Source organism: Globicephala melas, chromosome 20 (assembly GCF_963455315.2).
Source record: "Globicephala melas chromosome 20, mGloMel1.2, whole genome shotgun sequence".
In the NCBI taxonomy this organism is placed as follows: domain Eukaryota; kingdom Metazoa; phylum Chordata; class Mammalia; order Artiodactyla; family Delphinidae; genus Globicephala; species Globicephala melas.
Window position 1 is genome coordinate 39,935,889 of NC_083333.1, and position 113,740 is coordinate 40,049,628.

At 50.0% G+C, this 113,740-nt stretch overlaps 6 protein-coding genes and 2 pseudogenes across 11 annotated transcripts; 4 read left to right on the forward strand and 4 right to left on the reverse strand.

Moving 5' to 3' along the window:
• Positions 1–998: 998 nt before the first annotated feature.
• Positions 999–2,959, reverse strand: RAMP2 (receptor activity modifying protein 2). The gene is made up of 4 exons (XM_030839958.3): positions 2,646–2,959; positions 2,140–2,205; positions 1,566–1,677; positions 999–1,436 (listed from the first exon to the last, which is right to left on the reverse strand). Exons 1-4 carry the CDS (start codon positions 2,743–2,745, stop codon positions 1,181–1,183), a joined length of 534 nt encoding a protein of 177 aa, XP_030695818.1. The 5' UTR covers positions 2,746–2,959; the 3' UTR covers positions 999–1,180.
• LOC132594327 (uncharacterized) lies at positions 2,749–4,278 on the forward strand (annotated as a pseudogene).
• An 8,836-nt stretch (positions 4,279–13,114) lies between these two features.
• EZH1 (enhancer of zeste 1 polycomb repressive complex 2 subunit) lies at positions 13,115–44,819 on the forward strand. 3 transcript variants are annotated; one of them, XM_030840062.2, is made up of 21 exons: positions 13,115–13,185; positions 24,708–24,798; positions 25,410–25,530; positions 25,655–25,783; positions 26,663–26,782; positions 28,184–28,304; positions 30,051–30,227; positions 31,328–31,430; positions 31,893–32,056; positions 32,441–32,532; positions 34,783–34,963; positions 35,210–35,406; positions 37,166–37,257; positions 38,179–38,219; positions 38,700–38,825; positions 39,839–40,017; positions 40,510–40,605; positions 41,015–41,096; positions 41,558–41,638; positions 42,055–42,139; positions 42,423–44,819. In XM_030840062.2, exons 3-21 carry the CDS (start codon positions 25,414–25,416, stop codon positions 42,481–42,483), a joined length of 2,244 nt encoding a protein of 747 aa, XP_030695922.1. In that variant the 5' UTR covers positions 13,115–13,185; positions 24,708–24,798; positions 25,410–25,413; the 3' UTR covers positions 42,484–44,819. The 3 variants fall into 3 exon arrangements, with proteins under 3 accessions (XP_030695922.1, XP_060146101.1, XP_060146102.1); XM_060290118.1 differs by having other exon boundaries at positions 43,045–44,819; XM_060290119.1 differs by lacking the exon at positions 13,115–13,185 and adding an exon at positions 22,064–22,213 and having other exon boundaries at positions 43,045–44,819.
• Positions 21,087–22,170, reverse strand: LOC115843730 (eukaryotic translation initiation factor 1 pseudogene; annotated as a pseudogene).
• A 302-nt stretch (positions 44,820–45,121) lies between the features above and the next one.
• On the reverse strand, positions 45,122–60,706 carry CNTNAP1 (contactin associated protein 1). Its single transcript, XM_030840055.2, has 24 exons — positions 59,986–60,706; positions 59,020–59,121; positions 58,732–58,925; positions 58,135–58,282; positions 57,839–58,042; positions 57,043–57,227; positions 56,280–56,423; positions 55,422–55,683; positions 54,809–54,958; positions 54,379–54,550; positions 53,807–53,913; positions 53,541–53,660; positions 52,968–53,171; positions 52,609–52,765; positions 52,396–52,523; positions 51,912–52,097; positions 50,468–50,689; positions 49,971–50,210; positions 48,715–49,068; positions 48,427–48,554; positions 47,873–47,966; positions 47,440–47,685; positions 47,284–47,331; positions 45,122–46,445 (listed from the first exon to the last, which is right to left on the reverse strand). The coding sequence occupies exons 1-24, from the start codon at positions 60,050–60,052 to the stop codon at positions 46,177–46,179; spliced, it is 4,131 nt and encodes a 1,376-aa protein (XP_030695915.1). The 5' UTR covers positions 60,053–60,706; the 3' UTR covers positions 45,122–46,176.
• Positions 60,707–61,177: 471 nt separating this feature from the next.
• CCR10 (C-C motif chemokine receptor 10) lies at positions 61,178–63,133 on the forward strand. The gene has a single exon (XM_030840069.2). It carries the CDS (start codon positions 61,830–61,832, stop codon positions 62,967–62,969), a length of 1,140 nt encoding a protein of 379 aa, XP_030695929.1. The 5' UTR covers positions 61,178–61,829; the 3' UTR covers positions 62,970–63,133.
• A 2,028-nt stretch (positions 63,134–65,161) lies between these two features.
• On the forward strand, positions 65,162–74,334 carry PLEKHH3 (pleckstrin homology, MyTH4 and FERM domain containing H3). 4 transcript variants are annotated; one of them, XR_004035859.2, is made up of 13 exons: positions 65,162–65,772; positions 67,774–67,829; positions 68,166–68,245; positions 68,344–68,535; positions 68,622–68,779; positions 68,891–69,011; positions 69,798–70,104; positions 70,690–70,897; positions 71,137–71,273; positions 71,562–71,694; positions 71,890–72,323; positions 72,609–72,800; positions 73,519–73,656. XR_004035859.2 is itself a non-coding variant. In XM_030840057.2 (13 exons), exons 1-13 carry the CDS (start codon positions 65,611–65,613, stop codon positions 73,690–73,692), a joined length of 2,370 nt encoding a protein of 789 aa, XP_030695917.1. In that variant the 5' UTR covers positions 65,162–65,610; the 3' UTR covers positions 73,693–74,334. The 4 variants fall into 4 exon arrangements, 2 of the variants coding, with proteins under 2 accessions (XP_030695917.1, XP_030695916.1); XR_004035860.2 differs by having other exon boundaries at positions 71,137–71,264; XM_030840057.2 differs by having other exon boundaries at positions 71,137–71,264; positions 71,890–72,348; positions 73,519–74,334.
• A 434-nt stretch (positions 74,335–74,768) lies between these two features.
• TUBG2 (tubulin gamma 2) lies at positions 74,769–79,855 on the reverse strand. The gene is made up of 11 exons (XM_030840068.3): positions 79,564–79,855; positions 79,160–79,272; positions 78,788–78,955; positions 78,420–78,488; positions 78,001–78,080; positions 77,473–77,599; positions 76,367–76,453; positions 76,118–76,267; positions 75,550–75,702; positions 75,306–75,467; positions 74,769–75,182 (listed from the first exon to the last, which is right to left on the reverse strand). Exons 1-11 carry the CDS (start codon positions 79,610–79,612, stop codon positions 74,985–74,987), a joined length of 1,356 nt encoding a protein of 451 aa, XP_030695928.1. The 5' UTR covers positions 79,613–79,855; the 3' UTR covers positions 74,769–74,984.
• Positions 79,856–113,740: the final 33,885 nt, after the last annotated feature.

The following is a 113,740-nucleotide window of genomic DNA, read 5'->3' on the forward strand; positions in this document are numbered from 1 at the left end:
ATGCATGTACTCAGGGAGGCTTACATTTCAACAAGGAGAGGAGAGTTCCTAAAGAGGTGCCAGGTGCCACAAGGAATAAACGGGTGTCTTTTTGAAGAACCAAGTTATGCTCTAGACATTTTTGATGACCTGGCAGGTTTGTCCCATGGAGAACTGGAGGTGAAGTTTCCATGGGGAGAACTGGGCCTCACCATCCAGGGAACATATAGGAGTGTCCATATACAGAAATGTGGATCGCTAGGTATGTCCCTAAGAAGTGGGAAAGGGAGCATAAGTATGGCTCAAGAAGCTAACAGAAGCATCCAGTGAAGAACGAGTGGTTGCTATGGGGATGACAGGTCTCTGATCACAGGGTTCAGTTTTGAGCTTCTTCCAGGCCACGTCCATCTTCTGGTTGTTAGCTTTAGTGGACACCAGGGGGCAGTGTGTGGCCAGGCTGCAGGCCACACCCACCCAGGGTCCAGGACAATGTAGGATGAGGGCCAAGGACCTGGAGGAGAAGTCCTGTGGCGAGTCTAGTAGAGGAAGCCCCCACTGCCTTTGCCCTCAATCCTGAGGTCCTTAGGGATGGACTCCTGTTGGTCAGATCAGAGCTCCTATTCCCAGGCCCTGGGAGGAAACTGAGGCATCAGGAAAGGGAAAATTCAGGGCTCCCGGGTGGCACCCCCTTCCTTCTTGCAGGAGCCACGGCAAAGTGTCCTCCCTCATCCCACCCCCCTTAACCTCCCCGGCTGCTCTCCAGACCGGAAGGGAGTCTCTTCCTGCACGTTTCCTGGAGCTGGGTTTGGATAGACGCAGGAAAGGCCTGGCCTTGAGAGAAGGAAGTATATGGGTGTGGCCTTCGGGTGGGGGAAGGGGTGGTGGGGGGCAGGTAAGTGAACAAAACAGTGGGCCTATCCAGATTCCTCCAGCTCTGCTGCTCAGAACAGAGGGCCTGTGGGAATGGCAGAGACTCTGGGAAGGACACAGGCCCCACTGGGATAGGGAGGGGAACAGTGTACAAAAAAAAACAGTTTTATTTTGAAGATTACAGAACTTGAGCCTTGACCCCACCCAGCTTCCATTTCCACCGATCTAAGGATCTGCAGTTGGGGTAGGAGTGAGAGAAGGAAGTAGGGAGGCGAGGGGAGAGACCTGCAGAGGAAAGAAGTAAGATGGCGGCTGAAGAGCTCACGCCACCCTAGGTCTGGGCTTCACTGTCTTTACTCCTCCACACCACAAGGGTGACGAGAAAGGGGATGAGGCAGATGGGGGCTATGATCATGGCCAGGAGCACATCCTCTGGGGGGTCTGAGAAGGGGGGCTGCCCCAGGGAGCAGTTGGCAAAGTGGATCTGGTGAGTCTCAAAGATGATCTGTTCTGCCCAGGGATTGGGGAAGCCCAGGCCAAACTCTTCTGCATTCCTTTCCAAGCAGTCTCGAAGGATGCTGTAAGGCCTGGGGACAGGAGAGGACTAGAGTGAGGGAAGGGTTGGGCCCAAAAAGAGGACTGTCCCACACTTACTCAAGGCCCACAAAGAGCAAGCCCTAGCCCTGGCCCAAGCCGCCCTCCAGCACGGCCCCTACCTGCTAATGAGTGCCCAGTCACACCAATCCTTTTCGATAGAGTCCATTTGAACCTTATAATCATCCCAGCAACGTAGGATATTTGTCTCATACTTCTCCTCCACTGTTTTCCCTGTGGGCAGAGATGCTGCACGTTGACCACACCCCTACGCCACCCTCCAAGCCCTCTGGTCCAGGCACTTCCATTGAGGAACCACTGTTCCTGTCCTCAAATATGGGAACTACCCGGAGAGCCTCAGAAGCCTTCCCAAGCAAGACAGTCCTGGCTGAGGAGAGAGTCTCAGGTCGGGAAAAATTTAATGTCTTCCATGTGCCCAGCACTACCCCGCCTGGCAAGAACTTCCACATACACTTTTTCTGGGCTCTTCTAATCCACCTGTGAGGTGGGCCAGCTCAGAGCCGGCTGGAGGCTTTGTGGGATGAGAGGTAGACAACAAGGAACCCCAAGAGAGAACAGAGCAGAACTTAGGGGCACCAGTTGGGTTTGGGGCCTGGCTTGTGAGAAAGGGACACTCCCCACAGACCTCTCTTCTCCTTGCCCTGGGCCACCCTCCCACAGCTGCTGGGTACTCACCTTCTGACTTTAAGACGTCTGGGGTGGGAAGAAGTTGAGCCAGGGACTCCTGGGGCTTCAGGACAGCTGTGGGCAGAAAAGGGGCAGGGAGACGGGATGCTGGGGATCTGGAGCCTGGAGGAAGGGGTGTGTGGGTTGGGGGCTGAGACCCTTGGAAGTCAGGGCTACGCTCAGAAAAAAAAGGGAAGCAATCCAGGCCCCCACGGGATGCCTCAGTGCCCAGAAAAGAGGGGCTGCACCAATTCATTCCCACTCACATCCAAACCCCTCCCTCCTCGCCAGCTCCAGACGTCCCAAGACCTCTCTGTGGGACCCGGGCACGCCAGCTTTTCCCCAGTGGGAAGCAGCTCGCGCTGCGCCCTCACCGTGGTGGGGCCAGGGACTGTCCAAAGAGCAGCGCTGTCCGCATCCGCACCCCGGGGCCCGTTCCGGTCTTGGCCGTCCAGCCCGTCTCCCCTCCAGGGCCTCCCGCGCCTCCCGCCCGGGCCTCGGGGCGCTGCGCTTACCGCCCAGCAGCAGGAGGAGGCGGAGCGCTGCCGGTCGCCCGGCGCCGGTCGCGGGGAGCCGCGGGCCGCCGGCAGCGCGCTCCGCCCGGAGCGAGGCCATCGCGCGGCGAACAGGCGAGGAGGAGCGGCGGCGCTGAGCCGGTCCCGGGCGGGGGCGCCTATATCCCCGTCCCAAGCCGCAGGAAGCCGCGCCGCTTCCTCGCAGGGGCTGGGACGGCTGCGGCCACGTGGGGGGCGGGGGCGACGCCCGGGGCCGGCGGGCTGGAGGGGGAGTCGCTGCCCCACCCGGCCCTGGCGCCCGCCGCTCCCTCCGCCTGGCCGACGTTGGCTCACCCTTTCTGCTAGCTCACCCTGCGGGGCTGGACAGCTCCCCTCGTAACCCCAGAACCGGCATCCATTTCCTGGGCTCGGCTGCGTGGCGCCCAGGACTCGTCGGGGTCTCTGAGCCTCCGCTCCCCGGACTCTAGCAACCCCTTCCCTTCCTCCGCGAGGCGGCGGGGGCGTGGGGGGGGGCGGGTAGCGAAAAGAGGGAGGGGTTTGGGAGCTCAGAGGGCCTCTGAACGCTGCCGTTTCTAAGGCTGGGGGTTGGGGCTGTCCGGGGCCGTGGGGGAAGGGGCCCGTGGAGCTCGGCTCAGAGTTCCCTTTCCTTGGGAACACCCACTGATGTCAGCCCGCCTGCCAAAATCGAGGAGGAGGAGGAGAAGAGGGAGCCAGACCTTCAGAGTCTGGAGAAGGCCTGGGGATAGAGGTAGAGGGGAAAGCGAAGTCCGAATACCTTGCCTTCGAGGCACCCCCTGGGGCCTAGACCCACGAACCAGATTGAGTGCAGTGGCAAAAGTAAGACTGCTCCATTCCCAAGAAGAAGGTGGCCACAACTCCTCAGGGCCAAGGTTGTGAAAAGGGAAGGTTTAGAACCTACAATGTGTGACTTCATTCATGAGGTGGGTACATTATTTACAGAGGAAGAAGCTAAAGCCCAGGGGAAAGTGCCCAGGACTTGAGCTCAGAAGCTCTGAGTCCTAATTCCGTCTTCCCATTTTCCAGCTATATAGCCTGGAATGACCTCAGTTACCTTCATGAATTCTCAGATTCCTCCCATGTGAAACAGGGACGTTACCCTCCTCACTAATCTGTAGTGAGAGTGACACTTGTGAAAGGGCACTGCACTCACTTAGGCAGATGCTAGTTTCCTTTCCTCCTTTCCTAAGGACTTGCCTAAAGCCACACAGCTGAGAAACAGCAAGGCTGAGCATGGGGCCCCAGCGGCCCTGACTTCTGCCACACCACAGCTGTCTCTGTGTCCTGAGCCAGAGCTTTGTAGGCCTGAAGCAGCCGAGGATCCCAGGAGCTGATTTGGCCATGACGTTCAACTCCAGACACAGCTGTCAGCACCGAACTTTCCTAAATTACTCCCAGACACTGACCCTTGGACTCAGCTGCTGCTGTTGTCCCAGTTTACTGATTCCTTCCCACCACAAATTATCTTGCACCATCTCTCTTCAAATCTTCATCTCGGGGTCCTAGGCTCTTAAATCATGGCCACTGATAACCTGTTGTTCTTCCATAGCTAGGATCAAGAGGTTGCTTTAGCAAGGCATCCAGAGGGAGAAGGGAATTGGCCCACTTGGCATGAACCCCCAAGCCTTCCTGGTGAAGGTCATCTTCTGCAATGGGCAGAAAAGAGCCAGGCTGCCTTGGAGTCACTTCAGGCCAGGGACAAACTCCGTTCCTTCCCTCCCACCTGTGATTGCCCTTTTCAAGAAGGAAACATGGGGGCTTCTCTGGTGGCGCAGTGGTTGAGGGTCTGCCTGCCGAGGCAGGGGACGCGGGTTCGTGCCCCGGTCCGGGAGGATCCCATATGCTGCGGAGCGGCTGGGCCCGTGAGCCATGGCCGCTGAGCCTGCGCGTCCGGAGCCTGTGCTCTGCAACGGGAGAGGCCACAACAGTGGGAGGCCCGCGTACCGCAAAAAAAAAAAGAAGGAAACATGGTCAAGAGGGAGATTTGTAGGTGATAAGAGGGGAGGAGGAAGCAAGGAGGGGCAGAAAGCAAAATCAGCCATTTCCACTGGCCAGAGGCACCTGAGCCCACTGTGGGTAAAGACTAGGGTTGGGATCAAGATTAAAGTTGACAAAAACAAATGCTGGGTTTTAAATAAGGCAGTATGGTATAACGGATAAAAACAAACAAACATTGGTTAGGATTCTGAAGGCAGGTTTTGCCTCTGTCTTGCTGTGTAACCTTAGGTAGGCCATTTCACATCTTTGGAGCTCAACATTTCATATATAAAATATATATTTGGAGCTCAACATTTTCATATATAAAATATATAAAACATTTCATATATAAAATAAAATTATATATTTTCATATATAAAAAGCAAAAGGGAAAATACAAGTGACTTGGTAGAAAGCGGTATTTTAGCCTAGAGTTGGAGTTAAGCTTGCATCATGATGTGGAGAAGGAGAGCTTGTTGTAATCCTCCCTGAACTTGGGAGTTCAAACCTGTTGGAGAATCTGTAAATTTCCTCCCCTCCTGATTTTCCTCTTCTCACTTTTCCTAGCCAGTTGGATGTTTGGCTGTTTTCATTTGACCCCTGGGGGCATCCTGGTAACTGCGGGTCTGCTGCTATGGGGGTCCTTTGGGACTGAACGGGGACTAGAGACCTCACCTTTTCCAAGTTGCCATAGGAAATAGTCCCATGATCTGCAGCAAGGGGCCAGAGAAGGGCTTCATTAGGGACAGGGGCTGGCTCTTTCATGGGAAGTCGTATTTTCCACCGCTGCGGGCCGTTTCCTTTCTGAGCCTGTTTCTGCTTTAAAATATGTACTTTTTGCTATAAAGACATACTTTTTAATTGCAAGTAATACATAAGTATATACTCATTGCAGAATACTTAAACACAGAAAACGTTATAACCCCATTCCTTTCTCACCTCCCCCAGGTATTTTGGACCTAAAAAAGCATAAATGGGAATTAATATCCTTGTTCAGCGACTTTTTAAAAATTAGTAATGTCTTGGGTCATCTTTCCATGATACCATATACAGATGTGCCTCTTTCCTTTTAACTGCAGTGTAGTATTGTCTTCAGTCTTTTTTCCTTATATCTAGTAGCGTCTAGGCTTTGAGTTTCCTACACAATCCCTTATTCCTCTGTCCTTAGCCCACTCCCACCCCCAGGGCTTGGGAAGAGAGGGATCTGGTTCTGATCCAGCTGGACATTGACCTGAGATTTCTGGCCTCAACCTGTATTGACTTCTCCTGGGCAGGGATCTTACTGCCATGTAAATTTCCCTTCTTATTAGGGGCCAAAGGTCATCCTGCCTGGAGCAGGGGGAGAGGTAACTTGATCCTAAGGAGGAGTGCCACTTGTAATCCTCAGCCTTCCCCCTATGCACACAGACAAGTCCAGAACAACATAGGGGGAGTCAGAAGCACTGGGGGCCTCCTACACAATGAAATTACATGCAGAGCATCCCGGAATTCGCTTTTCTACTGCATAGAGACAATGGTACATGCTGGCCTCTTCCCCAGCTGTCTGCAAAATAAAGAGCAGAGCACAGGAGAAGGTGTGGGGGAGAGCCAGGGTCAGGGAAGCCCGAAGTTCTGGCTGGGGACAGCTAATCTTTCCAATCTGGAGAGAGGAGACAGGCTTCTTCAGAGGGCAGGGAGGCAGCAGGGAGAACCAGAAGAGCTACAGCCAGGGAGCCAGCTGGCTAAGGGAGGGAAGACAAAGGGGTAGGGACACAACTACTCCGTCTCTCCCCAGCCTCCTCATCTCCAGGGTGCTGGCGTGAGGAGCCTGACCACCTCTCACAGGGAAGAATGGTTATTGGAGAAAACGCTGGCTCTCTTATAATATCTATAAGTTATATGTAAAAAGCAGAGAAAATTGTCAAGCCATGTTCCTCATCAACTGCTGGGGACTTAATAGTAGCTACATTTATTGAACAATTACTATGTGCTGCAGAGTGTGTTCCCTGACACATATGCTGAGTGATTTCCAAGCATTTCTTAAAACTTCACCACCATAACATCAGAATTATCTTGTCCATGGGTGAAATGGGGAAAACAGGAGTGATTTTCTCAAGGTCCCAGAGGAAGTAATTGGCAAAGTCAGGATATGAACCCAGGACCGTTTGATGCTAAGCTTCAGGTCTTAACCATTAGATTTGTCACCTCCCTCTCACTCCAGATCAGAATATTGATTCTTTACTGAGTCTTGAAGGGAGGGCAGAAGGGTAGAGAGTTTCTTCCAGGACCAGATGGGCCCCTCCAGAAATAAGAAGATCCTGTTTCACCCAACTCTGTACACACAACCTCCTCCCTGCTTCCTTCCCTGACCAAGGCTGGACCATGACATCACATGGTGGAGGCTGTTTTTCTGAAAAGAACCCAGGCCAGATTTATAAGAATGACGTTCAGACAGTGTGACTGAAGAGGACCATGGCCAAGAGACCACAGCACACACCCAGCAGTGCTGAGAACACTGCTGGTCCCTCGGCACCTGGGGCTGACTCATGGTTGCTGTCAGGACCCAATGCCAGATGCCAGGATTGCTTTCACCCTTCTTCCATTCCTTAGGACTGTCCTCTGAAACCATCCCCAGGAATCCTTCTACCCCTCCCCAGCACCCCAGAAGTCTAGGTGTTGTGTAACATGGGGATGCCCTGAGGGAGCCAAGCAGTGTGCTCAGTGCTTCATACAAATTGTTTCACTTAAAAATCACAACTCATGGAATTCCCTGGTGGTCCAGTGGTTAAGGCTACACGTTTCCACTGCAGGGGGCATGGGTCCGATCCCTGGTTGGGGAGCTAAGATCCCACATGCCTTGTGGCGTGGCCAAAACAACAGAAACCACCACCACCACCATCAAAAAAACCCTCACAACTCCATTATAGTAGGTACCATAGCAACCCACTTTACAAAGGAGGAAACTGAGGCTAAGAAAGGTTAACACCTGATGGAAGTCAACCTGCTATCCAACCTGTAGACAGAAGGTCACTTATGTGACCTTGTGCAAGTTACTTAACCCCTTTGAGCTTGCCTGTTTTCTTACCTGCAGAAATGGGGTTACTAGCATGTATCTCACTGAGCAGTAGCGATGAAGCGTGTTACAGCATTTGGCCCGATGTCTGGCACTAGGAAGCATGCAGTAAATGGTAGTTAATATCATAACGTGTACCACATATAGTTATGCAACTCTGTTTCCAAGATATTCTGGGATCCTTCCCATTTCATAATTTTGGTTGTTTTCATTACACAACACTCTTTATTGAAAAGAGTACAGGCTTTGGAGTCAGATAGTCCTAGCCTGGGTTTGAATTCCAGCCCTCCTACTTACCAGTCATGTGGCCATGGCCAATGTTGTCAGTCTCCCTGAGCCTCAGTGTTCTTCTCTGTAAAACAGGGATAAAAGCACCTACCCCCAGGCATCTTGCAAGGATTGTACGAGATGAGGTAGGTTCACCTACAATCCAATAGTTAATGAATATGTGAATGCTAAAAGCAATTTGTTAAATGTATAAAGAAATGTGATTTATTTTTGGTTCTTTCCATACAATGTCGTGCATGGAATCTGTAGATTATGTATTATACTTTTCTTTCTCCAGAAGAGTTTCCATAGCCTGGTATCTCATCCTAGCTGCAGTGGGGTGCAAAGGGCCGCAGTATCAGCAGCATGGGACCCTGCGGATAAGCCAGGGAAGAAAGAAGGGGGGGGGTCACAGAACCAAGGGGAACTCCCCTTTCCTGTCTGGCTAGGATTTGTTTGTCTTTCACACAGGCTGTGCCCTGCTGATATGGGGGTCTGTCCAGTGTCCAGCTTTGATTGGCATCTCTAGTACAGAGGAAGTAAGGAGCCCCTTGTCTATTAGGAACTGTTTTCCTCTGAACTTGCAGAGGAGAGTCCCAAACACATTTCTCTTCCTGGCACCGCCAGTGAAAGGAAAAAACCATGGAGAAAATCCAGACTTGTGATTCAGAGCTAGAAGACCTCAGAGAATAGAGGAGGTAGAGTGGAATGGTTTAGAGGGTAGGTTTGGAGTCAGAATGATGGGGCCCAAATCCTGGCCCCGCCATTTACCAGCTGGCTGACCTTGGCCAAGTTCCAGAATCTCTTTAAGCCCTGGTTCCCTCAGTTGTAAAGTGAGCGTAAGAATATTGCTGACTTCATATGGAACGAGATGACCTACTGTAAAGCACTTAGCACAATGCCAGGCACATACTGAGTGGTCAGTATTTGAAGGCTATTATTGTCTTTCTACTTCTGCAGTTTTACAGTTGAGGGCCCTGATGGCCAAGAAGGAAGCACAGCTCATTAGCTGTCCACCCGATCAGAGCTACTTCCCAGGCAGCGCCGTGCCAAGAGCGTGTCCCGTGGGATCAAGGCCCTGCATTCACTATGCCAAGAGAGTGAGAATGGGCAGCACCACCCTAGCTGTGGCGTTGGAGCTTTCCCAGTATGTGCAAAGCAAGGCCTGAATCCCACCAAATAATCCCCCAAAGTAATTCTCCTTCCTGCTGGAATTATTTATTTTGTAATTAACAAAAGCTAAGGAGGCCCTTTCTAATATTTTGGCTTGGAGGTTCAGAGTTTAAACTTCTGAGAGCCCTGGACAAGGGTTTATTGTGGGCCTGTTCTTACTTGCTGAATTGAATGCATTATGATCCCTAAGCAACTAGGGGTCAGGAGATAAGTACCTGAGGCGGAAAGCTGGGTTTTTGAGATTAGAAGACAAAATGTCCAGGAGTGGAGAGGCTTCAAAAATCGAGCCATGTTTCCAGGCTCAGTAATGTCCAGACCTCAACTTGCTCTGGAGCTGCCTTTGCTCTAAGTGTTCAGGGAGGGGTCTGGCACCTCAGCTGGTCCCATCAAGGCCTGGGCAGCAGCTTGTTTCTGGTGACCTTCATGCAGGCTTTGAGGCTGTGCTTTGTTTTGTTTGCTTGTTTGTTTCTCCGCAGCAGGGTGGCCTTTCCCTGCTTCTGGGTGGGAAATGGGGGAGGAGGGAAGATGGGTTGCTCCCATCTCTACAGCTGTGTTTACATTTCCCTGTCAGGGACTGTCTGGGGCCCAACGGTTCCTCAATCCTCTGTGTCCCTTCAGAGAAAAGCTATTTGATATCCCTGTGGGCTTTACAAGGGAGGGGCAGAATGAGCAGAGGGGTTACCGTGGAAGGGAGGAAAGTTGGAAGGGAGGAAGGAACAGTACAGAAAGCCCTGTTTGAATTCTGGGAAGCATCAGCTCCCTCCCTTTCTACTAGTGGCCTGAAGACCAGCAGGGGACAAAAGTACACTTAGAACTTGCCTGCCCCAGAAGAAACAGAACACGTGACATGTCATTTCTAATCACCGGGTGGAACAAAATCTTGCTTGTGATGGGGTTGTGAGTGCACAGAGCAGAACAGTCTTCCCTGAGGCTTCTTTGGGGCCAGTGGTCAGAGATACAGCATGGTAAAGCCAATAAGATCATGCTAAAATACATGCAAATTAAAAAGGATTTAAGAAAATGGTCAAGTAAATAATGCTCTTCTTCTCCAGGGAGCAAGTTGAGCTGGTATTAATCAGTATATTAGTGTTGCTGGACTCTCGGCCAAGCCCAGGAGGATGGCTGCCAAGGCAAATCAGGCATCAGGTTTCAGAAATTAAACACATTATTTTATTTTTCCACAATAGGGAACTTTGAGTAAAAAAAAAAGTCCTATTAGGCTACTCAGCACACTTTGTCCAGTTTCCTTCAGCCCCAGAGGCCTCCAATTTAAGAGCAAGATGAGCAACTGGAAGCCAGGAGTGACACAGTTATTCCTTTCTCCTATTAACTGCCTGGGGGTGGGGCTGGGAGGAGTGGGGCAGGGGTGATGGTACTGTTTTTCAAAGGTCTAGTAGCTGACCACTTGCCAACAGTTTTTCTACGAATTTATAGGGCAAAGACGTAAAGGGTTGGAAAAGAAAAAGTTAGAGGAAGAGCTGGCCAAAGATTGGCTGATAGCGTCTCATGGACCATGGTCAGCTAAGAAGGAGCCTGGTCTCAGGAAAAACTCTCTCCCATCAGAGAGGGAGAGAGGAACCAATTGGCAGACAAATTTTCCCCAAGAACCCCACACTTACTGGTGATGTGGAAAGTTGGTTTTATAATCCTCTAGTGAACAAGGATAACTAAACCCTGGGTTTAGTCCTATGTCTAACATTGTGATGGATATCAGAGAGGTAGACAGCCTGGTAGCGAGTATAAAGTGGTAATGGAGTTGAAGCTGGGGGAGATCCTGGGGGGCTGGCAGGAGGAGGTGGAGCTTGAGCTGCATTGTACACTCTGATATGTACAGATATATCCCCTCTCCTTCCTTCCTTTCCACCTCAAAATATTTTTGTAACCATATTTTCTTTGTTATCACAGAATGTCTTTGTATCTCTCCTCTTGTCACTTGGCATACTTCCTGAAAACCAAGTGGTCCACTTCCATGGTGTTAGTTAACAACAATAAGCTGATGGTTCTCAAACTGCTCTCCAGTCTCAGTCCTGACATTCAGATCTTCTGAACATCTCTCCTTAGATAACCCAGATTCTTTTTTTTTTAACCTGCTGCCTGTCCCCTTCCCCCCCTTTTAAACCCATATTCTTTTTTTTTTTTTTTTTTTTTTTTTGCGGTATGCGGGCCTCTCACTGTTGTGGCCTCTCCCGTTGCGGAGTACAGGCTCCGGACGCGTAGGCTCAGCGGCCATGGCTCACAGGCCCGGCCGCTCCGCGGCATCTGGGATCTTCCCGGACCAGGGCATGAACCCGTGTCCCCTGCATCGGCAGGCGGACTCTCAACCACTGCGCCACCAGGGAAGCCCTAAACCCATATTCTTTATTTCAACAATTATTTATGTAGTGTAATGGTTCTCAAACTCGGTTACACAGTGGAATCACCTGGGATGCTCTGAGAATTCTTGAAGCCCAAGCCAAACCCCAAACCAATGTATCAGGCTCTCTGAAGGTGGGAGGAAGAAATCAGTAGTTATTAAAACTCCCCAGGTGATTTCAATGTGAACCAAATTTGAGAACCACTGGTCTAGAAAGCATTTGGAATGGAAAGGAACATCATTGAAAATTGCCAAGTATTAAGGAATATTTGCCTTGATTTTCTTGTGAATTGGATATAAGCAAGAGGAAAACAGAGAAGTCAAAGGTTCTGATATAAGGAAAAGAACACTAAATCTGCAATCCAGAGACCCGAGTTTAAGATCTGACAGAACAGTTTTTCATCTGTGTGAGGCAAGTCTTTTAACCCCTTTACACCAGAATAGCCTCGTGTGTAAAACTGAAATCCTTCCTACCTACTTCATAGAGTTGTTATGAAAATTATTTGAAGAAAAAAATGATTATAGGCTTTTAAATTATGTCTGGGGAGACAAATTTAAGGTAATGTTATTTTGTATTTTAAGTTTTAACTTTATATTTTGAAATAATTTCAGATTTACAAAAGAGTTACAAGTGGTAGAGAGTTCCTCTATGCCCTGGAGCCAACTTCCTCAAATGTTGAAGAAATGCGATTGCCGAAACCAGGAATTAAGATGGAAAAAATACTATTAACTAATCTACAGACCTTATTCTAATGTCATCAGTTATCCCACTGGTGTGCTTTTTCTGGACGAGGATCCAAGCCAGGATCACACATTACATTTAGTTGTCATGTCTGCTCAGTCTCCTCTAATCTGGACAGTTCCTCACCCTTTGCCTTTTTTAACCTTGACATTTTTGAAGATACTGGCTAGTTATTGTGTAAACTGCCCCTTATTTTGGATTTGTCTGATGCTTCCTCATGATTAACTCAGCTTATGCATTTTTTTCAAGACAACTATGTAAGTGATTTTGTACCCTTCTCATTGCATCATATTGAGAGGTACCTAGTAAGAATATCTCTCAGCACTAGTAATGTTAACTTTGATCACTTGGTCAAGGTGATGTCTGCCAGATTTCTCCCCTGTAAAGTTACTCTTTTTCCTTTGGTAACTTACAGGTATCTTGTGAGAAGATACTTTGACTCAAGGCAACTGATTTGAATCTAAGTGACTGAGAAAACTATTGACAGAAATAGGGCAGTTCGGTGTAAATAAAGCAAGAATGATAACTTAGAGCCCATAGACGGGCGTTTGGGGGTATTTGTAGATGTGAAGGATCTGTAATGAAGGGGTTCCAGGTTGGTTTCAAATTATGAAGTGAGGCATGTAACTAGCGTGTGGGGATGATGCAACTACTGGATAAAGTCTTAAAGATATTAATGGCTCCGGGAGGTTTCCCAAGAGCCCTTCCTGTCCCCTGACAGCGCCGCCTTGGAAACCGTCGGGATCGGGTTGCACCACCTCGGACTCCCGAGTTTGGGGTATTGGCGCCAAACCGCAGAAGTGCGAAGAAGGATGCCCAGCCGGCCTGACCAGCGGTCGCGGGCAACGCAGTGCGCACGCGCCGGGAGGAGGCGCGGGGCGGGGCCGCGGCGTGGGGGCGGGGCCGCGGTGCGCAGGCGCCCTAGCGGCAGGTCCCTGCGGCTCAGGATGGAGGATGAGTGAGTAAACAATCCTGGGCCCGGCGGTGGGGCCGGGCCTCCGCACCTTGCCACCCGGGGCCTGAGGGAGGGAGAGTCGAAGGGGTCAGAGAACTGGAAGGAAGCGGAGGAGCACACTATCTGCCTGGCGGGGGGTAGCGGGGCGCCCACTCCCCGTTCCGAAGGCTGGGGAAAGGGGGCAGCGGGGCGAGAGAACCCCCGGCGAGAACCGCGTCTGCGGCGGGGAGGGCGGTGTGTCGGGGAGGAGGAGCGGCGGGGGCGGGCCCGGGGACGGGGAATCCCGTTGGAGGGCGGGGTGGGGTGGGCGGGAGCCCCAGCGCCGGGAGGGCGTGGGTGGGCGGTGGCACCTGCGGGGGCCCTTAGCGAGGTGGACTCCCGGGGACCTGGGGCAGTGCACGGGAAGGACCAGACAAGGGGGCTCAGCGTGCGATGACTTTGGGGGTGTTGAGGAAGCGGTGGCAATAAAAACAGGGTGAGGCGAGTGAGGCTCCTAAGGAGCAAAATGGAAAGGGGAGCTCACTGTTGGGGTCGAGCCGGTGCCGCGTGCCTCCTTCGGGTTTGCGCACTAGGCGCCCAGCTAGCCTCCCCCTAGTCCCAGCCCTGAGTAAGAGGCTTCTCTCCAAATTTGGTCTCGCGCCAATCCCTGCCCACCCCAGAATTCTCTTGGGGATCAAATAATGTAAGGGAAAGAGCCTTGAAGCAAGGCAAGGTGGTGTATTTGGGACATGCCTGTTAGGAAATGTGGGACAAACTTATTTAGGTAAAAAGCGACTACTGAGAAATTGTTTCAGGGGCGGGGAGGGGAAGGAAGGTGGAAGGATGTTCGTGCCGCCGATGGAAATATTGAGAGTGGGCTTTTCATAGGTGAAATATGGGATTGTTAATAGAGTCGCCTAGGTATCGAGTCTAGGGCTACAGGGGTGAGGATGGGGGCTAAGAGCCGAGGTAGCCGAACCACTGGATGCGTGCGAAGATGGCCTTGAAAGTGTAGGTCTTTTCTTCCGCGTTTGCTGCCATGACGCCTTTGAAGAGAAAAATCCCCCACCCGGTGCTTTTAAGTTTAGGAAACTTGAAAGACGTTTCCAGCCGGAGAAGGTGCTAACTCCATCAGAGGTTTCTGTGAGAGCTTGTCTATTTTAAGCCTTGGAAACCCCAGGGCTGGGATGTGTGGCATTGATAAAGGAGATTACTTAATTGCGTAGAAGAAATTATTAGGAGATAAAGTACTTAAAACACACACACACACATTTATAATAGAGGAAAGGATCATCTGTAAAGATGTAATAATACTGTTATTGTCAGGGTGTATGCTGAGTGTGTACAGACAGTGTGAATTAATTCTCCCAGGGCAGAGATGTTGGTTTGTTTTATTCACTGATGCACTTTAAGCACTAAAACACTACGAAGCACACAGTAGGTGCTCAATACATGTTTGTGGAATAAATAAGTAGTGGGACGATCTCTGGGACTGGGAGTTGGGAGATCTGGATCCTAGTTCTTCCACTAACTGGCAGAGTACTTATAGGCCAATCACGGAACTCGACGCCAGGGCACAGCTTTAAAACTTACTGAGGTGGAAATGACTTTTTCATTATGGTGTTACTTTATTTATTATTATTTTTAAAATAAATTTATTTATTTATTATTTATTTTTGGCTGCGTTGGGTCTTCGTTGCTGCGTGCCGGCTTTCTCTAGTTGCGGCGAGCGGGGGCTACTCTTCGTCGCGGTGCTCAGGCTTCTCATTGTGGTGGCTTCTCTTGTTGTGGAACACCAGCTCTAGGCACGCGGGCTTCAGTAGTTGTGGCACGTGGGCTCAGTAGTTGTGGCTTGCGGGCTCTAGAGCGCAGGCTCAGTAGTTGTGACACCTGGGCTTAGTTGCTCCGTGGCGTGTGGGATCTTCCCGGACCAGGGCTCGAACCCGTGTCCTGTGCTTTAGCAGGCGGATTCTTTTTTTAATTATTTTTTTAAAAATAATTTATTTAATTTATTTTATTTTTGGCTGCCTTGGGTCTTGGTTGCTGCGCGCAGGCTATCTCTAGTTGTGGTGAGTGGGGGCTACTCTTCATTGTGGTGTGCAGGCTTCTCATTGCGGTGGCTTCTCTTGTTGCGGATCACAGTCTCTAGGTGCACAGGCTTCAGTAGTTGTGGCTTACGGGTTCTAGAGAGCAGGCTCAGAAGTTGTGGTGCACGGGCTTAGTCGCTCCACGGCATGTGAGATCTTCCCCGACCAGGGCTCGAACCCATGTCCCCTGCATTGGCAGGTGGATTCTTAACCACTGCACCACCAGAGAAGTCCGGTGTTACTTTAATTCTCTTTGAAACAGCACTAGAATAAGGAGCCTAGGATTAAAAATGAAATTTTATTCCCAAGAAGACTTTCATGAGAAGGGAAAAGGGGAGAAAATGTAGTTGGTTGGACTTGTTTCTCTTATACTTGCCTTTGAATTAGCATGCCTTTTAAAACCATTTAAAGTATTATTTATGTCTCTTTAATTCTTGAGATCTGAAACCTGGCTTCCTTAGTTCTCCAGGTAACAATTCCTGCCCTTGATTTGTGCCTTATGTGAAAATTGTAACAATTTATTTCACTAAGTATATCTTTTTCCTGTCTTGTACTAACTTTAAAAAGTCTCTACTTTGTTGACTAGCTACTTCCCAAAGAAGGTTTGAGGCAGCAATACTAAAAACACATTACATTTCTACAAAGGATAGTTAACTACAGAGAAAGAGAAAAAAACAGGACGGAGGAGCTGAATAGGCATTTTTCCAATGGAGACAAACTGATGGCCAACAGGCACGTGAAAAGATGCTCGTCATCACTGATCATCAGGGAAATAAATACAAGTAAAAACCACAGTGAGATACCACCTCACACCTGTTAGAATGACTTTTACCAAAAAAGACAAGAGATAACAAATGCTGGTGAGAATGTGGAGAAAAGGGAACCTTGGTGCACTGTTGGTGGGAATGTACATTGGTACAGTCACTATGGAAAACGGTATGGAGGTTCCTCAGAAAATTAAAAATAAAACTGCCATACAGTCCATCAATTCCGCCTCTGGGTATTTATCTGAAGAAAATGAAAACACTAATTCAAGAAGATATTTGCCTCCAGTGTTCAAAGCAGCATTATTTACAATAGCCAAGATATAGGAACAACCTAAGTGTCCATCAGCAGATGAATGGATAACATATGAGATACATACACACTCACACACACATACACAGAATATTACTCAGCCATAAAATTTTTGCCATTTGGGGACTTCCCTGGTGGTCCAGTGGTTAAGAATCCACCTTCCAGGGGCTTCCCTGGTGGTGCAGTGCTTAAGAAGCTGCCTGCCAATGCAGGGGACACGGGTTCGAGCCCTGGCCCGGGAAGATCCCACATGCCGTGGAGCAACTAAACCTGTGCGCCACAACTACTGAGCCTGCGCTCTAGAGCCTGCGTGCCACAACTACTGAAGCCCGCACGCCTAGAGCCCCTGCTCTGCAATAAGACAAGAAACCACAGTGAGAAGCCCGCGCACCACAACGAAGAGTAGCTCCCGCTTGCCGCAACTAGAGAAAGCCCGCTCACAGCAATGAAGACCCAACACAGGCAAAAATAAAAACAAATAAATAAATTTAAAAAAAAATCCTCCTTCCAATGCAGGGGACGTAGGTTCGATCCCTGGTCAGGGAACTAAGATCCCACATGCTGAGGAGCAGCTAAGTACACACGCCGCAGCTACTGAGCCCTCGTGCCACAACTAGAGAGAAGCCCGTGCACTGCAATAAAAGATCCCGCCTTCTGCAACTAAGACCCGACACAGCCATAAATAAATATTTAAAGAAAAAAAATTTTTTTTTGCCATTTGCAACAACATGGATGGACCTGGAGGACATTATGCTTCTTGAAGTCAGACAGAAAAAGACAAATACTATATGTTTTCTTTTATATGTGAAATCTAAAAGATAAAACAAAAGAACAAAATTTTTAAAAATAAAAATATGTTGAGAAAGATGAAGAGAATTATATCAGATTAAGATTGAGGGAGAGGGTTTTAAAAGGAAAAACTTCTTTTAGAGAACACCTCCATTCCAGAAAGTCCCTGGTTTTGTTTGTTTGTCTTTAATTTGTCCAAACTGTGTATTGGGCTCTTTCCTGGCCTCTTTAGTCCAACAGACTGTCAATGGGGACTTCAGTCCTCCAAAACTTAAAGTCAAGAGTTCCTCAATGGGTAGAGTTCAGTGCCTCTGATGTGTTGTGTTCTCTGACACACTTGCCCTAATATTTTGATTCAAAATGGAATAACTAAAAAGTCTTGTTTTACTGAATGATAATGAGCAGTCTATATATATATATTTTTGTTGTTGTTGTTTTGGCCAAGCCATGCGGCTTATGGGATTTTAGTTCCCCAACCAGGGATCGACCCCGGGCCCTTGGCAGTGAGAGCATGGAGTCCTAACCACTGGAATTCCCAGCAGTCAATAAATATTAAGCTTTATGCTAGTGTAATGCAGAACCAGCCAAGGTAGGACTCTAGCCTATTAGGAAGTTCCTTTAACTCTACTGAATCAGTGTTGTACGTCCTAAGAGCCAGCGTTTGGGTCTCATAAAAACTAATCCTGCTTTGATATTTATCACCATTGTCTCAAGTGCATGTGACCTGATTCTTTTAATAAAGAAACACTAGAAAATATTAATGCTATAATTTTATTTTAAATAAGAATTCAGGGGCTTCCCTGGTGGCGCAGTGGTTGAGAGTCCGCCTGCCGATGCAGGGGACACGGGTTCGTGCCCTGGTCCGGGAAGATACCACATGCCGTGGAGTGGCTGGGCCCGTGAGCCATGGCCGCTGAGCCTGCGCGTCTGGAGCCTGTGCTCCGCAACGGGAGAGGCCACAGCAGTGAGAGGCCCGCGTACCGCAAAAAAAAAAAAAGAATTCAGTGTCGCAACTTCTTGTTAGTAAGGTTCTTTCTGTGTGTATAGTGCCCAGAAACTCAGTGAGTTTTCATAAAAGTACATAGTCATATAACCTTCACCACAAGCAAGGTATAGAACATTTTCATCATCTCAAAAATCTCCTTTATGCTTCTTTCCATTTAATCCCTTTCTAGAAACATTCTAGTAGAATGTCATGTAAGTGGAATCATAAAGTATGAAGTTTTTTGTGTCTGAATTCTTTCGCTTAGCATAATGCTTTTGCGATATATTTTGCATATACAGGAACTGTTTGTTCCTTTTTATTGCTGAGTAGTATTCCATTGTACGTATACACTGCACTTTGTATACATTCACCAATCCATAGATATTTGTGTTATTTCCACTTTTTGGCTGTTACGAATAAAGATGCTCTGAACATTTGTGTACAGGTCTTTATGTACATATGTTTTCATTTCCCTTGGATAAATAATTAGAAATTGTGTGCCAGGTTTTACGGTAAGTATATATTTAACTTTATTAAAAAAAAAAAAAACTGGCGGGACTTCCCTGGTGGTCCAGTGGTTAAGAATCCGCCTTCCAATGCAGGGGATGTGGGTTCGATCCCTGGTTGGGGAACTAAGATCCCACATGCCACAGGGCAACTAAACCCACATGCTGCAACTACTGAGCCCATGCGCCAATACTAGAGAGGCCATGCGCTCTGGAGCCTGCGCACCACAACTAGAGAGAAACTGGAGAGAAGCCCGCGTGCTGCAACAAAAGATCCCACGTGCCGCAACTAAGACCCAATGCAGCCAAAAAAATTAAAAAGAATAATAATAATTTAAAAAACCTGGCAAACTTTTCCAAAGAGGCTGTACCAGGGAATTCCCCAGTACAGCCAAGTTTAGTCGTTAAGACTCTGCACTTTCATTACTGAGGATGCGGGTTTGATCCCTGGTCTGGGAACTAAGATCCCACAAGCCACGCAGTACGGCCAAAAAAATCATAATAATAAAAATAAAGTAAAAAAAATAATGTTGCAAAGTGGCTGTACCACTTTGCATTCCCACCAGCAATGTATGAGGATTCCAGTTGTTCCACATCCTTACCAGCAATTAGTATTATAACTCTTTTTAATATTAGCCATTCTTGTGGTTGTATAATAGTTATGTCAATGTGGTTTTAATTTGCATTTCCTTAATGACTAATGATGTCGAGCATCTTTTTGTGTGCTTATCTGCCATTTCTGTATCTTTTTTGGTGAAGTATCTGTTCAAATTTTTATTTTTTATTATTTTTTAAATTTATGGCTGTGTTGGGTCTTCGTTGCTGTGCGCAGGCTTTCTCTAGTTGCCGCGAGTGGGGGCTACTCTTTGTTGCAGCTCACGGGCTTCTCATTGCGGTGGCTTCTCTTGTTGCGGCGCACCGGCTCCAGGCGCGTGGGCTTCGGTAGTTGTGGCTCGTGGGCTTTAGAGCACAGGCTCAGTAGTTGTGGCACACGGGCTTAGTTGCTCCGCGGCATGTGGGATCTTCCCCGACCAGGGCTCAAACCTGTGTCCCCTGCATTGGCAGACGGATTCTTAACCACTGCGCAACCAGGGAAGCCCTCTGTTCAAATTTTTTGCCCACTTTTTATTGGGTTCTTTATTGAGTTGCAGGAGTTATTTAGATGAAGACTTATTTTTAAACTTCTTGACCATAATAGCATATTTTGGAGTTTATTCTCAATGTATAGGTGAATGTAATGAAAAGCTCTTAGCTTAGTACTTAACTGGGATATAAATAGTGTTTTGTGTATATAAGTAACTAAATAACAGATCTAGTAAAATTTAAAGTATTTTTTGTGTGCCACTTCCTTTGCCTAAGATGAATGGACCCATTTCTTCAAATCTGTTCTAGTGAATGCTGAGTTTTTTGTTTGTTTGCTTTTTTTTTTTTATATGTAATCTTGGAAGTGATAGCTGTTGTTAATGTCCAGATGCTGTGAAAACCCATCCTATGGCGGCTGTGTTTCAGGTGTTTATTTTAATCAAACTTATCTGTTCCAAACAGTATGTTTCATCTTCCTCATTCACTTTGTGGGGATTGGCCAACTGCCAAATAAACTTTTTGAGACACCGAAAACACATTAAAAAGCCAAGCAAAATAAATATTGACCCATGGTCACATGAGATTCAAATATCACTTAAATTGTAAAAGGAGGAAGCATGGCTCATTATACATTATGATTGGTTAAAACGCAGTGACATTTTCATGTACATGTGTGTACTGCTCTGGCCAAATAAAGCACTTGAGTAAAATTAGAAATAGTGAGGCTTCCCTGGTGGCGCAGTGGTTAAGAATCCACCTGCTAATGCAGGGACACGGGTTCAAATCCTGGTCCGGGAAGATCCCACATGCCACAGAGCAACTAAGCCCGTGTGCCACAACTACTGAGCCTGTGCTCTGGAGCCCGCAAGGCACAACTACTGAGCCCACGTGCCACAACTACTGAAGCCCGTGTGCCTAGAGCCTGTGCTCCGCACCAAGAAGCCACCGCAATGAGAAGCCCGCACACCGCAACGAAGAGTAGCCCCCGCTTGACGCAACTAAAGAAAGCCCGCGTGCAGCAACGAAGACCCAATGCAGCCAAATAAATAAGTAAATAGAAATAGTGCCATTAATTATTAGACTATTGTGGTGTGCTCACAGTCATCTCTTTTGGCAGACTGTAGGAGATCACATTTCAACTATAACTCCTTTTATAATAAAAATAGTGATGTTTTCCTGTGGCCATCTCCTCTAAGAAATCTACACACACACACACACACACACACACACGCGCGCGCGCGCACCCTAGCAGCTGTGGATTCTTTTCTTTTCCATTACTTGGCCTCCATTTTTACCCTTTTTTCTTTCTTTCTTTCTTCTCTTTTTTTTGTTTCTGAAAAGTTTTATTTAAATAAGGGTTTAAATACAATACATAACATTAATATGAAGGAAAAAAACCAGTTTGTTACTTCACGTGGCATCGGGCAGCTGTTGCTAGTAAGTTGCGAGCTCTACAGCTACATGACTGATACATCGGTTTGAAATTTGTTCCCTTGTCAAAAGTTTAACTCTGATAGAAGGTTGGCCTCACATTCTAGTTTGGACATCGATCAGCTAGGATATGTCTGGTCAAAAAGACCTTGGTGGCAAGCCAGATGTCCTGTCACCTCAATAGAAGGAAGGTGGCTGCTCTAAGCTCTGCCCACCTGGTCACGTTGGAGATACCACGGGATCTTTCCCCTGATGATCAAAGACTCCCTCTAGCAGTACAGCTGCCATCGCTGCCTCACCCCATCCTCCACTCTCAGCTTCACCGAGGGCTGTTCAGGTGGCGACATTCTCTTAGGGCAGGGAACTCTGTAGAGGGATTGCTGAGGAGCTTCTGGCCAGACATAGCCGCCTGTGATCATCTTGGGGCTCTGGACTTGGCTGAAACATCGCCGTTATTGCTTTGTTTCAGGCCGGACACTGCCAGGTGCCTACTGCTTGACCTCTGTTTAAATGAGGGACTTCAAGACTAGACAGCATGGCTCTTTTCAGTTTATTGCATGAAGGAGTTACACTAGTCCAAGTTAAAAGCAGACCCCAAATGGTTACATTACACAAGCTGTGAGGTTTTTAAACTTGTGACAAGGGACAGAAGGAAAATTCTGCTCATTGCAAGGAAATCCTCACTTAAGCTTCAGTGAGCCAGGAGCACTTAAAACCCATGAACCTTCAGCTGATCGTCCTTAGCCAGTCCAGTCTCTACGAGGAACTGGCATATGTTCTTGCGCTGGTCACCCTGTAGCTGAACTACTTCTCCATATTCTGGACGCTCAATTACAGTTCCATCGCAGGCAAATTTCTTCTGAAACGCCGTCACTAGTTTCTTTTTATCGTAATCATCAGCTATCCCTTGGACAGTAGTAAGGGTCTTCCTGCCATTTCTCTGTTAAATTCTTAGATGGCTATAATCCTCAGCGGCAGCAGGAAGCAGATCATCACCCGTACTGGCATCAGCAAAGGGGTCGAAAGAGTGGAGGTTCTGGATAGTGGACATACCATATGATTCCTTTTCCTTGGTGGAAACGACCTGCACCTGCGTAAGACAGAAGACGGCGGGTTGGGGGGACGGAGCGTCAGGAAGCGAGGGGGCTCGAGGGGAGGCTGCTGAGTCCTCGGCTGCGGCTCAATGACTGGGACCCTTTCCTTCCTTCCTTCCTTCCTTCCTTCCTTTTTCTCTCTCTCTTTCTCTCTCTCCCCCCCTCTCCCTTTCTCTCTCTTTCCTTTTCTTTTTTTTGGCTGTGCTGCATGGCTTGCACGATCTTAGTTCCCCAACCAGGGATTGAACCCCAGGCCCTTGGCAGTGAAAATGCAGAGTCCTAACCACTGACCACCAGGGGATTCCTGGTCTCCAGTTTTAAATGGATGGAGCAACCTACCTTAAGCTTACTGTTTCAAAAAGGGAAATGAGTGGGAGTTCCCTGGTGGTCCAGCGGTTAAGACTCCACGCACCCAATGCAGGGGACCTGGGTTCGATCTCTGGTTAGGGAACTAGATCCTGGGTTAGGGAACTAGATCCCGCATGCTGCAACTAAGGCCCAACGCAGCCAAACAAATAAATAATTTTTTTTTTTTTAAAGGGGAGGGCTTCCCTGGTGGTGCAGTGGTTGAGAGTCTGCCTGCCGATGCAGGGGACACGGGTTGGTGCCCCAGTCCAGGAAGATCCCACATGCCGCGGAGCGCTAGGCTAGGCCCGTGAGCCATGGCCGCTGAGCCTGCGCGTCCGGAGCCTGTGCTCTGCAACGGGAGAGGCCACAACAGTGAGAGGCCCGCGTAACGCAAAAAAAAAAAAAAAAAAAAAAGGGAGGGCTTCCCTGGTGGCGCGGTGGTTATGAATCCACCTGCCAATGCAGGGGACACAGGTTCGAGCCCTGGTCAGGGAAGATCCCACATGCCTCGGAGCAACTAAGCCCATGTGCCACAACTACTGAACCTGCACTGTAGAGCCCAAGAGCCACAACTACTGAAGCCCACGCGCCTAGAGCCCGTGCTCCGCAGCAAGAGAAGCCACCGCAATGAGAAGCCCACGCACCGCAACAAAGAGTAGCCCCCACTCACCGCAGCTAAAGAAAGCTTGCGCGCAGCAATGAAGACCTAACACAGCCAAAAATAAAGAAATTTATGAAAAAATTTTAAAAAGTGAAAAAAGGGGAAAATGAGTTCCAAAGGGAATGGGAGAAGGATTGCTGTACAAAACCAATTGTTTGGGTCATGTGGGTCTCGATAAGGGTAACCTAAGGTTTCTTAGGGAGGCATTTTGTCCTAGATTTGAATCATTTTTTCATTTCCTAAAGCAGATTATTATTAAGCTTGTTCAGGGCAGAAATTATATGAGCAACTGCTTAATATTACATGTGAGCAGGGTGTATGTTCTTAAATGGTTTTTTCATTCTAAAAAAGAGTCCCTCTTTTGGTCCCCATTCCATAGAGGCATGAGAAGTACTTAAAAGTTGTAGGAGGAAGAGAGATGCTGTAATTTATAGGAAAGAAATTCAGGTCTGCTTAATTTTTGTTATAACCCAGCACCGTAGTACCTTAGCTTCTGGGATTCAAATTCTTAGGTTATGGTATTGTCGTTGTTAAATTCCCTTCCGCCAGAGAGATAATATTTAACTCACAGAGAATTCTGTTTTTAAGAGCTTGAATCACTTGATTGCTTTAACAGTAAACACAGTGAGTCTGTCTGCTTCTTTGCTATTCTGTCCTTACTTCATTTATCCTTTAAGTTTAACATAGCATTACACCAATCCGTCTGGTTCTTTAAATGAAACATTCACATATAGTCCTCTTGAAGTCCAGTAGCATGAGATATAATTATGATCTGGTGGTGGCATATGTGTGACAGTGGGTTAAATTTTGCTGCTTTCTTGTCTGTGCTGTCATTTCTTATGGGTGAAAACAGGTAATTTAAAAATGCTTCTAGGGGACTTCCCTGGCGGTCCAGTGGTTAAACCTCTGCACTTCCGCTGCAAGGGACACAAGTTCGATCCCTGGTCGGGGAACTAAGATCCCACATGCCGCACGATGCAGACAAATAAATAAATAAAATGCTTCTAAACTTTAGTTTCTGTTTCAAATTTTGGCTCTTCATAGCTCCTTGTAATGTTTTTAGAAATGTAGAATGTTAGGTGAAATAAATAGGCTTCGTTCTCCAGGAAACCTAAGTAGTTGATGTAGAATGAAAACATAACCTTGCAGATTTTATTATTGAATTTTTACATGCACTTAATATTTGTTCTTTCTCTAAAATATTAATTTTTGGACCTGCTGGCTGAGCCTAGAAATTGGTGCAGAAAAGCACACTTGGTAATTGTGAGAATATATTTGTATGTATGACTGGAAGGATAGAATTCAATAAAATAAAGCACACTTCTCAAATGGCATCAAGTATTATTAGGACCTGACTTATATGCAGATATAGTGGTAGCAGAGACCTCAAAGTCTTCATAGTTCTTAGGGAGCATCCTACTGAGGGAATCAGGGTCTAAACATGCTCCACTGACTTGAAACCACTGTCTGTTCTCCTTTGAAAAGCTGAACATTTGTTTGGCCTTTGTGTCTTGCCATTCCTCTGAAGAACAGAAGACACCTGTAAAACTATACCCTTTGCCCTGCATTCTACGAGGTAGGTAGAGTGTGGTACAATAAGTACTTCTTTAAAACTGTGAACCTTAATTCAAACACTGCCCCCCCAAAAAAGTGATTTGCAATGTTATTTGATTTGCAATGTTATATTTCCATGTGTCTTGATTTGGAGATAAGATTATGCTGTTGTCATATCTGACCTTTATTGCTAGGCATGTGGTAGATTTAGGCAGTTTGGCGGGTGTAGTTTTATCCTGTGGGTGGATCTTTCCACGAAGCTCTTTGATATTAACTTAGTTCTTGCTAAACATTTCTCTTAATAAGGTAGTGGGTAGACTTCAAATTTCCAAGTAATCCAAGTTCCTAAATATCTGTGAAAGAACTTCTTGAGAGCTAAATTAAAAACAAGGTACCACAGGAGGACAGAGGCTAAGCTTGTGGGTAATCAGACCAGAAATTGCTGGTATGAAATCTTTTCTTAATTGGAAGTTTCTGTTGAACTCATAGATTTGGGTTCTTTAAGCTTATGTTTTTATGACTAAACGTAACGGGAATGAAAGCATAATTGACCATGTTTATTTGCATTTGTGGAATGCTTCATTTCCAGGCAGTTGAATGCTATTTGTCATCTCTGCCTCTCTTTGATTACAGCAAAATGGATATACCAAACCCCCCAACTTCCAAATGTATCACTTACTGGAAGAGGAAAGTTAAATCTGAATACATGAGACTTCGGCAACTTAAACGGCTTCAGGCGAATATGGGTGCAAAGGTAAAAATACTTCTTAACTGAAAGGTTATGTATTTTAACATATTGATCCAATATGGAGGGGTTGGATTTCTTTTTTCTTAGTCTTCTCTTGAAATCCTAACAGTTTTTTCTTTGGCTCTGCTAGGCTCTGTATGTAGCAAATTTTGCAAAAGTTCAAGAAAAAACCCAGATCCTCAATGAAGAATGGAAGAAGCTTCGTGTCCAACCTGTTCAGTTGATGAAGCCTGTGAGTGGGCATCCTTTTCTCAAAAAGGTACTTCCAGTGTCTAAGCTCAGCCTTCCTCTCTTCCTTGAACTTAAGGGTTTTTTTCTGTATTTGTGATATTAGAAAATAAGCATAATGGATACAGCTACTGTAGTCATCTTTGAATAACTGGGATGGTAGTTGTTCTCCTCAGTTAATGAGTATAATCATGAGTTTTTCATAGAAAAATAAGACATTTACTGTCTACCATCCTGGGCTCTGTATACAAGCTTCAAAGGAGCCTTTTTTGTGTCTTGTTTGGCACCTCCACTACTTTGAAATTGGGAAAGGAATGCCATGGATAATGGATAGGAGTATATTGATCAAAGGGACATCCCTTCCTGTAAACTAAAAAATCATCCTAGTTTCTTATAGAGATAATATTTTTTAAATATAAAAAGCAGATAGTTTATTGAGAGCAACTTTCTTTCCCAAAGCAGAATGTGACTGTAATCTCTCTACTACTTTGCTTCCCCCTGTACTGTCCCCATCAAGCTATGCAGCTAAGTTGATGTCCACTGTCTTAAAGTTTAGGTCTTCAGGAAAACTTCCTTATCTTCCTCCTTATCTCCCAGGACTCTCAGAGGCCCTTTGCTGTTGGGTTCAGCCCAAGGAGACCAACAGTTTTAGATTGAGATAAACATCAGTTGAGTGTGGGAGGCACTGTGCTGGACTCTGTAGAGGATGCACAGGTGGATAAGAGACAGTTCCTGCTTCCCACAGGTTTACACTTGAGTTGTTCCTTTTAGGAGCTGATTGTTACAAAACCCTCAGCTTATTAATTTGTAAGAAGTAGAAGGCTACTGGGATCATTTTGGAAGGAAACTCCAATTCTCTCTTGGGCTGTGTGCTTGCCCTTCCCTTTCCATGTCATTTCTTATATTTCAGTGTACCATAGAGAGCATTTTCCCGGGATTTGCAAGCCAGCATATGTTAATGAGGTCTCTGAACACAGTTGCGTTGGTTCCCATCATGTATTCCTGGTCCCCTCTCCAGCAGAACTTTATGGTACGTATTGAAAGTACCGTGGTGATTGTTTAAACTTAGTGATTTTTTTTTTTTAACGTTGATATGCTGGCACTCCTCTCAGGGTAAATATTGTCAGAATATACTTAACAAAGCTTGGACCTGCAGAGCAGAATGTTTTTGTAATTTATTGACTCTGAAAAACACATATTGCAAGTTGTTCTAACTTGTTAGATTTTGTGCTCTCTGAAGTGTACCTCAGAATTGATGCTGGTTCTTTTTTGAATGAAAGAGACTGGGCAAGAGTCCAATTTTCCTTTACTACCTTGGCCCAATTTTATAACATTATGTGCAGTTAAATGCAGTCTAAATCAGACACTTCTTTCAGCAGGTTGACAACTCCCTGCTGATGGAGCAATCCTTTCCTAATCCCCTAAAGGCAAGATGCTATGAAAGCAACTAAGATAACAGAGGTGCACATGGATCTACAGTCCTTTCATCTGCGCCTTTATGCTGACTCCTACGAGGATTATTTGTGGTTCTGATAATCAGTCCTCTCTAAATATCATGGCAATCGCTTATCATGCCTGGTGACAGATAGCAGTTCTGCTGACTGGAATAGGGTATAGGTTTACAGAAGGAAATCATCTCTTAGAAGAAAACTTCGGAGTAATTTTACTTGATAGTTGGAGAACTAAGAATGACCGTTCTCTGCTGAACCAAAAAATAAAATGAGATAAAATAAAATAAAATAGAATAAAATAAAAATGATCCATTAGTATTGTTTATTGCCAGAAAATACACATAGCTTGTACTGCAATTGACTTTAGATTCCCACTGAGTGTGAGTAATTTGAATTGTAATCATAATTTTTTATTATGTTTATCCGAGGTTAGTCGTAGTCTATATAATAGAATATACAAATACTTTATGGTTGCCAGTTTCTGTTATAAACATTCCAGTTATACTGCAGATTATACTCTTGGAAGCCTTCCTTTCATCTGTCTCTCCACTTATGAGAAGAATTAGAATTGAAGACCTTTTAGGCTGTTGTTTATGTGATATTTGTACCTATTTCACAATGATGTTTAGTGGATAAAGTGACGTAATAGATGGAATCACTGTGAAAAAGAAATGTGCTGTCACATTCTAGATGTTGGTGAAAATATCATTGTTAATATCCAGCTTAACATTTGGTAGTTAATATTCTCCAATAGTAAAACTGACTTCTTTTTTTCTTCCAAGAGTAGCATTACCCCCTTCCATTTGAGGTTTTGTTGGCAAAACAAAATGGCCAGTCTTTAAAATGTAGTTAACTTTGTAACCAAAGGCATTTTCAGGGGCTTCAAGGCAGCAAAAAAGGCTTGGCAAAGGTTCCTTTAAACAGGAAAGAGGAGCTTCACAGTGGATTCATGGAATGAATCACATCTGCTTTGATTTCAGGTAGAAGATGAGACAGTTTTGTGCAATATTCCCTACATGGGAGATGAGGTGAAAGAAGAAGATGAGACTTTCATTGAGGAGCTGATCAATAACTACGACGGCAAAGTGCACGGTGAAGAAGGTAGTGGCGCTGGGCTCCTGGACTTTGTTAGGATGGTGCCTCTTATCTGATGCAGCATTGTCTTGCTTTTATCTGCTGCCTCATGGTGGATACACTGAAGAATATTTCAATGTCACCACGTGGCTGGGAGTAAACATTTTATATTACCAACACCCCTGTTCAATTTTAAAAGGAGTTGGGGGAATTCCCTGATGGTCCAGTGGTTAGGACTCCGAGCTCTTACTGCCAGGGACCCGGGTTCAATCCCTGGTTGGGGAACTAAGATCCCGCAAGCCACGTGGCATGGCCAAAAAAAAGGAGATGGGACATAAAAGTAATCAGTGGCTAGAGAGAAAGTTTAGTGAACAAATAAGTTTGATCTTAGGAGTTTTCCATAAATCCATCCAAGGCTGTTTTGTTCTTTGTTTCCCTTTCTGTGAGACTGGCAATGAGTATAACCTCTCTCCTTAGATCCAGATACCCCCTGGATCTCCCAGAAGTTGGTTATAATATTCTGACTTTCCTAAAAGTGTTACCAAACCAAACTTGGGTCTGCTTGTCCGCATGTAGTAAAGCCAATCTTCTGACACCAGGTTGGGGTGAAGGAAAGTACGGCATTTATCGTAGGGTGCCAAGCAAGGAGAAAAGACAGGCCATGCCCAAAGGACCGGAACTCCCTGATGGCTTTCACAGAAGGGGTTTTAAAGGCAGTGTGAGGAAGGGGGCCGCAGGGCGCACGATCAGCTGGTGCCCAATGCTTGGATTGGTTGGCATCAGGGTGAAATTTCAAGCATCATCAACTTTCTGGTTTCAGCCAGTCTAGGGTCTGCATACTTGTGGTCAGCAGTTTTCCTCTGGTGGGGGTCTGCGTTTTGTAAGACAACTTAGGAACATGTGTCAGGCCTGTATCTATATCTTTCGGGGAACTGGGACTACGGTGGTTCTCCTACGTTGTAGGTTTATAGTCTAAACTGTTACCAGTTTCCTGGCCCAACAGCTATCCTTTGTTTCTACATCTTCACATTTCGTAATCGTTACCTCTTGAGCCAGTCTTTTGGTGACTCAGGGAAGACCTGGGAGACTAAAGCAAAAGCCTTTTACTTCAAAGGACAGGGACACAGTGGCTTGTATACGATTTCAAAAGCAAGTCATTTGTATTTAGTTGTAGTTCTAGAAAAGGCGTTAGTGTGTACGAAGGGGAGACAGGGAGAGACTCTCCATGGACTCGCAAACCAATAGCCTCACCTGATCTTTTGACAATTGTGGGTGCTGCTGTGATGCTGTTGAAATGCATTATTTATACACAGTGCCCCCTAGTGTTCAGAGGCTTTATCCTAAGTTGTAGTATAACTCCATATACTGATAGTATGATTTTTTAAACAAGTATGCTGTCTTTTGATTCAAAGAAGTCACTGCTGACCCATCAGCAGCAAAACCAAGTACATTTTCATTTTATCATCTTCCTCTGTCCCATTTGTATTGTTGGAACACTTTTGTGATATTTTGGACCATAAATACAGGTTGATATTACTGAGGAAGTGAAGACCCCAGTAAAAAGAAAGCCCATAACTGGATTTCCCACTCTAGCCAGCTGAACTGTTGCAATTGTATGAGCCAATCCAATTATTGTAATTCCCTGGTTGTCCACATAAAAATGTACATATATTATCTATCTGGGTCTCAGGAGTGAACACAGGAAAATCTTCCTAGGAGGACTAATGGACTGTAAAATGACCACTGCTCATCCATCTAAATCTTATATTTCAGAGATGATTCCCGGGTCTGTCCTGATTAGTGATGCTGTTTTCTTGGAGTTGGTAGATGCTCTGAATCAATACTCCGATGAGGAGGAAGAAGGGCACAACGACACCTCAGATGGAAAGCAAGATGACAGCAAAGAGGATCTGCCAGTAACAAGAAAAAGAAAACGACATGCTATTGAAGGTGAATAGCACGACTTCCTAATTCCACCGTGAAAGTGACAGTGAGAGGGAGGAAGGCAAAAACAGAAGTTTATTGCTTATTAAAGGCTGTTGGTGCTTCTCATTGGTCCACTGAAAAGGAAAATGTGCTCACTGACTAATGGTTTAAGATAGCTGTGATCTAGCTGAAGAAGAAAGTAGGAGAACTTGGACAGTAATCATTGTGCATTTCTAATTATAAAAATAGTGTCTTTGGAAAGTACGGGAAATTATAAAGAAGAAAATAAAATTACCCTGTTGTGCTGCTGCCTAGAAATAACCAGTATTAATATTTCCTTCTAGACTTAAAAAATGTATATATATAAATATACATATGTACACCTAAAATGGGTACAATATTATATATCAATTATACCTCAATTTTTAAAAAGTACATATGTAAATTAACATACATATGTGGTATGTGAAATTGGTGTCACGCCACATATGTGTGTATACCCATACATAATTTTATACCCCTTATTTATTTAATCTTATACATCATGAGCATTTTCCCATGTTAGTCAATATTTAATTATTTAATTAATTTCACATTTAATTATACTTTATGTTATCTAATTATACTATATGTCTAGACACATAGTCTCTCTCTCTTGCTATAACGAAGTTAGAGTATCTATCTTGTTTTTCAGCATCAATATTATGGTGGGGTCCTTCTGCACTCAGGTCTCTCCATAAAAACTTCTGTTTTCACCTCCAGATTCTGTCTGGGACTGTGGATTTTTTTTTTTGGCCACACCACACAGCTTGTGGGATATTAGTTCCCCGACCAGGCCCTCGGCAGTGAAAGCTCAGAGTCCTAACCACTGGAGCGCCAGGGAATTCCCCTGGACTGTGGATTTTGTTGTTAACATGTAGATGAATCTGATTTCCTTATTTACTGGTGGCCTACTAGATAGGTCCAGGTAGCACTGACCTTCTTCATGTATTCCTAAACCGTCAATGGTTAGGTTAACAGAGCAGCTCTAATCAAAATGCCGTGACAAAAGGAGAAATGATCGAATAGCTTTGTTTGCATATTCTGATTATGGCACGCAGGAACTTTTTGTCTTTCTAATTCAGGCAACAAAAAGAGTTCCAAGAAACAGTTCCCAAATGACATGATCTTCAGTGCGATTGCCTCAATGTTCCCTGAAAATGGTGTCCCAGATGACATGAAGGAGAGGTAGGGAAAGCTGCCCCCTGCAGGCCATGTAGAGCACCGGGGGGCGGGGGGAAGCTTTCATACAAGCTTGTTTTTGGTTCATAAAAAGCCCCATTTCTGGTAAGTGCATTATGATTGGCCTACACTTCTGATTATCTCTGAATGCGCATTCCCATATTAAGGGACATCATTTGCTGGCTTTTAAGTAAGTCTGGGCAGAGAAGTTTAAAGATTTTGCCGCTTTTCTGGAGAGTTACTCCAGCACCATATTTATCAAATCTTTGCCTCCCTTTACTTTCAGACACACGCCGAGCCCAGCATAATTACAGTGGTGAACCCACTTGGTTATACATCAAGACCTATAAAAAAAAACGTCCATTCTCCCTTGGCAGACCATTTGCGATGACTGTCACTACTCAGTGTGCATTTTCTCAGTGCAAACATTCCCTTGGAAGGAACTCTCACCTCTCTTTTCTTAACTAGGTATCGAGAGCTCACAGAGATGTCAGACCCCAATGCACTGCCCCCTCAGTGCACACCCAACATCGATGGCCCCAATGCTAAGTCCGTGCAGCGGGAGCAGTCCCTGCACTCCTTCCACACGCTCTTCTGCCGGCGCTGCTTTAAATACGACTGCTTCCTTCACCGTGAGTGGGGCGACCCTGAAATGCTCTCCTGTTTTCCATCCCCAGCCACCATTTCCTTCTCTTTATTTCAGTTTATCCGATAGAGTTCCCGGCTTCTGGTCTGATGATGGTTTTACAAAGGGCCCATTCTATTTTCTCTTGTTCAGTTATAGTGCAGTGTGCTTTGCATGGTCAGGACAGAATAACCAGCAACACAGTTGTCCCCGAGTACCCCCTAGCTTTGGAAGAAGTGTGTTGATGTCAGAAATGATTTGGTTTTGTGCACCTTGATGATAGCTGTTTATATTTAAATTCTCCTGCAGTAGCTCCCTAATTCAATTTTGTTCCTCCCCCTCCTGTCAAGTGGATGAACCATTGGCAACAGGACAGTTTTGTGTTTTCCAGCTTTTCATGCCACCCCTAATGTATATAAACGCAAGAACAAAGAAATCAAGATTGAGCCAGAACCATGTGGCACAGACTGCTTCCTTTTGCTGGTACGTTTTTAAGCTGTTCTGCCATCGTTAAACTTTGTTGAAAACTGAGCAGGAAATGGTCCTTGGGCTTTCTACCCCAGGAAACACAAACCAAGTGAGCTGGTACGTAGCACCCTGGGGGTCACACAGTACAGATGAAACATGGCTTCTGCTCTTAAGGAGCTCCCAGTTACTGCAGCAGTAGGACTGTGAAGTTAGTCTTGTGGAGCGAGGTTTGAAGAACATTGAGGGCCTTCTCGCTCTAAATATCAGCTACTCAGATTTCAGAGTCTGAAACTGTGTTGTTTGAACTGGAGCTGTATGTGTGTGTGAGACACCATTTTCTTTGCTGTCTCCCTTTAAATGCATATAAATGTAGGAGGAATAACACGTGAAGGTGCTGATGTCTTATGTGAGTTAATCAACCAGATGGACCCTTCCCCGATGGACAGACCTCATGCAGCGGCATAAAGTCTCCTGCATTCATGTGGGGAGGCGGTACACTGAGAGCTCGAAGGGAATAGGTTCAGTTGGACTTGCCAAAGACACAGTTCTGCTTTCTACACAACAGGGTGAGCTTAGGTAAAGAATAAAATACCTTGATAAAATTTCTGCTACCAATTAAAATGAGGTTATACAGCCAGGTGCCTCTGGGACCATCTTTAGTGGGATAATAGAAGGAAGATGGTAGAGAGTTTCACTGGATAAAAATCTGGAAAATGTGCCATATGGTAAAGCAAAAGAATAAATAGACTTTGATTTATTTTTTCCGTAATATGTATTAACGCTTTCCTACGTGTCAAGCAGTAGGCTGGCCCTTAACATATATTATCTTATTTTCATGCTTATAACAACATCTTGAGGTGGAGAAACTATAGGTTATAAAAGTTACATATTTTGCCTCAAGATTGTTACTATGTCAGTGGTGTGGCAGTGAGGAAACTCAAGCTCTGGTCTAACTCCACAGTCCATGCTTTTTTGTTTTTAACACCATGTTATGTCAACATACCAGCATTTATATAACTCAGAAGGACATTGCCCTCTCCACAGTAGTTTTCCTGGAATCTTGTGTATGTCACATCGTAGCATAGGCCCTTAATATCAGATTCAATTAAATTCAAAACGTCTCTCTTGGAATTTCTTTTAGGGCCTTCTGAATATCCTTAGTAATGGTAAACCTTTATCCTTTACTTGTAGATTTAGTTTTCAGAAACAGCTAGAAGTCTTTGGAAACCAAGTCTGGTGAGAAGATAGATGATCAAGCTGAATGATGTTATTTGGTCTTTAAAAAAAAACAAAACAAAACCCCACAATAAACGTAGCTATAAAGTAACAAAACAGTATTCTTCCAAGTTTAAAATACTGACTTGGAGGGAAGTTCCAAAATTAAGTAGGAATATTATACAAATTCAGGGATTATACATTTTCTTATTGAAACAGAGACCGTGTGGTTAAATGTAAGGAAGAGTGAGGCCTGGAGACCAAGAGCCCTGATTCTTGTACCTACTCTGGAATACTAACTACATGCTCTCAGCAGGTCCCTTCCCCTCTCTGAACCTCATTTTCTTTCTTTCTTTTCTTTTTTTTTTTTTGGCTGCTTTGGGTCTTTGTTGCTGCGCGCGGGCTTTTCTCTAGTTGCGGCGAGCGGGGGCTACTCTTCTTCGCTGCAATGCCCGAGCTTCTCATTGCGGTGGCTTCCCTTGTTGCAGAGCATGGGCTCGGCACGGGCTTCAGTAGTTGTGGCATGTGGGCCCTAAAGAGCACGGGCTTCAGTATTTGCGGCACGTGGGCTCAATAGTTGTGGCGCATGGGCTTAGTTGCTCCGCGGCATGTGAGATCTTCCCGGACCAGGGATCGAACCCGTATCCCCTGCGTTGGCAGGCGGATTCTCAGCCACTGCACCACCAGGGAAGTCCCTGAACCTCATTTTCTCATCTACAGGAGAATATGTTCTCAAATTCCAGACAGCTAGCATGCAAATGAACGTAAGATACAACTCACCAGACAGTTGAAGGTGCATAGATGCATTGATTATATCTTTCTAAAGATTATTTTATAGGGCAGCTGTTTTGTGAAGAGGTATAAGTTTGTAAGCTTTAGAATGTTAAGAAACTATCATGTGGTCATACTTATGTGGTACAGAGAAAAGAAAGAAAAAGAAAAGGCATCGTTGTGAGTAAGCCCAGATATTGAAGATAGTTTGTGATGACGGGAACCACGTGGTGGCTCTGGGCCTGGTTCTGTTTCCTAACTGTGACACGGCCATTGCAGGAAGGAGCAAAGGAGTATGCCATGCTCCACAACCCTCGCTCCAAGTGCTCCGGGCGTCGCCGGCGAAGGCACCACGTGGTCAGTGCTTCCTGTTCCAACACTTCAGCCTCTGCTGTGGCTGAGACCAAAGAAGGGGACAGTGACAGGGACACTGGCAATGACTGGGCCTCCAGTTCTTCAGGTACAGTGAACAGAAAATGATCTCTTCTTTCCACACAAGGTAAACCCAGGATCGTTGCCTAACACCCAACATCACTACCATAAAATTGTTCATTCTTTCCACATGTTCACCTGTAAGCAGTAAGGACAGGGAACGTTTTTGTTTCTAACGATTCTGCCTTTAGAATGAAGTACTGAGTCTGTGGCGCACCACTGCTGACAACTGCACTCCACCTTCTTCTGTTTCTCTTATTTCTTCCTTTCTTAGAGGCTAACTCTCGCTGTCAGACCCCCACGAAACAGAAGGCTAGTCCGGCCCCACCTCAGCTCTGTGTAGTGGAAGCACCCTCGGAGCCTGTGGAGTGGACCGGGGCTGAAGAATCTCTTTTTCGAGTCTTTCACGGCACCTACTTCAACAACTTCTGTTCAATAGCCAGGCTTCTGGGGACTAAGACGTGCAAACAGGTACTGTCTGAAAGGAACAAGAACAAGTTGCTACTCTGGTGGCCCTTTTGCCTTTTTTTTTTTGGCTGCCTTGGGTCTTCGTTGCTGCGTGCGGACTTTCTCTTGTTGTGGTGCGCGGGCTTCTCACTGCGGTAGCTTCTCTTGTTGCGGAGCATGGGCTCTCGGCGTGCGGGCTTCAGTAGTTGTGGCGTGTGGGCTCAGCGGTTTGTGGCTCATGGGCTCTAGAGCACAGGCTCAGTAGTTGCGGCGCACGGTCTTAGTTGCTCTGCGGCATGTGGGATCTTCCTGGACCAGGGATCGAACCTGTGTCCCCTGCATTGGCAAGTGGATTCTTAACCACTGCGACACCAGGGAAGTCCCCTTTTTGCCATTTTGTAAGGCTGCCTGTCTGGACAAAAGCTTTCTAAGGCTCAGTCCTTCATGAGCCTGTGCTTCTGGGCCATGAGGTGGGTGCCCCAAACATGGGGCCTCCTGCGAATGCCAGGCCTAGCAAGGTTTGGGGATCTGCTCTCCTTGCTGAATTCTTATTTCTGTCTCTAGCCACTCTCTACCTCTTCTGGATGTTTCTACCCTCTTCAGCTTTTTTTTTTTTTTTTGGTTCCTGCCTTTCTTTCTAAATGTGGACCCATTTCCTAGAAGGGACTCCTGGGTCTTTCTGGGGATCTTCTTATCTTGCATTTCCACTGCTGCTCCTGCTTCTGTAGCTGCAGCTGCCACTGCCCCCACCCCACCCCACCCATCAGTCTTCTCAGTTGCTGTATTCTTCAAATGTGGAATCATCAGATTTTCTAAATAGGACCCCTGAGAGCTGGGCCTGGAACTTGCCCATCTCACTCAGATCATCTGTAGAATCGCAATCTGATAGCAGCTGCTGATACTCTGGAGGCAGGAAAAGCCTGCGCTGAGAAGACAGACTGAAGCACAGGGACAGGGAGTCAGGTGTTAGGGCCAAACTGTCCAAAGAGAGAGGAACGCCAGAGCTTGAGCCCTGCTCGCGTAGCTCCCTACCTTCTGAAAGTGTCTCTGTGACGTGTTCTTCATGCTCCCTCTACTTAGAACAAATAGAACCGTGAGCTGAAGCGCCGTTTGCTTTCATTTTGGAGCTCACATCTGTTTCCCCAAGGCACAGGTTTTCTTGACCTAAAAATCTGCAGAAATGTGTGCAAAACCATTTTTGTGTGTATTTTCCCGAGAAGAAGATTCATAGTTTTCACGGAATCTCAAGAGGGCCTATAACCAAAAAGGAGAAGAAGAAGCTGCAAACGAACGCTCTAAGGGAAGCAGCACGTTGAACGGGAACCAGCCTTCCTGAAATGCTGTCCTACTGAAATAGTCAAGGCTCTGACATCTTTACGCCAACAGAGGGAGCTAGTGCTTAGCCGGGTGGTACCTCTGGTCACGTCAGACTCAGTCACACAAGGTACACGGTGCTGCCCTTCCTAAGAAGAGGCAGATACTGTTGGTAAGAATCGGCCCACTCAGGGCTTGGTAGGCAGAGCAGTAGATGAAAGCTACTGACCGGGAAAACTGTACCTGTACTCAGTATTTCTCCTTCTCGAATCAGGATAAACACTTAAGAATTAACTTCAGAGCCAGTAACCCAATGTCCCAGGGCCACTCTATCTCTCCCTACTGAAGATGCTCAGGCATCGGCCTGTGAGCTCTCCAGAACGCTCCCAAGCCCAGCACCTGGCTGGGTCACTTATCTGACCACTCAGCTCAAGGAGAAGTGACAGGTCCTGTTGGATTTCTCTTCCAGGTCTTCCAGTTCGCAGTCAAAGAATCACTTATCCTGAAGCTGCCAACAGATGAGCTCATGAACCCCTCACAGAAGAAGAAGAGAAAGCACAGGCAAGGGTCGGACAGAGGGCTTTCTATGGCCGGGCTGTCCCTGTGCTCTGACCTCCCCTAGGACTTCCCTGCTGCCTCCCTCTTCAGCCACTGCCCATCGGTTCGGCGTCACCCAGCGGGGGGCCAGCCTTCTCGGTGCTCCCTGTGGGTCTGTGCCTTGGACCAGCCCTCCCCTTGTCCCTCGATGCTGTGGGCCATGAAATAACTGGTCTTCCGTCTGAGCTCCCGGCCGGGAGGACGTTAGCTATAGCCTCGTGGCTCCACTCCGCCATTTATTCTCACTGGGCTGTTAGGTACCACTGTGCCCACTTCTCAGCTCTGACCAGAGTTTTCTTTTGTCTTTGGTTTTTTTGTTTTTGGCATTTGTGTTGTTTTTCTAAGTTGCATAACAACACTGCCTTCTAGCTAGTCTTTGCTTAGGGTTGGAAGTCTTTTTTTGTCTTTTGGTTTTGTGTGTGTGTCCGACACTCTGTCTGGCTTTATTCCCCAAGGGACTGACACCAGTTCTAGATGTAGAAGGAAATCCCTGTGTCTTCTCCCTTTCAACCTCCCCGTCCTGAAATGCCCCCACATCTCCACCTCCCCAAAGAGAGGGAGGGCAGGGGAGAGGAGACGGGGAGAAGTGATAGCATTTTAATAGACGTAGAGGGTTGGGTTTTGTTTTGCATCTGGTTTTTGTTCTTTTACGTATGTTTGTTTATTGAGAGGGGTGTTGTTCACGTCTAAATCCTGAGGCATAGGCCAGCTGCAGGTAGGATGGACTCCAGCTTCCATGGACCAACGTCCAGGCCTCCTGTGAAGGGATTTGGGGAGGATCCCCAGTCATCAGACAGCAGTCCCTCAGAGCAGGTCATGTTATCACTTACCCGAATCTGCAGAGTTCCCCAGGGCCATGACCCTGAGCTGTACCATCTCTTCCAGGCTGTGGGCTGCTCACTGCAGGAAAATTCAGCTGAAGAAAGGTAAGTGCCACCAGGGTGATCCGCTCAGGTTGCAGCCTGCGGCCGCCCCTCCCGCTGCCCCACCCATGGCTGCACTTGTTGACCCGGCACGGCCTCCGCACACATCGCAGGTCCCCCTGCAGCAGCTGAGAACAGCTCAGCCCCTCACTGCAGCCGAGAAGACCTCTTCGGAGGTAGAGTCACAGGCCTGTGGTCTCTGACTTTCATCATGGGCCATTTGCCAGGATTTAGGCTTCGTTTAGTGTTTCAAATAGCTGCCCTGTGATTGGACCATTTCCACACTCTCCCCACAAAGCAGATCACACCACTGTAGCTTACGAACCATCACCTGTGATTGCTTCTCACTTCAGGTGCTACATGTGTGTCCAAGGTTGTGCTCAGAACAAGCCTCCTTTGCATGGGGGCAACTGGACCCTTGGGAGGGAGGGCAGCTTGGGAGTGTGGGCACAGCAGTGTCCTGTCTGTTCTCTTCTCTCCTAGATAACTCCTCCACCCAAGTGTACAACTACCAGCCCTGTGACCACCCAGACCGGCCCTGTGACAGCACCTGCCCCTGCATCATGACTCAGAATTTCTGTGAGAAGTTCTGCCAGTGCAACCCTGACTGTAAGAGTTCTCCGTTTGCTGCAGTAGTCGGCCTCAGCATCCTAGGTTTCCCTCCACTCCGGCCCCCACCCCCCAGGCCCTTTGCTGCTTACGGGCCTTGTCATATTCTACTTGCTGTGTTTGAAGCATTCTCCAGGGAAAACAAGATACTTAAGATCTGGAAGAACCATTTTTTTAAAACCCTGATGTGTATGATTTTAAAAGCAACAATTACACAGAAATCAGCTGCTTTTCCAGCTTCACCTTTCAGGGCAGCATTAAGAAACAGGGGAATCTTTTTCCTTAAAGTGCAAAAACACAGCCTCCCTATCCAGGATATTGTTTTACAATGTATACAGGTTACAATTCTGTGTGTGTCTGTTTTAGTCTCATATCTGGAGTTTTAGCATCAGGTCAGTCTGGATGTCAGCAGAGCGTGGAACAGAGGCTCAGAGTGCTTCTCTCTCACGTCTCATCCCCGCGTGCCCTCCTCCACTCAAGGCTGAGCAGTATGAAGGCAGCCCCCAGAGCTTGCAGACCTTGGTGCCCAGGCAGTTGTGCTGGAAGCACCTCCTAACCCAGAGCAGATATCCATCTTAACCACAGTGGAGGGATGGGTGTTCATGCTGGGAGGAGTGGAGGAGGATGATAGAACGGATGCATTCTGAAAATGATTCTTGTTTTGGTAGTGAGGATTTACCAGCGAAAAGCACTGATTTCTTCTTCTCTGGGGCACTCTCCACCTCCCTTCCAAATTCTACTAACAAAGCAGGGGAGAGCATTGTTAGGGAATCTCTAGGAAACACATCTCCAGAGTCAAAGCTGCTTTTCTGACTTTCAGGCAGGAATGTTGGTAGGCACTCCATTTTCTCTGAAAAACACTTGAGTATGTGATTATTGGGAAGGCAGCTTCTCTCCTCTGTTGCCACATACCCTTGAACCCATAACATGGACTTCCCTGCTGTCCCTTGAGTCAAACCCGAGCCCCAGCACTAGGCTGCTTCTCTCTCTACCCTCGCCTGCACCCTGCACAGGTCAGAATCGCTTTCCCGGCTGTCGCTGCAAGACCCAGTGCAACACCAAGCAGTGCCCGTGCTACCTGGCGGTGCGAGAGTGCGACCCCGACCTGTGTCTCACCTGTGGGGCCTCGGAGCACTGGGACTGCAAGGTGGTCTCCTGTAAGAACTGCAGCATCCAGCGTGGCCTCAAGAAGGTGAGGGCTTTTCCCAGGACTCGGGGCCAGATGGAGTGGGAAGGACCGACGGTCCGAGTGGCCCCTTTCTACTGGTTCCTTAGGCAGTTTGTCCACCAGTGTCGGTAAATCCTAACAGACACACGCTTTCTGAGTTAAACAAGTGTTTGGTCCCCTTGAGGGATTAGAAAAATGATCCCCTGACCTGGCCAGGCTGAGAGGAGCAGAGAGGAGGGCCATGTCGTTGACATTGTCTGTTTTTACTGGACACCCACAGTGAGTTCCATGGGCTCAGGCCCAGGAGGTCCCCAGGGCTAGAGGAAGGGGTGTCATATCTCCTTTCACCACCTCCCACCGGAACACAATGGCTTAGAGCCTTTTCTGTTTTCAGATCCTCTTACAGTTACTAGCTCTTTCCACCCTGCTCCCCGCAGCACACATGCACGTCCAGCACGCATCCCCCACTGGCTCGCACACGCCCTGTAGTCTGAGGTTTGACTCCCTCTTCCCCAGCACCTGCTGCTGGCCCCCTCAGATGTGGCCGGATGGGGTACCTTCATTAAGGAGTCTGTGCAGAAGAACGAATTCATTTCTGAATACTGTGGTGAGGTGAGTGCTATCGGTTTGGCCCACATTCTTATCTGGGGAGATACTGATGAGAAACCCTGATTTTCTGTGGGCCAGACTTCTGTGAATTAATCTCTAAATAACTCAGCTGAGTTCTCATGTGGCCTCTCGGGGGATGCCATAGAACGGTTTGCAGTCCTGAAACAAACCACTCTTTCTTGGGCTTTTTGGCAAGTCAGGCTACTCAAGGGGTGCGGGCAGGAGACTCTGTCAGCCTTAGTGCTGGTCAGCCTGGGTGGGTGGGGATTGGGAGGAAAGAAGCCGAGCTGTCCGTCCGACGATTCTCATCATGGTCCTCAATAAGCCCCCTCCCAGCCCTTTCTAGAGGCGGGGTGCGGTGCCCTGAACAGACAGCCACATCCCCCTGTTTGTTCCTTGTCTGTCTCTGCAGCTCATCTCTCAGGATGAGGCTGATCGACGAGGGAAGGTCTATGACAAGTACATGTCCAGCTTCCTCTTCAACCTCAACAACGGTAGGGAGGCTCTCTCGCATCCCCAGGTGGTCTCGGGCAGGTCTCGCTACCACATTCCCCTGGTCGTAGTACAGGTTCAGGTCAGCTCTGAGTCTTCCAGCAGATGCTCAGAGCACAGCGGTGAAACTGAACTCAGAGACTCCATGAGCCATAGTTCACTGGCTTTGGGAGAACCTCCATTTCCGGGTTGTGTTTGTATTCAGAGCACCGAGCACTTACACCTCAGAAATCTCCCTCCCCAGTAGATGGGAGGGGAGGTATGTGCTTCCAGCAAGAAGAGGGGCACCCACGGGGAGCGCTTCCACACGAGGCTGGTTTCTAGCTCCTGTGGGTGTGCTGGCTTCAGAGGCCCCCCTGCATTGTATTGTTTCTGTTACAGTTGAGTTGATTTCAGACTCAGGCTCAGGAAGCTGTAGAGTTGCCTGGTGAGCTCATGGTCTTCCTTGGTTTACTTTATACAGATTTTGTAGTGGACGCTACCCGGAAAGGAAACAAAATTCGATTTGCAAACCATTCAGTGAACCCCAACTGTTACGCCAAAGGTGAGCTCCCGGTAACCTGGGAGGTGGGGTGGGAGGTGGATGCTTCATTTACTATGATTTCTATCCATTATTCAGGTTTTTTCACAGCTGAGTTATTTCTGTGTCCAAAGATAACCATGATTCACGTCTGGTATCATTTTGAGCCTCTCTCTCTCAGTTTTTCAATCTGCTTTTTTCACTGGATACACTATAAACATTTTCCCCAAAACATGAGTCTTTTAAAGATAATTCTTTCCCCCATCACTGGCCAGAATAACAGATCTAAAAGCAGAGAGACAACTACCTTCATTGAGTACTTTCTAACTCCACTTCATGTATGTTTCCACTGGGAATTTGGAGAAAATCAGCCCAGTCTCACTGCTGACTGTTGACTTGGAGTTAAGTAGAAATCTAGCCTTGGGTTTATCTTGTTTCAGTGGTCATGGTGAATGGGGATCATCGGATTGGGATCTTCGCCAAGAGGGCGATTCAGGCTGGTGAAGAGCTCTTCTTCGATTACAGGTGAGGCAGCCAGGAGTAGTCCTGGGGAAGTGACCGTAGAGGTATAAGGCGTGGCTGTTGAAACTGATTTGGGGGCTTAAGGTGAGCGATACGGATGAAGGAGAAGATCTCATGGTGGGCAAGGCTTTTTCTTTGTTCTGATCTCTGATGCCTCGCCTCAGAAGCGGGAGCCTTGTAAGCTGCTGGTAGGGAGTGGGAGGGGAAGTGAAACGGGAGGGGACTCCTTATTTTCAATCCCAAAAGCCTTGCTAGTAACCTGGTTCCTCCTCCTGCTTTGGGACAGGTACAGCCAAGCTGATGCCCTCAAGTACGTGGGGATCGAGAGGGAGACCGATGTCCTTTAGGCCTCCTGGGCCCCTCGCCAGCACTTATGGTAGCGGCACTGTCCTGCTTTCATGCACACACCACTGCTGCCCCAGTTTCCTGCACTATGTGTCTCCCACACCGAGAAACCCCTACCCGCTCCCTCTGTAGTGAGGCCTCAGCTGTGTCCAGCGGGGACGAAACTGTCTCAGTGAGAGGGGAGACAGAGGCAGCTAGGGCTTGAGCTCCCAGGAGAGAGTTGAACACGTGGGAGACCGATCTCAGGCCTCGGAGGAAGAGAGCACAGGCTGGGGGCGGGTGACTTACGCTTGAGTTCTCATCAGCTACCCAGGCTGTGGGCCTCGGGAGTTAACTTGGACGGTTCCTAACAAGCATTACCCTAACTTTCCAAATCGAGGGTCCTTCTGTAGTTGGGTTGCCAGCATATCTCTCTGTGGTCCTAAGACCTGGAGAGGACAGGCTAAGTGAAGTTTGGTACCTGGAGCTTATGAGTGGTCAGGGTTAAAGGCGAGCCTGGCGGGCAGCACAGACCGAACTCAGAGGGGAGATGGGTCATCTTACTACCTCTTTCCTCCTGACAGGCTTCAAACTGAAAGAGTGTGGGTTCTAAGTAAAGATATTCAATGCTGGGAGAAGGAAAGCTGAGTGCCATCCTTCCACAGGCAGAGAGTGAGAACCAGCCTGACGACAGTAATTAAACTGCTAAGCTTGGGGCCCAGCAGGCTTTGAGAAACCTTCTCTGTGTACTCTGGAGATGGATAGACACGTTTTCAGATTCCCGGGAGCAGGTACCAGTGCCCTGTCAGCCCCTTCCAAAGTTCTGGCTTAGCGACTGCAGGCAGGCATTACGCCACCACTGAAGAACGGGGGTGGGGGGCGGGGGTCTGCAGCCTGGGTGTGATGCTCTGGTTCCCTGCAGATGTAGTTGTCTTCAGGCCTTTCATTCCCCTTAGAGGCTGGGAGCCACTCTTGCTCCTCTCTTCCGGGTACAGGGGTGCAGGCCTGGACTAGAGAGGGGGGAGGTTAGTGGTTGATTACTTTCCTGTCTGTAGCCCCTGCTGTTGGAAAGGACAGTATGTGTTTGGAGGTGGGCAAGGAGCTCCCAAATTGCACGTGTTTGGGATGGCATCACGCATGCGGTGCAGACCGGCAGAGGGTATCTGAAGTGTCGAGAAGCAGGCCGGCCACCTGTGCCAGTTCATGATGCTGTTCTTTCTGGGATTCATGCAAAGCACTTTATTTCCTTTAGAAGGTCTATAGATTGAGGTGGAGTTTGAGCTGAGGTCTCTGGGGTCCCTGCCCAAATCTCGTTCCTGAGGGAGGAGGGGGAAGGAGACAGTGGAAGACTCTCCTTCAGTTCTGTCTTATGTCATGGTGGAGGCAGGAGGAGCTGCCTTGAAACAGAAGAACTGAGTGAGAATGGCGCCAGCTCTGAGAGCCGCCCCTGTGTCAACAGCTGGTGCTGAGCTGCAGGGAACAAGGAGCATTGTGCTGGGGAAAAAGACATGGGCAGGTACAGACGGGCCTAGGGAGTGTTAGGTACGGGAGCGGGCTTCTCCCTTCTCTCTGGGGAATTAGAGCCTCTCTTCCCCAGTCTGTGTTGACCACCCCCTTCCTCTAACCCCACTGGCTGTCCCATGAAGCAAGGAGTAGGGTTCCCTCTGGCCAAACTGTCACCTAGGGATTTTTGTGGAACGTGCATGCACGCACGTGCGTGCACACACACACACACACACACTCTCACATCCTCTCACTCACCACACTTGTGGGCACACATGCAGCCAGCACTGAGCACACGCCTAGCTAGTTCCTGACAGAAGCCTCTTTCCACCAGACTGGGCCAGCCCCCACTATGATTCTGAAATCTACACCTGCTGTGGTCTGTATGCATTGTGTACAGGGGACACCCTCTAGCTGGACTGTGGGCTCCAAATTACTCACAAATTATAGGGAAAAACCAGAGGCAGATGAAGGAGGAAGAGTTAGGGCTGTCTGAAATGCTGGGGGCTGGCTATAAGGAGAAGATGGGGGGAAAATTACATCCAGCCTTTGAGAGGCTAGGCTGACCCCACCCTTCCCTCCGTGTACAGAATCACTGTGGTTGATCCCCTCCCCCAGTGTCAGACCACTACTACTGCTGTTCCTCCAGCATTCCCGTCCTTATCCCCTGCTGTCCCCCACCTTTGAATGACGGGTCTTAACCCCTCCCCCTCAGACATGTAATGATGGATGGAGCAAGGTGGTGGGGACCGGCGGGGGGAGGCTGGTATATGTGCGGCTCTATTGCCAGTGAATTTCACGCACTTTAAAGTCCTGTGGCTTGTGACCTCTTATCTGAATAAAGTGGTAGAATCCATTTTGGCAAGTTGTGTACTGTGTGCTTCGGGGTCCAGGGACGGACCCTGGAAGGATCCAGGGATGGTGGTACAGGGGCAGCTCGGGCTGAAGCTGTAGCATTCTGATCTCCGCTTGTCCACGGAGATCTGGGGTTGGGGGAGATCTGGGGTAGGGGGTTGGCAAGAAGCAAGCAGGCTTCCAGTAGGCGATGCAAGGATTTTGAGTGCTCCCCATAGAGTTTCTGGAGCCGTCAGATTAGCTGCCTTAAAATCATCCCACTGTGCCCTAACCACGACGCCAGCTACCACACACAGACTTAGGCTCTGTCACTCTGCTTTATTAGAACAGCTCCAAGTCTGAGAGCACAGCTTCAGAGTGGAGGCCGGATCAGGCTTGGGTGAATGACCGGCAGACCTCATGAGACTTCCAACACAGGAGAAGCACACTACAGACCGTGGGCACAGCACAGGACAGGACAGTCGATTGATTTTTTCTTTTATATATAAACTGATAATTTAAAAAATTAGAGTAATATATAGAGTTTCTCTAGAGAGAGACTTTGCAACAAAAAATATATATAAAGAATATGACCTCCGGGACGAACGAAGCAGCATCTCTGAGCGGAGGAAAGAGGGCTCCTCATGCATTGGAGAGGGGGGGCCAAGCCTTTGGACGGGCACCAAGGCTACTGCATATCTTGGAAGAGGGAGGAAGAGTAGAGGGCTGGCTAGTCAGCGTGTCTGCGTTATTCTCTCTACGTTGCAAGTTTTTTATGGCTTTGGCTAAGCATGTAAAGCAGTGGAGGTACTAAGGTGCTAAACTGAGGCCTCTCGGTCTCTGTAAAAAACAAAAAACGGGGGTGGGAGACATCAGTGAAGCCCTCCCTAATCCCCAACTGAGTGGAAGCCGATGGAAGATGTTCTGCAGGGGAGGGGGGAGGCTGGGGGGTATGATTCAGCAGCCTCCTCCCCCCATACCCCGTGCATCCCTGCAATCCCACACATCTGTCCCTGCTGAGATTGAATATTTGAAGGGAGGCAGTTAATCTCCCCTGCACTCTGTTGTTAATCCCCGGCAGCAGCTGGGACAGGGATGGCAGGAAGGGCCTGTCTTAACCCCATGAGGCTTCTCTGGGGCAGGCAAACCACCAGGAGCCTGGGGACATGGGGACGGGCAGGGCATTGGTTTAGGCAGTGCGGCGCAGCCACTCCCTTTGGTCCCATCTGTGGCTCTGCCCACCACACTTGGCAGGAGGGAAAGCCTCTGGGTGAGCAGAGCCAGCTAAGAGGAGCCAAATGTCCCTGACGGGTGGGGCAGAGGCAGGGATTGGGGAATTTGGAGGAGATGGACTTGGTCCCTGAAGCCCTTCTCCTGATTCATTCGGACCTAGACTCCTCCAGGATCTGGGGTAGGTTTTGGTCCCGGGGGCCAGGGGCTGGGGCTGGAACTTGGGTAGAAGCTGGTGTTGGGGCCGGGTCTGGGGCTTGGGCCGGGCCTGAAGTAGGTAGGGGAGGTTTGCTGCCAGGGTGGTAATCGTGAGTGGCCTTGGGCTCATTGGTGTGGTAGGAGCCCTTGTAGCGATGATTTTGCAGATAGAAGAGCACCAACATTCCCACCAACCCCAGCAGCAAGAAGGCCACCAAAACTGAAAGAGAAAAAAAGGAACAATTCAGGGCAGATCTTTGGGGTTTCACCTATATACATACACACACGTATGCTTTTGGCCTAAAGCATACATGTACAAGAGTGTCAGCTGTATGGCCACATCAAGCCGTTCTTAAGTATCTGGTAGGTCTAAATTCCTGGCTCATCCCCTGCCGTCTTCTGTTTGTAACATTCTCTTTCCACATCCCTGGTACTTACCCCAGTTTCTCATCCCTCTGGATGTTACTGCACCCCCATTTCCTCATCCCTTACCTTTAGCCTCATTTTATTTTTTAATTTTCTTATAACAGTTTTATTGAGATATAGTTTACGTACCATAAAATTTACCTTTTTATAGTGCAGTAAAGCTCCTTTTAATAAACAGTTCCTGCCTAATTCTGGGACCTTTTAGATATTGAACACCTGACTTTGGTGGAACATAATGACCATGACCCAGCAGATAAGCATGTGACTTAAGCTGCTCGTCAGGAAGTGGAGATTATCTGATCCACAAGGTCATAAAGTCAGATGTGACCAGCAATGGACTGCCACTGAGAAGAGATGGTATATGGGATCAGGCATTGATGGACACATCACTGTAAAAGCTTAGCCCCATTTTGATATTTCATTTCAATTAAAAGTCTATAGCATCCTCAGACATTTAAAAATCTCCAACCTGATTATCAGCTACCTTCAGCATAGCCTGTCTCATCCTTCTGGGCGCCACCATGCACCTAGTGCCTTCACCACCCCTCAGCCCTGAGGATACGGGGCAGGGAGGCAACGCTGACAGCCAGAGGGTAGAATGAGGAGGTCAGGGTAGTGACTGTGCTACTCACAGCCCAAAAGTACGGCAACCCATCCGTCATCGTGGTAGTACGGGAAGTCTGAAAAAGAGAAAGCACCAGGTAGGAGAAGCCGCCTCCAGGTTAAGAATCATTTCCTTTCCCTGTTGTCCCTCTCTTCCCTTCCTTTATTGTGTCCCAGGGATGTACCTGGGGGCAGATACCAGGGGTCCAGCTCAGGTGGCACCTCTGAGACGAGACGTGGCATGGCCCCGCAGTTAGACTCAGACAGTTCTCCCTGAACGCGAAGGGCCTCAGCCAGCTCCGAGGTCATGGGTCGAGGCGTTCGGAAGTGGCTCTTGAGGGGGGCCACATTGTTGAATCGGACACCAGACAGGCAGCCCGAGAAACCTGGCGTGTTGTAGCGCTGGATCTCCGGGTCAATCACTCCCGTCTCTGAGGGAGGGGCAGCCCAGAAAGAAACGGGCTTGGACCACCAATAGCGCTGCCCCCTCTCACCATCGCTAGCTTCCCACTCTTTATCAGCACCTTCAATGCCACTCCCCGTCCTTCACTCCCCTCCGGGCTCCAGGGACTTCACCCACAGCTCCTTACCCAGAACGCCCTCTCAGCCCCAGCTTACCCATGACGCGCCCCAGATACAAGGCCTTGGGTGAGTCCAGCTGGCTGTCCACCAGCAGTGAGAACTTCTGCTCTGTCAGGGGGAAGTAGTCCACCTGAGTGGGGAGGGGAAAGGAGGTGAGGGAGGGAGAACCGGGGGGCAGACGTAGCCCAGGCCAGGCTGGAACTCTCCTCTCCCAGTTGGTGGTGAGTCCTAGCTCAGTCCCAGGTGGGGAACCCCTGGACCCAGACATAGGATTTGGTATTAAAAACCCAACAACCTGGTTTTGAGCCCTGTCTTCGCAGCTTACGGTGGTTTGACTTCGGGGACACCACCTTACTGTCTGAGCCCCTTTAGTGATTTGTCAAACGAAGACAAGAAGAAGAGCTGCCTACCTGAACCACCTCACAGAGAGGTTGTGAGGTCCCGTGAGATTACACACATGAACATCCTCTGTAAACTGGAACGTGCTCTACAAATGCTAAACGTTTGGCATTTCCCACTGCCGCAACCTAGATGGCGAGGTTGTGGTCTGAACCGGCCCGCCTCCCTTGTCCCCCTCCCCCTGCACGCACCTGGATGAAGAGGTTGCGGTAGACCCGGGTAAGGTTGACGCTGTGGGGCTGGCCGTCAGTCACGGGGCGGGTGGTTAGTTGGTACACGTAGGGACTGGTGCCCAGCTGATAGCGCAGCTGCAGGGTCCCTGTAGGGTGGGGAGGAGGAAGAGGGGGGTCTCCTCTCAGCTCCCAAAGCCCCCACCTTGTAAGAGCACCTGAGTCCTTGTATTGGTCAATCGATAGTTACGAGAATGGAGGGCACCCAGAGACAGCTGGAATTGAGAGCGAGCGCCTCGGGGGGCTTACCGTCTTCCTTGATGAGCACAGCCATGTAGTCACGCACAAAGGAGCTGACATAGAGCAGGACGGCGGGGGCGGAGTGGGTGCTGAAGCTGAAAGACACCTCCTCTCCAGTGACATTATAGACGGGTCCACGGTAGCCCGGCACCGGCCGGCCAGGCCGCGGGTAGTCAGGCAGGCGGTACCCAGGGCCATGGTAGCCGGGCGCGTAGCCGGGAGTGTCGTAGCCGGGGACGTAGCCGGGCTCGTAGCCCGGCACTGGCCGGCTCAGCATGTGGGAGAACTCGCGGGCTGCGGAGCGCAGCGCTGACTGGAGGTTATAGCGCATCCAGGTGCCCGGCTCAAAGAAACCGCCAATGTCTGAAGGCAGAGGGAGTGAGGTCAGGGCCCCTGTTCCCACATTCAGACGCTGTGTATGTCATCCACACACACCCTCTGGCACATGTCCCCAGTCTCAGCCACCACCACAACCCGTCTCCCTTCACTTTTAGGTCCTCTGGCACCCCCGTATCACGGAATGGAATCCTAATATCATGGGAAATGTAAAAGGTCATCTAATCCAACCCCCGCGTTTTACAGCTGGGAAAGCGAGGCTCAGAAACGGGTAGCTACTTGCCTAGGGATGCACAGTAAGGGGACAGTCAAGATTAGAATCGAGATACCATAAGCCCATCTGGTACACCTGCCACTACTCACGCTTCCGAACCAAAACCAAAGGTCTTCTGTCAGTCCCTTAGTCCCTGTATCTCCCTACCTCACCAGACTTCTCCCACCAGTGACCTCCCTGCTCACTCATCCCCCTAGACCAGCCTTAGGGAGGCTGCAGTCTGGGTATATGTGCAGAATCTTGCTATGGTGAATGTCAAGGCTTGCCTTAACCAAGGACCAGGTTGTAGACATGTTTTAGGAGTGAAGCGATTGTCCAATAGGAAATGGCATAGGAGGGCGTCGTGCAGCCTGGGGGGATATGCTTGCAAGGGGGGTGACCTGTGTTCCCTCGGTGACAGTGGGAAGATGGGGAAGTTATTTGCTTGTTGCTTTTTATCTTTTTCGTGCCAGCTAGCTGTACCATCCCTTCCTTGCCCCACTTTATGCCTTTGGAGTCACCCAACATCTTCAACTGCCTGACTGCCCCAGCTCAGAGCACAGGAGCCCAGGACGACCACAGTTTTCCCCGATGCTGACTTTGTGCCCTCCTTCCTTTCCTGCCCTCCCTACATCCCATTATGGCTCCCTGTCCTCCCATAACCAGCAGCACTAACCGTGGTTGCAGTATGGCCCGTCAAAAGCCGTGAGGTCACAGTCACAGGTGTAGTAGCTGTAGCGCTCCACGCAGCGGCCTCCATGGAAACAGGGGAACCGGGGGTGGGCGCAGTGGCCCGTGCAGTTGGGTGAGGTTCCCTCAGAGGCATTGGCACGGCCCTCCAGGTTCAGAGTCACTCCGTTCAGACGCATAGCCCTCAAGCAACCCACGAAGGGCCGCCTCTTAAGCTCCGCAGATCCTGGGGAAGGTGGGCAGGTCAAGAAATGGGTGTAGAGCCAGAGACAGGGATAAGCATTGGGGTTCGGAAGGGAGCCAAGGGGGCTAGAAGAACAGAATAGATGCCAGGGACTGGAGAGGAAAGGTGGGCCTTTGGCTCACTCTTGAGGTCGAGGGGATCGGGACCTAAGACACAGGGTTCCTGGAAACAAGGAGAGTGGCCTTGAGAGCGGGGGAAGGTGTCAGAGGCTTCAGACCTGCCTCTGGGTTGCTGCTCACCAACATAGAGGGGCTGGTCGTACTCCAGCCAGATGTATGTCTGCAGGGGCATCGGCCGCACCACCCAAGGCCGGTGATCCACGCGGAGCCGGGCCTGCTTTACATTGATTTCAGCCCGGACCAGGTGCCACTCGTCATCGTTGAACTCAAAGTCATCGGAGTGCACTGTCAGGTTCTCATCCCCATTCCCCACGTCGAAGGCGAAGACCACATCCCGGGATGCTGGACAACGTTGGGGGTTAGGGGGAGAGGACTCAGACCTCCAAGATCCCTCACAGGTTCACCTGATACAACCCCTCTTCTTCACCCTTTGGAGCTCCTTGAATGTCCCTCCAATCTGTCTACAGCCTGGGACAAAACCCATAAACTGCTTAAAACCTCATACCCTGGACTTCCCTGGTGGCGCAGTGGTTAAGAATCCGCCTGCCAATGCAGGGCACACGGGTTCAAGCCCTGGTACAGGAAGACCCCACATGCCGCGGAGCAACTAAGCCCGTGTGCCACAACTACTGAGCCTGCACTCTAGAGCCTGCGAGCCACAACTACTGAGCCCACATGCCACAACTACTGAAGCCCGCACTCCTAGAGCCTGTGCTCCACAGCAAAGAGAAGCCCCCACAATGAGAAGCCCATGCACCGCAACAAAGAGCAGCCCCCGCTCACCGCAACTAGAGAAAGCCCACTCGCAGCAACGAAGACCCAACGCAGCCAAAAATAAATAAATAAATAAATGTATAAAAAAAGAAAAAAACCCTCATACCCCTGGTCTCTCTCAAATTCCCAGATCCCTGGAGCCAGCTTCCCAGCCCCACTTCTCAGGTTAGAAGCATAGCTCATCAGGTAGAAGACCCCCACACACCAGGAGTCCAGCTTCCTTACAAGTCAGGGACCTAAGGCCCAGAGAGGCTAAGTGGGCGCTCGGGGTCACGAAGCCAGCTGTCAAGACAGAGCTGGGGGACTTCCCTGGTGGCGCAGCGGTTGAGAGTCCGCCTACCAATGCAGGGGACGCGGGTTCGATCCCTGGTCCGGGAAGATCCCACATGCCGCGAAGCAACTAAGCCCGTGCACCATAACTACTGAGCCTGTGCTCTAGAGCCCGCGAGCCACAACTACTGAAGCCCACACGCCTAGAGCCCGTGCTCCGCAACGAGAAGCCACCGCAATGAGAAGCCTGCGCACCACAACGAAGAGTAGCCCCCGCTCTCTGCAACTAGAGAAAGCCCGCACAGCAACGAAGACCCAACGCAGCCAAAAATAAATAAATAAATAATAAATAAATTTATATATATAAAAAAAAGAGCTGGGTGTAGAAGCCAGCGCCATCTGAAGCCCTTTCCATGCTGCCTCGCAGAGGGGCATCTTACCCCTTGTCACTTGTCCCAGCCTCCACCCACCCCACACCTCCCCAGGGATCTTCATCCCCCGGCAACGTCTGCCTGCTCACTGTTGAGTTCCACCCGCACGTAAGGTCGGCGCCACTGGCAGTAAGGGCCCCCTGCATTCTCTAGGAAGACTCCTGAGGGAGCCGAGGTCCTGAAGTAGAAGGAGACATCAAGGCTGTGGTTGGCCTGGATTGGGGGAAAGCGCAGTGCAGCCCCAGTGTGGAAGGCGATGGTGTTCCAGGAATTTCCTACAAAACCAGATGGAGGAAGGCCTTGTCAGCGAGGTAGGAGGGGAGAAGAGTGAGGCAGCCTCAGGTCGGGGGGGAGACAGGGCAAAAGGGGACAACTAGGGGTCCCCAGGGAAACTTAAGGCATGTAATGAAAGAGAGGAAGGTGCCGAGGAACAACACAGGTGTGGGCATATCACACCAGGAGCTGGGGTGTCTGGCAGTGTGTCCTAGAGACCCCCAGTGGATCAGGTAGCCTAGATTTTGGAGACTGGAGAGCTGACCCTGGGAGGGTACACAAAAAGGGTCTGTCACTCACGATCACCATAGCAGCGCAGAGGCCTCAGGAAGAACTGGGCCTCCGAATTGGAACGGTTCGTGTCCCCCACCACCACCTGAGTGACAGGCAAATGGTCCACAAAAGTCAGCAGGCCCTTGTCGGTCCTCCTGTGGGGACAGGATGTGGTGGCTCAGCCTGTGCCGCTCAGCGGTCCCTGGCGTCCTGCAAGCCCTGTCCCTTTGCCCCCTTTACCACTGGGGCTGGTCGGCGTCACAGTTACAGTGCAGAGCGGGGTCCACACAGCTCCGGTCCAGACCACAGGCACAGCGCTGAATGCCGGGCTGCGAGCCACCCCAGTAGAAGTGCTGCTCCTCATTGCGGCCGATCCAGAAGCTATAGGGGTAGCCTCCTGGGGAAGAGGTGCAGGCAGTCTCCAGGCCCTGCCCTCCATTAGCCTCTGGGCTCCTCTCTCACCCTTCCAACCAGCCCAGACCCTTTCTTGAGTCCTGTAGCCCAGGGCTCCCTTGAACCCTCTAATCCTCTTCTCCCAGACCCCAGCGGTCTCTCCTCCAGCTCTCCACCTTGCCCTCCCCACCCCCACCCCCCCTAACCTGCGGTGTTGAGCAGCCGGGAATTGTAGCAGGAGAACTCAATCCACTGTTCACAGTGCTGGGAAGCATTGGCCAGGGCACTGACTTCCTCCCAGGATGCGTTCCAGTACTGGACGGCCCCGAGGAATGGCCGCTCCATGCTAGAACCTGTCACCCGAGTTGTCCACAGCCTGTCATGCCTCACAACTGTCCAGGCCCGGTTCTCTGGGGGAGGGGGATGAGACAGAGCTGTGGCTGGAGACGGGCCTTCCCTACCCATCTCCCTGCCCCGCCCCCAGCACCACTACTGCAATCCAGAGACAAGAAACGTGGCCAGCAGCTCCATTTCAGCCCAGCTCTAGGCCCCCAACGTCATAGGCCGGAGATGAGACAGCTGGAATGGATCAGGAAGCTGGAATCTACCTGCAAGGCTAGATTACAAATCCCTGAGTGTCCCCTTCCCCCTCTGTCCTCCTTTACCCCCACCACCATTTAACCTCACTGGCCCCTGTCCACCCTTCCATCCTTCCATTTCCCCCACACTCCCGCATTGGCTCGTCAGCTGCCCCTCCACCACCCATCAGAGCCGCTTACCTCGGATATCACAGTACACTACAAATGGCTTCAGGGGGCCACTCCCATCAGGATCAATGGTGAAGTTGCCGGAAGTTTTCCCACTGAGCCGATAAGCCTCACAGGATTCCTTATACAAAGCTGGTCGGTGGTGAGGTGGGGAAAAGGCAGTTATAGGGTCAGGGGGCTAGGAGGGCCAGCCCTACCATCTCTAGCGGCCTTAGGATTGCCAGAAACCTCCTGACCTCCCCTGCCTCTGACTCTCCCCCGTACCCAAGCTGGCTTACGTTGGTGGCAGGTCTCCCCCTTGTAGCCTGTCAGTTCACAATAGCAGATGAAGTCATCCCAAGACTGGTAGCAGCGTCCGTCATGCTCACACATATTAGGGCTGCACCTAGGTGAGGGGGTCAGCACCGAGGGAAGGAGCCTTACGGGGAGCTTGAGCGTACGGTCTGATGCTTACAAGCTTCGCTCCCAGCTCCTGGGAGCACCAAAACCCAGTGCGAAACACACTCCACCTACCAAGCTTAAATGCTGGGGCATTAGGCAGGCCTCAGGGCTCAAGTACTATACTGTTTCCCCTTCCCCAAAGGAATAAATAATGCCTTACTTCCCCCACCCCCCAAATAAAACCCTCGAGGACCAAAAAGAGATGCTTCATTTCCATTCTGAGCATGTGTCACTTTAAGGGAAGAAATAGAAGGTGAGAGGTCAAGGAGGAATCATCCCCAGGTAGGAGACTTTGGAGCTGGGACCAGGAGAAGGGAGATCATTGAGAAAGGCCATTCCCATCATTGGGAGACCATGGAAGAGGGCTTTGGAGGGGTCACCTCTTGTAGGGAGAGGGGCTTCTGGATACCTATCAGTGATGCCACATGTGTCAAAGAGGACCTCAGCATAGTATCCAAGCCGCCGGCCCTCCACCAGAGTCAGGTTGACCAGTTGACCATCCACCTTGAGCAGCTCCATGCAGCCATGGAACGCCGTCTGGTTGGAGTGGCAGCCCGATCGACTGGCTGGCTTGGGACAACCTGGAGCAACCACCCCTGTGAGGCCCTCCCCAGGGGAGACTCCAGCGACCCTCCCCCAGGGAGATGCCAAGGGAGAGCCAGACATGAAGGAAGGAAGGGGGCTAGTAGACGATGACAGTGACCTTCCAGTCCCCAAGGCCCCAGAGGGACAAGAGGGATTTACTGCTACAAAACTCTCCATGTAGCCCTGTCTGGGTGGACTTAGATGGGGCCTTCCCACCCAGAGACAGGGGTCTAGCCAGGTCGGCCTCCGCTTACCTCCAAAGAAGTATGAGGTTCCTGTTCGGATCAGCAGTGGGTATGAGACCCTGACCTCTGCCCCCTCCACATCATCAATGCTGATGACTGCATGGTTTTCCTGTGCCACAAAATTCACCTCGTGCCAAAAGCCATCATTCAGGCGGAACCCTGGACAGGACAGGAGGATGGTGGGGGGGGGGCACCACGTTCTAGAAGAGGCAGCAACCCCACTCTGTGTCCTAACAGTAGCCTATGTGCCTCCCATTTTTACACTTATCAACCTGAGTGGTGACATCTCTGAATGTCTCTCTTCACTGTGTGGAACCCCAGTGGCTGACACAAAAGTCATAACTGAATGACACCTCCAGAGATCCTCCGGAACTGGAGAGTACCAGGATTCTCGGCCTTCCTGCTTCTCCTTAGCTCCTCAGATCTGCCCCGCCCTCCAACTCCCAGCAGCCTCCATCCACTCCCACCTTTTCCCAGGGCCCTGGGACCTCCTGCCCTGCTCCCTCCCCTCACTCCCTCACCCCTCTCCGGTGTGCAAAGGCTTCAGTCCAGGCCTACAAACTCCTCTGCTCTTTGCCCTTCCCTGGCCTCCCTGTGCCTCCCCCTTCCCTCCACCCCTCACCAGCAGCAAACTGAAGTTTCTTTCGGCCCGTCTGCACGATGGACACATTGACCTGCCCTTCACTGAGCATCAGCTCCACGTGGCCCAGCCCATCCCCCAGGCGGGAGAAAAGTAGCAGCCCGGTGAGATCCCAGGTACGGAAGCGAAAAGAGACTGCGAGGCGGCCTCGGCGAGGGAAGCCAGGCACTTGCACGAAGTTGTGAGGGCCTCCAAAGTTGATGGGGTGAGGAACCGGGTCCAGGCAACGGAATGCCACCTTACCCTAGGGACGAAAGTGAGGATCTGTCAGCACCCGAGCCGATGCCCCGCCCCACCTCTGTGAGGAGTGAGGTTCCCTGGATGCACCTCCCCAACTCCCCCAGAAACATGTCCAGCTGTGGAGGGGGTCTCCAGCCACCAAGTCGGCCTGCAGGACTCTATCCTGATCTACATCGTCTCCAGGGGCGACCGCTCCTTCCCTTCCTTCCAGCGTGGAGAGGCCATTTCCCGCCTGCTTCCCGGCAGCAGTGCCTGATTACGCTCCTGAGTTCGGGTGGGGGGAGCACCCACACCCACACACCGAAACAGCCCTGGGTTCAAGTCCCTCCTCAGCCCCTGCGCAGCTCCGTGACCCCTGGTGGAGCCACTCAGGGTCGCTACACCTTATTTTCCTCAGTTATAATTGAGGAGATGCTCAGACCGCACCGCAGCTTTTAACAGGGGGGTTGGGAGCTGGCCTTTCGCACTTCCTGTGAGGCAGGGATGACACCATCACCCCCACTTGAGCATCCCGCTGGGGAGGGGGGTCCTCGGCTTTTACATGATTGGTTCCAAGCGGCTTTGACGCCCCAGTCCTCCCAGATCCCCCGGCCCACTGGCCTCGAAGGTGATCCGCGAATGGCGCCGCACGGCCAGGTCCGCGATGTTGACTCGGTTGAAGATTACGTTTTCCATGCAGCCGCGGAAATTATGCCGATAGGCAAGGTTCTTCTGCGCGGCGCCCACCAGACCCCCGATGAACATCTGCGGGGCGGAGTGAGGAGTGAGTACACTGCAAATGGCTTCAGGGGGGCACTCCCATCAGGATCAATGGTGAAGTTTCCAGAAGTTTTCCCACTGAGCCGACAAGCGCGGCAGCGCGCACGCCTTTCTCACGCTCCCACCCCACCCCCGCCGTACACTGTCCCACGCTCCAGGCAGATTGAGTTTTATAAGACTTGAGACACACAGTGCCCCAGTATCGGTATTGAAGCTGGAAGCTCGCTGGGCCTCCCCAGGCTTGGGTTCTAGCCCTGACTCCACCAAAGATTGGCTGCATGCCCTTAGGTAAGTCAATGAACCTGTCTGGGATTCTTTATCTGCAGATCAGGGCCTGAAGGGGGCAATTTTCTCATCCTGTCCGATCCCCCAAATCCAGATTTCCAGACTCCATCTCAGTAGTTCTGGGGTGGAGTCCGGGAATCTGCGTGCTAATAGCAGCAGTAACAACAAAAACCCAGGCCTTTCTGGGAGTTTGCCAAGAGCTGCTAGCATATTCAGACACCCGAAAGCAGAGTCTTACCTCTGGTAGAGAAAAGTGCTGTCCCCCACCGGCCCACCCAGCATCCCACTTAACCAAATGGCTCCTCCCCTCTCCACTCACCTCGGTGTCCAGGTTCAGTCTCTCGAAGTCGCCATTGAGCACGAAGCGCTGCTCGTAGCCGTCCAGGGTGAGATTTGCTTCGCGGCCAAATCGGTCCACGCGTACGTAATGCCAGTGCTGGTCATTGAGGACGCCACCAGCGCTCACGGTTGTGTGACCGGGCCTTGGCTGGATGGGGCTGCTGCCTGAGGGTAGGGTGGGGCGGGGTCAGACCTGGAACCTGGAAAACCCAAGCGAGCCCTACTGCCCAGCTAGTCCCCAGGCAGAGCAGCAGCCGGCAGCACAGAGGAGGGACTGCCCAGGGCCCAGGGCAGCCAGGGAGGGTGGGCATACAGAGATTGGACCACCCTCAGCCTGGGATGGAGCAGTGGCCATTGGCCAGTATGGACTTAGAGTAAGCCATTCAACCTCTCTGAGCCTCTGTTTTCCTATCAGTAAAACTTGAGGCACGATAGTTGCTTCTACCTCATCATGTGGATGTTATGAAAAGCGATTGAGATGCAAAATAGTAACGCTTTAGGCGTGTGTGTATACGTATATACAACGTTTTTACAATGAGGAAACAGACTGGGGAAGTGCTTGTCCCGCTGGTAGGTGGTAGAGCTGAGGCTGGAATCCGCTTCTCCTGATCCCGAGTCCAGTGTTTTGCTAGCACCAAATTTTACACGAAAAAGGTGGGTTGGTCCAAACACTAAGGAAGGGAAGGATAAGGAGTGGGGTGCGGCTTCGCGGAGGAGGTGCAACAAGAGACGTGGGAGGAGAGCCTCAGGCTTTGCGCCGGGATCTCTGAGCTCACCCAGGCTCATGTGCAGCAGCAAGTGCGCCCCCTGCAGCTCGAGTGTCACGTAGTCGCCCTGGGCGCCCTCGGCGTGCAACAGGAGCCCGTCCTTCTCTTCGGTCTTGAAGCTGAAGGCGAACACGTCCCACAGACTCCGGCTGACCCCTCGCGGGAAGCGGTACGAGATGGCATCATCGCCATCGAAATAGAGCACGTCGGACTCTGCGCGAGGGGCACTAGGTGGGTTGGGGACCGGGGAGACTCTTTGTCTCCCGGGCACCACCCCCACCCCGCCCACGACCTCACACCCTTACTGTAAGGGCAGCCGTAGAGGCCGAGCCTCAGGCCGATCTTGCCGCGCGGGTTCCAAGCCAAGGGCACGATGCGGATGTAGCGCGCCGTGAAGTGGTAGTGCAGGTCGTGGCGAACCACCGCCGACTCGTTCACGTTACCGAAGAAGGTCTGAGGGGCAAAGGAAGAGGAGTGACCACGTCACCACCCCCTGCTTGTTTCTCCACAGCCTCCCAGTCCACAGTTGTCGCATCTAGCCAATCTCGACTTCTGGAAGGCAAACACTCCTTATCTCCCCTGCCTTCATGGCTTTACACAAACACAGTTTCCCTAGCCTAGAGCGTCCCATTATATCCTCAAAGGTCAACTCAGATGTCACCACCTTCATGAACCTCTCCCAGATTTTACCCTGAAGTATGTTAAACCCTGTCACTGGGAATATCTTGCACACATGGGGAGCCGACAGTCCCTCTGGACTGAGTCCTTGGGGAGGAAGTCACTGCTCCTCATCTGTGCCCTCACCACTGCCTGCTGCCCCTCCCCCAAGATTGTGCCCGGCCCAGCCCAGGTCACAGAGCTGAAAAGGTTCCCCAAGTGTGTGCGCAGGGAGCCTGGAGTACCGCGTTGTGCCCTCGCTGATAGAACGGTGTCCAGCTGTCCACTCGGTCGCCATAGAGCAGCATGTAACGTGTGACCCAGTCCCAAGAGTTAAAGGAGCCCTGCGTGGCCACAGCCCGGATCCGGTGCTTCTTCATTAGGTCGATCTGGAGCCAGGGATTTGGGTCTCCAATCCGGGGAGACCATCCGCTTATGCCTATAGAAGGGGCAAGGCCTTTCACCACTGGCTCCCCATTCACCTCCAGCCCTCCAGAGTCCCCCACCCCACCAGGGGGCACCACCACGCTCACCGTGCAGCCGGGCAAAACGGGGTGCGGTGAAGAGCCCATAGTAGGAGGAGGCACCCAGGGAGCGTGCATACAGGGGCCCCACCAGCTCCTCGTCACAGCCGTCTGGGTTGGGGGAACAGACATGTTGATCAGGGTGGCCCCTCCCAGTCTTCCCAAAGGCCCAGCACGCTGAGCAACCGGAGCTCTTTCTTCTCTCTCCCCCATTGCAGACCCAGCCCTAACTTAAACCATCTACTCAACCTGGTCTGCAGCAACAGCTGCACACTTCGGGGAGGCTGCCTTCTTCTTCTGGAAGAACCTGTAGGCCAGACCCTGCCTAGTACCAGCTGGGGTTCAGTACACCCACAAACACAATCCCAAACCTCAGCATCTTTTAGAACCTGAGTCACTCCAAGACACCAATCCAGCCCCAGCCTCAATCCCAGTCAGCAGCACCCACAGGCCTGCACCAACCCCAAATCCAGGCCTTGGTCCCAACCCCAGCCAGTCCAAGCACCATCACCAGTTCCATGTGCAACCTTAGCATCATAAAGGGTCACCAAATACTGCATGGATCCCAACCCCAAAATCCAGCCCCAGCCTCAGCCCCAAACTCTGGTTCCTGGGCCAGCTCCAAGCCCAGCCCCAGCCCCTGGCAAAACCTTAACCCTAGCGGGGTCACTGGCACCACCCTTATTCCCAACCCTCAAACCCAGGCACTAGCTCCCGCTTGGATCTCAGTCCCAAATCCCCGCCCGGGCCGGCTCTATCTTCAGCTCTGAGCCCAGCCCCATCGCCGGGCGCGCGCGCCAGCCTCGGAGCTGCATTGCGGAGCGCCGGGGAGAGGCAGGAAAGGATGAAAGCGCACGAGCGCGCGCCGGCCGGGAAGGGACCCGCGACCACCCAGCCGCAATGCGGTGCGGGACCCGCCCTGCAGACCTCAGACTCCCAGGCCCAACCCCGCCTGCCTGCGAGCCCCGCACTCACAGTAGCCCCAGCCCCGGGCTCCCGAGACCGCGGCGAGCAGGATGCAGAAGAGCCGGAGACGCATCATGCAGGGCTGACGGATCCCGGCGGCCGCCTCCCAGTGCCCGTCTCCGGCTAGGGCTCCAGTTCCAGCTCGGGCTTTCCTCCTGGGGTTCGCAGCGGATGGCTATCTCTCGACCCCTTACCCACCCCTCCCTCTTTCCTCTCTCCCCCAACCTTTCTCCCTTGTCTCTCTCTGTGCTGTTCCTGGTTCTCCGCTGTTCTCGCCTCTCCTTCCACCCTCTCTCTTCTCACCTCCCCCCTCCCCCAGCCTCTCTCTCCTGGCACGCGCCGCTTTCCCGGACCCCGCGCAAGCGCGCGCCTCAGCCCTACTGCGAATGGGCGGGGGTAGAGAGCCTCCCGTCGCCGGGAAATACCCTGAATAACCCGAGGCCGACAGGGACTGTGGCCGCAGGGATGGGGGAAGGGAGGCTAGGGCCGGTTAGGGGGTCCTGAAAAAATCCAAGAAAAGGGAGATGGAAGGGGAAGGTGCTTGGAGATGGGGAGAAGAGTAAGTAAAAGAATCTAACATTTTCTGACAGCAAATTATGCTCCAGGCACCCGTACTAGGCACCCTGTGAATTCTGCATTTTTACCTCACTCCACTTTGCAGATGAAAAACCTGAGGCTCAGAGAGGTCAGAAAACCTACCTAAGATCACACAGGTGGCTAGCAAACGACGATATTACCTGAGATCACACAGGTGGCTGCAAACGACGATATTACCTAAGGTCACACAGGTGGCTGCAAACGACGATATTACCTGAGATCACACAGGTGGCTGCAAACGACGATGTTACAAAACCCGTTCTTTTTCTACTGGCACGGTAAGGAGAAATTACTTTTTAGGACGTAGAATAGGAAAGTTAGGTAGAGACGGCCCACAGACCCTAATCCCCACCGCCCTCCTGGCCCTTCTCCCCGCCCCTTCCTTCCTGTCCCACTAGTTTAACTTCTGTACCCAGTGACTTTACCTCAGAAACCCGAGTAGCCAGAGATGGGGACTGAGCCCGCAAAGCAGGTGGGAGTGGGGGCAGGGGGGTAATGGTTACAGAGAGGGAGGGTAAGGTGAAGGGACGGGATTCTCTAGCTAGCACCAGGCCTCTGCCATGCTGTGACCTACCTAGGATGCCTGGAGCCCTCTGGGACCAGGGGCCCTCCAGATAGATCGGGCTGGTAATGAGACGCTGGGGTTGGGGGACGGGACTGGGGTTCAGAGGGAGGATGAACTGAACCTAGAGATCTAAGGTCCCAACTGAGCCCAGAAAACCTGAGCTCCAACCCTTACGACCCCCTTGTCATGAGTAGTTCAGTGCACCTGTACTGGAGGCTAAGAGGTGGGGGTGAGAAGGGGAGAAGGGAAAGGAGACATAGAAAACCTCTCCAGGCCAAGCATGGAGTCCAGGGACCAGGTCTCAGGCAAAGTCTGCATGTGGATGTTCTTCCAGGAGAGGGCGCTGCAGAAGAACTGAAGCGCTAAGATTTATTAACAATACAGACAACTTGGCCTATGGAGAGCACAGATGCTTCACATTCATTATCTTCCTTATTTCAAACAACCCTGCCGGGTGGGCTGGTCAGGATTTCTAATCTCGACATTATGTATTACGCAACTGGAGAGCCAGAAAGAGCAAGTGATTCACTCAAGGTCACCGAGGAACCTGGATGTAGAGGCAGGAGGGGTGCGAGGGAAGCCAAGGCCTGTCTGAGGGTGTGCTAAGAAGAGTGTGGAGAAGAGTTTATGTCTTCTCCCCGGGTACTGTACCATTGTACCTGGTCACACAGGAGCCCCCAGCTTGGAATGCATGTGTGGGAGGGGGAGGTGTGTGGTGGAGGCATGCCTCATAAGGTCTCTCTTCTCATTTTGGCCTTCCCAGGTCTCCTGGGGCCCCTACTCCGGGGACGATGAGGAGGCATACTCGGCTGAGCCGCTGCCAGAACTCTGCTACAAGGCCGATGTCCAGGCCTTCAGTCGGGCCTTCCAACCCAGTGTCTCCCTGACGGTGGCTGCGCTGGGTCTGGCTGGCAATGGCCTGGTCCTGGCCACGCACCTGGCGGCGCGACGCGCTGCCCGCTCGCCCACCTCCGCCCACCTGCTCCAGCTGGCCCTGGCCGACCTTCTGCTGGCCCTGACCCTGCCCTTTGCCGCAGCCGGGGCTCTGCAGGGCTGGAGTCTGGGAAGTGTCACCTGCCGCGCCATCTCGGGCCTCTATTCGGCCTCCTTCCACGCCGGCTTCCTCTTCCTGGCCTGTATCAGCGCCGACCGCTATGTGGCCATCGCGCGGGCCCTCCCAGCTGGACCGAGGCCCCCGGTGCCGGGCCGTGCACACTTGGTCTCAGTCATCGTGTGGTTGTTGTCGCTGCTCCTGGCGCTGCCTGCTCTCCTTTTCAGCCAGGACGGGCAGCGAGAAGGCCAGCGGCGCTGCCGTCTCATTTTCCCCGAGGGCCTCACGCAGACGGTGAAGGGGGTGAGCGCCGTGGCGCAGGTGGTCCTGGGCTTCGCGCTGCCGCTGGGCGTCATGGCGGCCTGCTACGCGCTCCTGGGCCGCACGCTGCTGGCCACCAGGGGGCCCGAGCGCCGGCGCGCGCTGCGCGTCGTGGTGGCCCTGGTGGCTGCCTTCGTGGTGCTGCAGCTGCCCTACAGTCTCGCCCTGCTATTGGATACTGCCGACCTCCTGGCGGCCCGCGAGCGGAGCTGCCCCGCCAGCAAGCGCAAGGATCTGGCACTGCTGGTGACCGGGGGCTTGGCCCTCGCCCGCTGCGGTCTCAACCCCGTGCTCTACGCCTTTCTGGGCCTGCGCTTCCGCCAGGACCTGCGGAGGCTGCTACGGGGTCGAGGCTGTAGTCCAGGGCCTCACCACCGCGGCCGCTGCCCCCTCCGGCCCCGCCTTTCTTCCTGCTCGGCTCCCACGGAGACCAACAGTATCTCCTTCTGGGACTACTAGGGCTGCGAATCAAGAGGAGGGGGGCGGGCTGAGGAAATGATTCCAGGGAGGGTAGCGGGAAGAGGGAGTAGGTGGGGGACACTGAGAAAGAGGTAGGGACATCAGGAATTGCTTCTGTACTTCGGCACATTAAACTGACAACATGGAAATGAGGGGCAACACAACAACTGTTACTATTTTTGACTCACCGGCTTGGAAGTGATTTGCAGCAGGGCAGAGCTGGTGGGTCCCCCACGGCCCCGCCCCTTCGCGCTCCGCCGCGCTTGGCTCTGAGTGGAAGGCGCTGAGAGCCTGGGTGGGGGTGAGGGGCTGCTGAGCCTGCTAAGGCTTTAGGCACTGACACCCCCTCCACCTTCACCCGGTCTCTGCCAACAGAGGTGAGGTGGGGAAGCTGCCAGGCGACGAGGGGCGAGCGTTCCTCCTGAAATAGTGTAAGAAAGAGCTTTCTAACAACCAGAGTGCTATCCAGTAATGGCTGCCTTAGCAAGTACCGAGTTCCCGGCCTCTGGAATGTTCCGGCTGAGGCTGTCGGGGACTGTGTGTGTGCCTATGCCTGGTGTGGGGGTAGGAACGGGGCCAGGAGATTCCCGTTTTGGGTTGGATTCGGTTACCACTCTACAGTCCCTTCTAAGGTTCGCTGGTGGAGAGAAAAAGTTATTTGAAAAGTTGAGTCGCAGTTTTTCACCTTGGAGAAAATCCAAGGAGAGAATTCCAATTTGCAAATTTCCAAAGAGTGGTTAGCACGGGCGGGGTGGGGGTGGGGTGACAGCCATTCTCCGTCTTCCTTGGGGACGGGCTCAGAGGGAATGTACTGAGCCTGCCGGAGAGAGGTTAGACAAGGGAAAGAACTTCCCTGCAGGCAAGGGCCTGGGATCCAGATAGGGAAGAGAGTATATGGTGTGGTGTTTCCATCCCTAGGAAGTCTCAGCGCAGGCCACTCTCATCTGGGGCGAAGGCAAGGCTGGGATGGTCTCTAAAGACATTGATTCCTGGTCTTTGTTTTACACAGTCACGACAGGCAGGAGGGTGTCCACGTGCGACAACTCTCGCAGTTTAATATCCGGTCAGCCAAGCTGCCCCGACCACTCCAGCCTGGAGTCTGGGGACCCAGGGCAAGAGGGGCGGAGCGTGGCGGGGATGTCTCCAGGGAGGCGCTGGCCTGTCGTCCCCGCCCTGTCCCGCCGCGCCCAGCTCCGGCTAGCCTTCCTTCTCGGAGTCTCCGGCGGCTGAGACCAAGAACCACGGCCTCCAGGGGCCAGGATCCAGGGAGGTCCCGGACACAGAGCCGATCTTCAAAGGGTCCCACACGCCAGTCACTGGGGGCCAACCTGGAACCCTCCACCAGTGATCTCAGGAATCGCCGCTGAGTCAGCAACGCACGCGCGCGCCCGCGGTCGCCCTGGCCCCGCCCCTCCTCTGGCCCCGCCCCGTCCGCTTAGAGCCTTGGTTAACCCCTTCCTACACAGAACCGCGGGATAGTCACCCTGAGGAGACTCCACTCCATTCGAAGACCACGGAATTCCCTAGAATCCGAAGTCACTCTCCCAACTGGAGTTCAGTGAGCTGTGCGCTCTACATTAGATTTTATTTCCGGCCTTGATCTGCACTCTCCCAGAGTCTCTTCCTCAGCTTCTTCACCTCAAGAGGAGGTGACTCAGATCGCGGAACTGGACTCCTTCATCCAGCGGCGGAGGGCTACCTCTAGGGCTGTGCTTGGCGCAGGTAGCTAAGGCGCTTTCCTTTCTCTGGAACCCTGAGACGAGACAGGGGTGCAGAGGGCAGCAGTCGGAGCCTTTCTCTATGCCCTATGGGCACTTTGTTCTCCAAAGCTCCTGCTCGAGTGCTTTTAATTTGTTGGTTGGTGAGCCAAGAGTTAAAACAAGAGCCTGAAGGCGGGCTTCCGTGACGTCCCTAGCAGTCCGTGTCCGACCTCCGAAGCGGGGGCGTGGCTAACATCGCATTGCCCCCTCCCTCCTTATTCCCCTGCCCCTCCCCGCTGTCACCAAGCCAGGGACACATGATGCAACCCGCCGCGGTTTCAGTAGCTTGATTGGTGGCTGCGCCCGGCGCCAGGCACAGGGATTGGGCAGAGGAGGCTGTGACGAAAACTGGACACAGCCCTGTAAAGAAGGGAGGAGAGAAAGAAGGGGGGGGGCCGAAGGGGAGGGGGTTGGGGAGGCGGGGTCCCGGCACTGTGCTCGCGCCCCTAGCGCGCCAGTCCCGGGGCTGCAGGGAGCGCAGCGCGCTCGGCCCGGGCCCCGGCCACCGGACGCCCTACCGGACACGACCCTCCCTGGAGCTTGGACAACTGCCCACCTCGGACACTGCACCGGACACTGCCCCCCACAGGGCTGGACACTACAACGGACACTACTTCCCAGCTCCGGACATTGCTCCCTCCTCCCCCACCCCCGCTTCCCCCCTCCCCCTCCGGGGGCCCAGACTCTGAGCCCCCCGCAGGCTCTAGCTAGCGACCCCTTGCACCCCAGAGCCAGACACCGCCTCCTCCCAGTCCCCCTCTCCCTTTCCCTCCTCCCTCCTCATCTTTCCCCCCGCTCGGGTCGGAGCCCTGCCAGTTTCTCCGACCCCCTGCAGCTCGGCCCCGGCTGCCCGCACCCCAATCCCCCGGCTGCTCGCCCGGATGCCTCTCCCCGGGGGATTGTGGTGGCTCCTCTGCTGCCGTCGAGGCTTTACTCTTCTGCACCGGGACTACGGGGACGGCGAGCTTAGCGGGGACGGGGACGAAGACGAGGACGAGGAGACCTTTGAGCTACGGACCCCGAGTCCAGCGGGCGGCGGGAGGGTAAGTCCCGGGGGGTTTGAAGCCTTGTCTCAATCCCTCTCACTACAACCGGCCGTCACGCCTGATCCTGCTCCAGACTCGAGCCAAGCGCCGTGCTCTTGCGGACTGGGGACTCGGGAGACGTTTTTGCCTGGGGGCCAGAAGCCCCCGAGAGCTCAAGCAGCAGCCCGCCTCGGGATGTGCCTGTGGGCCTCGCGCAGCACGCTGGGCGCTGTCCACCTGCTGGGGGCCCTGAGGCAGGGGAGGCGTCACGCCTGGCCCGACCTGGCCCAGCCTCTCCCTTCCCCGCTGGGCCCGCGTCCCATCCCGTCTCCTTCCGCCTCCGCCAGCGCCGAGGAATGTGGCGAGGCCGGCTGGGCGGCTCGGACACCTGGGTCCGCTCCGCTTCCAATTCATGAGCACTGAGCGCTGGGCCCAGATGCGGGAGTTCCCGCCGCGGGGACCTGGGCAAGGGGAAGCAGGCATCCTCAGACTGGGGTCCGTGGCGGGGACACCATGGAGAGGGAGTTGGGGGCCACAACTCTCCGAGGACCCCTCATCATTACCCTGACACTCAGGGCCTCCCTGGTGAGGCTCCTGGGGAATCCCTGAGGGAATGGTGAGGGACACTCGGCTCCCGGGTTTTGTCGAATCTCCCCGTGGCGAAACTGAGGCTCTATCGGTCATCATCCCCTGACGTCCCCTCTCTGATGCCCCTGCACGCCAGCAAGCAAACTTCGGGCAACCAGACTCGCGTGTGCTGTGGCCTGGGTCAGGCTCCCTTCCCCCGCTCAGGGGTCCCCAGCAGGCCCGGTGGCTCAGTGCCCGGGTGGGGCGGGCTGCGCCGCTGGGGCCGGCGCCAGCACCTGGCGGAGGCGGAGGGCGGATAAATATAGAGGGGGGGGCGGGGAGGGAGGGAATCAGGGGACTGCGATTAGGGGAGCTGGTCTAAGAGAGGGGTCAGCACCTGCCCTTATGGTGGTGTGGCTGAGAGCCCCTCTCAGACCCTCCAGAAGATAAGAGGATCTGTGCCCCCGAAGGCACAGGACCCAGGCGTCCCCAAGGTTCCAGCCTGAGCAGGGTCGGCTTTGTGAACCACTGCCATTGCCTCCCTCATGCTCCACCTCCACCACCGCCCCCCTCCTCGGAGCTTGGGGACAGGTGTCCCTGGCCCCCTTCCCCCACCTCCCCCTCCTGACTTTAGCTGCCTGGATGCAATGGGACCATGGCACAGTTCCCGCCTGACCTGGCTCCTGGCAGGGTTTTAGGCCTTTCTTAGACCCCAGTCTACAGTAGGAGTTCCAGGGCACAGGGAGTGTGGTAGGGGGAGGGCAAGATCCGGGACTTTACCTCCCAAGGAGAGTATTCTTCAGCCTGGCCTGAGCCCCAGCAAAAGGACAGCGTCTTTACTTCCTACTGAGTTTCAGGGGTCCCTGTGGGAGGGTATAAGAAGCTCTTGGAGAAAGCCCTATACCGAAAGGGTCCCTCTTCCCTTCCTTCACCTCCGTGCCTACTGCCTGCCTGCCAGCCTGAGCGCCCGCCAGCCAATGAAGGGAGGTGAGGAGGAGGGGGTGACTTCGACTGCCAGAGCAAGAAAGGACTTCATCCACCTCTCCCTCTTCACAGATGGGAACCTAAGGCCCAAAGACTCGAACGGGCTTGCCAGGGTTCCTCAGCAAGTTTGCAGATCCGAGTTAGCGGTTGAGCCGGTATTAGAACCCAGGTCTCCTGACTCTCTGCCCAGTGCTTTTTCTACTCTACCCCAACACCTGATTGCCTCTTTAAAGAGTCACAGAGACCAGGCGAGAGTCTTGGCTTTTTAGCTTGGACTGTTCTGTAGAGACTGGTGGAAGGGGCTAGCCCAGTGGCTTCATTCAGCTCGCTCGGTCACAGTCACAGTCACAGTCACCATCCCACTCCTTGATTCCCCAATCCTCTGAGCAGGACTGTCCTGGGCCAGAAGCCACTGGCATCCTGGGAGGAGGGTTCTTAGCCTGAGGGCCGCCCTGCCTGTTTCCCCAGGGCCCCCTGGATGTGACGCTGACTCAGCCTGTGAGGAGCGGTCCAGTCTCAGACAGGTGAACTCAGCCCCTGCGTCCCATCGTCTGGGACCCCCATGTTCACCGGCTTCCCTCCCGCGGTTGTGCAATAAGGGAAAGGCCTTACACCGGACGCTGTGGTTTGGCCGGGGTCCCGGGGGGCGGTCCGGCTGGGGGCGCGGGGAGGAAGGGGGGGTTCAGGCTATTTCTGGTGCGAGGTCAGAACGGCCCAGCAGTTCCCACAGCCTGGGGGAGGGGTGCCCAGCCCGGGGAGTAGGCACCCCTCGCTGTCTGGGGAGCCCTTAGAGAGGAGCCTCCTGGAGGCGGGGTGCAGGACCGGCAGGCTTGCCCAAACCTCGCTCCCTTCTTGCCCAGGCTGCAAAGCTGGGAGGAGACACGGAGCCTCATCCCGGAGAAGGGGCCGTCAGAAGACGACCCAGACGTCGTCGTGAAAGGTGGGGATCCACCTCATGCGCTCTATAGGCCCCAATCCCAATCCTCCACGGGATAATGTCTTCTCCTGCCGATCCCCTTTCCCTCTTTCTCCCCGCAGGTTGGCTGTACCGCGAGCCCCGCGGAGGAGGGGCGCGGCCCTGGTTGCCCCCGCGCCGAGCCTGGTTCGTGCTCACCCGGGACTCCTTGGACCAGTTCAGCAGCAGCGGGAAGGGGGCGCGGCGCCTCGGGAGCCTCGTGCTCACCAGCCTGTGCTCGGTGACCGGCCCTGAGCGCAGGCCCAAGGAGACCGGTGAGACCTCATGGGGATTCTCCTACCTCCCTAGGTAGCTGCCCCAGCCAGCCCTGATTGACCTCCGCGGCCTCTCTTTCCCCCAGGTCTGTGGTCAGTGACCGTGTCTGGCCGGAAGCATAGCGTCCGGCTCTGCTCACCCCGCCAGGCTGAGGCAGAGCGCTGGGGGGTGGCGCTGCGCGAAGTGATAGCCTCTAAGGCGCCGCTGGAGACCCCCACCCAGCTGCTGCTCAGGGACATTCAGGTGCGAGGGAGGGAACTCCATGGACAAAGAGGAGGGTGGTGGACCCATAAACTTTCTGGGTTCATGGTGAGCCCCCTTCTCCATCACTTTGATCATTTCCATGGCCTCTAGGAGAGTTATGGGGACCCGGAAGCTGTGGCCCTTATTTACAGACGGAACCCAATTCTGAGGCACACTAGTGGGGCCCTGTATGCCCCACTCCTGCCCCTGCCCTACGGAGTCAGTGCCCCAGGTGAGTGTTGCCATGGCCCAAGTCCCTTGGATGGGGAATCTGAATGCCTCACCTGATAGGGATCTAGGAGTCCTCAGGGGGCCTACCCAGCCCCTCATTTTTCAAAGGATGAAGATGAAACCAGAAGCTGAGCAGACTGGTACCCAAGGTAGAGGGGGAGGAAAGCCAGCACAGAAAGTAAAGGCTCCCTTTGACCACCTTCTCTGGATCTCATTCTGACTATTGATGTTCCTTCATGAGTTTTTTACACTCTCTATTTTGTTCTTTCATTATACTCTCAACACCATGGCATACTGCCTTTACAAGTGGTGGAAAAGCCACCACCTTGGGAGAATGTGCTGACCTCATTTAGTTATACTTCTCCCCAAAAGGGAATAGTGACAGGCCCAGGTCCTCAAGCTAGAGGATTAAGGGGAGCTGGGAGAAGAACCCTGGTTTTCTGACTCGCGGTCCAACCTGTTTTCTGGCCCATGGTGATAGCTGTCGGTACAATTACAGAATCTGAAGGTTGACCCTGTGTCCTTATAGTCCATCCATCCAAGCTACTAACTCAAAGTGCAGCCTTAGGGGATCTGGAGGGGGAGATTCCCGGGAGGCAGGGGTTGAATTTGGCTCTGTGGGGACGATTGCTTTCCCTTCACTCTTCCTGTCCTTCGCACTCTCCCCTCCTTGCCACCCCTGTCCCCTTACACTCCCTCTGACCTTCCCCTGGTTCACACCTTCCTCCCAGGGCCCAGCTCTGTGTCCCCTCTCCAAACCGTCCCTCCGCCCCCGCCGTCCCCGCAGGTCCGGGCTACGCTCCCTTGCGCGAGGAGGCGGTGCGGCTGTTCCTGGCGCTGCAGGCCCTGGAGGGGGCGCGGCGCCCCGGGCCCCTGATGCAGGGTGTGCTCCAGACCTGCCGGGACCTGCCTGCGCTCCGAGATGAGCTCTTCCTGCAGCTGGCTAAGCAGACCTCGGGCCCCGCAGGCCCCCCCGGGCCTCCAGCCACCCAAGACCCCGCGGCCCTGCGGTACTGGCAGCTCCTCACTTGCATGAGCTGTACCTTCCGGCCTGGTGGGCCTGTACGGGGGCACCTCCTGGGGCATCTGGAGAGGTGAGAGGGGAGGCGTGGGGGTAAGGCCAAGGCAAGGGAGCTAAGGGGCTGGAAAAGAATGGCAGGTCTTTCCAAAGAGTTTGGCAGATGGAGAACTTGGACCCAGACAAGGGAAGGGACTTGCCCCAAGGTCAGGGCTCTGCTAACATGCATAGTGCCTTTGTGGGAATTACAAGATCATACACCACTTGCGGGCAGAGGAATTACAAAAAGCCTCCCGCTTTGGGCAGCAGAATTATTAAAAGGCTGTTTTTCTCGGAGCTGATGCAGTCCAGCGCCAGGGCTTTTAGGTTGGAAAGAGGAATGCGGCTGGAGTTTGGATTTCAACCCAAAGGAGGGTCATGGAAACTTTGGGAAGTGGGAGGAGGCAGTAAGGAGAAAGCTGCCAGGGGCCTTAGAAAGTAATTCTGCTCCATACAGAGCATCAGGGTAGATTCAGAAGAGCTGGCCACGCTGCCTTCAAGGAACTTAGAGTTGGAGGGGAGGGAATCGGCGAGGCGAAGTAAACTATAAAGTAAGAAGGCAATAGGGTGGAGGTGAAGGAAAGCCCTTGGAGCACTGACTCTCCAGTTCTCCCTAACCCAGGACTGAGCAGGCGCTTCCGGACTCGGAACTGGCGGAATATGCGCGCTTCATACGAAAAGCGCTGGGCCGGACGCGCGGCCGGGAGCTGGTGCCCTCGCTGGCAGAGATTTCCGCGCTGAGCCGACGGCAGGAATTGTTGTGCACCGTGCACTGTCCGGGGGGTGGTGCCTGCCCTGTGGCCATAGACTCCCACACCACGGCGGGAGAGGTAAGACCACAGAGAAAACCCCTGAAACCTCAGCCTTCCTCCCAGCTTCCCATGCCTGGCTCTCCTGGTGCCTGGGCCTTAGGGTTTGCCCGAGTCTGAGAGTCATCAGTTGGGTAACGGCTGTGTGTGGCGGGACTAAGAGACCTGAAAGACCCCTCCAGTTGGACCCCTCCAGAAGTACTGGCAAGACCCTTGCGCGGTCTGGGTCTGACTTTCCTCTTATGTTCTCACTCCTCCAGGTTGCTCGAGAGCTGGTGGGGCGGCTGGGCTTGACCCGGAGCCGCAATGCATTCGCGCTGTACGAGCAGCGAGGGCCCCAGGAGCGAGCCCTGGCCGGGGGGACTCTCGTGGCCGACGTGCTCACCAGGTTTGAGAAGTAAATGTCCAGCCCCAGCCCTGCTCTCCGTTAGCCTATTCGCCTCTCGGCTTCGGTCAATCCCTAAGCAAACGTTTACCGAGCGCCTGCCACTTGCCCGGCACAATTTCACTGGTTCACAGACGGATTCTTGTCCGCCGGCGGTTTGCAGTCTGGCTTCAAGGCTTGCCTCCTCTGTCCATTCCGCCCGGGCCCCGCCCCAAACATCTGGCCCCGCCTTTTTCCCCTGGGCACGCGCCTTGGGGGCCCCTGCTTCCCGGACACATCGCGGCGTTCTTTATTCTGCAGCTTGGCGGTGGAGGAAGCCGGGCTGGAGGACCCGCCGGACTCCGGATGGAGACTGTGTCTGCGTCTTCACGGACCTCTGCACCCTGAGGGACTGTCCTCAGACGGTCACGAACTGCCCTTCCTCTTTGAGCAGGTGAGGATCTCTGGCATTCACGCCCAGCGAAGACCCGCGAGCCTGAACCCCTCCGTTTCTGGGCCATCGCATTTCGTCGTTATGGCAACCGCGGGGGAGGCGGTGCTCGAACCCAGACCTCAGGTTCCACACCCCTAGGTGTCTTCGAGACGGTACCCCGCCGCTCCCGCGCTGATGACCCCTGCCTCCCCGTAGGCTCAAGCTCTGCTGCTGCGCGGCCGTCCGTCCCCGCCCGACGACACGCTGCGCGCCCAGGCGGCGCTGCGCCTGCGGAGCCTGCACCGAGACTTCTCCCCGCGGGCGCCTCTGCCGCGCCTGGACCGCTTGCTGCCCACCCCGGCCCCGCCGCGTGAAGACCCTCTCCACCCGGTGCCCAGGCCTCCCCGCTCCGCCGCCCTGCTGGCCGGGGCAATCTGGAGTCCGGCCCTGGCCAAGAGGCGGGCGGAGCGGGCCCGGCGCGGCGGGGCCGGCCGCACGGCGGGAAGCGTGGCCCGCGAGGGAGGAGGTGGCGCCGGCACAGCGGCTGCTGTGCTGGGAGGCTGGAAGCGGCTACGGGGCATGGGCCGAGCTGAGGCCATGGCTGCCTACCTGGCTCTGGCGGCGCAGTGTCCAGGGTTCGGCGCTGCTCGGTATGACGTTCTGGAGCTGAGCACGGTGAGGGGGAGAAGGGAGAGGGGGACTCTGGCGGCCCGAGCCCCACACCTTTGCCCCAGAGCCATAGGCCCCCATTGTGGGTCACTTCACTCCCATTCTCAAACCCCAGGAGTCACTGGCCCTGGGGCCCTCACCTCTGTGGAGCTGTGGATTATAGGGGGGGGGACCAGGAAACTTCTTGCTCACAGCCATCTCCCCACACCAAAAATAATGCTGCAGGGTCCCCTCCTTCCACCCTGACTCTGCCTGTCTGTCCGCAGGAGCCTGGTGGGGGCGCTCCACAGAAGCTATGCCTGGGCCTGGGAGCCAAGGCCATGTCCCTCTCCCGACCGGGTGAGACCCAGCCCGTTCACAGTGTCAGCTATGGCCGTGTGGCCGCCTGCCAACTAATGGGCCCCCACACCCTGGCATTGAGGGTGGGAGAGAGCCAGCTCCTCCTGCAGAGTCCCCAGGTGAGTGGGAAGAGGGTGTAGAAGGAGGAAGGAAGGGAAAGGATGTCAAGAAACATTTATTAAGCATTGAGCATGGGCCAGGTACAGCTCTAGACCCTGGGGATCCAACAGTGATCAAAGACAAACTAAAGGAGCTTACATCAGAGCCAGCGATCAGACACTAAAGGAATCAAAGACTTTTTTTCTTTTTTTTTTTTTTCTAATTTTTTTGGCCACACCAGGTGGCAGGCGGGATCTTAGTTCCCTGACCAGGGATGGAACCCAGGCCCCCTGCAGTGGAAGTGTGGAGTCTCAGCCACTGGATAGCCAGGGAAGTCCCCTCAAAGACTACTTAAAACAGTGACAAATGCTATGAAGGAAAGGGTAGTGAGACAGGAGGTGATTGGAGGGGGCCATAGCATTAGGTAGGACGGTCAGGAAAAGATACGCAACAACAGTGACACTTAAGCTATTAGCCAAAGGAAGATCTGCGGGCACAGCATTCCAGGTAGAGGGACTTGCAAGTGCAAAGGCCCTGAGTTGAGAATAACCTGAGGATATTATAGGAGCAGAAAGAAGCAAGTGTGGTTGGCACATTGTGAGTGAGGAGAGCGATGATGAGGACGGAAAGATTGTAGGGGGCAGCTCATGGAAGGCCTTGGGAAGGAGCCTGGGTGGAGGCTAAGAGAAAGGAGAACCCAATGGCCCCTTGTGTACTCTGACCTCTGCCCTCCCTTAGGTGGAAGAGATCATGCAGCTGGTGAATGCCTACTTGGCCAACCCCTCCCCTGCGAGGCCCAGCAGTAGTCCTCCTCCATGCCAAGACCTGCCAGACACCTCCCCTCCCAGCCAGCACCCGGGCCTGGACGAGCCCCAGGGACAGTCTGGCTGTTTGGGGCAGCTGCAGGACTGAGCTTGCCAAGAGGTCACGACCTCCCTCTTGCCTCCATCCTGGACTTGGACTGCTCTGCGATTTCCGGGAACCATGGACCCTTTTGGCCCTGCAGGGACAGGGCACACCCCACACCCAAGGGCTGCAACGGGTGCAGACAATTTTCTAGTTTGTTTCTTAATTTATTTGTAGAAGAGAAGACACACACACAAAAATTCCTTATTTACACAAACCTTTGCTGCGGTGGGAGTGTTGTCAGTGGGACAAGGTGGAGCCCCAGAGCTCAGAGCTCCACCTCCGGGGATGCCCACACTCTGGGCTTTTACCAGCACTGAGGGGAGTCTGAACACCGCAGGGCTCCACCCTCCGTGACCTTCTGGATTTCACCTCCTCCTGGCCCGTAGGCTGCCCTAGGGTGGTGGGGGGGGGCAGGCAAGAGGACAGTTTTGGAAGCTGGCAATCACCCTTCTTCCACCGAGTGGCATAGGGGTGGCCTCTTGGCATCCCTGAGGCCCGAGGACAGTGAGTCATCAGGACTGACACTACCCAGTCCTACCCTGGTGTCCAGCTTCTGGGTCTTGGTTGGGTCCATCTTTAATGTGCCCACTGCTTTGGGACTGGAACGGAAGAAGCTTGGGGCAGGATCGGACCCAAGAGCTTCTCTGGCACAGATAAAGAATTTATCAGGATGGGCTCAGCCCTACTTTTATCAGATTGGGCTGAATTAGATCGACTCCTGAGGATCTAATCGCCTTGTGCCTGGGAATAGAGTCTTGGCTTTCCTGACCCGCTCAGAATGCTGCAGGCCGTCCTTCAGTAGCCTCTGCCCTGAGTGGAGGAGGCTGGGGCACTATGGGCAATACTGATCCACCCTGGGGCAGGAGCTTAGGCACTGAGGAGACAGCAGGCATCAGTAATCCTCTATAGTCTTGAGAGTAGGACTGGCTCCAGAGCAGCTTGGTTCTAGGTAAGGGATGCTCATGGAAACAGCGGACACACAAAGACCGGGACTCAGCTAGAGCAGGTAAAGGCCACCCTACCGACATATGCCTGGGAACTGTGGGGCACCAGGGAGATACTTTTATCGTCCCCCATATTCACAGACCAAGCCTGACTCTACTCACAGTGCAGCTTTATTACTTTATTAGAGCTAAATAAGCATATCAAGGGCCAGGCATGGAAGGGAGGAAGCAGGGCCGACTCCTGGGCTGAAGAAGAACCTAGAAAGGTTGTTGGTGAGGGGAATTTGGACCAGAGGGACCAGGCATGATGGGGGCTGTGCTTACTGTCCAGCGGGTGCAGTGGGGAGGAAGTCACTGCTCCTGGGTGCCCCAGGAGATGTAGTCTGGCCGCGTGGCTGCATGGTACTCGTCAATGAGCTCCTGCACGACCTCCCTGGACCTGTCCAGCTCGTCAAAGTTCTCCTTGAAGATGTCCTCCTTGCGGAACTGCTCCAGGAAGGCCTCCCGCTTCCGCAGCTTGTCATACTGCTGGCAGGAACTTTCAAAGAGCTGCAAGAGATGGAAATCTCCAGGAGCCAGTGCAAGATAAGGGGTTGGAATGGATCTGGGGGAGAATGAGGAAGGTGGCTAGTGGAAGAGAGTGGCCAAAGAAGACCAGGAGGCTAGGCTCACCGAGGAGATGCTGGTGTGGTTGGCCATCATGAGCCCGCTGACCCTGTGGGCAGAAGGCAGGTAGGGCGACTTTCTGGACAGGGCCACCTGGATGCTGGCTGGGCCCCAGGGGATGAAGTTGGCCAACTTCCGTTCCCGGATCCTCTGCAGGCTCTTGTGCACCTGGGGTGGGCACAGGAGTGGTGGTGGTAGCCTCTCCTCTACCCCGTGGGCTCTGGGGGTAGAACGAAGGGGCCTCACCTACCTGGGTGGGGTCCACCTCCCCCTGGATGATGTTGAGGATGGCGATGTAGCAGTGGTTGGTCTGGCGATCCCGGCCTGTGGACACCATCACGTTCTTGGGCTGCAGGAGCCTCCTCATGACATCCAGGACCGTGGTCTTCCTCACGCTGGCCACCTGAGGGGACAGTGGCCACAAGGCAGGCCAGCACTCAGGGCACAGTCGAGAAACGCATGGACAGAGAGCAGCAGGCAACACACGTCCCCGTCAGACGCGGGGTAGTTTGGCCTCTGTGGGGAGTGTCCTTAGATTCAGGTCCACACTGAGCCTCTGCTGTGGGATCAGGGATCTCAGTCCTCCCGAGCTCAGCAAACCCATACCCTTGTGCAGCAGCATCAGCAGACCCCGTACAGCCCGGGCCCTGCAGGGAGCCCCAGGCAGAGGGAAGAGGAGAGCCAGTCAGCCAGGAGGTCGCCCAGCCTGTGCCAGTCCCTGAGCGCAGGGCCTCTGGGGGCTGCACGGGGCAGCTCCGGGTGCAGCAGGAAAAGAGAAAGGCAAGTCAGGGCCTGCTGGGCCTGCGGGCTGCTCTTACCGACTGGTCCGTGGTGAGGGGTGTGTAGCCGGTCATGAGGAAGTGGAGCCGTGGTGTGGGAATGAGCGAGGCGATGAGGCCGATGAGGTCGTTGTTCATGTAGCCGGGGTAGCGCAGGGTGGTGGTGCTGGCCGACATGATGGTGGACACCTGGGGACGGGGTGCTGTGTCAAGGGCCTTGTCCTGGGAGGCCTCCCTTCCCCCGATGGCGGGGTTCCAGTCCAAAGGAGTCTAGGAGTGAGGGCTCACCAGCTGGTTGATCTGAGAGAAGGATGGGTTCTGGATGTGCAGGCGGTCTGTGGCAATCCGGTTCAGGGCTGTGTTGTCCAGCACCACCTGGGGGGACAGAAGAGGGTCACGGCACCTTTTTGAGGAGAAAGGGGGCAGAGAAATAAGTTATTTGCTTAGTCCGCCTCTAAACTCCAAAACTAGGAAGAAGTCCAAAACTAGGAAGTAGGTGTGCTAATTTAAAGGGCATGTACTGTCTCTGGGGCATCAGGAGACACGTTTCTACCACCCAGTGCATTAAACAAATATTTAATTGTCCAACATGTGCCAGGCATGGTGCCTAGAGAAACTATGGAGAGTAAAACAGGCATGGTCTTCCCCCTCACCACATCTATAGTCTAGAGGAGGGAGACCGACATTAAATATAAAACAACAGAAAAGTATAGTTATAGCCTGAAATATGCACAAAGGAATTTGACCTTGTCTGGGTGGTCAGGGAAGGTTTTGCTAAGAAAGTAACCCTTGGGCTGAGAATGTAAGCATGAGTAGGCATTAAACAGGCTAAGTGGAGCGGCTTCCCTGGTTGCGCAGTGGTCAAGAATCCGCCTGCCAATGCAGGAGACAAAGGTTCGAGCCCTGGTCCGGGAAGATCCCACATGCCGTGAAACAACTAAGCCCGTGAGCCACAGCTACAGAGCCTGTGTGCCACAACTACTGAAGCTCGCGCACCTAGAGCCTGTGCTCTGCAACAAGAGAAGCCACCGCAATGAGAAGCCCACACACCACAACAAAGAGTAGCCCCACTCGCTGCAACTTGAGAAAGCCCGTGCGCAGCAATGAAGACTCAACGCAGCCAAAAATAAAATAAATTAGTTAATTAATTAAAAAAAGAAAAACAGGCTAAGTGGAGACACGTGGGGGCGTGTTATTCACTTTGCTGAGAGTCTTGCTGCCTAAAGGGACTATAAGAAACTTGGGATCAGGTCCTTATTTCATAATTTGGTCCACCAGGTATGGCTTTGTTGGTCCTCTGTTCTCTGGGCAAGGGCTTGGGAAGGGCAGGGTGTAGATGTCTCTCTGGTTTGGGGAGGTTGACCAAAGCCCCCACTCCCTCCTCGCATGCTCACCACACAGTCTGCATTCTGGGTCAGCCTTTTGAGCGTGAGCAGTGAGTTGTAGGGCTGGACCACCACATCACTCATCTCATCCTGGTTGGGAAACACTGAGTATGTCTGCACCAGCTTCTTGGGGTACCTGGGGGTAAGGAAGAGGGAAAGGGGAAGATGACATAGTGAATTGGAAGGACTCTCATCACTGCCCATCTCTATCTTCTCTAGGGATAACAGGGGCCATTCCTTTCCAAGTGCCACCAACGTCTTATACAAAAGGGGTGAGGGCAGAACCGAGTCTTCAGAGCCTAGAAGCCAAAAAAGATAAGCCTAAGGCATCAAACCTCATAGGTCCCCTTCTCCCCCTAGGCAAACCCCCCACCTGGGAGTTACTGCTTCCAAGATGTTCCCTGGGTGGCTCTGTTCCTACCTATGACTCAAAGGTGGTAGTGGCAGGCCTTCCAGTCCGAAAGAAAAAAGCGATAAAAAGGAAAGACATTACCCAGGGAAACAGGGCTAATGCCCTCTCCCCAAACACAGGCTTACCTGTCATTCAGTCGCTCTAAAAGGTAGGAACCCAGGCCAGAACCAGTTCCCCCAGCGATGGAATGACACAGCACGAAGCCCTGCAAGGGAGGGATGGAGAGGCAGCCTCCAGGGACCTGGCAGAGAGGCTTCAGGCTTGTGTCATTCCCCATTCCCAGCACGCTAATGTGTCAAGGCTTCCTCTATGTCCATCCAGACTGAGGCTCCTTGAGAAGGAAGGAGCTGATGCCATCCAGATTGGGATCTCCTTGAGGACAAGGACCGTACCTTATTTACCTCACTATCTCACATTTGATACTCAATGGAAGAGTTTTGAATTGAATTGCCCCCATCACACATCTGATCAGGCTACCTCCTGACCTTTCCCCAGCACTTTTCAGCTTCCTCCCCACCCCCACCCCCCAGGGGGGCAGCCTCACCTCTAGGCTGTCACTTCCATCTGCTTCTCGGTCTATGATGTCAAAGATGTCTTCATGGATTTTCTCACCCTGTATAGACACATGAGGAGGGAGGATGAGGATGAAATTTCTGGAAAGCATCTCTTTTCAGCACCAATAATTCTACTGTCGGACACTGCTGCCACCTCAAACAGAGGGCTATGTCCCTCCCCCAAGAAATGCTACTTTGCAGATGGTTTGCACAGTTTACATCAACCTCTCTCTGGCTGTCCCTCTTATCAGGGTAATACCCTTGTCTCTTGTCAGTGTGGTCAAATTCCCAGACTGCTTGGGCCTGCCTTGCCCCAGGAAGGGAACATCAAGAATCTCTGGGGTGGCCACCTGGATACCTGGGAGAATCCGCTGGCCCAGTTGTTGCCAGCTCCTCCTCCATGCTCTGACAGGTAGATGTTCTCTGGGTTGTAGAGCTTGGCATAGGGGGAATTGAGGATGGAATGGATCACCCGCGGCTCCAGGTCCAGCAGCACCGCCCTGGGGATGTAGTGCTCATCGTCTGCCTGTCGAGGGGAGTCCAGGATCGGGCCCAATAAGCTCGGGCCCACCCACTCCTCCAGTCCTCCCAACTCTGGCTCCTGCCTGCCCTTCCTCTTCAAGCCAGCCGCCCTGGCTCCTCTGCCCAGCGGGTTTCCAGTACCAAGCCACTGCCCTTCCCTTCAGGCCCCCTGGGCCACTACCGGCCCTGGCCAAGTCGCTGGGGGCACCTGGTAGAAAAAGACGTCCTTGCGGTCAGTGCCTTCGGTGGCGAACTCCTCCACGATGCCCTCGGGGCTGATACCATGCTCGGCACACAGCTGTTTCCAGAACTCGAACCCAACTGGGGGGAGAGGAGAGACGCCTGGATCTGCTAGAGCCGTAAGGCCTCAGGAGCCCAGGGTGAGGCTCAGAGGCTGTCACTCTCAGAGGGTGGGCCCAAGAGTCTGGGAGCCGTGACAGCCGGGGGCTGGAGGCAGGGCTCTCGGTCTGGGGTCCGGGGCTTGGTTCATCATGCGCAGTAGGGCAGGGGGTTCATGGAAAGGAAAGCGGGGGCTGGAGGATGCGAAGCACTCGGGTGGGACCCGAAGGGGCAGAACCGGAGACTGGCTGGGCCCGGCGATCGTTCGCTCACTCTGGTTGCCGCACTGGCCCAGTTGCAGGGTGATGATCTCCCGGGGCATTGCTTTTCAGACGAGGGCGCGCCAGCCCGTCCGGGCCCAGCGGGAGTCACGGCAGGGACTAATGCCTGGCAGCTGGACGCGCAGGACGTGGGGAGCGCGCGCTCTCTTCGGCTTTTGACGCGGATGCTCTGTCTGCGCGTGTGCAGTGCGGGCCTCCCCTCGGCCGGCGGCCGCGGAGCCCAACCTGGGCATCTTCTCCCCCACAGCAGTTGCAGCTGGAATTCCGCACAGGCGCAGAGTGAGGCCACGCCCCTCCTGCCCACCCACCCCAGCTCCGCGTCTGCGTAGTGAGACTTGCCAGGCCGCGGGGTAGCGACTGGGTGTGGGGGAGGGGAGGGGAGGGGAGGGGCGATTCAGGTGTCTGGAGTCAGCCGCGCTTCACCGGTAGGTGAGTGGTTCTGCCCTCTCTGCTAGGTAGAGGGGCTGGATTCAAGCCAATTTTCTTCTTTTAAATTTCTATTTTTAAATTAAAGGTACCTAACAAAATTTACCATTTTAACCATTTTAAACTACAATTCTGTGGGATTAAGTACATACACATTCTGCAACTGTCACCACCATTCATCTCCAGAACTGTCACCTTCCCAAGCTGAAACTGTACCCCTTGAACAGTAACCCCGCCCCCATCGCCATTCTACTTTCTGTCTCTACGAATTTGACTACTCTAAGTAACTCATATAAGTGGAATCACACCGTTTTGTCCTTTTGTGTCTGTCTAATTTCATTTAGCATAATGTCATCAAGGTTAGTCCATGTTACAGAATATATCAGAATTTTATTCCTTGTTAAGGCTGTATAATATTCTGTTGTATGCATATACCACATTTTGTGTTTAATCCATCCATCCATGGACACTGGAGTTGCTTCCACCTATTAGCTATTGTGAATAATGCTGCTATGAACATGAGTGTACAAATATCTGTTTGACTGCCTACTTTCAGTTCTTCTGGGTATATGCCCAGAAGCGGAATTGCTGGATCATAGGATAATTCTGTTTACTTTTTTTGAGGAATTGCTATACCATTTTCCACAGTGGGTGCACCATTTTACATTCCCACCAGCAATGCACAAGAGTTCCAAATTCTCCACATCCTTGCCAACACTTGTTACTTAAAAAAGAAAAAAGTAGACATCTTAGTGAATGTGAAGTGGTATCTCATTGTGGTTTCTATTTTATTTTAAATTAAAAAATGTTAAACATACAAGCATGATTTTGTATTTTTACTATATATTTTTTTGTTTTGAAATTTTACATAAATGGTACCAGAGTGTGATATCCTTTTGTAACCTGGTTTTCCCACCCTACATTAGATTTTGTGATTTAGCCATGTTGACACATGTAGATTTATTTCATTCCTTTTAACTGCTTCAAAGTATTTCATTGGATGAATAAAACCAGTCTATTCTATTTCCATACAGGGCCAGTTAGATTGTCTCCACTATTCTCTCTTACATCAAGTGAGTACAGGACTCGTCCACTTGTGAATGTGAAGGAAAATATCTCTACCAAGGAGATAGCAGCTTCAACTTTACAAGGTTTGGCATATTTTTTCCTAGATGGTTGTACCAATTTACACTTTTACTAGCAATATAATTCTCATTTCTCTATACTCAGTTCCACACGCGTTATCAGATCTTAATTTTTGTCAATCCCACAGATGCTTAATGGGATCTCATGGTTGTAACTTCCAGTTATGATCACAAGTAAAGTCGATTCCATTTTCTTTTGTAACTGACCTTCTGGAATTGCCTGTTCATTTCCTTTGCCCATTTTGTTTTTCTATTGAGCTGTTTCTCTTAGACATTTTAAGATATTGTACGAACTTCTTCTCGGTTGTATGGGTTGCAAATATTATGGGGTCTATGGCTTGTCTTTACACTTTGCGTGTGATGTCTTTTGCCTTAGAGACGATTTTCATTTTAATGTAGACAAAGTTATCCATCTCTTCATTTACATTTTGCACGTTTTAGACCTTGTTAAAGGAACTGTCCCTTCTCCCACTATTATAAAGCTGTCCTTCTGTGTTTTCTTCCCAAAGCCCCATAGTAGTTGTGCTTGTTTCCTGTAGGTCTTTAGTGCATCTGGAACCTATTTGGAGGCCTGCTGTAAGATAGGGATCTACTTTATCTTTTCCATATGGATGGCCAATTGTCTCTGAACCAATTATGGCAGCGTCGGTGCAGTCCGCCCTCACCCCCACCCCAAACTTCCAAGCACCCGCTCCGACCTGGGCCGGCTTCTGGCCGCTCTTCCGCTCAGTTGGGCTGTCGGTCTGTCCCCGTCTGGCGAGCTTTCTCTGGGAGCCGTTGCAGAGGCGCTGGTGAAAGCACCACGGCCAAGAGTCATGCTCAGACGAGGTGTTTTTCTTGGTTTCTTTGTTGTTGTTGTTGTTGTTTTCTCTCTCTCTCTTTTTTCAAAAGAGAACTCGGCCGCCGTCCAGCTCTGGCCGCCAAGAATCTTCAGGGCTTCGTTAGAAGGCTCTGGCTTGCCCCACGCCTGCCCCCTCCCGGGCTCAGTTTCCCTCCCCTCACCCCACCGGGCCTCCCCGCCCGCTCCCTCCAGCTCCCGCCGGTATGTCGGAAGAGCTCGAGCGACCTCCTGGAGGATCTGCAGCCCAGCCTTTTCAGGGAGGATCTGGCAGCTCCCTTTGAAGTTTGAGGGTGGGGTCAGAGCTCCTCCTTCAGCCCCGTAGCTCCCCTCCCCCGACAGATCCTCTCCTTGGGGCCGCCTGTCTTCAGAGGCTTAGCCAGGCCCCTCTCCGAGTCTGCCCAGGTGAAGTGGAAGGCTTCTGAGGTGGGAGTGAACTTGCCAGCCCTCCCCTCCTTGTGGCTCTGGAACGGCTGTTTGCTTCCTTTAAAATAATAAGCTGAAAGCAGTTTATGAACACTTGTGAAACGCGAGACTTTAATTTCAGCCTTTTTTTTGATTAATAACAGTGCCTTGCTCCTCCTTCTAGTCTCCCAGAAGTGGGAAAGCTTCCTTCAAATCTTAGTTTATAGGCAAACAGGTTAGAACGTGTGAATTTCTCTGAGTTGGAGAAGTTGCAGTGTAAGTTTTCTCTAAGAAGCCATCTCTGACTAGCTAGAGGCTCCTGCAAGTCTGTAGACATGGGTTGGAAACTGAGATGCTTGTGTACATTAGCAGAGCTGAACATAAATCCTCCCAGTTATTCGCAGGCTGTGCTTTCCGTTTCTGCTGAGAACTGACCTGGCTATCTGGGTTAAATGAGATGATGCATGCGCACTTAGCACAGTGCCTGACATAGTCAATGCTCAACAAATATTAGCCGCTGCTATTATCACGAGTTGCAACTGGAACTCAGGTATAGCTCAGTGGCTGCTGCCACAGATAAGGATCTTATTCAGAGTAAAAACAAAATGAGTGATTGCTTTAAATACATTTGAAAAAATCAAAACCTAATTACTGTGTGATGATCCTACAGATTCAGTTTCAGATCTGACTTCTGTTGAGGTTGAACAGAAGGCCCAGGTTCATGGTCCTTCTCATAGGGTCTCAAGTTCATTACCCATGGCTTGATTATTGAGTGTTGAGTTTAATTTGCTTGGCTCCGTATTCTCTAATCCAGGTTATGATAATGTAATGGGGATGTGGCATTCCTTTGTTTGAGGCCTTGGTTTGTGTCTGATAATAAATGTAGCATTTGTCAACTAACAAGTTTGTATATGTCCTAAGCATTTATTGAACATTCCAGGTTGAATAAGACATAATTTTGACTTTTTTTTTTTTTTTTGCCTCACCTTGCGGCATGAGGGATCTTAGTTCTACAACCAGGGATTGAACCTGGGCCCTCGGCAGTGAAAGCACGGGGTCCTAACCACTGGACCGCCAGGGAATTCCCAATAAGACATTATTTTGGATATACCTTCATCTCTGGCCTTTCCTGGATGCCTGGCCCGTCGTATGCCAGGAGCATGGGTATCTTGGGAAGTAAGGAGGCAGAGGTGTGAGGTTTGGAAATGAGGGTGTGTCTCAGGGGCTGGGAGATTTCGGGTCTTGGGACTGGGATCCTAGGACCCCAGGGACTTTAACTTTCAAAACGAAGCCAAGGAAAAAAATTAAACAATGAAGGCAGAGAGCTGAAGCTCTTTCTGTGAAAGGAGTTATGCTAAATTCATATTTGGTTATGAAATAGAATAAAACTGGGTATTTTGTTCTGTATCGTTTTCTCAAGGAATAGGGAAAAGAAAATAAGCCTGAAGGTCATCCTATTTGCCAATTATTTGCTCATTCTTTTATTATGCACCTATACTACGCAGGGCACGCTAATATGAACTGGGGAAATAGAGGTAACAGACCCAAGCACTCATGAACTTGTGGAGGAGATAAACTCACAGCAAGGTTGATATGTAGACAGTGCAGAGTTGGGGGCTTAACTTGAGGGCAGAGGCAGGGAGAGGCCAGAGAACTGGCGAAGACTTTTTGGAGGAGGTGGTACCTGGCCTATCTTGAATGTCTGGTAGGAATTAGGCAGGTGGAGAAAGTGGGGGTGGGGGAGTGGGGGGGTGGATACAAATCAATAAGAAGAAAACAAACACTCAGAAAAAAATGGATGAAAGGAATAGACGGTTCATGATAAGTAAAAAATATATAAACAGATGCTCAGTCTCACTACTAATCAGAAAAACACACATTTAGGGACTTCCCTGGTGGCACATTGGTTAAGAATCCTCCCTGGTCCGGGGGGGGTCTGGGAAGATCCCACATGCCGCAGAGCAACTAAGCCCATGCGCCACAACTACTGAGCCTATGCTCTAGAGCCCGCGAGCCACAACTACTGAGCCCACGCACTGCAACTACTGAAGCCCACGTGCCTAGAGCCCGTGCTCTGCAACAAGAGAAGCCACCGTAATGAGAAGCCCGCGCACCGCAACGAAGCGTAGCCCCCACTCGCTGCAACTAGAGGAAGCCTGCACGCAGCAACAAAGACCCAACACAGCCAAAAAATAAATAAATAAAAAAATTTACTAAAAAAACCCCGCACATTTAAGGCAAAAAATTATATGAGCAAAAATTTTAAAGATTGACAATATCTAGTGTTGATGAAGATTCTGAGAAATGGGTGCTTTTATACACTATTTCTATACACTATTAGTGGTAGTATAAATGGATACATTCTGGAGGTAAACTGGCAGAATGATCGATATGTCCATCAATAGAGGTATAGTTAAATAAACTACTCTTAGCCCTACTAAGGAATATAAAGGAGCCATTTGTAAGAAAGATAAGGTAGGAACTTCCCTGGTGGTCCAGTGGGTAGACTCCACGCTTCCAATGCAGGGAGCCTGGGATCGATCCCTGGTCCGGGAACTAGATCACACATGCATGCCACAACTAAGAAGCCCACATGCCACAACTAAGAAGCCCACATGCCACAACTAAAGATCCCACACGCCCGCCACAACGAAGATCCCTCGTGTACAACTAAGACCCGGCGCAGCCAAAAGAAACAAATATTTAAAAAAAAAAAGAAAGATAAGGTAGAGCTGTCATTGGTGTGGAAAGGTGGCCAACCATGGCAGCTGACAAAAACAAGTTACAGAACAATATGCTCGGTCTCATTCCTTATGACAAATCAGAAACAAAAGTATTTTTTGAGTGCATGTGGAAGGAAAAAAAGGTGTGTGTGTGTGTGTGTGTTTGTGTGTGTATGCGTGTGTTGAGGGAGTTTATGGTGTGGAAGAAACAGCATATGTACGGTCCAGATGTGGGAGATGGCATGTTGAGTTTAGGGGGAACGAGGGAAATTTCATGTAGTGAACTGGAGAAGTCAGCAGGCACTAGACCTGGATGCTCCTTGAGGACTAGGAAGCCACTGAAGGATCCTGAACAGGGCTGGGACAGACTCAGATTTGCCTTTTAGAAAGATGCTTCTGGTATCAGCGAGACAGGCATGGAGTGGAGCAAGAGGCAAGGTTACCAGCCAGGCCTGAAATGAGGAGGGCCCTGCCCAAGGGACAGAGTTTAGAGATACTGAGTGGAGAGAATCTAGAGCAGTTCAAGATGACTGAACGTGTCATGGGGGTAAGGGAGAGGGAAGACTCTGAGTGGACAGATTTCAGTCTTGGGATGTTGGGTGAAGGTAGGGCCATGTACTGAGACACAGGGAATTCAGGAGGAGTGTGTTTGCACAGGTTGAGTTTGAGAGGCCTGAAGAATATCCAGATGGAAGTCAGGGGCCAGTACGCAACAGGGAATACACAGGCCTAGAGCTAAGGAGCAATGTCTAGGTGAAGAGTCGGCTGTACCCAAGTGGCAGTTAAAGCCATAGGCCCGAATAGGGTCACTCAGGGAGACTGCATGGTGTGGGATGGTCCTAGCTTGGAAGAGGACTGGAATAGAACCTGATAGAATACAACACCTAAGGGGTAGGAAGACTGTATTGCAAAGAAAAATGAGGGAGCAAGCAAAAAGGCAGAAGAAAAACGAGTGCATATCAGTGAGGTTTGATTGCCTACCCTCTTCATTCCTGGCAGAGCCCTGATTTTGTTCTGCATTCCACCTTTCCTCCAAGCAGCAGTAAATCCTGATTAATCCAAGCCAACTCTGGTTATCACAGTGTCCTTGCCAGCAACTGATTTAGGAAGGGACATGTGATGCAATTTAGGTCAGTGAGATGTAAGGAAAGACTTCTGGGGTCTTCTGGAGAATGTCTCCTCACTGGATAAAAATAGATAGGAAGAGGGAATTCCCTGGCGGTCCAGTGGTTAGCTTTCGGCACTTTCACTGCTGAGGCCCGAGTTCAATCCCTGGTGGGGGAACTAAGATCCTGCAAGGTGCGAGGCGTGGCCAAAAAGAAAAGAAAGGAAGAGACACACTCTCTTCTTCCACTGCATGTTGGGGGGCTTCCCGGGTAGTGCAGTGGTTAAGAATCTACTTGCCAATGCAGGGGACACGGGTTCGAGCCCTGGTCCGGGAAGATCCCACATGCCACGGAACAGCTAAGCCCACACTCTAGAGCCTGTGAGCCACAACTGGTGAGCCCTCGTGCCACAACTACTGAAGCCTGCACGCCTAGAGCCCGTGCTCCGCAAGAGAAGCCCCCACTCTCCACAATTAGAGAAAGCCAGCGTGCAGCAATGAAGACACAACGCAGCCAAAAATAAATAAATTAAAATAAATAAATTTAAAAAAAGAACACAGGTTTGAGCCCTGCTCCGGGAAAATTCCATATGCCACGGAGCAACTAAGCCCGTGCACCACAACTACTGACCTGCGCTCTAGAGCCCGCGAGCCACAACTACTGAAGCCCACGCACCTAGAGCCTGTGCTCCCAACAAGAGAAACCAATGCAATGAGAAGTCCGCGCACAGCGACGAAGAGTAGCCCCCGCTCAACTAGAGAAAACCCGCGTGCACAGCAGTGAAGACCCAATGCAGCCAAAAATAAGTCAATAAAATAAATAAATTTATTTTAAAAATTGCATGTTGGCACCTGGAACTGCAACAGTCTTCTTTTAACTGTGCAGAGAGCATCTTGAGGATAAGCCATCGTGCTGAGGGTGGTAGAGCAGAAAGATGGAAGGCACCTGGGTCCCTGATGAGGCAGCCCTGGAGCTGCCTCATATCTGGGCCTCTTAAAATGTGGGATATTTCCTTACAGTTTAAATCTTAAAAAAAAATTTTTTTTTTTACTTGCAGCGGGAGGCATGGCCATAGAGAAGGATACTGCAGAAGCCTAGGAAGGAGAAGTTTCCGAGTAAGAAATGATTTGACATCTGAGGCTGCAGGGAGATGGAGTAATATGGAGATAGAAAAGAGTCCTTCTAGTGTGGGGGAACACTGGTGACTTTGGTGAGGATAGTGACCCTGGGCTACGAGAATAAAAACTAGATTGCAGAAGGTTACTTACCCTTATACATAGTTGGCACTAATGAATCCTAAAATTAAGACATGAATGAAAGATAAGGAGGTGGGCAGGGAGTATAGACTTTAAAACAGGGGCCTTCATCTGGGGCTCACTGATCCCCTCCAAGGGGTCTATGAATAGAATTCAGGGGAATCCATGAACTTGGATGAGAAGAAAATTACATTTTGATTTTTCACTCACCTCTAATTAAAATTTAGCCTCCCCTTCCATTATAACTGTAGGCATCACATTTCACGAGTATTAGCAGTGACTGTGACTTTGTCGCCTGTAAAAATCACAGCTATTTTTAGATCACATGACAGTTGATGCAGATGTTGCAAAGTATTGTTTATAATCATAACTGCTTGCGAATATGGGAGCTATTAGACTCACTTCAAGATCTTATGTATTTATTTTCTTTTTAAAAATATTTATTTATTTATTTATTTGGCTGTGTCGAGTCTCAGTTGCAGCATGTGGGATCTCCGTCGCCATGTGCCGGATCTTTCAGTTGTGGCATGCAGGATCTTTAGTTGTGGCATGCTAACTCTTAGTTGCAGCATGTGGGATCTAGTTCACTGACCAGGGATCGAACCCGGGCCCCCTGCATTGGGAGCTCAGAGTCTTAGCCACTGGACCACCACACACGTCCCAGTATCTCATTATTTAATGCATTCATGGATGACAGAAAAATAAAATGAAAGCAGCACATGTATTACTGTGTCACAAATTTTAATCTATTGTAACAACTGTATTTCAATATAATTGGTTTCCATGGTAATTCTATGTGTATTGTTTTTTTTTGTTGTTTTGTTTTGTTTTGTTTTGTTGTTTTTTGCAGTATGCAGGCCTCTCACTGTTGTGGCCTCTCCCGTTGTGGAGCACAGGCTCCGGACGCACAGGCTCAGCAGCCATGGCTCACGGGCCTAGCCGCTCCGCGGCATGTGGGATCTTCCCGGACCGGGGCACGAACCCGTGTCCCCTGCATCGGCAGGCGGACTCTCAACCACTGCGCCACCAGGGAAGCCCTGTTTTGTTTTTGATTATGAAATTTGTGATTTTATTTCTAGGAATTGGGTTCATAGTTTTCATAAAATTCTTAAAGCCAGAAAAGGTTAACAAACCCTTGAATCAAAATATGCTATTCACCATTCTCTAGAAATGCCCATCTTCCTGCAGCTGATTTCTTGCTCTCTATTATTCTTACTCTGTTCCATCTCTGCCAGTTGGAATCGTATCAGTTTTTCGAGGCCCTTCTCAAAGGCTACTTCCTCCATGGAACCTTTCCTAATGTGATCTCTTCCTCCCTTAAATATCTAAATCTTTTTGTTTGTAACTCTTTGGGGGACAATTAGTATATTTTCCCTCACTTCTACTATTCTTTATGCTTGTTATTTCCCCTTCCAGATTATGAATATCTTTTTTTTTACATCTTTATTGGAGTATAATTGCTTTACAATAGTGTGTTAGTTTCTGCTTTATAACAAAGTGAATCAGTTATACGTACACATATGTTCCCATATCTCTTCCTTCTTGCATCTCCCTCCCTCCCACCCTCCCTATCCCCTATGTGTATTGTTGTATGCATTCAGAAATCTACCAGACTGCCAAAAGCATCCGTGGTGTGAAAAAGTTTAAGAATTCCAGCTTTAAAGGGGAAAAGAGAGAAAGGGAGACTTTTACAGAGGAGGTGGGAATGTAGCGTCTGGGGAACACTGCTGTTTAGAACATGGGAGAAGCTTGCAAAAGCCTCCGTATTTCAACATCATGTTGAAATACTGAAGGGACAGAGAGGATTCTAAGAACCAAGTCCCTGAGGAGACTGGAGCTATTGGGACGCAGGGCTCAGGTGGAGGCATTAACTACAGGAAGGAAACTTTTCCCACAATGAAAGGGAGGAAAGGATGAGTGTGGATAAAAATAAGTGTTTTAGTGGGGTGGGAGTGGGGGGCAGGAAGTTGAGGGGGATTCTGCCTGATGGCTTCTATTTTCACTGTCAAGTAGGAGTGAAGTTATCTGCTTCGAGTGAGAGTGAGAGGGGAGGTGACAAAGGTTGGGAGCAGAAGAGAGGGCTGACAAGGACAAGTAGAAGGACTCCCAGCCCAGGGGCTGGAGAAGGTTGGGGCAGTTAGGGACCATCAGGATGTCAAGGCAATAGTCTGCGGTGGGGGGGGAATGCTGCCTCGGGCAGTGTTCAGCTGCCCAAATGTGGGTGTCAGAGGCAGATCAGTGAGAGCCAGGGCTGGGTTTTACCAGGAGGGTGAGGTAAAGATCTGGGGAATAAAGGAGGGATGGATCAGATTATCCAGACTGCCTGGGCAAGAATGTAACGCTAGGAAGGGGCTGATTGCTTGGGAGAGGGAAATCAACATTAGAAAGAAGAATGGGACAAAGGGAATGAGAAGGTGGAGGTGCAGGAAGCTGTGGTGCAAGAGTGAGACAGTCAAGTTTGAAGTTAAGGAGTAGTTTGTGGGATGGCAAGTGCTGAGGTCTGTCCATAGTGTGGGTGACAAGTAGAGAAGTGGTAAAGGGCATTGGAGGTGAGGAGGTCAGGGAACAGCCAGTACAGTCAGGACCATCCATATGATGGTGAGGCTTGGAGTGGAGAGGAAAGTCTGGAGAATGTGGAAGAATGATTTGGAAGTAGGTAGGTCTTTGGAGCAAGCAGTAGAAGAGTGTGGTGGTGGATAACAGGTGCCTCAAAGGAGGAGGAGGGGTGCTTCCCTGGTGGCGCAGTGGTTAAGAATCCGCCTGCCAATGCAGGGGCCATGGGTTTGAGCCCTGGTCCGCGAAGATCCCACATGCCACGGAGCAACTAAGTCCATGTGCCACAACTACTGAGACTGTGCTCTAGAGCCCGCGAGCCACAACTACTGAGCCCACATGCTGCAACTACTGAAGCCTGCATGCCTAGAGCCCGTGCTCTGCAACCAGAGAAGCTGCCACAATGAGAAGCCCGCACACCGCATCGAAGAGTAGCCCCCACTCGCTGCAACTAGAGAAAGCCTGCGTGCAGCAACGAAGACCCAACACAGCCAAAAATAAATAAATAAAACAAATAAATTTATTTTAAAAAAAAAGGAGGAAGAGGGCTTTTTCAACCAGGTAAAAGAGTAATTCTCTAAACCTATGGACTGGGAGAAAATATTTACAAACAATGCAACTGACAAGGGCTTAATTTCCAAAATATACAAACAGCTCATACAGCTCAATAACAAAAAAACCAACAACCCAATCAAAAGTGGGCAGAAGACCCAAATAGACATTTCTCCAAAGAAGAATCCAGATAGCCAATAGGCACATGAAAAGATGCTCAACATCTCTAATTATTAGAGAAATGTAAATCAAAACGACAATGAAGTACCACCTCACACTAGTCAGGATGGCCATCATTAAAAAGTCTACAAATAACAAATGCTGGAGAGGGTGTGGAGAAAAAGGAGCCCTCCTACACTGCTGGTAGGAATGTAAGTTGGTGCAGCCACTGTGGAGAACAGTATGAAGGTTCCTTAAAAAACTAAAAATAGAACTACCATATAATCCAGCAATTCCACTCCTGGGCACATATCCAGAGATAACTCTAATTTGAAAAAATACACGCACCCCAGTGTTCATAGCAGCACTATTTACAATAGCCAAGACATGGAAGCAACCTGAATGTCCGACAGATGAATGGATAAATAAGATGTGGTATACATACATAGTGGATTATTACTCAGCCATAAAAAAGAATGAAATAATGCCATTTGCGGCAACATGGATGGGCCTAGAGACTAGCATACTAAGTGAAGTAAGTCAGAAAGAGAAAGACAAATACCATATGATTTCACTTATATGTGGAATCTAAAATATGGCACAAATGAACCTATCTACAAAATAGAAATAGACTCACAGACATAGAGATCAGACTTCTGGTTGCCAAGGCGAAGTGGGGAGAGGGATGGACTGGGAGTTTGGGGTTGGTAGATGCAAACTATTACATTTAGAATGGATAAACAACAAGGTCCTACTGTATAGCACAGGGAACTATATTCAATATCTCACAATAAACTATAATAGAAAAGAATCTGAAAAACAATATACCTGGATATCTATATATATCTGAATCACTTTGCTATACACCAGAAACTAACACAACATTGTAAATAAACTATATTTCAAAAAAAAGAGAGTAATGTCTAAAAATAGCAATAAGGAGATGAAAAATGCCTACCCACCATGAGGTGAAAAGTGAGGACCCATGCTGTGTAGTCAGGCCTTCAAACAAATAAACAAACAAACCAACAAAAGAAAAAAACAAAAAAACACTAGCCTTTATCGAAGAGGCCAGGAAGAATCACATGATTTTGGACCAGACACCATATAGTACGATGGTTTCCAACCCCAGAAGGTAGTCCCCTGCCATGCTCCACCCCAACCGGAGGTAGCAGCAGCAAAACAGCAGAGGCCTATTTGGTTTTATCACAAAGGTGGGTGTGGGCAATACTGAGTACCTAGAGATCAGAGTTACTAAATGTCCTGCAACGTACAGGACAGACCCATACTGCGGGTGCCAAAATGCCAGTAGTGTATCTCATACACTTTACAAATGAGGAGACTGGGGGGTCAGAGAGCTGAGACGTGTACTGAGGTTTTGGAGCTTCTGTCTGTCTTGTTGTTATATTAAGATCTGTGTCTGTGTCTTAGATCACTGTGGTAGACATTGTTGGTTGGCGAGGCCAATCCCCTCTGTCTAGTCACCTTCCAGTGATTGGTCTATGGTTGCCTCAGTTCTGGCCAGTGGGATGTAAGCAGAAGCCATGGAGCGAGACTCCTGGGAACACTTTTTCAGAAGGGCAAGTGCAGCCGGATGCCCCTTCCACCTTTGCTCTATTCCCTTCCTTCTGCTTGGAACTTGGTTCAGCAACTATCTTGTGTCCATGAGCACAAAAAGCCACACATTAGTGATGGAAGAACACAAAGACAGAAAGGCCATGTGTCCTGATGGCTTCCTAATAGGTACCTCAACCCTGGACTCCCCACCTCTGGGTTTACCAAGTGAGAAAAACAAAATACTATTTATTTAAGCTACTCTTCATTGAATGCTCTTTTAATTGCAGCTGACTGCATTTCTACCTGATGGAGTCAGAGGGCCAGTTAGTAACAGAGCGGCGGTTAGACCCAGGTGTTCTCTCTCCCAATCTAATATTCTTTCCTTGAGAGCAGTGATTCTCAAAGTGTGGATCCCAGACAAGCAACATCAGCATTGCCTGGGAACTTGTTAGAAATGCAGGGAATTCCCTGGCAGTCCAGTGGTTAGGACTCGGTGCTTTCACTGCCCGGGTTCAATCCGTGATCAGGGAACTAAGATCTCATAAGTCTTGCAATGCGGCCAAAAAAAAAAAAAAAAGAAATGCAGAATTTCAAACCCCACCTCAGATCTGGGGGTGGGGCCCAACAATCTGGTTTAAGGAGCCCTCCCCATGATTCTCATGCACCTCAGTTTGAAAGCCATTGCTCTCTAGCTATGCTCCTCAGATATGGTTCTGGCCCAGCAGGTTCAGCCTCACTTAGAGACTTGTTAAAAAATAACAAGGTCCCACCCAAGATCTACTGGATCAGAATCTGCATTTTCAGGAGATCCCTGGGTTATTTGTTTGTACATTGAACTTTAAGGAGCATTGCTCAACAATATGCTCAATTGAGTCTTTTTATTTCTCTTATTGAAGCAAGAGTGCTAAAAACATAGATCACTGACCAGGCTGAAATAACACACTCAGGATTCAGCTATGCACATCACGTAACAAAATCTAAACATTTTAAAATTAGAAAGATATAATCTATAATTAAACTTTCAAACTTTTGATTTTGGACATTTAAAAACATAAAAAGTAGCAAGGATCATATAATTGCACCCTATGTACTTCATACTTGATTTCAAGTGAAGAATTTATCCTGTGTATAAATTTGAGAACGTTCTTTTAGGAATCTCTTGAATGCTAAGGTAAATTTGTGTATGCCATCAGTGCTCTGTAAAAAAATCATGCACTGTTTTAGGAATAAGTGATTGGGGCTTCCCTGGTGACTCAGTGGTTAAGAATCCGCCTGCCGGCGCAGGGGACATGGGTTTGAGGCCTGGTCTGGGAAGATCCCACATGCTGCGGAGTAACTAAGCCTGTGCGCTGCAACTACTGAGGCTGCGCTCTAGAGCCCTTGAGCCACAACTACTGAGTCCATGTGCCACAACTACTGAAGCACGCACACCTACAGCCCGTGCTCCACAACAAGAGAAGCCACCTTAATGAGAAGCCTGCGCACTGCAACAAAGAGTAGCCCCGACTCGCAGCAACTAAAGAGAAAAGTCCGCTTGCAGCAACAAAGACCCAATGCAGCCAAAAATAAACAAACAAATAAATTTATAAAAAAAAGAATAAATGATTGTGTTTTAATATCTTTATACCCACTAGAGAAAGGATAGGGGCAAATTTCAATTTTTTGATTTTATTATGTATTTTTTGTATCCTTTTTTATACTGCTTATTGGAAATTATGTATTTCATGATGACAGTTTCAGGATTCTGTGTTTGTCCTTAGTTCATGTCCATGTTATCCCTGTAACTGTGGCTGGGGAGAATGTAATGGCTACATTCTCTTAGTTGGAAATAGCTACAGTTACAGCCATCAAATGGATGACCTTAGGCCCTCATTTCAGTCTGCCCTAAAACACATTTTGCTAGGAATGCCTGCTTTAAAATGTATTTAATTTTTTTAATCTTGATATTCTTTAAATGTACTTTCCAGAAAAGTAGCTTTTAGAGAGATAGAAATGTTTCTGTCATTTTCATTATTTGTTATAACTTCTTTGTGTAGAACGGGGGGTTCTGTCTATTCAAATTGTTGTCACTGTGCATTACAATGTTCATTTATTGGAGGCATAGTGACAGCATGCTAGAGCTGGATGGGACATAAAAATCATTTATTAATTAAACCTTCTCAACCTTTCCCCCACAGTGTTCACAGAGAAAATGACAACTACACCCTAAGGAAAGGGAAGGGTAGAGGCAGTTCTCCTCGGGAGGGGTTGCCTGGGGGCTCCTGTCACCCCTATAGCTCATTTACCATTATAACCATTTTTAAATGTACAATTCAGTGGCATTAAGTACATTCACACTGATGTGCAACCATCGAGATAGCTTCTTCTTTTCTTTTTTATTGAAGCATAGTTGATTTATAATGTGTTAATTTCTGCTGTATAGCAAAGCGATTCAGTTATACATATATATACATTTTTAAATATTCTTTCCATTATGGTTTATCACAGGAAATTGAATATAGTTCCCTGTGGTATACAGTAGGACCTTGTTTTTTATCCATTCTACGTACAACCGTTTGCATCTGCTAACCCCAAACTCCCAATCCATCCTTCCCTATCCCCCAAGATGGCTTGTTTTTTGTTTTATAAATTTATTTATCTGTTTACTTTTGGCTGCATTGGGTCTTCATTGCTGCGCGCAGGCTTTCTCTAGTTGTGGCGAGTGGGGGCTACTCTTCGTTGTGGCCCGCGGGCTTCTCATTGCTGTGGCCTCTCTTTTTTGCGGAGCACAGGCTCTACGCGCGCGGGCTTCAGTAGTTGTGGCGCACGGGCTTAGTTGCTCCGCGGCATGTGGGATCTTCCTGGACCAGGGCTCGAACCCGTGTCCCCTGCATTGGCAGGCGGATTCTTAACCACTGCGCCACCAGGGAAGTCCGAGATAGCTTGTTAACGCATAAAACGTTTGATCACTAAATACTCAGTCTATTTCAAGTTTTCATTTCATGAATGAGGAAACTGAGGCTTGTTTCTTTTTCAAAACATATCTTTGCATGATCTACTAGTAATAATACTGTTCATGGTCTGTATTTTCTGTATTGTGAAAGTTGTATTTTTTCTCCTTCTTACAGTAAAGATGATTTCTGTTTAAGTCATGATATATTTGTGTTGGTGCTCTTGGCAGAATTCCTTTTTAAGATCCTATTTTCCCAGCCATGAAAAAATTAAAGCAGATTTTTTTTCTGATGAAATAAAAAAAAATATTTCCACTGTGGTAAGATGTAATATCTTCTGTTACTGCTTTAATATGTTATATTTAATAATTTGATCTCCTCAGGTATCTGGGACTAAGTTATTATTTCTAAAGCTTCCACTGTTTTTATATGTATGTTGAAATTTGTAGTCCCTTTTGACTCTACTGATGTTTATTATGCTATCAATACGTCTCTCCAGCTATGCCGGGCTAGTATATTTGGCTAATTAAAACTATTGGGCAGATTATTAAAAATTAACTTTTGACATAGTTTTAGTTTCCTGCTCTCTATCATTTGCTTTGTTAAATCAACCCAACAAATTTCTAAGAAGAGTTATTTAACAGTCTAACTGAGAATTGGAAAATCCAGCCCTAGCACTTTTTATTCATGGTTTTTGTTTGTGTGTTTTGGAGCTCTTGTTTTCTGAGTCCTGGCCTGCCTGCCCCTCGGGCTCCTTACCTCTCCAGTTTAAGACCTTGGCGGTTGAACCCCAGGGTTTGCAGGTCTCAGACAGTCCCTTTGTGCAGGCTCTCGGGGGGGATCTGTGTCTATGCTGAGGTTTCCGAGAGAGAAGTGTCAGAGTCCCTTCCCTTACTTACTTCAACCCCATCTGTAAATGTGTGATAGAAGCAAGTCATCGAGTGTGTCTTCTGGGTGGATTGAGACCAAACAGTGCTCCCTGGTTGAATCACCCCGTGATCAAATAAGATGAGAGCCCAAAGAACCCTGGAAAGCCTGTGTCCACTTCCCTCTGCCATAGTTCTTCTGTGGCTCAGGAATGATACATGACTTAACGGTGTTATTCTGTTAATCACATGTTGAAGCAAAGTCATTCTCAAATTGTTCTCATGTGTTGAATCAAAGTAATTTTAATCTTATCTTCCCTAATCTGAGTTGACATCTGTTGTGTCATGGCTCTTCCTCTTTGGCATATCTTAAAAGCGTTTTAGTGTACAGAAAAGAAGATTTTATATTCTGGTAGTCTTTGCTTTGTTAATGTAGAGATATCTTTTTTTTTTTTTAAGAAAAGAATAAAACTGTATTTACAGAAGACATAAGACAAGATTGTACATAGAAGATCCTAAGGACTATTCCTTCAAAAGCTACTGGAACTAATAAGGGAGTTTAGAAAGATTACAATACAAGGTCCATATACACAAGTCAATTGCATTTTTTAAAATAAAACATTTTTAATTATTTTTTTTAATGTGATAAAAGATACATCACATAAAATTTACTCTTTTAACCGTTTTTAAGTGTACAGTTCAGTGTAATTTTTTTTTGGCTGCATTGGGTCTTCGTTGCTGCACGTGGGCTTTCTCTAGTTGTGTCAAGCAGAGGCTACTCTTCGTTGCGGTGCATGACCTTCTCATTGTGGTGGCTCCTCTTGTTGCCAAGCACGGGCTCTAGGTGCGCGGGCTTCAGTAGTTGTGGCTCGCAGGCTTCAGTAGTTGTGGCTCACGGACTCTAGAGCGCAGGCTCAGTAGTTGTGGTGCACGGGCTTAGTTGCCCCACGGCATGTGGGATCTTCCTGGACCAGGGCTCAAACCCATGTCTCCTGCACTGGCAGGCGGATTCTTAACCACTGCGCCATCAGGGAAGCCCTCAGTGTAATTTTAACGTGTAATATTCAGTAAGTACATTCACATTGGTGTGCAACCATCAAGGTGGCTTCTTAACACGTAAAATTTTTGATAAATATATATTTTTGATAAATATATATCAAATATACATAGATATACTTTTATCAAAAATATATATATAGGGCTTCCCTGGTAGCGCAGTGGTTGAGAGTCCGCCTGCCGATGCAGGGGACACGGGTTCGTGCCCCGGTCCGGGAAGATCCCACATGCCGCGGAGCGGCTGGGCCCGTGAGCCATGGCCGCTGAACCTGCGCGTCCGGAGCCTGTGCTCCGCAACGGGAGAGGCCACAACAGTGAGAGGCCCGCGTACCGCAAAAAAAAAAAAAAAAAAAAAAAAAAAAAAAATATATATATATATATATATATATATATATAACTGATGAAGAATTGAAAATGGGATGGGGAAGCCTTGTATTTTACCTGTATTCCTACTTCAAGATAGAACAAAATCTAAGCACTGAATTGTAGATATAACTGACTTACCAGTCATTTTGCATGTGGCAGTATCAGATTCCACACACTACCTTGGGAAGACAGGAAAAACTAATAAATATTTTAATGGGAGAGGACACACTTTATTCTATGTAAAATAATGACCTTACCAGGTTTAAATATTACAACATCAAAACATTTATTGGGCTTCCCTGGTGGCTCAGTGGTTAAGAATCCGCCTGCCAATGCAGGGCACACGGGTTTGAGCCCTGGTCTGGGAAGATCCCACATGCCACGGAGCAACTAAGCCCGTGCGCCACAACTACTGAAGCCCATGCACCACAATTACTGAAACCCGCATGCCCTAGAGCTCATGCTCTGCAACAAGAGAAGCCACTGCAATGAGAAGCCCGTGGGCCACAATGAAGAGTAGCCCCCACCTGCCGCAACCAGAGAAAGCCCACGCACAGCAACAAAGACCCAACACAGCCAGAAATAAACTAATTAATTAATTAATTTAAAAAAATATTTATTGTAGTAAATATAGAAAAAACAGGTAAGCAGAAAAAGAAAATAGCTTGGAAGGATTGATATTGACCTTTTAGGCATTCACAACTCTGTTCCTCTCAGTATTTGAGGATTTAAATTGTATCAACTAGTGCTTGTGAGTTAATTGTAAGCCACATTTAGCAGACTTTAGTTCAGTAGCATCTCAGGGTGAATGAGTTCCCAGCAATCACAGATCAATAGGTTTTATTTCTGGTTTTTGTTTGAAAGAAAACCTTATGATAGATTCATTTTATGTGTGTATGGGTTTGGTTATTTTCCCCCTCCTAAATGATGTGTTTGTTTCATCAACTGGTTAAGTATATATATGACACAAGTATACATAATGTGTTTTCTGACCTTGGAGTTGGAAGAGACTTGATTTCACCAAGGGTCATTTACACTCGTAGGTAATCATGGGAATTGGATATTGCAAAGGTCTGATAATGAGAATCTGGCTTCTCTTCAATTTGAAAGAGGTGTTGGTGCCCAATGGTAAACTGCCAATGGTAAATGCCTTATCTGCACTAGTGGAGGGTGGTTGGCACACACTTCCCTGAAGTGAAATATACAAACGGCTGCTGGGCCCTTTTGGAATGCATCATGATCTTAGAGTAACAGACGCTTTCATCTGGAAGTCCAACCCCCTTATTTTTACAGACCCCTCTGCCCCAGTCAGACACAGGTTCTCCCCTCCCAGTTTTCCTCTAGTACCTTGTCTGGCCTCCATTATTACCCTAGTGTGTTATTGCCCTAATTATGTGTTAATGTAAATAACTCATGCAGCCATGTGATGTGTTATTTACATTAATACATAAACAATAGAGTGGGAAATTCTTCAACCAGTCTATATCTTGCTCATCTTTGTTGTCATTAGCACTTAGCACAGTGCCTGGAGCTTACTAGCTTCTCAATAAATGTTTGTTGAGTGAATGAATGATGAAACAGAGGCCCAGGGACAGGTGCCCTGCCCAAGATCACAAATCTAGTTATTAACAACGTTCTGAGACATAGGTTATGATAACATTTTAAGTACATTGCACTGCTTGACAGCATGTCGGGAGAGGCCAGAATTGGACTGAATCTTGGAATAAAACTCTGGTGACATGTTATTCACATGGATTTCTAATTCATGTGATGGTCCACGGCATCAAGAATTGACTCTGAGGTCCATCCTGAGAGGTTTTTTTTGGTACCTTACAGTTTTGTTTCTCCTGGCTGGACCTCAAGGATGAAATGCTCTACCGGTAGGAAAGATGGTATATGTGGGGAGGAGGAAGCTTTCCCACGATTGGGAAAGGCTAGAGTGGGAGAAGTCCCTAGTCTATGGAAGGGCAGGGAAATCTCTCCCTATCCCTGGGGTCCACAGACTCTAGATTATGTTCATGGTCAGTCTTTGTTAGAAATATGTAATCAGGGACTTCCCTGGTGGCACAGTGGTTAAGAATCTGCCTGCCAATGGAGAGGACACGGGTTCAAGCCCTGGTTTGGGAAGATGCCACATTCTGCAGAGCACCTAAGCCCGTGTGCCGCAACTACTGAGCCTGCGCTCTACAGCCCGTGAGTCACAACTACTGAGCCCGTGTGCCACAGCTACTGAAGCCCATGCACCTAGAGCCCATGCTTCACAACAAGAGAAGCCACCACAATGAGAAGCTCGTGCACAGCAACGAAGAGTAACCTCTGCTCGCCGCAACTAGAGAAAGCCTGCATGCAGCAATGAAGACCCAATGCAGCCAAAAATAAATAAATAAATAAATTTATAACCAAAAAAATGTTATGAATGCCATGCAATACATTATTGACTTTTTTTTTTTTTTTGTGGTACACGGACCTCTCACTGCTGTGGCCTCTCCCGTTGCAGAGCACAGGCTCCGGACGTACAGGCTCAGCGGCCATGGCTCACGGGCCCAGCCGCTCCGCAACATGTGGGATCTTCCCGGACCGGGGCACGAACCCGTGTCCCCTGCATCAGCAGGCGGACTCTCAACCAGTGTGCCACCAGGGAAGCCCTATTGACTATTTTTTTTTAAAAAAAGATATGTGATCATTTTGGGCATTGGTTGGGGAAGGTTGGTGGCAACCCTCTGTGTGTGTGATGACCACTTAGTTTTGTGCCAAGATCAAGGCTGTTTTGTTTTGTTTTGAGGCAGAGAGGGTTGGAGTAGGATGTCAGCATGAGAATACCAGCTCCGTGATGGCTGTGGCCTTTGAGGAGGTCACAGTGACCCAGGAAATGGAATCTGGACAGTGGCTGGGTGACAGTCATGACTGAGCTCAGCAGAGTCCTCCCTGAAGATGTGCTCTGGGAGAAGTGCTCCAGGGGGGGCCTCGAGATGCTGACACTGGCTGTTCTCCTGAGTGACAGCTGGAATGTGTGTGTGTGTGTGTGTCTGTGTGTGTGTGTGTGTGTGTGTGAGAGAGAGAGAGAGAGAGAGAGAGAGAGAGAGAGAGAGAGAGATGAAGGTAGAAGAAGGAAATATAGAAAAGGTGTGGCCTGGCAGACCTGGAGGAAGTCCTTTTCATCCACTATTTCAAGGTGACAAGGTAGCACCAGAGTCACCTGGCTTGCCTGGATGGCCATAGGGGAAAGGTGTGTAAGGCCTGGGCTAGCCCCATAGGTGGGAGTGTGTTGGTGTGGGCAAGGGCAGGGGCCTGTGTCTGCCAGCCTCAATGAGGAGATGCTGCCTTGGTTGGTCATTATGAGCCTAGCCTGCTGCCTGAGCTCGGTGGACAGCTGAGCACAGCCCCTGGCTGGACCTCAAGGATGAAACTGACAATCTTTTGTCCCCAAATCTTCTGCAGGCTTTTATGCATATGGAGAGCAAGTAGGTTAAGCTGTTGCTCTTTTTTATTTTTCTTTGGCTGCGCTGCGTGGCTTGTGGGATCTTAGTTCCCTGACCAGGAATTGAACCCAGGCCCAGCAGTGAGAGCCCTGAGTCCTAACCACTGGACTGCCAGGGAATTCCCCAGAGCTCTCACTCTTCTGACTGCCTGTCTCTTTAGAAGGGTCATCATTTCTTGCCATCAGGAATTGTTAGCATTGGGTTGGAGTCCAAAAGATGGGCTTTAGGAATCAAGAACCCCTTAACATTATTTTCAAATTCATATGTTTACATTCTTCTGGGGAAAGGTTCGTAACAGATTCTCAAAGTGATCCATGCACCAGCAAAGGTTAAGAAGTCTTGGTGTAGGGGAAACAGAAGGAACGCTTGCATTTATGGGGGGCCTTGCTGTTCACATGGCAAGGATATAAGTGCATGGAGTATGGCAGGGTAGGAGAATCAGTTTAGTGGCTCAGGGCCTACGGATTAACAGCTGCTGCATCTCCTGATAACAAAACTTACCTGAAGGCATGCACTCACATGTGGGTTAGAGGCAGTGGTCAGAAACTTACTGAATGAGCAAGGGACAACTGCAGTGTATACAGAGAAATAAATAGCGTGAGGCCAAGGGAACATAGCTGGTTGGAAGAGAAGAGTCACTACGGGGAGATCCCTGAACACAACTGGACCCCAGAGCAGAGTATGCCAGTGCTCTCAGGAGTCCATTTACAATCCACGAGAGAGTGAGGTCACAAGGATTTCCAGGGGCCACACTAGACTTCAGTTAAGGTTGTCCCAGGGCTTTGGGTGGGGGACCCTGTTAAGCTTTATCGTCTATAGTTATGTCCTAGAAGCAGAGGTAGTAGTCTGGCCTTCATTAGTTCCTTGACATGAACCCTAGTATGCTCATCGCTACTTGATCCTTTTCATGAACCTCAGGTGACTTGGTGTTTCTTTCACACCAACTCTGTGGCCAGTGCCCTGTGTGATTCCTTTCTGCCCTTGGGGTCCTCCCTGCTGATAGGATACTCAGAATAGTAGCATTTCCAGAACTGGAATCTAAGTGGGCAAGAGAAAAGTTTTGGGGAGCGGTTCTCTCTAGGTTCTGGAATCCTAAGGAAGAATGGGACATGGTGGGAGTCAGGCCTCTCAGGGAGGACGGTAGGTTGGGGAAAGGAAAATGTTCATTTTCCTTGAATCACTTTCGAGTCTCTGGGCAAGGTCTGGGGCTCTCTGGCCCAGTGTCTTTCTCATTGGCCCAACCCGCTGTAGCTGGGTGTCGATGAGGCTCGCTCTCATTCCTCACCTCCTCCTTTCTGTCATCTCCTGGCTGCGGCCCTGCTCCTTGAGAAAGGCAAGCCGCTGCAAAGTTGTTTCAAAGGAGCACATCCAGTTGGCAACTTTGTCTTACCCTGTGGGTGACCTTCCCGCTGTGCCAGTTCTGACGCCCTCTTTCCCAACTGACTTTGCAGGGAGGGCCTTGCAACTGCCATACCTTCCACTGATTTTCTGTTTTGGTGCAGCCGTCTACAGATCTAGTTCGTGATTCATGACTATGATTTGATCTTGTAGGAAGTAAAATACTCCTAGTCACTAGTTTGTTTCCATTCAGGCGCTAATGGCACATTGTATAATGTATCCATTGGGAAGATTTCCAAAGGATCAAATATCAGAAATTCAGCTACAACAAGCCACTTGGTTCCTGATACCGTAAAGCTATTCAGTGTAAGAATCTGGGGATCGCTTTCCTTACGTCATGCATAAAAGGAATTGAAAAAAATTTGTCTCTGTAAGTTGCAGAAATGACATCTCTTGCCCCCTTTTCCCTCCTTTTTTTTTTTTTTTTTGCGGTAGGCGGGCCTGTCACTGTTGTGGCCTCTCCCGTTGTGGAGCACAGGCCCCGGACGCGCAGGCTCAGCGGCCATGGCTCACGGGCCCAGCCGCTCCGCGGCATGTGGGATCCTCCCGGACCGGGGCACGAACCCGTGTCCCCTGCATCAGCAGGCGGACCCTCAACCACTGCACCACCAGGGAAGCCCTTCCCTCCTTTTTGAAAATGGTCTGGGATTAAAGTCACAATGTTCTTGATCTGAAGGCCAATGTAGTGAACACACAAATTTATCCTGGGGTACACTATTATGTGATTGTGTGGCAAGTCTTTTATTGTCTCCTTGTTAAAGGAAAGACAGTAGAAGCTATGGCCTTGACACTGTTCTTTCACTTATTTAACAGATGTTTGTTGAACGGTTACAATGTGCTAGGCCTGCAGTAGATATCAGGGCTACAGAGATAAAAGACCCTCTCCCAGCCCACAAGAAATGCATAGGCCAGCGGGGGAGACAGAGAAGTGAATCATTAATTGAAATGTAGTGGAGTAATTGCCAGGAGAGCAGTGAACAGGGGGCTGGTATCCCAGAGGAAAGATACTACCTCTTTCAGTGGAAAATCAGTAGGCCCTCACTGTTTAACAGGAAAAAAAGAAGATTTTCCATGTAGATAAGTGGATATTCCAGATAACCAGGCTTATCTCTTTAGGTCTCAGAACTTAAAACATTTATATATATATATTTTTTTTTTCTGATGGGAGTATATGTAAAATGCACTCTTCTCTTTTTTCTTAAATGGACTATACTGAATGAAATTCAATCTTTTCTCGTTGACTTGAGGCACTGCACACATGCTAGGCTTTGAGTTTGGCCATGCTGCCCGAAGACTCTTAGGTTCTCCCCTAAGCCAACTGGCCCTTCCTTATGGCTTCTGGTAATGTTTCTGTTTCTTCTCTCCTTATCAGGATGATTGTGCTGGTCCTGACTGCTTTTTACTTGACAGTCCCTAGTAGCTCTCTCCTTTCTCCTTTCAAATTTGTGTTGGTCTAGGAATTCATGCATCTAAACAGGTCAGACTTTTTTTTTTTAAAGGATTTAAAATTTTTTTTAACTTATTTATGGCTGCATTGGGTCTTTGTTGCTGTGCGTGGGCTTTCTCTAGTTGCAGTGAGCGGGGGCTACTCTTCGTTGCGGTGCGCGGGCTTCTCATTGTGGTGGCTTCTCTTGTTGTGGAGCCCGGGCTCTAGGCGCACAGGCTTCAGTAGTTGTGGCTCGCGGGCTCTAGAGCGCAGGCTCAGTAGTCGTGGCGCATGGACTTAGTTGCTCCAAGGCATGTGGGATCTTCCCCGAGCAGGGTTCGAACCTGTGTCCCCTGCATTGCCAGGCGGATTCTTAACCACTGCACCACCAGGGAAGCCCTAAAAAGATCAGACTTTTGTTTAAAGTAAGAGTAAGTAGACTATGGGTCAACACTTGACAGTACAGGGACTTCCCTGCTGGCCCAGTGGTTAAGAATTTGCCTTCCAATGTAGGGGATGTGGGTTTGATCCCTGGTTGGGGAACTAAGATCCCACATGCTGCGGGGTAACTAAGCCCACCCCCGTGAACTTGGCTATCCAGAGTGCCTTTCTTTAGTTTTCTTTCTGCCTCGTATTTACATTCATTTGAGGGACATTTCTTTTCTTCTTTTCTTTTTTTTTTCTTTTTTTTTGCTGCACTGTGCAGCATGTGGGATCCTATTTCCCCAACCAGGGCTCAAACCCATGTCCCCTGCATTGGCAGGCGGATTCTTAACCACTGCGCCACCAAGGAAGTTCCAACATATCGTTATTTTCTTTTTTGGTTGCCTTGGGTCTTTGTTGCTGCGTGTGGGCTTTCTCTAGTTGCGGCGAGCAGGGGTTACTCTTCGTTGCGGTTCGTGGGCTTCTCATTGGGTGGCTTCTCTTGTTGCAGAGCACGGGCTTTAGGCACGTGGGCTTCAGTAGTTGTGGCACGTGGGCTCTAGAGCACAGGCTCCGTAGTTGTGACGCACGGGCTTAGTTGCTCCGCGGCATGTGGGATCTTCCCGGACCAGGGCTCGAACCCGTGTCCCCTGAACTGGCAGGTGGATTCTTAACCACTGCACCACCAGGGAAGTCCCAACGTATCCATTTTTATATTTCCTGTATTTGTAGAAATTAGTTCTGAGGCAAAGTTTGATTTAATGTATAACTCTTAGGAATTATAATTTTCACAAATACTTGTTTTTAAACAATAAATCTTTTTTTTTAATTTATTTTTATTTTTTTGGCCACTCTGCAAGGCTTGTAGGATTTTAGATCCTCTACCAGGGATTGAACCCGGGTCCTCGGCAGTGAGAGCACAGAGTCCTAACCACTGGACTGCCAGGGAATTCCAACAAATCTTTTTTAAAATAAAGAGCTAAATTATGGGGACTTCCCTGGCGGTTCAGTGGTTAAGACTCCACGCTTCTACTGCATGGGCTTGGGTGACCGATCCCTGGTTTGGGAACTAAGATCCCACGTGCCTCGGTGTGGCCAAAAAAAAAAAAAAAAGCTAAATTATGTTTGGTGAATATTAAGAAAAGAGAATTTCTTATCTATATTACTTTCTACTATGGAAATAGATATAGGAATGTAACATCTAGTTGATTATGTAACTATTATTCAACTCACTTAATAAGGCACTAGTTCTTAAGTTAGCCATGGGGAAATTGGCCTTTTCTATTATCTTGATTGAATCATGGTTATATGATGATTAGAAATTGCCTTATAATTGCCTTCTTCAACCTTACCCCTGGACCCAAAGCAATATTTTATTTTACCCATATTTACATTCTTATAAAGGGGCAAGCCTTCATATCTGTGGTAGATTGTTGCATTTGGTGGCCCCTAATGACCCTGACTCCCAGTATTCCTGCCTTTGTGTAGCTCCCTCCCTAATCAACTTTGGGCTTGACCAAGAGACTCATGAATCACACAAGCACGGGAGGGTAAGCGCTTGTGCACTGGGGCTTGCCCTCTTGGAACCCTGTCCTGGACCAGTGTCTAGTCTACTGGAGGTTGGGAGGTCACAAGAAGAACTGAGACTCCCTGCCCAGCACCAACTGTCAGACTTGTGAATGAGGCCAACTTGGAATAAATTTCCAGCTGTTCCAACCATCTGTAGTAGCCCAAGTGATCCAGAAAAAGAACTTTGCAATCAACTAACAGAATCAAGAGAAACAATAAATCAATAATTTTTGCCTCTACGTTTTGCGATGAATTTTTGTGCAATCAATAAATAACTGAAACAATGTCCTTTTACTGTGCTCAAGTTTAACCTTATAAAGGTGGGCTAAGATAGAATTATGAACAACGCTTAGATGTTTTACTTGGTAAATCGCTCTGTGGGAGATGGAAAAAATTTTACACCTGGAAAGGAAGGGCTTATTTTGATCTGTTGGTAAAGTAAACTTCAAAACAAGTTAAAATCTACCAGAATTTTTTCCAATTTGAAAATTGTTGGATCACGCTATTATAAATACTATGGTATATGTTATAAATTTCTTCAAGATATTATCCTCATAAAAGTAATGGATTATCACTGAAGAAAAATGGAAAAGACTGGAAATTGTAAAAATAAAAAGTAAAATAAAAAATAAATCAAGCATTATCCACAATCCAGACATCTATTGACAATCGTTTTGCTGTATTTTCTCTCAGCAATTTTTCTGTGCTCCATTTAATATTTTTTCATATTTAAATCAGGCTGAGGGCAGGGTGAGTGTGGATATAAAAGGGTGGCATGAAAGAGTCGTGGGATGTTGTCACAATGAAGTATCATGTTTATTGTGGTGGTTACATGAAAGTACACATGTGATAAAATTGCATAGGGCTGCACACACACATGAGCGAACTATATGTGACAGGTGAAGTCTGCTTATGCTCTGTGGATTGTGCCAACGTCAGTTTCCTAGTTTTGCTATCGTACTATAGTTATGCAAGATGTTAACATCAGGGGAGGTGGGGTGAAGGGTGTCAAAGACCTCCCTGTATGTTTCTTTGCACTTTCCTGTGAATCTATCATTTCAAACTAAAAAAAAAATCAGTCTGTAGCTAGAGTTTTGTACCCTGCCTTTCCCTTTATATTTTCATTTTTAACGAAAAAAGAGAATGTCCATGTTTCATATCCACGTCTTGATTACTTTAAAAAATGAACTGAAGAAACTGTCTTAATTATAGAGTTAACTGCTAAGGAAGGGGGTACATTTCAAAACCAACTTTATCTGTGGAACTTAATTATTGCAAGAATGCCAAAGCATTTTATGGACTACATGGGGTTGTGTTTGAGAGTTTAGAAAAGGAAATTACATGACAAAAATATAATTATAACACTAACAAAATATTGTGAAATTATGCATCTGGTGGACTGCAGACAGAAAGGGGAATGTTGTGGTTGAGCTGGGGGAGGAGGCCCGGCTGAGCCTGTCAGGAATGATTTGAGGGCTTTGGGGGAGGGAAGGAAGCAGGGCAGGCTGCTGAGCAGAACTGGTCTGGGGCAGCTTAGGGCAGGGCAGGCCATGGCTCCTCAGAAAAAAATGATAAAGAGCAGGCCGTCAGCGTGCTGGCAACAGCATCTAAGAATCCACCTTCAGAAAGGAGTGGCAGGGCATAGACAAGAGTTTTGACATCAGATTTGCCAAATATTGGTTGCAGAAAAAGTTAGGGAACAGGAGGGAAGAGAAAGCAGGGGATGAGCAAAGCAATAGAAATAAAAGCAAAAATAAACAAATGGGACCTACTCAAACTTTGCACAGCAAAGGAAGCCATAAACAAAACCAAAAGACAACCTACAGGACTGGGAGAAAATATTTGCAAATGTTGTGACTGACAAGGGCTTAATTTCCAAACTATACAAACAGCTCATATAGCTCAATAACAAAAAAAACAAACAACCCAATCAAAAAGTGGGCAGAAGACCTAAATAGACATTTCTCCAAAGACATCCAGATAGCCAACAGGCACATGAAAAGATGCTCAACATCTCTAATTATTAGAGAAATGTAAATCAAAACTACAATGAAGTACCACCTCACACTGGTCAGAATGGCCATCATTCAAAAGTCTACAATGGGGCTTCCCTGGTGGCGCAGTGGTTAAGAATCCACCTGCCAATGCAGGGGACATGGGTTTGAGCCCTGGTCTGGGAAGATCCCACGTGCTGCGGAGCAACGAAGCCCATGTGCCACAACTACTGAGCCTGTGCTCTAGAGGCCTCGAGCCACAACTACGGAAGCCCGCGTGCCTAGAGCCCATGCTCCACAACAAGAGAGGCTACCACAATGAGAAGCCCGCTCACTGCAACGAGGAGTAACCCCTGCTCGCCGCAACTAGAGAAAGCCCACGTGCAGCAACTAAGACCCAGTGCAGCCAAATAAACAAATAAATAAATAAACTTAAAAAAATGTCTGCAAATAACAAATGCTAGGGAGGGTGTGGAGAAAAAGGAACCCTCCTACACTGTTGGTGGGAATGTAAATTGGTGCAGCCACTATGGAAAACAGTATGGAGGTTCCTTAAAAAACTAAAAATAGAGTTGCCATATGACCCAGCAATCCCACTCCTGGGCATATATCTGGGGAAAACTCTAATTCGAAAAAATACACGCACCCCAGTGTTCATAGCAGCACTATTTACAATAGCCAAGACGTGGAAGCAACCTAACTGTCCATCGATAGATGAATGAATAAAGAAGATACGGTATATATACGCAATGGAATACTACTCAGCCATAAAAAAGAATGAAATAATGTGACTTGCAGCAACATGGATGGACCTAGAGATTATCATGCTAAGTGAAGTAAGTCAGAAAAAGACAAACACCATATGATATCACTTATATGTGGAATCTAAAAATATGACACAAATGAACTTACGAAACAGAAACAGACTCACAGACATAGAAAACAAACTTATGGTTACCCAAGAGGACAGGGGGTGGGGGAGGAATAAATTAGGAGTTCAGGATTAGCAGATACAAGCTACTATATATAAAATAGATAAACAAGAAGGTCCTACTGTATAAGGCAGGGGACTATATTCAATATCCTGTAATAAACCATAATGGAAGAGTAAAAAAAAAATAAGAAAGAAAGCAGGAAGGGGCGTGGGGGTCATTTGGGGGGGAAAGTCCAGAAAGGGCAGGCTGGTGACTGGAGCTTCCCAGGTGGCCTTCAGGGGTTCCCCTTTGCTCCGAGAATAAAGTCCAAACTCTACATGGCATAAAAGGCTCTACATGACCTGTCTGGTCTTGGAATATCTCCCTGACCTGGTCTCCTGTTGCTCCCCCACATGCACCTCTGAGCCTCTGCAGCTTCCAGAACCCTGTCCTGTTTTGGGGGCTCCCTCCTCTCTCAGGTGCTCTTCCCTGTGCCTACCATGCTCTTCCCTCTGGGTGTCAGTGCGTTAATTGCTCCCCGGCATACAAGGCCCTGCTGGTTTCTCTCTGTGAAGCCTACTATCATACCTGGGTTGGGCCACAACCCCTTTTCTCTGCCTTTGGTCTCCCCTCAGCCCCAGGTGAGCGCTGGTGGCCTCATTTGCCTGGTGTGAGCTTCCCTTCACAGCCACTGATGGGAAGGGAGGGGTTGAACTTCAGAAGAGAGGTGAGCTGCAACTCGCGCTCCCCTGCCCAGCCTGGGCCTTTGCACATGCCAGCCCTCCTACTGTCTCATACGTCTCCACTTGGAAAGTTTTCCCTCAGAATTCAAGACCCTGTCAAATGATTGTTCTCTGTGACTCCCGCACTGGCCTCTCACAGCCTTTCGTTCTTGCAAGTATTCAACAAATTATATATATATATTTTTAGCTCTTATTTTAAAAATTTATTTATTTATGGCTGCATTGGGTCTTCATTGCTGCGCGCGGGCTTCCTCTAGTTGCAGTGAGCAGAGGCTACTCTTCGTTGTGGTGCGTGGGCTTCTCATTGCAGTGGCTTCTCTTGTTGTGGAGCACGGGCTCTAGGCACGCGGGCTTCAGTAGTTGCGGCACGCGGGCTTCAGTAGCTGTGGCTCGTGGGCTCTAGAGCACAGTCTCAGTAGTTGTGGCGCATGGGCTTAGTTGCTCCACGGCATGTGAGATCTTCCTGGACCAGGGCTCGAACCCGTGTCCTCTGCATTGGCAGGAGGATTCTTAACCACTGCGCCACCAGGGAAATCCTCAACAAATATCGGTTGAGCACACACTGTTGTGATCCTTCTGATGTTTGCTTACCACCTTGACTGTCACTTTCTGCATAGATGTCTTGGGCTATGAATTTTTTGAGATTCAGCACCTTAGTTTATTCATTTAGGTATCCCCAATTCCCAGAAAAGTTCAGGCACGCGGTAAGCCCTTAATATATTTGTTTTGAAAATGAATAAGCTTTACTATAAAAGAAAGTGGTTTTCAAGAAATTCCTAACAGTCCTTAAGGCTGGAAGGCACATTGAAGGTCACCTCATCTGGGAATTCCCTGGTGGTCCAGCGGTTAGGACTCTGCTCTTCCACTTCAGGGAGCACGGGTTCGATCCTTGGTCGGGGAACAAAGATCTGGCATGCTGTGAAAAAAAAAAAAGGTCACCTCATCCGTTTCCTGGGATCCATCCATTCCAGGCAAGTCGTCATGCAGAATCTGCTTGACCGAGTTCAGTGGAGGGGGACTCACGGTCCATGTGGCCACTCATTGCACCTGGTAGACAGTATTGATCATGGGGAAGTTCTTCCTGCTGCAGAGCTGGACCCTGCCCCCCCCCATAGTTCCCTCCACTGGTCCTCATTCTGCTCCCTGGAGTGTTACAGAATGAGTCTCCTCCCTCCTGCAGCTGACAGCCCATCATATATTTGGTAGTCACCACATCTCCTCCTAAGTCTTTTCTTTCCAGGTGGGGAAAGACTACTTACTAGCCATGTGACCCTGAGCTTCACTTTCCTCTGACCTTCGGTTTCCTTGTTTGTAAAAATTGCGCTAAAACAGTACCTATCTATATGGTTGTTGTCAAAATTAAATGAGCTCATATATGTAAAGTGCTTAGAACAGTGCTTAGTGTATATTAAATGCTCAATAATGATTCCAAAATTATTTTGTATTATATTTTACATATAGCACTTAAAATTGGACAACATAGTTTGAGACATTTAATTAAGAAAAACAATATATGATCACATGCAAAAATATTATTAATATTTTATAAATACATAATATAAATTACATTATATATTACCCACTCCCAATAAAATTGGAAACCTCCTTAGGTAGGGTCCATTGTGAAGCTTAATGGGCAACTTGGTCTCTATTTTTTTTTTTTTTTTTTTTTGGGTTCACGGGCCTCTCACTGTTGTGGCCTCTCCCGTTGCGGAGCACAGGCTCCGGACACGCAGGCTCAGCGGCCATGGCTCACGGGCCCAGCTGCTCCGCGGCATGTGGGATCTTCCCAGACCGGGGCACGAACCCGTGTCCCCTGCATCGGCAGGCGGACTCTCAACCACTGCGCCACCAGGGAAGCCCTTGGTCTCTATTTTTAATAAATGCTTGCTTAATTAGTGAACACATGAACTGTTGTCTACTTGGCCTTGATTCAGCCCTGATCACTCACTTGTACTGCTTTGAGATTTTCCAGTCATTCTCTATGGTGTTCTTTAATTTAGGGTGACCAACTGTCCTGGTTTTCCCAGGAATGAGGGAATATGGGAATTTTAGTTTTAAAACCAAATCTGAGGGGGTTCTTGGGACTCAAGACATTCAGTACTAAAACCAGGATGAGTTGGTCACCCAGGTGATAATTCAGTACCACTGGATTTGAGGGTTGAGGGTTATGTAGAAGAACTGCCTACCTCTGGATTCCATGGCCAAGGTTACCACTATAGCAATGCCACAGATATGCAGATGGTGTTTCCAACTGGGTCTCATGGGGGCGTTAGACCCTGACTGATGGGGCCTGCAGCTTTGCAAGGAGCTCAGTTTCACCAATTCACACTGAGTGATCAGGCCCTAGGGAATTTAATTTAAACTTACACATGATGGATTAGTAAATCAGAATGTCAAGTTAAATGTTCTGTGACTTTTCTAGGGCAGCCCCTTACCTGCTTCAGATCCTCAAGTGGGACTGGAAAGTGAGGAAGTGGTAGAGGGGTGGGCATTACTGGAGGGGGGGCTGTATGTTGAATTTTAAATTTTTTTGCGGTACATGGGCGTCCCACTGCCGCGGCCTCTCCTGCTGTGGAGCACAGGCTCTGGACGCACAGGCCCAGCGGCCACGGCCCACGGGCCCAGCCGCTCCGCGGCACGCGGGATCCTCCCGGACCGGGGCACGAACCCATGTCCCCTGCATTGGCAGGCAGACTCCCAACCACTGCGCCACCAGGGAAGCCCTGTATGTTGGATTTTAAGATACAGTCTGGGCACTCTGACTATCTACTGCAGAGTGCCCATTTCCAGGGATTTCTAGAATACTTGTGTCCAGTGGAGACCAGGGATAAGGCTTGCTAGACGATTCACCAGCTCGGTGCAGTGGCTGTGCTCACCCTGAGCCTCCCTACCCTTGTGCTCATTACCTCTTGCCTTCATCTCCACACACTTTCCAAAATTACAATCCTGAGGTTTCAGATTGGTTTATACCACTCTATTTTTAAAGTGCTTCCTGCTGCTAGATCTCTGTCTCATGCGTGTTTCAGGGTCCCTGGGGTCACATCACACTGGAGTGTTCTAGGAACATTACCTTTAAATGGCTCATTTTCTCTGATTTGTTTAGTCAAGAGAGGTTCCTGTTCCGGCTTGAGCATTCTGCTCTCTCCAGCTCTTCTGCGGCAGCCCTCGTCTCACTGTTACTTCTGTGGCTGGCAGGCTCTCAGACTGCAGGGATTTTTCACCACCAGCACCACCTGCTGCCCTGATTCCCAGAGGCCTCCCTCCCTTTCCACCTGGCCTCCTCTCTGCCCTCTGGTTGACATACTTTGGGGTGTGCTGCTGGCCAAGAACAGGGAGGGGCTGTGCTGGTGTGGGGTGATGGGTGATCTGGAAATAGCCTTGGGGGAGGGGCCTGGCTCTGAAGCTGGCATTGAGGTGTTTGTCTGCGCTTAGACACTCAGCGGTCCGAAAAAGGAGGCATCTTTGTTACGTCCAGTTCTCCCTCTCAGGGATGGTATTCACCCCTCTGGGTTGGTGACTGTAGTAATATCCACACACAATTTACTCCGGACTACCTAGGTGTTCCCTCCCCCTGGGCTCCACACTCTTTAACTAGGTCTTGCAGATGAGGGCCCTGGGATGGCTTGTGGCCTGGAGGGGGACCAGCTGCTATTCACATATAGCAGCCTTACCCCATCTGCCAGCTCATGATCCCCTACTCGCACCAGCCACTCGTGCAGATGCCCCAAGTGATAAAAGGCTGGTCATCAGGGTCAGAACAGGAGCCAGGCAAGGTACCCAGTGGTGCAGGGGTCAGAGGTAGAGCTGAGAAGGGACCCGGTGCCCCTAGGTTTTCCCTGAAGTCATCTTCCTCCCTACTGGATGAAGGGAGGAAGCTGGCTGACACCAGCCAGGCTGGCTCTCCCTAGTCAGTCACCTACAGACCCTGGCAACCAAAAGTGACAGGCTCGTGCTATGACGGTGGTGGTGACAGGCTTGTGGCCTCCCTGCCACCCCTCAGGCAGCCCAGGACCTGGCTTGTGACCGTGCATTCTCTGCCCATCAGTCCTGTGTCCCCTTTGTTCATGAAGGTCTGGCCTGTATGTTGCTCACTTTGTTCACGTCCAGAGCTTTATAAAAGAAAAATTGGTTCGTGGAAGGAAAAGTGTGTCCCCAGGCTAACAGGCAGCAAGAAGGAAAAAGGTCTTAGTTCACCCAAAGCTCCTGTGTACTCTTCAGCCTCCCTAGAGTTGCAGGAACTTTCTTGGGCTGCTTCATCTGCTTGCTGAGCCCGGCCAGCCCC

What these genes read in the sequence shown, in the direction of transcription:
- RAMP2 (XM_030839958.3), bottom strand. Translation starts at nt 2,745, where the DNA reads ATGGCCTCGCTCCGGGCGGAGCGCGCTGCCGGCGGCCCGCGGCTCCCC. An exon ending in CCTCCTCCTGCTGCTGGGCG is followed by an intron (nt 2,206 to 2,645) that starts GTAAGCGCAGCG and finishes TTCTGCCCACAG; the next exon opens with CTGTCCTGAAGCCCCAGGAG. An exon ending in AGACGTCTTAAAGTCAGAAG is followed by an intron (nt 1,678 to 2,139) that starts GTGAGTACCCAG and finishes CTCTGCCCACAG; the next exon opens with GGAAAACAGTGGAGGAGAAG.
- EZH1 (XM_060290118.1), top strand. Translation starts at nt 25,414, where the DNA reads ATGGATATACCAAACCCCCCAACTTCCAAATGTATCACTTACTGGAAG. An exon ending in TCCAGCGTGGCCTCAAGAAG is followed by an intron (nt 40,018 to 40,509) that starts GTGAGGGCTTTT and finishes CCTCTTCCCCAG; the next exon opens with CACCTGCTGCTGGCCCCCTC. An exon ending in CCCCAACTGTTACGCCAAAG is followed by an intron (nt 41,639 to 42,054) that starts GTGAGCTCCCGG and finishes ATCTTGTTTCAG; the next exon opens with TGGTCATGGTGAATGGGGAT.
- CNTNAP1 (XM_030840055.2), bottom strand. Translation starts at nt 60,052, where the DNA reads ATGATGCGTCTCCGGCTCTTCTGCATCCTGCTCGCCGCGGTCTCGGGA. An exon ending in CCGTTTTGCCCGGCTGCACG is followed by an intron (nt 58,926 to 59,019) that starts GTGAGCGTGGTG and finishes CCCCTTCTATAG; the next exon opens with GCATAAGCGGATGGTCTCCC. An exon ending in GGTTGCCGTACTTTTGGGCT is followed by an intron (nt 46,446 to 47,283) that starts GTGAGTAGCACA and finishes TTTCTCTTTCAG; the next exon opens with TTTTGGTGGCCTTCTTGCTG.
- CCR10 (XM_030840069.2), top strand. Translation starts at nt 61,830, where the DNA reads ATGTGTGGGAGGGGGAGGTGTGTGGTGGAGGCATGCCTCATAAGGTCT.
- PLEKHH3 (XM_030840056.2), top strand. Translation starts at nt 65,611, where the DNA reads ATGCCTCTCCCCGGGGGATTGTGGTGGCTCCTCTGCTGCCGTCGAGGC. An exon ending in GTCCAGCGGGCGGCGGGAGG is followed by an intron (nt 65,773 to 67,773) that starts GTAAGTCCCGGG and finishes CTGTTTCCCCAG; the next exon opens with GGCCCCCTGGATGTGACGCT. An exon ending in CCCAGACGTCGTCGTGAAAG is followed by an intron (nt 68,246 to 68,343) that starts GTGGGGATCCAC and finishes TTCTCCCCGCAG; the next exon opens with GTTGGCTGTACCGCGAGCCC.
- TUBG2 (XM_030840068.3), bottom strand. Translation starts at nt 79,612, where the DNA reads ATGCCCCGGGAGATCATCACCCTGCAACTGGGCCAGTGCGGCAACCAG. An exon ending in GGGCCAGCGGATTCTCCCAG is followed by an intron (nt 78,489 to 78,787) that starts GTATCCAGGTGG and finishes GTGTCTATACAG; the next exon opens with GGTGAGAAAATCCATGAAGA. An exon ending in TCTCTCAGATCAACCAGCTG is followed by an intron (nt 76,268 to 76,366) that starts GTGAGCCCTCAC and finishes CCCCGTCCCCAG; the next exon opens with GTGTCCACCATCATGTCGGC.